The sequence below is a fragment of the Sorex araneus genome, chromosome 7 (assembly GCF_027595985.1).
Source record: "Sorex araneus isolate mSorAra2 chromosome 7, mSorAra2.pri, whole genome shotgun sequence".
Lineage (NCBI taxonomy): Eukaryota > Metazoa > Chordata > Mammalia > Eulipotyphla > Soricidae > Sorex > Sorex araneus.
In genome coordinates this window covers 13,032,843-13,177,021 of record NC_073308.1, presented here as the reverse complement: position 1 = coordinate 13,177,021, position 144,179 = coordinate 13,032,843, and the positions used below count along the sequence as shown (strand labels likewise).

At 45.0% G+C, this 144,179-nt stretch overlaps 1 protein-coding gene and 1 long non-coding RNA gene across 4 annotated transcripts; both read right to left on the bottom strand.

The window, feature by feature from the left end:
- Nucleotides 1-56,056: 56,056 nt before the first annotated feature.
- Nucleotides 56,057-65,885, bottom strand: LOC129406612 (uncharacterized). The gene is made up of 2 exons (XR_008631108.1): nt 59,995-65,885; nt 56,057-59,913 (listed from the first exon to the last, which is right to left on the bottom strand). It is a non-coding gene; the product is annotated as an uncharacterized LOC129406612 (long non-coding RNA).
- Nucleotides 65,886-65,928: 43 nt separating this feature from the next.
- Nucleotides 65,929-108,215, bottom strand: LOC129406611 (pleckstrin homology domain-containing family M member 1-like). 3 transcript variants are annotated; one of them, XR_008631107.1, is made up of 6 exons: nt 108,086-108,213; nt 106,164-106,414; nt 105,202-105,530; nt 92,210-92,457; nt 89,439-89,798; nt 81,958-84,226 (listed from the first exon to the last, which is right to left on the bottom strand). XR_008631107.1 is itself a non-coding variant. In XM_055144961.1 (5 exons), exons 2-4 carry the CDS (start codon nt 105,343-105,345, stop codon nt 89,735-89,737), a joined length of 456 nt encoding a protein of 151 aa, XP_055000936.1. In that variant the 5' UTR covers nt 105,346-105,404; nt 108,086-108,215; the 3' UTR covers nt 65,929-66,136; nt 89,439-89,734. The 3 variants fall into 3 exon arrangements, 1 of the variants encoding a protein (XP_055000936.1); XM_055144961.1 differs by lacking the exons at nt 81,958-84,226; nt 106,164-106,414 and adding an exon at nt 65,929-66,136 and having other exon boundaries at nt 105,202-105,404; nt 108,086-108,215; XR_008631106.1 differs by lacking the exon at nt 81,958-84,226 and having other exon boundaries at nt 85,107-89,798.
- Between the last annotated feature and the right edge of the window lie 35,964 nt (nt 108,216-144,179).

Genomic DNA, 144,179 nt, shown 5'->3' with positions numbered 1-144,179 from the left:
TTAATGTGCTGACCTTGCTGCTGCCAGCCCAGTTCTATACCCAGTAGCATATGATTGCCCCAAGCACCACCTGGAGTGATCCCAGAGCACAGAGCTAGGAGTAACTGATTACTGCTGAGTATGGCTCTGAAACAACAGCAACCAACAAAGTTTGTTTGATTTGCTCTTCACAGCCACTTTATGAAACTTGTATTGAGAAGTCTTGGGTCGGCTGAATTAGATCTCTGTGGCAAGTCGTTCCTATCCTGGAGTATGTCTCTTATGTCGTTAGGTTCACCTCAGCAGACATAAAGCAGTTCAACATCGTGCCCTTGCCCTAAACAGCTCCCAATGCCAGGAACTGGCAAATTACTATTTTGGTTTCAATGGATGGTCTAAAAGGATTGTCATGGTAGGAAGTGGAAAGAAAGTTCAAGTGAAGAGCCTGTTCTGACCGTGTTCGAGGCCCTGGGTTTTGTCCTGAGAACTGCACGACTCCCCAGCACTGTGGGGTGTGACCCCAGTGGGCCCTGTGGACCGACAGACCTGACAGATGAGAATTGTCTAAGTGAAAGTGTCTGAGCAACGGTCACACCCCAGAATCAAACAAGATCACAGTGAATTGATGGTGGTGTCCATATTTTACAGCACTTTTGTGCTCTGTATGTGCATGGCTGGTGTAGTTCATGGAAAGTTTGGCTTAATGTTGAAGTCACAGGTTACTTCAAGTGTTAGCACGGATTGCTGGAATTGAGTTTTTGTTTTAATTAAACATTTTAAAATCTACATTGAGATGTTCAGAAGCACCTTCAATCTAAAATCCAGCTTCAGGATCTTTCTGACCTTGAAGAAAGAGAAAATGAAGATATTGTGGCACCACTTCAGAAGCAAAGCATAAAGATCTTCTGTGCTTTAGAGGTGGTATTGTCATCCTTTGATTGCAAGAGCCCTTGAGTTGGCATAGCCAAGGAGATTTTGGATAAACTGGGAGGTCTCTGTGGGGATTGAATGGGGGTGTGGGTAAGAATTCTCTCTCTCTCTCTCTCTCTCTCTCCCCCTCATTATATTTTCAGATACATCAGAAACAGCCCTCTCCTTGCTAAACTGCTAAAGCCTTATGCAGATGTTTTTAACGATACTTGTTAAAACCTTAGGTAGTAACGAACAGAATTTTGGTGGATGGGGTGAGGGAAGTGGAGGTGCTGGGGACACCTAATGATGCTCCTGGCTCAGCACTCAGAAATTACTCCTGGCGGTGCTCAGAGAACTCTGTGGGATGCTGGAGATAAAACCTGGGTTAGCTTGCAAGGCAAGTGCCCTACCTGCTGTGCTATCACTCTGACAGAACCTTGAACTTCACAATTTTAGAGCTGTCTTCCTACCAAGAATCTTAGGGGTATGGGGATGGGAACAGTGTTTCTCCTATTTGGGGCAACAATCTTTTTTGTTTCAAAGTAATCTTTCAAATAAAGATCATGTGTAATCTTCTGTTTTCCCAGCAAAACCTTCATCTAGATAATGAAATAAACTAATTAAATATTTTCCCCCCAGAATCTGTGGCACTTAGACCTAGGGTATACAGACAAAAAAACGGGCTGTTAGAGAAAGAACTGGAACAGACTCTAGTAGATGAATCTCAGGGAGAGACCAGCTCATCTATGCCACTACCAAACCTTTCTCAAGATACTGTTTTTTTTTAATTTATAGAGTAATTCACAATATTTGATTACATTTAATATTTGAACACCAATCCCACCACCATTACACCTTCTTACCACTGTATTTCAATCCCGAACCTGAATTCCTGCCACAAAGCAGAACGAAAGAATTTATTTTGTATTGTTTGTTCTGGATCAACTGTTGAATATGCTCCAAAAAAGTTTCCTAGAGAAAGTATGTGAAGATTGTTATACTTCCCCCAGGGACCATTAAGCCCTTCAATAAGAGCTTACTGACATATTGTTAATGGTTCAGCCTGTTTTGCTTATATAAATATATACACATACATATATATATACATATATATGTTATATATATTTTTTCCTCGAAGGAAACTGAAGAATCAGTAGAGAATCCACAAACAGAATTGCTCTCTTTGCTCTATATCCCTGCAGTCTAAGAGACAGAAATTTTAAGTTGTCAGAGATCTTATATTGTTACACGAGTTGACGTTGGGTAGACTTCAGCCTTCCAGTCTGGGCAATTCTTCTAGTAAAAGTGACTTTATTGGTCATCTAGTAAAATTTCTATCAACTATAAGAACCTTTAAGAACCAGTGGGGGCTTAAGAAGATGGTACCAGAGCCAAGGTACCTGCCTTGCATATCCCTGGCATGGCATATGGTCCCCTTTAGCACCACCAGGGAGCACAGAGCCAGCAATAGCCCCTGAGTACCAGAGGATATGATCCCTACACCCAAAATATAAAAGAAGTAAAAGAAGCAGTGGGTGGGAGAGATAGCTCAGAAGACTGAGTACAGTCTTGGCATGGAGGATGCATAGTTTCAGTTCCAGCTCAGCACGGCATTGCCAGGATTGACTCCAAAGTACTAAGTGGGTATAATTACTGAGCACCATTGAGTCTGGCCCAAAACAGAGAAACAAAAAGAACCAAACTTAATGTCTGCATTGGAAAGGAAAATGCTCTTATTTTATGCTTTCAAAACAAAATTATTGGAGGGGGGGTCGCTGTAGCGATAGCACAACTGACAGGGTGTTTGCCTTGCACACGTCCTCCCAGGTTAGATTTACAGCATCCCGTCCGGTCCCCCAAGCACCATCAAGAGTAATTCCTGAGTGCATGAGACAGGACAACCCCTGTGCATCTCTGGGTGTGACCAAAAAGAAAAAATTAATAAAATAAATAAAATTATTGGATGTATAAAGGAAGAACACACCTAATATCATTGAGTACTACCTTCAAAGAAAGGTCATTTTAGACAATTATTTTGAATTGATCCTTGTTAACTCTATTTCACAAAGTAGTCAAGAAGCTGTGGAAGATAGGCCTTTTGAGGAGCTTACTGAAGGGCTCAATTGTTTGAACTATTGACCTAGTTTTGAAAAATCATTTTTAAAATAGTTAAACCCACCAAGAAAACTTCAAACACCTACAATGGGGTCTTAACAAGACTAACTTAGGGGCCTGAGACAAAGTTCATCAGGCTGGAGCATGGACTGTGCGTGAGGGAAACCTGGGTTTGATATCTGCCATTGCATGGGCTCCTGAGCACTACCAGGTGCAACCTCAAACACCTCCAGGTGTGGCCCCCAAACAAACAGAAAACGTCCACCTTACTATGAAACGTGAGAAGACATTAAGTACTAATGCCAAAGAATTCAGAAAACCAACATCCATCCCTAAATGAGGACACTCTTGGAACCAACTCCATTTAAAGCTCTCTACTCAACTAGACACTGGGAGGAAGCCCCTTCTCACTGAATTTATAGTCTAGAAGTGTGAGATAATGAGAATTGAAATTGATGAGAAGGACTGTGAAGAAAGTAAATTGGGTGCTAGTCAAAGTACTGCAAGAGAGCCTTGTTACATTCTGATGTTAAGGTCTTCAGTGGTCTCTCCAGGAGTGCTAGAAAGGCAGGCAGCCCTTTAGAAAAAGGCTTGCTACTTTTTCTGTATGAATTAATATTGAGCTCCATGCAAAAAAGTGGGTTTTGCCCCAGGCCGGTGTAAAGGAGTGTATATGACTGTTCATTCAGTTTAAGATCAGTCTCCCAGAATAAACTGTTCATGGCCCCAGAGCCCTCCTTCAGAAGATTTTGGGTCACTGATTCTATGCTATCCCCTCTCAGAGACTGATAAATAATCAGAGATACTGAGAGTTTAAAGGAAATGAGAACATTTGGGAACCCCCATCCACCCTAAGTAGTGCTCCTTTTGCAGGTCAGCTTGCTTTCTTGGAAGCAGGATGGCCCAGGGGAGGAAGAATGTGTCTCGGATTTCAGTAGTGAGGAGGAAGCACTAAGACCACCACAATTGGACTAGTACTGTTGTATTTGGTGTGCCAACCCGGGGACACACTGGTCTTCCCCCCTTCCCCAAGACTTGGCCCACAGTAGTAGGCAGTCCCAGTGCTGTTTGGCTGGCAGGGCTGGGAGGAGAGTCTGGGGGCGCAGGAGGGGGGAAGAGGACCTGATTGTATATCTTAGGTGCCTTTGAGGGAAGAAGGAAAGCCTGGTCCTGCTGGTTATGTTTAGCTGACTCAGACACAATAAAGGCGACTTAAAGGTGGCATAAACGTGCTGCAGGGGAGGGGCGCTCTGGCTGCAATAAACGTGCTACCATAAGGGCTGGGGGTGCCCACACCCTACTGGCCTGAATTGCAGCACCTCGGAGCCTCTGCATGTCACTTCTTGGCTGCTACTCTGGGCCCTATGTCTCCTCACGTGGCGACCAATGTGGCTGCTGGTGCAGGGAGCTCAGCCATCCGAATGGGTCCTGCACCCAATCCAGGGGCCTTCTCTTACCCCAGGGCCTCCCAAGCCCTGCGTTTCACATTCCCCTGATCTTCCACCTGATTCGCCCCATGCCCTTCAACCCTGGGCCGAGCCAGGGGACTTCCATCACCTGCATACCTGGACTGATGCCCGGTTGTTGATCCCACCTCAGAAACTCCCTAACACTTTGGTTCCCGCCCTCGATGAGGATTCAGGTAAAGAGTTGCCCTCTGGGTCCCCTCGATTTGCCCTTCCACACCAGGGTTTGAGTGACAAGCCAGCAACACATCAGAGGCTCCCAGCTGATCCAATGATACGATGGACTCAAGATCAGAGTCCACCTCTAGCTTTGTCTCCTATATGTCTTATGTGTACTCATGTGGCGACCAATATGGCTGCTGGGAGCTCCGATCCTGAAGCAGATTTTGCACCCAGTCCCGCTGATCCCTGGCCCCTCCATCCCCAAGCTCTGGATTTCACCTTCCTGTGTTCTTACACCTGAATCGCCTTGTGCCCTTCAACCCCGGGCCAAGTCTGGGTTTTTTCATCAACATTTCACCTCGACTGTTCGCCAGATGGTGTTACCGCCGCAGAAGTTTAAAGGTTTCATTCCCATCCTGGATGAAGATTCAGGAAAAGGGTTGCCCTCTGCATCCCATCGATTTGCCCTTCCACACCAGGGTTTGAATGACAAGTCGGCAACACATCAGAGGCTCCCAGTTGGTCCAACAATAGGATGGACGCAGGGTCAGAGTCCACTTCTAGTTTTGTCTCCTAGAGGGACAAGTACAATTCCAACTATAGGTCTAGATCAACCTGAAGATCAGACATCTGAAATGCCTGCTCAACCTCTAATGGACAGATTCCAAAAGTACTAAACTTCATTATTTCTCGTGGAAACAGGAGGGAGGTTCTAGTTGGCCATCACCATGCTGCTAAAATTGTTGGAACTCCCAGAAAAGCTAAGAGAAATCATTGTCTGCCACAGCAGATGCAGGATGATGACTTAGATTCCGGTATGGATATATTTTATCCCGAGGAGAGTGAACCTTTGGATGTACTGGGAGATTCAGAGCAACATCCACAGATCCCTCACAAGATTGAATCCTTTTCACCCCAGTCCCAGCATCCAGAACCCTCTGAGAAGATAGACAGCTTCGCTTTAAGGCCCTGGAAGCTGAAGTTTCAGCAAGCACACAACAGACCCCAGCTGCACTTCCAGGATCTCCCAGAATCTAAATCTTCTTTAGCTCAGGACTCAGATTTGCTGCCCAGTACCCCTGAAGAGGGTGATACTGCTTCAGTCCTGCCAGAAACCCTAGTTCAGCCTACATTGGCTGCTGAGGAAGGGGGATCTTCAGAGCCTCAGGAGGTGGAAGCTCAGCCTTCAGAGTCAGGCCTGAAACTTGTAGTGCAGTCTTTACTGCATCATCAGCAAAATGAACTATCTCCAATCCAGAAAGAAACCCATCTTTCAAATAGATCTTCTGTCACCATCAAACCTGCCTATCTGCAGAATACTGGAACTCCAAGTGTCACCAATGAGGGTGAAACATCAAGCCAGCCAGAAACCCTAAATCTAATTCACACTGCAGAGAGCCTTGAAGAGAATAAACAATCTCTAGGCCAAGAGGAGGCCCAGTTTCAGCCTCTAGAGAGCCCTAAGGGTTACTGTGCCATACCGCAGGAGGCAGTGGCTCAAGCTCCAGAAATCCCTGAGGTGACTGAATCTTCAGTCCAGCAGGAATCTCTAGCTCATTCCCCTCCATCTTCAAGTCAGAATAAAGCTCCGCACTTAAACTTGCCCCATGTCACTGCTAATCCTTTGAGTGTGACATTTTTCATATTTTCAAAAATTAGTAATGAGATTGAAAATTCTCCAGTGGCACAAGAGGCCCTGGAACAGTCTTCTGAGCCATCTGAGGAATCTATTGCTCAACCATTTCTGCATTCAAAAGAAAACGTTCCATCTCCAAGTCAGAATGAAGCTCTAAGCTTAAATTTGCCCGATGTCTCTGCTAAACCTATGGCTGTAACTATTACTGTAATTAATGAGGGCAGTAATTATAGGATACCATTGGTTTGTCCTTTCTCCTTTATCACAACGAGTTTAGGTTTATCTGGTAATAATCTCTAAACATTTTAAGACAATATTGGTATGTCCTGTTCCCCTTGCCACAAGGAGCATAGGTTTATCGGGTCACACCCATCAAAGTGCTCCCTGTCACTCCCATTCCTTTGTCTGTCTGTAACCACTTCTCTATGCTCTTTTCCGCAACCAGTTGATCGGCTTTTTCCCCCAGTCAGACTCTGTTAATTTGTAAGGTCATATATTTCTAGGACACTGAACTTGCATAGTAAGTTAAAATTGACTTTCTCCTCCCTTGTATCTTTTGAATAGGTTACTTTAAAGCAATGTCATTTTTGTGTGTACAAAATGTATGTACAGTTTTTAATATGATTTTACAACTTGGGATTTACTTGGCTTTGAATATTATTCATTCCTGGGCATCTCTTTTCTCGACTTAAGCTTCACTTGCCCTTAGTTCCTTAAGTATAAGGATGAAGTAAAGAAAGTTACTACTACGAAGACAGCCTTACCCTCAGCTTCTCCCATACCCAAGCCTAGAAAGAAGCCTGATGCTCAGTGCCTGGCTACTCCCGTACCCAAGCCACGAAAGCAGCTCAAGGCATTTCCAGTGCAAACACATTCTCAGAGCAAAAATCTCTCTGCCCTCATGAGTTAAAATTCCCTACTGGTGGCCAGAGAGAACACCACCTCCCTTGTGTGACTCCATTTCCAGTGAATCAGAGGGAAGTGATGGGTAAGATGAGCCAGCTACCAGTTGCTCAGATTCTGAGTCTGAGAGTGGCATGGTAGAGAAGGCTTCTCACAGGAGCCGCTGCCCTTCAACCAAGCGACCTCCTGGTAGCTCGGGACATGCTCCTGATAGGAGCTGACAGCTGAGACCTCTCGACCGTAAATAGTTAATCCCACCCAGGCCCCATGAGCTCCATCTCTTTTTTCTCATCCAGATGGGGGAAAATCAGTCTCCATCTTAGGAAGGGTTAAGAATGGACTCATTCAGTAATTTCAAAAAGGCCTGTGACTCATAAGGATCTACATCTCCATACTGTAAGGACTATCTTACAGGCTGAAAGCAAAGACTCATTGGGTACCTCAAGCTTTTCATGTGGTTGCTAAGACTTGTTTAAGCCCTTCTCAGTATATGCTATGGAGTCGTAGTTCAGTGATGAGGCCAAGATAAATCTACAGAGCCTAGGCCATGCTGAATGAAAATTGTCAGGGAGTAAATTTACTTATGACATGTTAATAGGTGAAGGGAAATGGCATGACCCTAAACAGCAAGACACCTTGCCTCGTGCTGTTTTTACTCATGTCCGTGACGCCGCCTTGTAGGCCTGGGAGAAGATCGATGCAGATGCTGAATTGAAGGGAAGCTATACTAAGATTATTCAGAGAGTCTCAGAACCCTATGCAGACTTCACAGGGAGGTTGATGGAAACCATAGGAAAGCAGGTGAAGGGTAAGTAAACTCAGGAGCTTTTGTCCAAACAATTGGCCTTTGAAAATGCTAATGAGGATTGCCAGGCCATGCTGTGCCCCATTAAGGAGGAGGGGGACATGATGGGGTACTTGAGGGCATGTGGGAATGTTGGTTCTATCAAACAATAGGCACCTATGAATGCTGTTGAGGCCTATGCCAGACAGAGGCAAGATCAGGGCAAATGTTTTAATTGTGGGAGATCAGGCCACTTCCGTAAGGACTGCAGGGCACCTCCAAACACTTCCACTGTGAGAACACCACCTGGACCTCATCCACATAAGGGAAATGGCATAAGGGAAACCACTGGGCCAGAGATTGTCCCTTCCATCTTGGCGTGGCTGGTGACCCCAATTCGGGAAACTAGCAGTGGGGCCAGCCCCAGGCCCCGCAAATTCAGGGGACATTCCCAGCTGCAACCCTCCTCCCCTACGTGGAGCTTCAGAGCTCCAGTCATTGGATTCACTGCAACCGGCCACGGCAAGGAGCGCTGCCTTGGATATTCCCTGCCCTCATGTAGTTACCATTTCTCCCACCCTGAGTCCCCACAGATTAAATTCTGGTGTACAGGGACAAGATTTGAGCCTTGGGGTAGAAAGGGAGCTTGTTCAAGTGAACCTTAGAAGCAGCACATCAGGTTTTCACGGTTGTCTGGAGGATTCCCTGACAGTGCAGGTAAAGGCGTCTCTGATCCCTGACTCCATTCCTCATGGAGCATCTAGAGGCTCACTGACAAGTGAGCCTTCAGGGAACAAAGAAGCTATCCCGCATATGGGACACGCGGAGCTGAGTTCTGTAACTGATGGGCATCAGGTTTTGAGCCAGGTTTTGAGCCAGGACAAAGACTACATTTTCATCATATGAAACCACCAACCTCATGGCAGGCGGGGAATCTTTAGTCCTGCAGGAAGTGCAGACACAAGGACCAGACCACCCAGAGAAAAGCTTTTCTGCTGTGGAGCAAGAATTGTCCCAGCCTATAGAGAACCTTCATGATTATGTCATAACCACTCAAGGGGATCTGCTCCATCCTCTGGAACTGGGTTCCTGTCATCCAAGTTTTCTTTATCAACACCTAAAATTTCAAAAAGTTATCAGTTGCTATCTCAGACTGCAAAGCAGTATCAGACTCATCATAAGAAATCTAAAAGTAACAAGTCTGAAACCACTAAAACTGGTTTATTTTCCACAACCCAGGAGGATGCCATGCTTAAGATTCCTGAGTATCTTGAGGTAGTCATTTCTTCGGCTCAGCCAGTCACCTCTCCTAAGGCTCCAGACTCACGAAGCATTCCCAATCTAGACCTGGAGAATCAGAAGATGACAGTTTCACCAGGTCCCCCTCACGCTTCACCTTCACACATCCCCAGTGTCGTGATTGAACCTGCCAACGTGGTTGTTCGGAACAGTACACCCCAGTATAGTACCAGGGCATTCTCTGAGTGGGCAGCAGACTACAACTCACTCAGCCCCCCTATAAAGGGGGGGGCTTTATTTCCTATTATAAAATAGGAACCTTTAACCCCGAATGAGGCCCCCGTCTACCTACCCAAGAAGGAAACCACAAATCAAAATCTAGGGCTCTCTAATGAAATAATCATCCTCTAGAACCTGATGTGTCAACAGATTCTATTGTGAGTTGGGATCAACCTCTGCCTCTGACATTGCCCAAAGTTAAATCTGAGGCTCTGAGGGTTAGCACAACTTCATCACCCCAACATGCGACCCCAGCCAACTCCCTGGTTTCCCAGGAAAGCTGGAAATTTTGGCACTGCAACAGATGGTCCAGATCTGTATTCAACTCCCTCTGAAATGATGAGGGAGTCATTTCATACTTTCTTCAGTCAATCAGAGAAGTCCCAACGCAGTCTGAAGGACTTCGGTATCTCTCAAAGTCAGCAGGAGGGCCAATTTAAGACTCCAAAGCCCACAGTAGGGTTCCAAAGTGCACAAAGTGTAGATCTGTCTACAGAGTTAACTATGGATCCTGTAGCTAAATCTGTACATCAGAATGTCACACTTCACCTCTAGGTCTGGGTGAAGCTCAGCAACCAATGTTATCTAAAATGACAGTTTCTCTAGGTATGGGGCCACCACAGAAATTGGCCCTTTTCCAGTTCATGAGGAAGACTCTGATCACCCTGCAGTCAGCCTTGAAAAGATTGAAGCTACGCCAGGTCAACAAGAGACCATTGCTCTGACTCCAGATCTTCCTGAGGTGGACACTTACACAGTCTCTCAGGAGATCCCAAAAAACTCACTAGAGCACTCTGAGATTGAACCATTTGCTCAGGATCCAGTCTCATCTCATCCTCTAACGACTACTGCAACAACCAGATCTGTAACCCAGAAAGAGACCCCACCTCAACATTCAGTCTCTCAGGAGGACTTGACTACAGATGAGCCTTCGAATGATTCTCAAATATTTTTATCCCAACAGGAAAATGCAGCTCAGTCTACAAAGCACCATGAGATGATAGCATCACAGTCTGTTCCCCCAAGAGAGCCAAGCGCAATCTCCAGGCTCCCAGGAGAACCCAACTCTGTTTCCTGGATCTCCCCATGAGGATGAATATCTCCATCTCTGGAGGTCTTGGCTTCATTTCCAGGCCTCTCTGCGAACATGGAATTTTCTGGCAGGCAGATTTTATCTTCAACAATTTCAGAAACACAGATGTTCCAGAGTGAGAGGGTAGTTCTACATTTGGGACAGACTCAAACTCAGCTTTCACCAGACAAGGAACCTGCTGAGGAAATGGACATTTCTTCAGCTATGCAGGAGACCCTCACTCAGCTTTCAGAGCTACCAACTGATATTGTTTTGGCTCAGGCTCCAGAGCATCTGGAACGAACAGTTTCAGCATCAACTCAGCATCCATCATCAGCCCATGTCACGACTATCACGGCGGAACCAAGTAGGGAGACCGAAGGTTCTACGACCCTGAAGAAGACTACCACTCCCACAGAGCACACAGTGACAAAACCATCAGGGCATGTGCAGACTCATTCAATCTGGCTCAACTAAAGTTTCGGCTCTACCCATTCTGGGGGTCAAATCAATATTTGACTGTAACTCCAGTATGCACGCTGAATACTAAACCCTCGACAACCCTGACAAGTATCAGTGCTACAGAACACTCGAATGTTTCACCTATCACACTGAGTCCTCATTCAAACCTGACTAAAGTCACATATGCACCTATAAACAAGGATGTTACTGTCACTAAGAAGGCAGTTCAGTTACATCTACAACTTGCAAGAGACTCCAGCTCAGCCTGCAAAGGCCCCAATGAAAGCTGAGGTAACAGTTTGAACAAGTACCACTCCGACAACCCCCGCACAGGGATTGCCATCAGAACAGTGTCAGGATCAGCACACAGATCTGGGTCAACACACATCTGTATCTTTGGAGAAAACTCCACAACCAGAAACATCAGGGACAGCTCATTCTTCCCCGACTCACTTCAGCCCTGCCTTCTGTACAATCTACTTCAGAAAAGGCACATGTATATTTCCCTGAGCAACTGGAACAGAATGTACCCATGATTTTCAACATATGTGAGCTCTGTACCTGCACAGAGAATATCCTCTCCTGTGCTGGTCTCAGTCCAGAGAAGAGGCTCCGTAGAGTGCCTGTGCCAGGGCCCAACATCAATAGCACCTTCACTATGCTGTAAGAATCACTATTCTGTAAATGAAGGGAGTAACTTCATTTCATATTATATGAAAATGGGTCATTTTATTAGCCTAGAAAACAGCTAAATAGGAAGGTCTATAAACATGAGATTATTCATATGAATTTTTGAAATAATTATATTAAATATAGTAATTTTACATGAAGATAAAAAATTGAACTCCATCTATCACTGAGAACATAAAAATCACCTAATCAATTCTCTGCTCTGAGAAAAGTTAAAGTCCAAGAACCAAGTAGTCGTACATTTTATTCATGAAGATTTGTGGTTGAGAGAAATGAAAGCAAGTTTAGGAGTTCCGGAACATTCAAATCTACTCATTCAATATTATTTTGACTTTACTGGTTATTCCTAAAATTAGATATTTGGTATTTAATCGGAGCAATATTTTCCTTTTCCTTTTCCTAGAGATTTATCCTGCAATGAAATACAGTTTATTAAAGGCATACATTTGAAGCACTACCATATCTGCAGTATGTGTAAGTTAAAAATATGCTTCATTATTTTTGGAATTTTTAGAACACCTAATTGTCATCTTGTTATTCATTTGAATATTATTAGAACATTATAAATAGCTACTAAAACTGTACAGCAAATCCGTTTTGCCTGTAAGTAAGGATTACTATGGGAATTACTAGTCAGAGCAATGTGAACAATAGAACCGTGGCCCTCAACCAGGATGATTTTGTACCCACATGACCCTTGATAGTGCCTTGAGGGTTTTTTTTTATTGTTTTAATGGTCAGATCTATAATGATGCTGTTGGTACCTAGTGAGCAGAGGCCTCCAGATACACTGCTGAATAGCTACAATGCACTGGACAGCCCCCCCCCATAACTATCCAGCCCCCATGTGGCAGTAGTGCTGAAGTCATGAATCCCTGTTCTAGAGAACTTCATTAGTGAAGTATTTGTTAAGCATTTGCTATTTTGTGTCTAATACCCCCACAGCATCATAAACATCAAAGAATAAACCTTAAGCTTAGGTCTTTCACAGTGATGTTTAGTGCATGAAATGTTGTGATTATGTGAATTAAAAGTAACGCCCAGTGTGATCCAAAAAAAATAGAATATTTCTTCTTCCTCTTCCTTCTCTTCCTCTTCTTCTTCCTCCTCTTCCTCCTCTTCTTCCTCCTCTTCCTCTTCCTCCTTTTCCTCCTCTCCCTCCTCTTCCTCTTTCTCCTCTTCCTCTTACTCCTCTTCCTCCTCTTCCTCCTCTTCTTCCTCCTCCTCCTCTTTCTCCTCTTCATCCTCTTCCTCTTCCTCCTCACCCTCTTCCTCCTCTTCCTCTTCTTCTTCTAGCTCTTCATCTTTCTCTTCCTCTTCCTCTTCTTCTTCCTCTCCCTCTTCCTCATCTCCTTTCACTTCTTTGTCTTCTTCCTCTTCCTCCTCCTCTTCCTCTTCTTCCTTCTTCCTCTTCCTTCTTCTTCCTCCTTCTGCTCCTCCTCCTCTTCCTTCTTCTTCTTCTTCTTCTTCTTCTTCTTCTTCTTCTTCTTCTTCTTCTTCTTCTTCTTCTTCTTCTTCTTCTTCTTCTTCTTCTTCTTCTTCCTCCTCCTCCTCCTCCTCTCTTTCTTCTTCCTTCTTCCTCTTCCTCCTCCTCTCTTCCTTCTTCCTTCTTCCTCTTCCTTCTCCCTTTTCCTTCTTCATCTTCCTTCTTCCTCTTCTTCTTAATTTTTGTCTTCATCCTCTTCCTCCTCCTCCTCGCTTTCTTCTTCCTTCTTCCTTCTTTCTTCTTCCTCTTCCTTCTTCTTATTCCTCGTTTTTCTTCTTCCTTCTTCCATCTTCTTTCTTCAGTCTTCCTTCTTCTTCCTTCTTTTTTCCTTATTCATCTTTCTTCTTTTTCTCCTTCCTTTTTCTTCTTTCTTCTTTTTTCTTCTGCTGGTGCTTTTATCTTTTTGTTCTTTTTTTCTTTGGTAGGATCTTGGTTGCAATTTAATCACCGAACTGAGCTTTGGAACATTTCAGTCCTGTCCTGGAATGTGTTTTTTTACAAAAGATGTAAGTGAAAAAGCAGATAAATATATATGTATATATATATATATATATATATTGAAACTGTGCATAAAAACATCACACAGTTATTATTACCTCACTGGTATAAGTCCAGTGTGAACTCTAACAAGTATGTCCTGAGATCCAATCCCTTTTTTTCAAATGAAGAAACTAAGGAACAAAGAGGCCAGGAGATCTGCATGGGGCGTGGCAGGCTTTGCTTTCCCTATTATTGATTATTGGCGCGAGCACTAACAGAAAGGCACCTGTTAGCATTGTCACTGGTATGCGCTGAACTGTGAATGAGGCTTTAAATTCCCAGTTAAATCCTAACTTTGGTTTCTGTTCATGTGCAAAGTTCCAAACCACTTAAACGTATGCAACAAAGATAGGTCATTTTATTACCTATCTGACAAATGACTGGGCTGATTAGAGGCTGGGTTGATCATAATTTACTCCCTGCATTAAATATAGCTGAGGAAAGGTCAAGGTGAGAGCCAGAGAGAGAGCTCAGTGGGCAGAGGCATGCCAGGTGTAACCCAAACCTAAGCACAAACAAAACAAAATCTGAGGTGAATTGATAAGGAATTAAAAGAAGCTGAACTCCAAACCTTACTTGCAAGATCTCGGGGAAGATCCCAGAAATTTTTATATTCATAATTTTGCATTTCATTTATTTTGTTAAACAGGATTTTAATAAACTAGATGAAATTCAGGGCCCACAAAACCTTAATTCTTCCTGGGTTCTGGGTAATTATCACTCAGTGAGTTTCTTGAATGAAGCATCTATAATATTAATAGACATTGAGTGGTGAACATCTCAGTTAAATAAAAAATAGGTCACCTACAATATGCCATAATAATTTGCAACTGTAAATTAATAGATTTTCCATAAATTTTCAAAATATTAATAAGATGCCATTGTTTTTGAAAGGGTAATAATCACATCTCTTACAGATGAAATCAGGAATGAAGTATGTTATGGAAATCCAACAATGTTTGCTAATCCTAAATGTTCAGTATCTTTTTTTATCTTTTGTTTTGGAGCCACACCACCATGCTCAGAGGTTGTTCCTGGCTCTCCTCTCAGGAGTTACTCCTGTCGGTGCTTGGGGAACCATATGTGATATCAGGAGTTAGACCCAGGTCAGCCGTGTGCAAGGCAAATGCCCTACCTGCTGTACCTGCTGTACGATTGCTCCAGCTCCAAGTATCTTTTTTTTCCCTCTGACTTTCGAGTGTTTCTTCATTCACCTACACAGGTCTAAACTGATGATTTGTTTAAAAAACTTTTTTAGTCATTTCATCGGTACAAGTTCCATGATTGTAGCAACCAAAGACTTGACAAAGTAGAAAGGCGATGCCTTACTCAGACAGAGCAGTGGACACCCTGGCTTGTTTGTGGAACTTAAGTATTTTGCCAAGACATAAGGACTAAGAGAGAACAAAGGAAACCCAAGCCTTGTTCCTACTGACCGCTTGACCCCACTGTGGAGATTGTCAGTGAGGTGGGGAGCTGCACTGTGAAGGCAGACGGAGCTGTGGTCACAGCGAAGCCCTCACGCTCTCCCAGCCACATAGCATAATGGCCTGTCTTTAGATGAGTGTCCACACGAGAGCTTACTCTAAGGCATTGTTATCACTTTGGGGTGTGTACTGAAATCCTGGCAGCAGCTTCTCATCGTTCAAAAGCTTCTACCATAAAGATGAAGACCGCTCAGGATCTTGAAATGGCTTAGGGGTGGTTTCTTTGTTATAGCTGGAAAGTTGAGGAGTTGATCACATTCAGCAACTGAAAGCGTCTGTTCTCCCAAGTGCGTCTTTTCCTTCCCATCTATATAAGGAGATATCTTCTGTTTCCACTTAGTACTGCTGCTGGAGCACTGTAGCGCCTGAGCACCACCCAGATGTGGTCTAGCTTCTCCCTTTAGTCTCCCTGCTTCCCCCACACTCCCAAACAGGTTTTACCTTTCCTCCTCATCTTTTTGTTGCGAGATGTCTGAGGGTCATACACACCTGGCTGTGATGTTCCCATATTCAGTTGCGGTGCTCACTGGTGTAGGATGACATTACTTTGTCCTCTCCCCCCTTGCCACAAGTAGCTTGTCCCGGTTTTCCCTGAAGTTTAGGCTTACCCCAGTCTCACCCATCAAGAATCTCTCCCATCCCTTTGTTTAACTGTAATCACTTCTCTATGCTCTCTTCCCCAAAAAGAGTTAATCAGCTCCTCCCTCTAATCTGACTCTGCTAATTTGTAAGGTCAGACCTTCCTAGGACACTGAATATTATAACATTGCCTTTCTCCCCTCTTTATGCCTTTTGAATAATTTACTTTAAAGCAATGTTTTTTATTGTATAGACACAAGAAGACAATATTATGTTTTTGTAACTTGGACTTAACTGGCTTCAAATATTATTCCCTCCCAGGCATCTGCTTTCTCCACTTAAGCCTCAGTTGCCCTCAGTTTCTAGCACCCCAAAAGCAGGGTCCCAACAAAGGACGGGATGGATCCAGGGCAAGCGGTGAGTTGTGTGCTATCTGGCATCGAGATGGGCCTGGCCTAAGTGCCTATTTCTTAACTATAAGTTAAGAGCTTGATCATAGACAAATGCTGTCATGATCCAAAAGTAATGATGAGACTAGGACCCTGCTAGGGATAGGAAAGACTGATCTGGCCTGAGCACTGTAGTCTGAGATTGAGATGGCCCCAGGAGAGCAATTCTATAAGCTTTAATGCATTTCTTATTGTGTCCATACAAAATGATTAATATTATGAATTCTTATATGTTTGCTGGCTGAGGAGAGGAGAAACACACTCATGGGACTCCACCCTTGGGTGGATACTCCTGCTGAAAGGGAGTAAGTCCTAGGAGAAGCAGCTCCTGAGGGAAAGGAACCTCAATCCTATTGATGGTGACCACACCTATGTGTATGCCCCAAACCCCTCATGCTGGGGAGATTTAACTAGGCTGGAAGAGTGGATAGGGGGGCCAGATCCAGAGACCCAGAGGGAGAGATGCAGAACCGGGAGAGAAGCAGAGAGAATGAAATAAACTGATCGAGCAACCAGTCTGGCCTTCTTCCTTCCTTCCATCGCCTGCCCTTGACCAACAGCACACACAGCGGTTCCAGAGCACTGAACGTGGGCGGTGAGACAGAGCCACTCGGAGTGTCCGCGAGTACACACGCCCCGTCGGCGAGCCTTAGTTTTTTACACACTGGAAATCCTACATCAGGGCCAGGCATTTTTCCCCTTGGGCTGATGTTTGCTAAATGCTTGGGGGGGATGGGAGGCTCACACACACAACCAACAGGTATCACTGTTCTACTCGTGTATAAGAACTTTCTAAGACCCGTGCTTATACCTGTGCTTGTCAGAGGCACCACTTCTCGGCGTGGTTCTTGTGCACCATTTCTCTTTTATATCAAAGATCAGCAAAGACCTTCGTTGCCTGAATTTTGAGGTGGATTCATGTGCTTCTTGGGGTCTTGCTTTTCCTGAGACTGAACTCCACCCGTGCCCATTGGCATAGAGCCATCTGCTCAGCCACAGTGGCCTAGGCAGGAAGCCACTACAAGACCTGTGTACCTAGGAAGAGGACAGTGTGGCTCTGTCCCCAACTAAGTATGCATGTTCGTTCAGGTAAACTTGGGGGTTGGGGGACAGACATGAAGTCCACTGTGTGCACATCTCTTTTTTTAAAAAAAATGTTTAAAGAACCACGATTTACAAAGTTATTGAGAGTTGGGGTTTTGTTTGTTTGTTTTTTCATTGAATCACTGTGAGCTACAGTCCCAAAGCTTTCGTGTTTGACTTTCAGTCATACAATGATCAAACACCCATCCCTCCACCAGTGCACTTTCTCCACCATCAATATCCCCAGTATCTCCCCTCTTCACAATCCCAACCCCACCTCCCGCCTCTATGGCAGACAATGTTCCCCCATATTCTCTCTATACTTTGGGGCATTATGATTTGCAATATAGATACTGAGAGACCATCAAATTTGATTTTTTATCTACTTTGAGTACACATCTCCCATCCCGAACAATCCCTTGAACCACCATTGACTTAGTGATCCCTTTTCTATTCCAGCTGCTTCTCCCCCAGCTCATGAGGTAGGCTTTCAACTATGGAGCAATATTCCTGGCTATTGTCTCTAGTCTACTTGGGTATCAGTCTCATATTATGTTATTTTATACTCCACAAATGAGCGCAGTCATTCTGTCTATCCCTCTCTTTCTGACTTATTTCACTTAGCATGATATTCTCCATGATCGTCCACTCATAAGCAAACTTTATGACTTCATTTTTCCTAACAGCTGCATAGTATTTCATTGCGTAGATGTACCAAAGTTTCTTTAACCATGAAGAGGAGGGCAGATTAAGGGTTAAAAACTGGAGGGCAGGTTAAGGGTTAAAAACTTCTGCTAACCGCTGAATTTGCCCTTTGTAACTGCTTGGCTGCTTTGAAAGATGTTTTTGAGACCTACCGCTGGGCAGGAAACTGTCACCAAATGGGCCAACAAACTGCCCTAGGAACTGTAAGCAAACATTTGCATGGAAACAGTTAACAGTCAACAAATGTTGAGATTAGCAAATTAAGTGACATAGGTGTAATTCCCTTTTGATCCAATAGGTGCAATTCCCTTTGAGGGAATATGTGTGATTTCCTTTGATCCAATAGGTGTGATTTCCTTTGATCCAATATGTGTGATTCCCTGTGATCCAATATGTGTGATTTCCCCTTTTTTCTTCCAAAAGGGTACAAAAACTGTTTGGTTTTTGGGTTCGGGACCCTCGGCTCTGTAGCTGTAGGGTACTGGCATGTTGGCTTGAATAAACCCCATGCATTTGCAGAAAGAGTTGCCTTGGTCTCCTTCCTCTCTTCGCACCTCCCCGGGTAGAGATCTGCTCGAGGTCTCTTCAACCTTAACAACCAGTTGTCTGTTCTCAGGCACTTGGGTTGTTTCCAGATTCTGGCTATTGTGAACACTGCTGCAATGAACATACAGGTGCAGATGTCATTTCTACTGTGCTTTTTGTACCCTCAGAATATATTCACAGAAGTGGTATTGTGGTGTCAGATGGAAACTCAATTTCTAGTTTTTTCAGGAATGCCCATATTGTTTTTCAAAAAGGCTGACCAGTCAGCATTTCCACCATGGTTATTGGGTTTTAGGCATACAATATTTTGACACCAATCCCACCACCAGCGTTCTTACACTTCCCTTCACCAGTGTTCCTACACCCAATCTGCTACATTGACAGGCACATTTCAAGGTTCAGTGGTTGTAGGGTTTGTTTTTTGGGGGGGCAGGGGAGCACACCCAATGGTGCTCAGGGATTACTCCTGGCTCTGTACTCAGGGAACACTCCTTACAGGCTCAGGAGACCATTTGGGTTGCTGGAGATTGAACCCAGGTCAGTCGTGTGCAAGGCAAGCACCTTACCCGTTGGGCTGTTGCTCTGGCCCAGTGGTGGTTTTTTTAAATGTTATGTTTTCAGTGTTGAGCCTGTGCTTTGTTTAGAGAGCTATACCACTTTGACGCATCATTGGAGAAATAAAGCCCTGACCCTTGTCCCCGCCCTTTATCTTCTACCACATGTTGATTTGTTTGCTTTTCTCTCATTCTCCCTATACTTGGGGGTCAAGACTGATCTAGTCATCCTTTCTACTTCAATGCATTCCCTCTTCTAGTTACTTTATCTACCACTGAGAAGTGAGATCATCCTGTATGTATCCTCATCTGACTTCACTCAATATGATGTCTTCTGCTTCCAAGTCGGTTGTAGCAAATTACACGATTTCATCGTTTCTTGCAGCTACATTGTATCTCATTGCATATCTATTCCACATCTTTACAAACCAGTCACCTGTCGTTGGACACCTACGTTGATTCCGTATCTTAGCTATTGCACTGAGTGCTGCGAAGAATGTGTGTTCATGTGTCCTTTTGAATGTTTTTCTATCCTGAGGTAGCATACTCAACTGTGTTTCCACACCTTTTAGTAGTGTTGCCTGCCAGGGATTTGGCCTCTTTTGTTGTGATGTTAACGTCCTCCTGACTGACTGCAGTGCAACTGGAAATCAGTTGCCAGGGACAAGGAATGGCAGAGCTGCAAGACAGACCCCAGAGCTGCCAGGAATCTCATTCAGCCAATGTGGTGACACGGGGGATTGAATTCCAGGCTGAATGCTTGCAGTGAGGGGGTCAAGCCGGAGTCCCCAGATAAGATCTATTTCAAAAGGGCATTTGAAGTAATACTGCCTGGGGCCAGAGAGATGGTACAGTTGGGAGGGCACTTGCCTTGCACGTCACTGACCCATATGTAATCCCCAGCACTGAATGTGCTCCCCAGAGCACCACCAGGGCTGATCCCTTAGTGCACAGCCAGGAGTTAGCGCTGAGCACAGCTGGGTGTGGCCCAGTAACCAAAAGAAAGGTTTTTGGTCACTGAAAGAGATCAGTCTTTTTTACTGTTTTTGGACTATACCCTTCCGTGCTCATGGGGTGCTGGGCCTTGAGGGGGTGTTTGAGGGGGCCAGGTAGTGCCATGAACCTGCCCACCCCACCCCCTTGGGCAAGGCATTTACCCCAGCCCTTTTTGGTTTGTTTGTTTGAACCCTCTTTTCGTTTATTTTTAAATAGGATTCTCCAATAACGTCCAAAGGACCTAGGAACCAATTATGGTGGTACTCACGGATCCCATTATACCATGAGTCAAGTTCAGCCCCTCGAAAATGCCAGGCATCTGCTCTGCCACTTTGAGCAAACTCCCCAACTCAGTCATGCTCTCTGAGATTGATAAAAACTGTTGCTCCTTTATTTGCCGGGCTGGGGATAGAACCTCAGATTTTATACCTGCAAGACAAGTGTTTTACCTCTGAGCCTTATTACTTAGTCCTTTTGCCACAGTTTACTCCATAAAGCATAAAGATAAGGTCATGAATATAAAAGAGGCAATGAATGAGCTAGGCATGCGCATACATTTATTTTAAAATGCAGAAGAAGTCAGCCAGAGGAAGTACTGACATGCAAAGCACGTGCTCAGGTGCCCCTTCCATTTTTTGATTATGAATACTCACTTTTGTATAGACATGTTTCCATTTTTCTTGGGCACATACCCAGGTATTAAATTGCTGAGTCTTTGGTAACTATGCCTAACTTTTTTGAGGAACCATCAAGCTTTTCTGCAGTGTCTCTTTTTATATTTTCACCAGCAGTGCATAAGGATTTCAATTTCTCCATCACCCTGGTTGCACATATTGTCTGCTTTTAGCCATCTTGCTGAGTATAAAGTAGTATCTGATTGTGACTTGGATTTTTGTTCTGATAATGGCAAGACATTAACTATCTTCTCCTGCTTATAATAGTCATTTTAATACCCACTTTGGGAGCTGAGCGATAGTACAGCGGGTAGGCACTTGCCTTGCATGTGGACAATCCGTTTTTATCCCTGGTACCAGATGGTCCTTTAGCACCTCCAGGAGAGACCCTTGAACACAGAGCCAGGAATAAGCCCTGAATCCTGCTAGATGTATCCCTGACCTCCAAAAATAAATAAATAAATAAATAAATAATAATAATAATAATAATAATAATAATAATAATAAAGCTGGGATTTGTACGAAGATAATACTAAAAACACAGCTCAATTTGATGAATACTATCAGCAATAGGGTTCTGGTCAGGACGCGTCTTTCCATTTATTTCCATTTTTAATGTCTCCCAGGTATTTTTAAATTTGTGTGGTTTTTGGGTTTTGTTCGTTTGAGGACTACACCCAGCAGCACCCAGGACCATTCCTGTCTCTCTGTACTCAGTAGTGTCCCTAGGTGGGAACCATCTGGGTGCAGGGGATTCAACCCTGGGTCAGTGGACGCAAGACAAGCACCTTAACACCTGTATGCTCTCTCCAGTCCCTATAACCTTTAAAAAAATTATTTTGAATCCCTGTGAATTACAAAGTTTCAAAGATATTTATGATTGAGGTGCAGACATACATTGTTCTAACACCAGTCCCTTCACCAGTGTCCACTACTCTCAACTCATGTCCCCTGGTACCCCCCACTCCCTGCCCCCTCTGCCCCTGTAGCAGGCACTTTGTCCGCCCATCTCATTGTCCTACTGTTCCCCTCACTAACTTCTCTCCCACCTCTATCCCAGTGGCAAGTTCCTACTGAAGACCAGTTCAGTTCTTTGTTTCCATTGCCATTGGACATTTGAGGGTCCCCTACAAAGTTTGAGATAGATGGTTCTGAGTCTGTTCCTTTCCCTCTGACTGATTTCACTCAACACGATACTCTTCAGATCTATCCATATTGCAGCAAATTGCATGACTTTATCTCCTCTTATAGCTGGGTAATATTCTATTGTGTGTCTATACCATAGTTTCTTTATCCAGTCATCTGTTTGTGGGTATTTGGACTGTTGCCATATTTTGGCTGTTATATATAGTGCTGCAATGAACCTAGAAGTGCAGACATCTATTATGCATTGTGCTTTTGGGCCCTTAGGATATATTCACAAGAGTGGAATTTCTGTATCACTGTATCAGTGGAATCACTGTATCACTGTCATCCCATTGTTCATCGATTTACTCGAGCAGGCACCAGTAAGGTCTCTATTCCTCTCAGCCCTAACATTTTAGTAGTCTCTTCTTATTTGTCTTTCCCAAGGATTGGAGGCTCTTTCAGGGTCAGGGGAATGAGACCTATTGTTACTGTTTGGGGCATATTGAACACGCCACGGGTAGCTTACCAGGCTCTGCCCTAGCGGGCAGGATACTCTCGGTAGCTTGCCGGGCTTTCTGCGAGGTATGTATATACTGTCATCCTGTTGATCAACGATTTGCTCTAGCGGGCCCAGCAATGTCTCCATTCATCCTAGTCCTGAGATTTTAGCAGCCTCTCTTTACTTGTCCTTCCTAATGGTGCCTCATTAGAGGCTATTCAGGGTCAGAAGAATGAGACCCATCATTGTTACTGTATTTGGCATATGAATACGCCACGGGGAGCTTGCCAGGCTTTCTCCTGTGGGCAGTAAATTCTCGGTACGCCACGGGGAGCTTGCCAGGCTTTCTCCTGTGGGCAGTAAATTCTCGGTAACTTGCCAGGTTTTCCAAAAGGGATATCTAGGCTATCAGATGTTGTTTGATAGTGTCTGCATGCTTCCAGGAGCTGGGTTTTATATTCTTTGGATGTTGACCGTTGAAGGGATTACATGGTATTTGTGTGTGGGGCGGGGTGGGGCTGGGGGAGATTTCTGGGTGTGACTGCCTAGCTACTCGAAATGGAGAATCTGGGTGGAAGAGGCCCAGTTCCAATCCGAGCAACCTTGGAAATCTAGGCCCCGGGTCCCGCACACCTGGTTTCCTCTGCCAGTCATATGGAAGTTTAATTCCTAGAGTTTTGAGGAATGTCCATATTGTCTTCCCAGAAAGGCTGGGTCAGTTAGCATTCTCACAGCAGTGAATGAGGGGCCCTGTTCCCCCAAATGCTCGTCAATACTAGTTATTGTTGTTCTCTTTGATGAGTACCAGTCTCTGTGGTATGAGATGATATCTCACTGTTGCTTTGATCTTCATTTCCTGATGATTAGTGATATAGAACAGTTTTTTCCATATGCATTTTGGTCATTTGTATTTCTTTTGGGCTGGGATTTGGGCAATATTTGGCAATGTTCAGGGCTTACTCCCAGCTTTGCACTTAGTAATCACTCTTTATGCTGCTTAGGGGACCATATGGGATGCTGGGGATTGAACCCAGGTTTGCTGCATCCAAGCAAGCACCTTACCCACTATGCTATCTCTCAGTCCCTGACCATTTCTATTCTTTTTTGAGGAAGTTCCTGTTCATCTCTTCTCCTGTTTATCATTTTTATGTCATTATATTTGAAAACGTTAAAAATTTTTTAAAATTATTTTGTTTTTTGGGCCACACTGGGTGACACTCAGGACTTCTTCCTGGTTCTGCACTCAAGGATCACTGCTGAAGTCTTGGGGTGGGGGGGACCATATGGGATACCAGGGACCACACCCAGATCAGCTGCATGCAAGGCAAACACCATACCTGCTGTACTATAGCTCTGGCCCCTATATCTGAAACTTGAAAAAATGTTCATCTTTAATTACTTCTAGCTAGTGTCTTGAAATATGGCTAAATTTGTCATATTGCTCCTGTATCTTACAATCTTGTGGAATTCATTTATTAATGATAGTAGTCTTTTTTTCTATAGTCACATAGACTTTGTGTCTCATGGTCCAGTTTCCCAGGAATTTGCCAGCGCATTTAAAAAAATTTTTTTTTCTAATTTTTATTGGTGAATCACCGTGAGGTTCAGTTACAAACTTATGAACTTTCATATTTGCATTTCGTTTACATCCCTCTAAAATTTTTTATTAGTGAATCACCATGAGGTACAGTTACAGACATACAACTTTTCGTGCCTGTGTTTCAGTCATACAATGCTCAAGTACCCATCCCTCCACTAGTGCCCATTCTCCACCACCGATAATTCCAGTATCCCTTCCACATCTTATCCCATCCCTCCACCCCACCCCACCTCTGTGGCAGGGCATTCCCTTTTCTTCTATCTCTCCTTTTGGGTGTTGTGGTTTGCAATAGAGGTATTGAGTGGCCATAGTGTTTGATCTACAATCTACTTTCAACGTGTATCTCCCATCCCCAGTGGATCCTCGAACCACACTTTACCTAGTGTTCCCTTCTCTGTCTGAGCTGCCTTTTCCTCTAGCATGTGAGGCCAGCTTTCAAGCCGTGGGGCCAGCCTCCTGGTACTTATCTCTATTGTTCTTGGGTGCTAATCTCCCATTCTCTTACTTTATATTCAACAGATGAGTGCCATCTTTCTATGTCTGTCTCTCTCTTTTTGACTCATTTCCCTTAGCATGATACTTTGCATGGTGATCCACTTCTATGCAAAGTTCATGACTTCATTTTTCCTAACAGCTGCATAGTATTTCATTGTGTAGATGTACCAAAGTTTCTTTAACCAGTGATCTGTTCTCGGGCACTCGGGTTTTTTCCAGATTCTGGCTATTGTGAGCAGTGCTGCAATGAACATTCGAGTGCAGATGTCATTTCGATGACACTTTTTTGCCTCTCCGGGATATATTCCCAGGAGTGGTATTGCTGGGTCAAATGGGAGCTCAATGTCTAATTTTTTGAGAAGTGTCCATACTGTTTTCCAAAAGGGCTGAACTAGTCAGCATTCCCACCAGCAGTGTAGGAGAGTCCCTTTCTCCACACATCCATGCCAACAGTGGTTGCTTTTGTTCTTTTGGATGTGTGTCAGTCTCTGTGGTGTGAGGTGGTATCTTATAGCTGTTTTGATCTGCATCTCTCTGATGATTAGTGATAAAGAGCTTTTTATTTTGCTTTTGCTTTTTGGGTCACACTCGGCAATGCACAGGGGTTACTCCTGGCTCTGTACTCACTAATAATCCCTGGCGGTGCTCAGGGAACCATATGGGATGCTAGGAATCAAACTCAGGTTGGCCGCATGCAAGGCAAATACCCTACCCGCTGTGCTATTGCTCCAGTCCCTTGGAACAAAATTTTTTGACAAAAAATGAACTGCTTCTGGGACTGGAGTGATAATATAGCAGGAAAGGTGCTTGCTTTGCAGGTGGCTGACCCAGGTTCATGCCTGGCATTCTGTATGGTCTCCTAAACACCATCAGGAGTAATACCTGAGCATTCCTGGGTGTGGCCCACAAACCAAAGAAAGAAAGAAAGTAGTGAGGAACTGAGGGAGGGAGGGAAGGAACTGGTTCATTTGACCAATATATCCATAATGTTATCTCTGAAGTATCTAGTAGCTACCCGATATTGTCAGACCAGTGACACTCGGGTGGCCCTGGCATTCAAGAAGCTGAAAATCCAGGAGACTGACAGGTGAGTCAGTGATCACATACAGTGTGATAAAGGTCAGGGCACAGAGATCTCTGGGGAATGACTGGTGAGAAGACAGCTCCACCAGCTCCTCTTAGAGTGACCCTGTCTTCTTTGTCCAAAACCAAGGATTGACCCTACTTTTATCTTTAGCTGGTTGTGTTAAGCCATGAAATGGTTTGAATTTCTCAGGGTGTAAGAAACATTTTGAATTGTAGTGGCATCCGTTAGAAATATCTGTGGGGGTATGATGCCGCCAGCAGGTCAACCTGTACCTGGGGCGAATGTATCAACAGCCTGATGGTGCCTTCAGATTTCCATTTACCCCAAAATTGCTGCTGTGCCTTTGGCCAGACCCCAACAACTTGGGGCCAAGTACCAAGAACTTAAATAGCCAAAAGTTAGGTATGTGGGAGTCACACTCACAAACCACATATGGCTCATATGGCTCAGCTTTATAAGCTCATTTATTGGCCTTATTTCAGAGGCCCATAAATCTCAAAAGAGATCAAAAGACACAGTTAGGGCCCATAGTGCAGAGGTAGGCGGGAACCCATGCCACGCTCAAGGCTGCTCCCCACGCGCTCTGGCCGAGCCTCACATGAGTGAAGTCCTACAGGACCGAGGTAATGCAGAACTTTGTGACCTGAGCCTCTGGGCTCAATGGGACCAGGAGCGGAAATCTTCTGCCCACTTTTCCAAGTCTCCGGTGACCCAGGGGTCATGCCATAAGCCACCTCCTGCTGGTGCCAGATAATCTCATCATCAGCCACTGTCCAGATGACATGGCTGCTTCTCCTAAAAGGGAGCATAACATGAGGCCCCCATAACCATGCCACCGGACTCCGCACCAGGCTGTTTCACACAGTGCACCCCAGAGGGGTGCGGGTGAGAGCCCGTCCAACCCCAAGGGACCCAGCTCTGGCAGCCAAAAACCTCCACAACCTTACTGCCGCCATACTCAAGGCCGGGCCCCATGCACTCGGGCTGTGCCTCACCTATGAGCAAACATATTCCTGGATTGTGCAGCAGCAAAAGTGGCCTCGCAACACATCATAAAACACTTCCTACCCATTCTCCATAATTACCACACCACATTTGATGGAGTTCAGATAGTAGGCAATAAATCATAGGGGGAAATGTATATATTTATATATGCATATATACATATTTTCAGATATATATACCAAAGTTCACACCACCCAAACTTCAATAGCAAGTTAGTGATATCCTACAGATGTCTAATGGTTCCTGCCAAAATAGAAAAATCTTCACACTGTTTCCTATATGAACACTTTTTTGTAAGCATGTTCAGCAGTTCTTCATAACAGACAATACGAAATATATTACTTCGGTTGTGTTTTGTGACAGGGCTTGGGGCTTGGGATGGAAACATCCTGAATCTGGTGGAGGGAAGTTGTAATGGTGGTGGGATTGGTGTTTGAATGTTGAGTGTAATCAAACATTGTGAACTAACTTATAAAATTAAAAAATTAAGAAAAAAATGTAATGTGGAGTTATGCCCAATTTAATCAGCTTAATCAATGGCTGAATAAATAGCGGTGCTCCTACATTATAAATTTTTTTTCCCTTTGTGGGTCACACCCGGTGATGTACAGGGTTACTCCTGGCTTTGCACTCAGAATTACTCCTGGCGGTGTTCAGGGGACCATAGGGGATGCTGGGATTCAAACCCAGGTTGGCCGCGTGCAAGGCAAACACCCTACCCGCTATGCAATCGCTCCAGTCCTCATTATAATTTTTTTTTAAAAAAAGAAAAAGAAATAATATTTGCTGCAGAGCAAGGACTTCCTGCAGACATCATCACTCCTTGGGTTTTCTTTCTTCTTGGGGGTGATGGAAAGACACACCCTGTGGTTCCCAGGGCTTACTCCTGAGTCTGTGCTCAGGGATCGCTCCTGGTGTGTTCTGGGGCCTATATAAGATTCCAGGAATGAAAGGTAGAAGTCGGCTGCATGCAAAGCAAGTTCCCCACTTGCTGTACTATTTGGCCCCTACTCCTAGGGTTTTCAACTTGGGAAAATTTGTTAGCATATATATATTATTTTGCTGTACATTTGTTTTGTTTCCCCTCACCCCCCCCCCCACCACGTTCCCCTTCTCTTTATCATCTTGAGACTTGGGTGTTTCCCAAAGGGAGAATGCTTAGCGCTGGAGCAATAGCACAGCAGGTAGGGCGGTTGCCTGGCACATAGCCGACCCGGATTCAATTCCCAGTATCCCATATGGTCCCCCAAGCACCACCAGGAGTAATTCCTGAGTGCATGAGCCAGGAGTAACCTCTGTAAATCACCGGTGTGACCCAAAAAACAAACAAAAAAAATGGGGTAGGATGCTTTATGAATTCTAAGTGTGATTATAGATAATCACAGAAAATAATGTTTTTCATCTTCAAGTTCAATGCCAATAAATAAATATAAACTTTAATGCTAGTTACTGATTATGCAGATAATTTTCATTTTATTGTATTTTTTTAGAATTCTCGGTCATAATCCTCTAACAACTATTGAAGATTCATATCTTTTTCAATTGCCAGCATTAAAATATCTGTAAGTATTTTAATAGTTTTGTAGGTCATATGGTTTCTGCTATGATTTGCTGTCTTTATTTTTCTCCATTTTTGTCAAAGATTAAGTGTCTTGCATTGAATTTAAAAGTTATATTTTTAATATTAACACTGGATTGTTGAAATGAGATTTATTGTCAAAGGAAAAGATTAAGAAAGAATGTACATGGGTAATAGCCAAAAGAGTACAAGAGCAATGTTGAGTACATATAGATAAGAAACATACAGATGTGTGTAGAAGTATTATTTATTCCAGAAAGTAACGCGTAATAATGTAAACACTATTTCAAAAAGAAAGTAAAGAAAAGAGGACCAGATAGGTCAGTGTTTGGAGCCCATGCACTGCATGCTAGAGGCCTGGATTCGATCTCTGGCACCTTATGTGTTTCCCGGAACTCTACTCAGAGCAACCCACAAGTACAGCACCCAGCATATCTCCCAAGTACTGCCAGATGTGGCCAAAATCCAAGGCCACCTCTAGGTCATATGAAAAAGAAACATTAAAATAAGTAAATGCAATTTAGAATGAGAATCAGACAAGTGAAGGAAGGTAGGAAAGCAGGGAGGGAGGGAGGGAGGAAATTTATTTAGTCTACAAAGTGTCATTAATTTGATGATAGAGAAATCTCTTATCAGTAAGAGCTCTCTGGAATTATGGTCTAGAGTAAACAGTTGACCTGGCTTTACAGCAAAGTCAGAATCAAAGTTATTCCTCTTTAATCTCATCAATGTAACTCTAGAGTTTCTGTATTTGGATTCACATCATGCTTGTGCTTTCTCCCTCAGAGACATGGGAGCAACACAAGTGTAACTTGGACCAGTCCAAAACAGCCTCATGATGACTCTTGAATTGGAAAAACTGTAAGCTGATTTTTCTGACATTTATTTTCACTTCGCTTTTTTAAGGCTTTTCATTTTTGTTTCCTCTCTATTTTTAAATGTAGGAGTACTGCTATTTATTCAGCCACTAATTAAGCTAATTCAATTTGGCATGAACTCCACATTATTATTTTTTATTCAGGATGTTAATTTAATTTAATTTTTAAAATTTTTTTAAATTACCGTAACATACAGTCACAAAGTTTCCCTGTTTGAGTTTCAGTCATACAATAATAGGACACCCAACCCTCCACCAGTGCGCATCTTCCACCACCAATGTCCCCAGTATCCCTCCCTTGTTCCACCCCTCCCCCTGCCTCTGGCAGACAATCTCCCCCATACTCTCTTTTGCATTGCTTGTTATGAATAGTATAAGATGTCATACGGCCACAAGAGTGGCTGTGTGCTCCTGGAATTCTAAAAGTTTAGACAATTAGGGTGTGGAGAAATCTCTGCAGAGAGCTGCTCAGTTCAGAGATTCTTTGTGTATCTCTGGATCATGATCATTAAGCACCTTAAGTGGCAGTTGAAGGCAGTTTGTGGGCATGACCTCCAGGTTCCCACGGGTAGACAGGGGCATGAGAGGGAACAGCCCATCCCCTATCCCTTGAGGCCTGGAGTTTGCTGTCACTGAACCCGCGCACCTGCACTTCTCATTGGGTTCTGGAAGTTGGTGGCTGCTGGGTTTCTTAAGGGGCAGGTGGAGGGATGATGCCTGCCCCTGAGGCTCCCCAGTGAAGTTGGCCTGGCTTAAAGTCCGGAGGCATCTCGCAGAGAGCTGCTCGGTTTAGAGATTCTTTTGTGTGTCTCTGGATTGTGGCCCTTGTTTCTATCTTTTCCAGAGAAAGAAACTATAGGCATATGCCCTGCAGAGTATGCCCGTTTGGCCGTAGGGCTCCTCACCACCAACCCTATCTGCAGCTTTTGATCTCTTTTGAGATTTATGGGTCTCTGAAATATGGCCGGTAAATGAGCTTGTATAACTGAGCCGGAGGTGGTTTGTGGGTGTGGCTCCAACATACCAAACTTTTGGCTGTTTAGTTTCTTGGTAAACTTGCCCTAATTTGTTGGGGTTCGGCCACAGGTACATCGACAATTTTGGGTTATCAGGAAGCCAGAAGGGTCCATCTGGCTGCTGCTGCACTCACCCCGAAGGTATAGATTGACCTGCTGGTGGCACCATACTCTGAACTGCTTGTTTATTTTTCTTAAGCTATGTTTAATTGAGGTGTAATTTTATTTTTTAAAATTATTTTTAAATTGAGATACTCAAGAATCACTTTTGGTGTCTCATGGATGCAGGATATCAAACCCAGGTTGACCGTGTTCAAAGCAAATGCCAGACCTGCTATACTATACTATTACTCTAGTCGCTGTTTTTTTATAGTCTGGAAAAGTGCTTTCAGATTTCCCCACGGCATTTTTATCTTTATCTGGGAGCTGGAGAGATAAGATAGTGAGTTATGTATTTGCCTTGCATGTGGCTAACCCTTTTCAGTCTTTGGCACTGTCTATGGTTCTCCAAGGCCTGCAAGGAATCATCCCTGAGCTGAGAGCCAAGAGCAACCCCTGAGCACCACCAGATATGACCAAAAAACAAAACTCATTTCCTGAGGGCTAATGTGACAGTAGAGGGGTTCGGGTACATGCTTTGCATGCATCACCTCCCAGTTGGGTTCCCACCACCACCGAGTTCGAGCAGCGCCTCATCCTTGGTTCTCAGGAACATTTTGAATAGCTGCACAGTGGCTTTGGCTGCCTCTTCTACTAATTTAAAGTAGCCCCTTTACTCTGCACTTAATTCTCTGTGTTTAATTCATAGGATCTTACCCAGCCATCTAGCTTGCTGCCTCTGTCAATTTAAACATAATATCGAGGTTGTCTGCAAGACTTTAGTCAAACTACATTGTGACAGTGACTATCTTACCAGAAGCACACACTGCAGTGAATCTGAATTGCCTGTTGATAGGTTTTTAATTTGTATTTTATTTTTATTTTAATCATTTATGGTCCGTTTAAACTGATCATGTAGTTGTATTACTTTCATTCAGAGTTCAACTCCCTATATTTCTAAGAACGATTTCCCTTGGTAAGAGTCAGAATCTCAGTCACATCATTACCTTAGCAGTCTATGCATGACCTGAAGACTTAAGAGGAATGGAAGAAAGGGATGGAAGTGGGGAAGGGAGCTAACACTAATGGTCACAAATGAGGGCCACACTCTGGGCAAGGTACTGGTCCTCCAGATGAGAGCTCAGCCACAGAAGGCAGTTTGTAAACAGATTTTATACACAACAGATCTCAAGTGCCCTTTTCTTCACAGGACAGGTGTAGTTTTTTTATTGCATGTGTTTTTGTAATTTTATAGGCAAGTACAAGTCATACTGTCTTATGAAAGTTTTGCTTAGAGCCTGAGAATTTCTGGTTTTCTAAGCAGAGGTTGCCACTCAGTCTTTCTAAGGATGGATGGGCTCGTGGATTTTTAGACCATCCCCACCTCTGAGCCTTTTTTGAATCTTAACCCTTCCATCTATAAAGCACTCAGGTGCCCTTAAATATTTTTCCACATAGTAAGCTTATGGACCTTAGCTTGAAAACTTTCAAAAAGTGCTTTTAAGGGCCCAGGAAAATAGAACAATAGATTAAAACACATAGTTTGCATGTGGGAGGTGTGGGTTCAACCCCCTGCAAAACAGTTTCCCAAGCACTACTGGGAGTATCCCTTGGGTATTACTGAGTATGAAGCATGCATACACACACACACACACACACACCACCCAGAAAAGTGTTTTCACACCGGGATATTATTAATCTGATTCACTATCAGCAATTGGACACATCAGATCACTTTGCTTCTTACACAAAGATAGTGTTATTGTTAAAATCAACTTTTAGAAAGTGTATTAATCCCCTCTCAGAGGTGGGCATGACAATCATTTACTAATCACCTTTCATAAGATGAACATCAAAACTGGGGATTTTGTGGGGTGTGGCGGGGAGAAGAATCAGACTAGAGGTGATGTATAAACTGTGGTTTCTCGGCACTTCGTACATGGAAACCAATAGCATTGGTACTACTGTAACCATGTTACTCCAACTGCAATAATTTTATTTAGAGAATAACTAAACCAAATAATCAAAATTCAGAATAAAATACTAATAACTTCAGAAAAGTTTGGTTGGAGAGATAGTCTAGTAGCTATGACACTTGCTTTCCATACCGCAGACCTGGATTAAATCCCTAGCATCCCAGACTATCCTAATTACTAGCAGCAGTGATCCCTGAGCACAGAGAGAGAAGTAACCCCTGAACATTTCTGGGTTTGGCCCCACTGACCCCCAAAAGAAACCCAACTGCACAATGTTATACTTGACCTTCAAGCAGTCAGAAACTTTGTATGGTTCCCTAAGTAGAGCTGAAAATAGTAGGAAGTAGGTGAAGGCAAAATACACATGTAATAAGAGTTGTTTTCCCCAATTTTGGGAGTTTCAATATTATTTCAGGGGCCAGAGAGATAGTACAGTGGGTAGGGGACTTGCCTTGCACACAGAAGACCTGGGTTCCATTGCCGGCATCCTATACAGTTTCCCAAGCACCACCAGGAGTGATTTCCTGAGCATGGAACCAGGAGTAACCCCTGAGCATCACCTGTATGGCCCCCCCCAAAAAACAAAACAAAATTATTTTTATATTTTCTCAACATTGCACATTGACATATACTCTGGCAAATCCATTAACCTATCCTTAGACATCTGCCAGATTCAACAATATGAAACTAAGGGCTAATAAGCAAAAGAATTACTGTGGCTAGAGCCATAGCACAGCGAGTAGAGCGTTTGTCTTGCACCCGGCTAACCTGGATTTGATTTCCAGCATCCCATATGGTCCCTCGTGCACCGCCAGGAGGAATTCCTGAGTGCAAAGCCACGAGCAACCCCTGAGCATTTTGGTGTGACCCAAAAAGAAAAAAAAACTAATAAACAAAAAACCCAACTCTCACCAAGAAATCACTTTTGTGGCTGGAATGATAGCACAATGGGTAGGGCATTTGCCTTGCGTGTGGCTGACCTGGGTTCGATTCCCAGTATCCCATATGGTCCCCTGAGCATGGCCAGGGGTAATTTCTGAGTGCAGAGCCAGGAGTAACCCCTGAGCATTGTCAGGTGTGACCCAAAAACAAACAAACAAACAAACAAACAAACAAAAAACCCAACTCTGACCAAGAAATCACTTTTGTGGCTGGAACGATAGCACAGCTGGTACGGCGTTTGCCTTGCACGAGGCAGACCCGGGTTCGATTCCCAGCATCCCATATGGTCCCCTGAGTATCGCCAGGGGTAAATGCTGAGTGCAGAGTCAGCAGTAACCCCTGTGCATTGCCGGGTGTGACTTAAAAAGCAAAAAAAAAAAAATTATGAGTAGGTGAAGGAAGGGTGCATACAGATGAAGACCTGATTTCTGGAAGAATTTCTTCATTGCCTGTGATGGTAAGAAGAATATTAGCACCCAAAAGAGGTAGAGAGAAAAGTCCTCTCTCTTTATAATGGGCAGGACAGGATAAAGATATGAGAGTATAAGAAGCAATAGTTGAGGGACTGGAGAGATGGTATAGTAGAGAGGGTGCTCGCTTTTTTTTTCTTTTTTGGGTTATACCTGGCTATGCACAGGGGTTACTCCTGGCTCTGGCAGTGCACAGGGGACCATATGGGATGCTGGGATTCGAATCCAGATTGGCCACATGCAAGGCAAATGACCTAACTGCTATGCTATCACTCCAGTCCCAGGGTGTTTGCCTTTCATGCAGTCAACCCAGGTTCGATTCCCAGCATCCCATGTGGTCCCCCAGGCACCACCCAGAATAATTTCTGAGAGCATCACTGTAGCACTGTAGCACTATCGTTCCGTTGTTCATCAATTTGCTTGAGCGGGCTGCAGTAATGTCTCCATGGTGAGATTTGTTGTTACTGTTTTTGGCATATCCAATAAGCTATGGGGAGCTTGCCAGGCTCTGCCCTGTGGGCGGGATACTTTTGATAGCTTGTCGGGCTTTCTGAGAGGGATAGAGGAATCAAACCTGGGTCAGCCGCATGCAAGGCAAACACCCTACCTGCTGATCTATCGCTCCAGCCCAGTGGACATAATTACCTTAAGAAAAGATTTATTTATTAATTTTTAATTTGCTTTTGGGGGCCACACCCATTAATGCTCAGGGCTTACTCTTGGCTCTCCACTCAGGAATTACTTCTACTGGTGTGGAAGTTAACACGTGTTAACACGTGAGATTCCAGGGATCACACCTGAGTTGGTCACATGCAAGGTAAATGCTCTACCTCTGTACTCTCTCTAGCCCTGCATTTATCTACTTGTATAGGCAGTTCTAGATTATTTAAAAACTATACTATCAACAATTATGCAAACAAGTATAAGTAATAGGCACATGTAAAATTTAATTAAAGTAAAAATTTAGCCATTATAAAGATGTATTTTCTTGGGCTGGAGATAGTAAAGTGGGTAAGCTGATTGTGTTGCATGAAAACAACCCTGATTCAATCCCCGGCATCTCATATGGTCCCCCAAACACTGTCATGAATGATTTCTGAGTGCAGAACCAGAAGTAACCCCTAAGCATTGCCAGGTATCCCCCCAAAAAAAAACCCAATTATTTTTCAAGTGTAGTTTATCTTCTTGATGCATTCAGAGCACCAAGTCTTTATCATGTATCTTTTTACATATTTGATTAGTACACCTTATTATGCTCAAGAGAAGGCTTGTTTTATTAAACTTTTGTCAAACATGTGATAATTATGAGCCATAAAAATAACTAACAAAAAAACTAACTAAAAAATGATTATTTTTGTAGTCCATTAAACCATTCAAATTTCTTGGGCTTATCCTTATGCTTCTCTAACTCAGGGTTGAATTATCTAATAGCTTTATTATTATTATGTCTGCAAACTTTATTAAATAGTTTCACTGATAAACCTAAAGAAGATCCAAATACATGTGACTTGTTTGAAATACCAGGAACTAATCTCATTGCTCTCCCCATGATACATTATGAAAAGCTTTCCAATGTTAATAAAGATTGATGGTATTAATATTTTTTCAGTTCGCTTATAACAGTGATAAGATAGATACTAATATGAACATAAGTGTTAAATTGTGTTATTAAAAGAGTACAACTCTCAGCACAAAGAATAAATTATTAAATTAGTTCAATGTTTAACTCTATATAAACCAATAAGCATTAAGAGCAGGTAGACTTCCCGCTGCCTTCTGCAACTCCCGAGTTTCTGAAGTCACTCCCTGCTCGTCCTGCGCACCCCGTCTCCCGAACCGGCTTGTAACTGCGCACGTCCATCAGGTACGAGGACCATCCCTCGGCCACGCCCTCCCTTTCCCCCACTTCCCGCTGCCGTCTGCAACTCCCGAGTTTCTGAAGTCACTCCCTGCTCGTCCTGCGCACCCCGTCTCCCGAACCGGCTTGTAACTGCGCATGTCCATCAGGTACGAGGACCATCCCTCGGCCACGCCCTCCCGTCCCCCCCATCAACAGGAAGACACTGGGGGCGTGGCCTGTGTCTTAGTGGGCGTGGTCTAAAAGTGGGCGTGGCCTCCTCTCAGAGCGGCCAACGCTAACGCGGCCGCAGTTATTCTTTGCTACCTCAGCTCAATCGGTACTGTGTATTCCTTTGAAAACTCACCTTTGCGATCTCAAACATTTACGCAAAATAGCCATTAGCTTAGGCTGACAGTATAAAAGCTATCAGTGAATAAGGGAAGTTTAGCACAAACGGAGCCCCTTCTTCCCACAAGAACGAAGAGGAATAAATAACTACAAGGTTCCAACTCTACACTTCCGTGACAATATGAAGAAGCAGCGAAAATCCCCTCCACGAAGAGAGGGAGAAGAAAAGATACTAGAAACCTCAAAAGAGTCTCCCAACATCTACGACCTCTCAGATAAACAATTCAGAGAGGAAATCTGGAGGAGACTCGACCTACTCCAAGCAAATATGGAACAGACATCCAATAAATTAAGGGAGGAGATGAATGAAGCGCTGGAACGGTCTACCAAGAAAATACAGGAAGAAATGAGAGCAGAAATGAGAGCAGAAATTTAAAACCTTCGAACGGAAGTCTCACAAATAAAGCAATCGGTAGATGAAATAAAAATCTCACTAGATGCCCTCAACAGCAGAATGACTACAGCCGAAGACAGAATCAGCGAGCTTGAGGATGAGCTGCAGAAAGCTTACAGACAGCAACAAATAATGGCGAAAGACCTCAAAATGGCTATAGAGCGAATCAGAGCCCTGGGGGATGACTTCAAGAGGAACAACATAAGAATCATTGGAGTACCAGAACCACAGGGAAGTAACCCCAATGAAAAAAACATAGTCAAAGACATCATTACTAAGAAATTCCCAGAGCTGGAGAACGCAGGCGTCCAGATACAAGAAGTCCGAAGAGTGCCAGCAAAAAGAGACCCAAATAAAAAGACTCCAAGGCATATCATAGTCAGAATGGCGGATGCTGTGGATAGAGACACAATTCTACAAGTAGCAAGGTCAAAGAGGGAAATCACATACAAAGGAGCACCCCTCAGATTTACGGCCGATCTGTCAGAAGAAACCCTCCGAGCCCGAAGACAATGGTGGGACATAGTGAAAAAACTCAACGAAATGAATGCCTCACCAAGAATACTTTATCCAGCTAAACTCTCACTCAAACTCGAAGGAACCATACACTATTTCTCGGATAAACAAGAGCTCAGGAACTTCATAGACTCAAAACCAATCTTGAAAGAAGGTCTAAAGGGGCTACTGTAAGACAAGGAGGAGCCCCATAAGAACAACAAATCCCACAGAAAGATGACACAAAACCACATCACAATAATCTCTCTCAATGTCAATGGCCTAAATGCACCTATCAAGAGACACAGAGTGGCTAAATGGATCCGGAAATTAAACCCAACATTCTGTTGCCTGCAAGAAACACACCTGAACAAACAGAGTAAACATAGACTCAAAGTCAAAGGATGGAAAACAATCCTCCAAGCAAACAACCCCCTTAAAAAAGCTGGAGTGGCCATCCTGGTATCCGACAACATAGATTTCAGGATGAAAAAGATCAAAAGGGACAGCGAAGGTCATTTTCTGTTTATCAAGGGATATGTACAACAGGAAGAAATCACACTCTTAAACGTATATGCTCCTAACGAACGACCGGCTAAATATTTAAAAAAACTCCTAACAGACTTCAAAGAGGACATCACTAACAGCACAATTGTAGTCGGAGACTTCAATACGGCCTTATCGCCTCTAGATAGATCCACAAGAACAAAACTCAACAAGGAAACACTGACTCTGAATGAAGAAATTGAAGAGAGAGGCCTAATAGACCTATACAGGGCCTTACACCCCCAAAAGAAAGAATACACATTCTTTTCCAGTGCACATGGAACATTTTCAAAAATAGACCATGTACTGGGTCCCAGAACATACCTCAATAGAATCGGAAAAATAGAAATTGTATCAACCATCTTTTCAGACCACGATGCGCTGAAGATAGAAGCTAACCACCCACAAATACGGAAAATCAAATCAAACACCTGGAGATTAAACAATTCCATGTTGAACAATGAGTGGGTCAGGAAGGAAATCAAGGAAGAAATCAAAAGATACTTAGAAACAAATGAGAATGAAGACACGAGCTACCAAAACCTATGGGACGCAGCTAAAGCCGTGTTAAGGGGAAAATTTATAGCTCTCCAAGCATTCCTCAGGAAGAAAGGACCCACATAGATAGCTTGACTTCACGACTCAAGACCCTAGAAAAGGACCAGAAAAAGGACCCCAAACCAGATCGAAGGAAAGAAATAATAAAAATTAGAGCAGAAATTAATGACATCGAAACCAAAAAAACAATCAGAAAGATCAATGAAACAAAGAGTTGGTTCTTTGAGAAAATAAATAAGATTGATAAACCGCTAGCAAGACTCACAAAGAAAGAAAGAGAGAAAACTCTAATAAATCGAATCAGAAATGAAAAGGGGGACATCATAACAGAAACCAGTGAGATTCAAAACATCATTAGAGACTACTTTGAAGGTCTTTATGCCACAAAAAAGGAGAACCTAAAAGAAATGGATGGATTCCTTGATTCCTATAATCTCCCAACACTGAAGAAAGAAGACCTGGAATACCTGAATAGACCCATCAATGTTAAGGAAATTGAAACTGTAATCAAAAACCTCCCCAAAAACAAAAGCCCAGGCCCAGATGGTTTCACTGGCGAATTCTTCCAAACATTTAAAGAAGACCTATTGCCTGTTTTCCTCAAACTTTTCCAGGAAATTGAAAAAACAGGAACTCTCCCAAACAGTTTCTATGAAGCACATATCTCCCTAATACCAAAAGCAAACAAAGACACCACTAAGAAAGAAAATTACAGACCAATTTCCCTGATGAACACTGATGCGAAGATCCTCAACAAAATACTAGCAAATAGGATCCAACAACTCATCAAAAAGATCATACATCACGACCAAGTGGGATTCATCCCAGGGATGCAAGGATGGTTTAACATTCGGAAATCAATCAACATAATCCAGCATATCAACAAAAGCAAAGATAAAAACCATATGATCATATCAATAGATGCAGAGAAAGCATTTGACAAGATCCAACATCCTTTCATGATGAAAACCCTCGCCAAAATGGGGTTTGGAGGAACTTTCCTCAAGATAGTCGAAGCCATCTATCACAAGCGTACGGCAAGCATTATCCTCAACGGGGAAAAACTAAGGGCCTTTCCTCTGAGATCAGGCACAAGACAAGGATGCCCACTCTCACCACTCCTCTTCAATATAGTACTGGAAGTACTTGCGATAGCTATTAGACAAGAAAAAGAGATTAAGGGCATCCAGATAGGAAGGGAAGAAATCAAACTCTCACTATTTGCAGACGACATGATACTATATCTAGAGAAGCATAAAACCTCTACTTAGAAACTCTTAGAAACAATAGACTTATACAGTAAAGTTGCAGGCTACAAAATCAATACCCAAAAATCCATGGCCTTCATATATGCAAACAATGAGGCAGAGGAAAGGGACATGAAAAAAGCAATCCCATTCACAATCGTGCCCCAGAAAATCAAGTACCTCGGAATCAGCTTAACCAAGGAAGTAAAAGACCTTTACAAAGAAAACTACAAAACTACCTCCATGAAATCAAAGAGGACATGAGGAAATGGAAACATATACCCTGTTGTGGATAGGGAGAATCAATGTTGTCAAAATGGCAATACTCCCTAAAGCATTATACAGATTCAATGCGATCCCTATAAATATACCCATGACACTCTTCAAAGAAATGGATCAAGCAATCCAAAAATTCATATGTGTATAAAAATAAAAAGAAACGGCGCGGGCGGAGATACCTCACCGCACCGAGCCAGGCACAGGGCCTAGGGTAGCAGCTGTCTCTCCCGCCACCCGAGTTCGGTAGCCTCCAGCCGCTTCCCCCACCCCGGGGAGGTTGATGGCGAAGATGTGGCAGGCGAAGGAAGGAACGGAGCCAAGATGGTTGGTCTCACTTGTAGTTTATTACAATCTTCCCTCTATACACTCTCCTCTGGAACTCTCCTCTGGAACTCTCCCCCTGCCCCCTCAAACAGCTACCTTAAATCTCCCCGTCCCCCAGCAGCCTGGGGCTTATCTAAAGGTGTGGTTACAATCCTTAGGGGGTATAGTTCTATCTCTTAGGGGAATGCCTTCACTAGGACAGAATCTCTCTTTCAGCAGGAGGACCCACCCAAGGGCAGAGTCCCATGAATGTGTTTCTCTTCTCCTCAGCCAGCAAACATATAAGAATTAATAATATTAATCATTTTGTATGGACACAATAAGAGATGCATTAAAGCTTATAGAATTGCTCTCCTGGGGCCATCTCAATCTCAGACTACAGTGCTCAGGCCAGATCAGTCTTTCCTATCCCTGGCAGGGTCCCAGTCTCATAATTACTATTGGATCATGACAGAATTTGTCTATGATCAAGCTCTTAACTTATAGTTAAGAATTAGGCACTTTGGCCAGGCCCATCTCGATGCCAGGGTAGCACATAACTCACCGCTTGCCCTGGATCCTTCCCGTCCCACGTCGGGGACCCTACTTTGGGGTGCTAGGAACTGAGGGCAACTGAGGCTTAAGTGGAGAAAGCAGATGCCCAGAAGGGAATAATATTCGAGGCCAATTAAGTCTTAAGTTATAAAAACATAATATTGTCTTCTTGTGTCTATACAAAAAAGACATAGCTTTAAAGTAAATTATTCAAAAGGCATAAAGAGGAGAGAAAGGCAATGTTATAATATTCAGTGTCCTAGGAAGTTCTGACCTTACCAATTAACAGAGTTTGATTAAGGGAAGAGCAGATAAACTGATAGAAGTGGTTACAGATAAACAAAGGAATGGGAGTGACTCGGGAGCACTTTGATGGGTGTGACTGATAAACCTAAGCTCCTAGTGGCAAGGGGGAAAGGACAAACCAATGATATCCAACAATATGGAATAACAAACGTCCAAGGATAGCTAAAACAATTCTTGGGAAAAAGATGATGGGAGGCATCACCATCCCCAACCTCAAACTTTACTACAAAGCAGTAACAATTAAAACTTTACTACAAAGCAGTAACAATTAAAACAGCATGGTACTGGAACAAAGGCAGAGCCGTACACCAATGGAACAGGGTGGAATATCCCTACACACAACCCCAAATGTATGACCATCTAATCTTTGATAAGGGGGCAAGAGATGTGAAGTGGAGCAAGGAAAGCCTCTTTAACAAATGGTGCTGGCACAAATGGACAACCACATGCAAAAAAATGGGTTTAGACCTTGACCTGACACCATGCACAAAAGTCAGATCAAAATGGATTAAAGACCTCAACATTAGACCACAAACCATAAGGTACATTGAAGACAAGGTCGGCGAAACCCTCCACGATATTGAAGATAAAGGTATCTTCAAAGGTGACACGGAACTAAGCAATCTAGTAAAAACAGAGATCAACAAATGGGACTACATTAAACTAAAAAGCTTCTGCACCGCAAGAGATACAGTGACCAGAATACAAAGACTATCCACAGAATGGGAAAGGATATTTACACAATACCCATCAGATAAGGGGTTGATATCAATGGTATATAAAGCACTGGTTGAACTCTACAAGAAGAAAACATCCAACCCATCAAAAAATGGGGCGAAGAAATGAACAGAAACTTTACCAAGGAAGAAATACGAATGGCCAAAAGGCACATGAAAAAGTGCTCTGCATCACTAATCATCAGAGAGATGCAGATCAAAACAACCATGAGATACCACCTCACACCACAGAGACTAGCACACATCCAAAAGAACAAAAGCAACCGCTGTTGGAGAGGATGTGGGGAGAAAGGGACCCTTCTTCACTGCTGGTGGGAATGCCGACTGGTTCAGCCCTTCTGGAAAACAATTTGGACGACTCTCAAAAAATTAGATATTGAATTCCCATTTGACCCAGCAATACCACTGCTGGGAATATATCCCAGAGAGGCAAAAAAGTACAATCGAAACAACATCTGCACACGCATTTTCATCGCAGCACTGTTTACAATAGCCAGAATCTGGAAAAAATCCGAATGCCCCAAAACGGATGACTGGTTAAAGAAACTTTGGTACATCTATACAATGGAATACTATGCAGCTGTTAGAAAAAAGGAAGTCAAGAATTTTGTAGTTAAGTGGATGGGCATGAAAAGTTTCATGCTGAGTGAAATGAGTCAGAAAGAGAGAGACAGACATAGAAAGACTGCACTCATCTATGGTATATAGAATATCAGAGTGGGAGACTAATACCCAAGAACTGTAGAAATAAGTACCAGGAGGTTGACCCCATGGCTTCGAGGCTGGCCTCACGTTCCGGGGAAAGGGCAATTCAGAGAAGCAATCACCAACTACATTGTAGTCGAAGGCCATGTGGGGGAAGGGAGTTGCGGGCTGAATGTTGGCTAGAGACTGAGCACAGCGGCCACTCAACACCTTTATTGCAAACCACAACAGCTAATTAGAGAGAGAGAACAGAAGGGAATGCCCTGCCACAGTGGCAGGGTGGGTTGGGGGGGAGATGGGATTGGGGAGGGTGGGAGGGACGCTGGGTTTACGGGTGGTGGAGAATGGGCACTGGTGAAGGAATGGGTTCCCGAACTTTGTATGAGGGAAGTATAAGCACAAAAGTGTATAAATCTGTAACTGTACCCTCACGGTGATTCTCTAATTAAAAATAAATAAATTATTTAAAAAAATAGAGCAGGTAGACATTAAAAAAGGTATATTTTACTCAAAAAATGTAAAGTTTAAATCAGAATTTGGAACTTGCTCAATTTTAATCTTCAATTTTCTCTATCTAAAACACTCCTCCCTAATCATAGAGGAAGACCACTTATCTCTGATATGCATGTTATTTAAGTCATCAATATTGAGTGCATCAATCCTGTCCTGTGGCTGAATCACAGACCCAAGGTTAGTTAGTTTTTAATGATCTGAAATATTTTCAAATTTACAGAATACAGTTGGAAACAGATTATGTTGAAATCATAATTCAACATACTTCAATTCTGAATTCCTAGAAATCAGAATTGCTAGAATTCTGAGAGCAGAACCAGGAGTAACCCCTGAGCATGGCTGGGAATGGCCAAAAAATAAAACAGAAGTAATAGTTGATCTGTAAAGAGTCTAACTGGGCAGCAAATATTTGTCTTGAATACTAGGCACTTGGTCCTTGGGGACCAGTGGTATAATCGTATTATTATTGTTTGTGTGTTTGCTTGTTTGGGGGCATACTCAGAAGTGCTCAAAGTTTACTCCTGACTGTGTTCAGGGGTCAGGCCTGGTAAGGCTTGAGGGACCCTCTGGGGTGCTGGGGATCAGACACAGATTGGCTGCGTATAAGAAAAGTACTTTATCTACTCTACTGTCACTCTGCCTGCCAGTGGAATAATCCTAAATACATGTACTGAGTTAATTTATCTATATCTATTAAATAAGTATATATATAGATGTATAGATGTATGTATATATACATATAGAGTAATATATATATATACATATATATATCACTGTCACTGTCATCCCGTTGTTCATCGATTTGTTCGAGTGGGCACAGTAATGTCTCTCAATGTGAGACTTCTTGTTACTGTTTTTGGCATATCCAATACGCCACGGGTAGCTTGCCAGGCTCTGCCGTGCGGGTGCGATACTCTCGGTAGCTTGCCGGGGTCTCCGAGAGGGGCAGAGGAATCGAACATGGGTCAGCTGCATGTAAGGCGAACGCCCTATGGCTGTGGTATCACTCCAGCCTACATATATATACACACACACACATATACATATACCTCTCTGAGAGCCCAGCAAGCTACCGAGAGAATCCCGCCCACATGGGCAGAGCCTGGCAAGCTACCCGTGGTGCATTCAATATGCCAAAAACAGTAACTATAGGTCTCATTCCCCTGACCCTGAAAGAGCCTCCAGTCATTGGGAAAGACGAGTAAGGAGAGGCTGCAAAATCTCAGGGCTGCGAGGAATAGAGACCTTACTGGTGCCTGCTCAAGTAAATAGATGAACAACAGGATGACAGTGATAGTGACATGTAACTGAACTTCATGCCTTATTTATTCTGAATAAATAGTGACGACCATTTCATTTCTCCTTTTGTCAATCATAGGCGTAAATTTAGGGTTTCTCTGTGCCCCCCACCATATGGCATTCATTTACTGATTACTTATTTGCTTGTCTGGGATTTCTGTCTGTCGATGCTCCCAAAATTATCCCCAGTCGTCTTTCATGATGAAAAGCAAGCTCTTCCTTTTTGACAGATGAGGAAGTGTCCAATAGCAACACCGAAGGGGACTTCATGAAGGTTTTACAGGCCCAAAAAAGGAATACCAGCACTGAGCTAACCACTGAATCAGAGAAGACCTCGTCAGAGAGAAACAGCATGTCCCTTTTAGTGAATGAGCAGCTAGACGTGAATGATGACAGTGATACCATTACTGGGCTAAATTACGTAGTGCCTTTTCTCCTGGATGGGAACATAGGAGATTTTGAATCAACATTGTTACCCTTCGTTAAGCTTCTTTTTCCAGATATGCAAGATGGAGCAAATCCTCTGGAACATTTGAAGAACAGCACAATTCCAATGTCTCTACAGCTCGAATCCAACAATACAATACACAGTAAGTCGAAAGTCTCCTTTTTCTGGAAAGCTTGATAAATGCAGGAACTCAAGCAGAAGTCCACAAAGCTAGAAAGAGAGAGAAAACTGCCATGCTGTTCCATTCCATGCTTTTTGGGCCCAAATTGAAACATCAAATCTTTCTGAAGAAATTGAAAACTATCTGGCCAAAGAGAAAGCACTTAGGAAAGGTGGAGGAGGGGGAGAGGGAACCACTGCAGATAAGCAGCGTGTTCAAGGACCCCAGAGGCCTCCAGAAGAGGCACTTCAAAGAAGGGGGCAATCAGCACAGCCTAAGGAAAGGGGAGGCTCTGCCCACGGCAGGGAACATGGCCCGAGAGAGAAGGCTCAGGCAGCCGACCCCAAGAGAACCGAAAGAGCTTCCCTTGGCGGGGAGGCCCAGGAAATGGGTGGAAAACTCCTTCAATGAGGAGGGCCACGGTGGTGAGCAGAAATAAATATCCTGCCTGTTTTCCAAGCCTGGCTACATATAAAGGTCTCTCAAGAGACCATGGGGTCCCTTTAGATGGACCAAACAAATGTCTAAAAACTGCCACAGGTCTGCATGGAATCTCTCTCAAGATGTCAGGTCAAAGTGGTTTGACTCATCATGGCTCCCGACCAAGGTGCCCATGTAGTTGTCCTAACAAGACCAGAGACCTCCATCCTAGGAAGCATGGGAAATGGGTGAATGACGAATGATGTGTGTCCATGTTTTCCTCCAAGGACCTTTTTTGGATTATTGCTTCCTAGGAGAAGTTCATTGGAACATGAGACTCAGGTAACTATGGGGAGGCGGGGACACTGAGGCAGTACAAGAGTGGGCTGGGGTGCAGGATCACGAGCTCCCCTTGCCTTTTCTAGGAGGGCTTTTTCTGGCAAAGGCGGCCCCTGTGGCTGAGGGACATGTATCCGTCGCTCAGTAAGAAAAACATGGCACAGAAGCTTCAGGACAAGGATTCCTCTGACAAGGACAAGATTTTCAACAAAGATGCAGAGTAAATGATAGGGACAGTTCCAATTTCTGCCTGAAGTCAGGAAGTGATGCAGAGGAGGGACATCCCTTGCGAGAGCTGAGTGTATTCTTGTTCCAGGTTGCTCAGGGAGGTCGGAGTAGTGAAGAGGGTAGAACTGACTCCTGAGGAGAAAGCAGCTAAGTAGGCCCAGGAAGCACAGGAGACACAGGCACCATAGCGCCCTCCACCACCAGTTGTCCCTCTGGCAGGACAGACCAGCAAGTCTCCACTTGGTGCCCTGGTACCATAGACCCCTGGTCACAACAGTCCCTCAGGGGACAACAGGCTCCCCATGCACGACAATCCTTCAGATCCCAGAAGGTCCCGGCAATACAGGGGATTGAAGAGGATCTATGGGAATCATCGCAGGAGGGCATGGTGTCAGAGGCACCACAGTGAATGCCTCCCACCTCACACCACCTGGAAATTTTATTTTCTGAAGAGCTTCTCAGAATTTCCTAAAAAAAATTTATTTTCTCATATAAAAATGCATAGATGAATAAGTCCAGCAATGGGCTTGGGAATTGAAGCCCCCAAAAAGAGGTCGACATCCATGTAACCAATAAAGGCCATTGGCAAGAAATGCAGGATTGGAGCTGAAATCCCTCCCCGAAGTGGGGATGATGTCTGTGAGGACTAAATGGATGGGAGAATGGGAGCCTCTCCTCGTGCCCCCAGAATAATCAGATCCTGAAGTTCATGAAGAGTTGGAAATCAGTTCCTGAAGAGCTGGAAAAGCCATCATCCTTAAGCAGGGATCGATATTAAGGTAAATCACAACCAATCCTGTTATTCTCTTCATGGGCTCCCCAAGTGCCACAGAAATTAATGACAAAGACTCAACTCCTCCACCTACATATGAACACTCTCTTGGGGCTTTTGGAATGACCAGAACTTATTTTGTTTATTTTTGTTTTGGCGTCACTCTCAGTGATGCTCAGGGGTATCTCCTGGCTCTGCACTCAGGAATTACTTCTGGTGGTGTTCGGGGGACCATATGGGATGCTGGGAATCGAACACGGGTAACCAAGTGCAAGGCAAATGCCCTACCTGCTGTTCTATCGCTCAAGCCTGCCCTCCCCAATAATTTTATTTTGAAAGCATAAAATAAGAGCATTTTCCTTTACAATGCAGACATCAAGTTTGGTTCTCAACTCTGTAGAGGATTCAGAAAGCTGAGCTAAGGATTCCTGTGGACTGAAGATTCAGTCACCTCAGGGATCTCTGGAGCTTGAGCCACTGCCTCCTGCTGTATGACAGAGTCACCCTCAGGGCTCTCCAGAGGCTGAAACTGGGCCTCTGCTTGGGTTCGAGATTGTTCATTCTCTTCAAGACTCTCTGCAGTTGGATTTAGGGTTTCTGGCTGGGTTGAAGTTTCACCCTCATTGGTGGCCCTTGGAGTTCTGGTAATCTGCAGATAGGCAGGTTTGATGGTGACAGAAGATATATTTGAAAGATGGGCTTCTTTCTGGACTGGAGACAGTTCATTTTCCTGATGGTGCAGTAAAGACTGCGCTACAAGTTCCAGACCTGACTTTGAGGGCTGAGCTTCCACCTCCTGAGGCACTGAAGACCCCCTTTCCTCAGCAGCCAATGTAGGCTGAACTAGGGTTTCTGGCAGGACTGAAGCAGTATCACCCTCTTCAGGGGTACTTTTTTTTTCTTGTTTATACTTTATTCAAACATGCATGCAATTCAAGATTCAGAACTAACTTTTAAGGACAACATCATTTAATGCAAATAAATTTGCTATAAATACCTGGAATTTCATTGTTTGTTTGTTTGTTTTTAATTATTAATTTTATTGAATCACCATGTGGAAAGTGACAAAGTTCTCAGGCTTATGTCTCAGTTATACAATGCTCGAACACCCGTCCCTTCACCAGTGCCAATATTCCACCACCAAAACCCCCAGTATACCTCTCACCCCCCCACCCCCACCTGCGTAGCTGATAAATTTCACTTTATTTTCTTTTGATTACATTCCATATTTCAACACAAAACTCACTATTGTTGTTGGAGTTTCTCCCCCCCCCCAATAAAAACAGCCCTACCGACAAGGAAGCATTTGATAATTAGTTTTCCATTGCTGAGAATGATGAGATATGAAGTCTATTGCGGCCGAGCGGTTTAGGATTTCTGTATTTTAGTATTTTAGTAATTAAGTCCAGGGAGATTTATGTTAGAAATTGCATCATTCCCTTCCTCTTCAGGGGTACTTGACAGCCAATCTGAGTCCTGGAGTAAAGAAGGTTTCCATTCCCCGGGAGATCCTGGAAGTGCACCTGGGGTCTGTTGTGTGCTTGCTGAAACTTCAGCTTCCAGGGCCTTAAAGGGAAGCTGTTCTATCTCTTCAGAGGGTTCTGGATGCTGGGACTGGGGCGAAAAGGATTCAGTCTTGTGAGGGATCTGTGGATGTTGCTCTGAATCTCCCAGTACATCCAAAGGTTCACTCCCCTCAGGATAAAAGATATCCATACTGGAATCTAAGTCATCATCCTGCATCTGTTGTGGTCGATGATGAGGTCTCAGATTTTCTGGGAATTCCAACAACTTTAGCAGTATATTTTGACAGCCAAATACACCCTTCATCTGGTTTTCAGGTGAAATAATGAAATTTTATTAAATTTTGGAATCTGTCCACTAGAGGTGGAGCAGGCATTTCAAATGTCTGATCTTCAGGTTGATCTAGACCTAGTTGGAATTGCACTTTTCCTTCTAGGAGGCAAAACTAGAGGCGGACTCTCATCCTGAGTCTTACATATCATTGGGTCAACTAGGAGCCTCTGATGTGTTGCAGGCTTGTCACTCAAACCCTGGTGTGGAAGGGCAAATCGAGGGGACCCAGAGGGCAACTCTGTACGTGAATCCTCATCGAGGGTGGGAACCAAAGTGTTAGGCAGCTTCTGAGGTGGGATCAACAACCGAGCGTCAGTCCAGGTATGCAGGTGATGGAAGTCCCCTGTCTCGGCCCAGGGTTGAAGGGCATGGGGCGAATCAGGTGGAAGATCAGGGGAATGTGAAACGCAGGGCTTGGGAGGTCCTGGGGTAAGAGAGGGCAGCTGGACTGGTTGCAGGACCCACTTGGGGGGCTGAGCTCCCTGCACAGGCAGCCACATTGGTCGCCACGTGAGGAGACATAGGGCCCAGAGTAGCAGCCAAGATGTGACGTGCAGAGGCTCCGAGGTGCTGCAATTCAGGCCAGTAGGGCGAGGGCGCCCGGAGCCCTTATGGCAGCACCTTTATTGCAGCCCAGGCGCCCCTCCCCTGAAGCACATTTATGCCAGCTTTAAGTCACCTTTATTGGGTCTGAGTCAGCTAAACATAAACAGCAGGACCCAGGCTTTCCTTCTTCCCACAAAGGCACCTAAGATATCCAATAGGGTCTTCTTCCCTCCGCCCTTGCCTCCAGACTCCCCTCTCAGCCCTGCCAGCCAAACAGGACTGGAACTGCCTACTACTGTGGGCCAAGCTCCGAGGAAGAGGGGAAGGAACAGCATGTCCCCGGGTTGGCACACACGGAATTCAACAGTACTAGTCCAATTGTGGCGGTCTTGGTGCGTCCTCCTCACTACTGAAATCCGAGACACATTCTTCCTCCCATTGGCCAACCTAATTCCAAGAAAGCTAGCTGACCTGCAAAAGGAGCACTATTTAGGGTGGATGGGGGTTCCCAAATGTTCTCATTTCCTTTAAACTCTCAGTATCTCTGATTATTTATCAGTCTCCGAGAGAGGGGATAGCATGGAATCACTGACCCAAAATTTTCTGAAGGAGGGCTCTGGGGCCATAGACAGTTTATTCTGGGAGACCGACCATAAACGAATGAACACTCATATACACTCCTTTACACCGGCCTGGGGCAAATCCCCCTTTCTTGCATGGAGCTCAACATTAATTCATAGAGAAAAAGTAGCAAGCCCCTTTCTAGAGGGCTGCCTGCCTTTCTAGCACTCCTGGAGAGACCACTGAAGACCTTAAAGTCAGAATATAACAAGGCTCTCTTGCAATACTGTGACTAGCACCCATTTTACTTCCTTCACAGTCCTTCTCATCAATTTCAGTTCTCATTATCTCACATTTCTAGAATATAAATTCAGTGAGAAGGGGCTTCCTCCCAGTGTCTAGTTGAGTAGAGAGCTTTGAATGGAGTTGTTTCCAAGAGTGGCCTCATTTAGGGATGGATATTGGTTTTCTGAATTCTTTGGCATTAGTACTTAATGTCTTCTCACGTTTCATAGTAAGGTGGAGGTTTTCTGTTTGTTTGGGGGCCACACCTGGAGGTGTTTGAGGTTTCTCCTGGCAGTGCTCCGGAGGCCATGCAGTGGCAGGTATCAAACCCAGGTTTCCCTCACGCACAGTCCATGCTCCAGCCTGATGAACTTTGTCTCAGGCCCCTAAGTTAGTCTTGTTAAGACCCCATTGTAGGTATTTGAAGTTTTCTTGATGGGTTTGATTTAACTATTTTAAAAATTATTTTTCGAAACTAGGTTAATAGTTCCAGCCTACTAGAACTATTGAACTATTGGCTGGAGCAATAGCACAACGGTTAGGTGTTGGCCTTTCACGTAGCCGACCAGAGTTTGATTCCTCCGCCCCTCTCGGAGAGTCCGGCAAGCTACCGAGAGTATCGAGCCCACGTGGCAGAGCCTGGCAAGTTACCCGTGAGTATTGGATATGCCAAAAACAGTAACAATAAGTCTCTCAATGAGAGATGTTACTGGTGCCCGTTCGAACAAATTGATGAGCAACGAGATGACAGCGATAGGTCAATAGTTCAAACAATTGAGTCCTTCAGTAAGCTCCTCAAAAGGCCTAGCTTCCACAGCTATTTGACCACTTTCTGAAATAGAGTTGACATAGATCAATTCAAAATAATTGTCTAAAATAACCTTTCTATGAAGGTAGTACACAATGGTATTGGGTGTGTTCTTCCTTTATATATCCAATAATTTTATTTATTTTATTTTACTTATTTTTTGCTTTTTCAGTCACACCCAGAGATGCACAGGGGTTATCCTGTCTCATGCACTCAGGAATTACTCTTGGTGGTGCTTGGGGGACCATACAGGATGCTGGAAATTGAACGTGGGTGGCCTGGTGCAAGGCAAACTCCCTGACCGTTGTGCTATCGCTCCAGCACCCCCCCCCCCGCCAATAATTTTGTTTTGAAATCATAAAATGAGAGCATTTTCCTTTTCAATGCAGACATTAAGTTTGGTTCTTTTTGTTTCTCTGGGGGCCTGATTCAATGGTGCTCAGGAATTATACCCAGATAGTACTTGGGAGTCACTCCTGGCAGTGCCGTGCTGAGCTAGAACTGAAACTATGCATCCTGCATGCCAAGAGTATACTCTGTGGGCTGAGCTATCTCTCCCACCCACGGCATCTTTTATTTCTTTTATATTTTGGGTGAGGGGATCATATCCTCTGGTACTCAGGGGCTCTTGCAGGCTCTGAGCTCCCTGGTGGTGCTAGACGGGACCACATGCCGTCCCAGGAATATGGAAGGCAGGTGCCTTGGCTCCGGTACCATCTTCTTAAGCCCCCACTTAGAAATTTTACTAGATTGTAGGATGACATTACTTTGTCCTTTCCCTCCTTGCCACAAGTAGCTTGTCCCGGTTTTACCCAGAGTTTAGGCTTACCCCAGTCATATCCATCAAGGTGTTCCCGAATCTCTCCCATCCCTTTGTTTAGCCCTCGGCTTTCCCTTAATCTGACTCTGCTAATTTGCAAGGTCGGACCTTCCTAGGATACTGAATTTATATTATATAAGTTAATATTGCCTTTCTCCTCTTCTTGTGCCTTTTGAATTATTTATTTTAAAGCTATGACTGTTTTGTATAGACACAAGAAGACAATATTATGTTTTTATAACTTGGGAATTAATTGGCCTCGAATATTCCCTCCCGAGCATCTGCTTTCTCCACTTAAGCCTCAGTTGCCCTCAGTTCCTAGCACCCCAAAGTAGGGTCCCCGACGTGGGACGGGAAGGATCCAGGGCAGGCGGTGAGTTATGTGCTACCCTGGCATCGAAATGGGCCTGGCCAAAGTGCCTAATTCTTAACTATAAGTTAAGAGCTTGATCATAGACAAATTCTGTCATGATCCAATAGTAATTATGAGACTGGGACCCTGCCAGGGATAGGAAAGACTGATCTGGCCTGAGCACTGTAGTCTGAGATTGAGATGGCCCCAGGAGAGCAATTCTATAAACTTTAATGCATCTCTTATTGTGTCCATACAAAATAACTAATATTATGAATTCTTATATGTTTGCTGGCTGAGGAGAAGAGAAACACATTCATGGGACTCCGCCCTTGGGTGGATCCTCCTGCTGAAAGAGAATTAAGTCCTAGGAGAAGCATCCCCTAAGGGAAAGGATCTTACCCTATTGATGGTGACCACACCTATGTGTACGCCCCAACCCCCTCATGCTGTGGAGATTTAACTAGGCTGTGAGAGTGGGTTGGGGGGGGGAGATCTAGGAGAGCGGGAGAGAAGCGGAGAGAGAGGATGAAATAAACGGATCGAGCAACCAGTTTGGCCTTCTTTCTTCTTCCTTCCGTCGCCTTCCCTCGACAGACAGCACACACAGCGGTTCCGGGGCACCGGACGCGGGCGGTGAGACAGAGCCGCCCGGAGAGCCCGTGAGTGCACGCGCCCCCTCGGCGTTCCTTAGTTTTTTACACTAGATGACCAAGAAAGTCACTTTTACTAGAAGAATTGCCCAGACTGCAAGGCTGAAGTCAACCCAGGGTCGACTCATGTGACTATATAAGGTTTCTGACAACTTAAAATTTCTGTCTCTAAGACTGCAGGGCTATAGAGCATGGAGAGCAATTCTGTTTGTGGATTTTCTATATATGTATGTATATATATATATATGTATATATATATGTATATATATATATATATATATAAGCACAACAGGCTCAACCATTAACATGTCAGTAAGTTCTTATTGAAGGGCTTAATGGTTCCTGGGGGAAATACAACAATCTTCACATACTTTCCTCTAAGGAAACTTTTTTGGAGCATTTTCAACAGTTGATTTAGAGCAAACAATACAAAATAAATTCTTTTGTTCTGCTCTGGGGCTGGGGTTCGGGATCAGGAAGGAACCATAGAAAATACGGTGGTAGAAAGGTGTAATGGTGGTGGGATTGGTGTTTGAATATTAAATGTAATAAAATATTGTGAATTACTCTATGAAATTAAATTTAAAAAAACAGGATCTTGAGAAAGGTTTGGTAGTGGCATAGATAAGCTGGTCTCTCCCTAAGATTCATCTACTAGAGTCTGTTCCAGTTCTTTCTCTAACAGCCCCTTTTTTTGACTGTATACCCTAGGTCTAAGTACCATAGATTCTGGGGGGAAAGCATTTAATTAGTTTATTTCATTATCTAGATGAAGGTTTTGCTGGGATAACAGAAGATTACACGTGATCTATAATTGAAAGGTTACTTTGGAAAAAAGAAGATTGTTGCCCCAAATAGGAGAAACACTGTTCCCATCCCCATACCCCTAAGCTTCTTGGTAGGAAGACAGCTCTAAAATTGTGAAGTTCAAGGTTCTGTCAGAGTGATAGTACAGCAGGTAGGGCACTTGCTTTGCATGTAGCCACCCAGGTTTTATCCCCAGCATCCCACAGAGTCCTTTGAGCACCGCCAGGAGTGATTTCTGATTGCTGAGCCAGGAGCATCATTAGGTGTCCCCAGCATTTCCACTTCCCCCACCCCACCCCCCAAAATTCTGTTCGTTACTACCTAAGGTTTAAACAAGTATTGTTAAAAACATCTGCGTAAGGCTTTAGCTGTTTAGCAAGGAGAGGGCTCTTTCTGATGTATCTGAAAATATAATGAGGGAGAGAGAGAGAGAGAAAGAGAGAGAGAGAGAGAGAGAGAGAGAAAGAGAGAGAGAGAGAGAGAATTCTTACCCACACCCCATTCCAATCCCCACAGAGACCTTCCAATTTATCCAAAGTCTCCTCAGCTATGCCAACTCCAGGGCTCTTGCAATCAAAGGATGACAATACCCCCTCTAAAGCACAGAAGAACTTCACACTTTGCTTCTGAAGTGGTGCCACAATATCTTCATTTTCCCTTTAGTCAAAGTCAGAAAAATACTGAAACTGTTAGCATTTTAGATTGAAGATCCTTCTGAACATCTCAATGTAGATTTTAAAATGTTTAATTAAAAACAAAAACTAAATTCCAGCAATCCGTGCTAACAGTTGAAGTAACCTGTGACTTCAATATTAAGCCATACTTTCCATGAACTATACCAGCCATGCACATACAGAGCACACTAGTGTTGTAGAATATGGATACCACTGTCAATTCACTGAGATATTGATTGATGCTGGGGTGTGACCGTTGCTCAGACACTTTCACTTAGACAACTCTTATCTGTCAGGTCTGTCGGTCCACAGGACCTGCTGGCGTCACACCCCACAGTGCTGGGGAGTCGTGCAGTTCTCAGGACAAAACCCAGAGCCTCGAACACGGTCAGCACAGGCTCTGCACTTGAACTATCTCTCCACTTCCACCTTGACAATCCTTTTATATCATCCATTGAAACCAAGATAGTAGTTTTCCAGTTCCTGGCACTGGGAGCTGTTTAGGGCAAGGGCACGATGTTGAACTGCTTTACGTCTGCGGAGATGAACCTAACGACATAAGAGACATACTCCAGGATAGGAACGACTTGCCACAGAGATCTAATTCAGCCGACCCAAGACTTCTCAATACAAGTTTCATAAAGTGGCTGTGAAGAGCAAATCAAACAAACTTTGGTGGTTGGTGTTGTGTCAGAGCCATACTCAGCAGTAATCAGTTACTCCTAGCTCTGTGCTCCGGGATCACTCCAGGTGGTGGTTGGGGCAATCATATATGCTACTGGGTATAGAACTGGGCTGGCAGCAGCAAGGTCAGCACATTAACTCCTGGCCTATTTCTTTGGTCCTTAAACATTTTAGGCATTAAGTTCATAGTAAGGACTAATACTCATTGTTTTCAAGCCATGATACTTTTCTGCATTATTTCCATAGTCTCCCATTAATCTGAGCATTTGTTTCCCTGATTCGTGTGGTCAGTGAAAGTATAAGTCAGGAAGATCTGCAAGACTGTAGATAAGCAAAAGAAGTAAATTGCTTCAGTGATTCTATTTAGCAGCTCTTGTCTGAAACTATAAGCTGAAGGAAGATAAGAAAGACATGCCCCCAAGGAAGGACATCCATCTGTATCACTCCCCTCTCCAAATTATTAGCCTTGCTAGAAGAGACTATGTGGCACTCTGGCAGCACTGTCATCCCTTTGCTCAACGATTTGCTTGAGTGGGCACCAGTAACGTCTCCATTGTGAGACTTCTTGTTACCTGTGTGTATTGGCATATCGAATACACAACGGGTAGCTTGCCAGGCTCTGCCCTGCGGGCACAATACCCTCGGTAGCTTGCTGAGCTCTCCGAGAGGGACAGAGGAATTGAACCCTGGTCAGCTGCATGCAAGGCAAACGCCCTACCCGCTGGGCTATCGCTTCAGTCCAGAAGAGACTACAGTATAGCTATTTTTATATCATTTTATGAGTAACTCTTATCTGCATAAGAGCTTCCTTATAAAATAAAAATTACGTGTTACTAGTTCTTTTTTTTTTCTTTTTGGGTCACACCTGGCGATGCACAGGGGTTACTCCTGGTTCTACACTCAGGAATTACTCCTGGCGGTGCTCAGGGGACCATATGGGATGCTGGGATTCGAACCCGGGTCGGCTGCGTGCAAGGCAAATGCCCTACCCGCTGTGCTATCTCTCCAGCCCCCAACGTGTTATTAGTTCTCTAGATACACATTACTGTGGACATCTTATAGCATTAGTTCTTAAATGTCAAATTCAACTTTCAGTCAGGATGTACTATATGAACTTATTAATAAAAATTAAAATGCAAGAGTGGAGAGATAGTCCAATGTGTAAGGCATTTTTGCCTTGCATATGGACAAACCAGGTTCAATCCCCAGCATCCCATATGGTGCCGGCAAGCCTGCCAGGAGTGATCTCTGAGTGCAGAGTCAGAAGAAAGCCCTGAGCACTGCCAAACAAAAAAGAAAAACAACTTAAATACAAATGAAAGCAAAGCAATATGAATTATTGATTTATGTGCCTATCACTATTACCAGTTTATAAGCACCTTGAATGCTCAAAGGATCCATGCTGTATCCTTTTCTCATTCTCTGAAGCGAGAAAAGTTTGTTACCATAAAAGGATCCATAGTTTGTCGGTTGAGAGAATAAATCAGGAAATGAGAAAAGAGAACAAAATTAGTTTCCAAACTAATTTTTGGAAATTTTACCAAGTTTTGGTGAACTTGGCCCTAAGTTGTTGGGGTTTGGCCACAGGTACAGTGGCAATTTTGAAATATCAGGAAGCCAGAAGGGTCCATCTGGCTGCTGATGCACTCGCCCCGCAGGTACAGATTGACCTGCTGGTTGCACCATACCCCTGCTTGTTTATTTTTCTTAAGCTATGTTTAATTGAGGTGTAATTTTGTTTTATTTTATTTAGTTATTTTGACTTTTTGGTCATACCAAAAAAAGGAGAGGGAGTGGGAAGGGGAGAAGCCTCTGCCTTGACCCTCTGCTCACCGTGGCCACCCCACCGCCACCACCGAGAAAGAATCACACAGAGGGGGGGAAAGTCGGAGGTCAACCAACTCTCATTTTATTAGATCCCACAGGAGATATTTATACACAATTTCAGGGCGACTTGGATATTGTGAACACATGGTTATCAACGCTTGTCATATACACTTTGCCGGGCCCATTACAGACGTTAACTAATGACTTATGTTTCCTGCTCTCAAGGCCGGGTATGTTAGCACTGGGTGGAGTGCTGGCACAGGGCCTTAGGCCCCTGTGAAGAGAGACTGCTCCTGCTTCTAAGGGCAGGGATTTGTCCAGGGTCTCAGGCTGGCTGCTGAGACCCCAACAATGACCAAAAACAAAACTCAATTTTCTGAGGGCTGAAGTGATAGGAGAGGGGTTAAGGTACACACTTGGCATGCATCACCTCCCAGTTGGATTCCCACCACCACAGATTTCGAGCAACACCTCACCCATGTTTCTCAGGAACATTTTGAATAGCTGCACAGTGGCTTTGGCTGCCTCTTCTACCTGTTTAAACCCACCCCTTTACTCTACACTTAATTCTGTGTTTCCATTCATAGGATCTTACCCAGCCATTTAGCCTGCTTCCTCAGCAATTTAAAAACAATATTGAGGGGCTGGAGCGATAGCACAGTGGGTAGGGCATTTGCTTTGCATGTGACCGACCTGGGTTTGACTCCCAGCATCCCATATGGTCCTCTGAGCACCGCCAGGGGTAATCCCTGAGTGCAAAGCCAGGAGTGACCCCTGTGCATAGCTGGGTGTGACCCAAAAACCAAAAAATTAAAAAACACACCCCAATATTGAGGTTGTCTGCAAGACTTTATTCAAACTAAATTGTGACAGTGAATATCCTAACAATAGTAAACACAGAGGTAAGTCTAAATAGCCTGCTCATAGCTCTTTAATTATGTTTCATTTTAATTTTAATCACTGATGGTCCATTTTAAACTGATTATGTAGTTGCATTATTTTTATTCAGAGTTCAAATTCCTATATTTCTAAGAATGATTTCCCTTGGTAAAAGTCAGAATCTCAATAACATCATTACCTTAGTAGTATATGGATGACCTGAAGACTTAAGAGGAATGGCAGAAAGGGATAGAAGTGGGGAAGGGAGGTAACATTAATGGTCACAAATGAGGGCCACACTCTGACCAAGGTGCTGGTCCTCCAGATGAGAGCTCAGCCACAGAATGCAGTTTGTAAACAGATTTTATATACAACAGATCTCAAGTGCCCTTTTCTTCATAGGACAGGTGTCGCTACTTTATTGCATGTGCTTTTGTAATTTATAGGTGAGTACAAGTCATACTGTCTTATGAAAGTTTTGCTTAGAGCCTGAGAATTTCTGGTTTTCTAAGCAGAGGTTGCCACTCAGTCCTTCTAAAGATGGATGGGCTCATGGATTCTTAGACCAACCCCACTTCTGAGCCTATTTTGAATTTTAACCCTTCCATCTACAAAGCACTCAGGTGCTCTTAAGTATCTTTCCACATAGTAACTTTACTGACTTTAGCTTGATAACTTCCAAAACGTGCTTTTAGGGGCCTAGGAAAATAGATCAATAGGTTGTATCACATGCTTTTCATGTGGGCTGTGTGGGTTCAACTCCCTGCAAAACAGGTTCCCAAGCACTGCTGGGAGTATTTCTTGGGCACTACTGAGAATGGCGCAAGCACGCATGCACATGTGCTTACGCGCGCGCACACACACACACACACACACACACACACACACACCACCCAAAAATGTGTTTTCACGCTAGGATAGTATGAATCAGATTCGCTATCAGAAATTGGGCACATCAGATCACTTTGCTTCTTACACAAAGATAGTGTTATTGTTAAAATCAACTTTTAGCAAGTCCCTTTGCAATAATTCTCTTCGCAAAAGTGGGCATAACAATCATTTACTAATCACCTTTCATAAGATGAACAACAAACCTGGAGATGTGGGGGGTGGCAGGAGTAGAGTCAGGCTAGAGGCGATGTACAGACTGTGGTGTCTCGGCACTTGGGCAGTGGTCTAGGTGAAGTTCACTTTGTACATGGAAACCAATAGCATCGGTACCATTGTAACCACGCTACTCCATCTGCAATGATTTTATTTAGAGAAAAACTAAACCAAATAATTATATATATTTTTAGGTGAGGAATAGCAAAACTAAAAGTGTTAAATGTGCCTAATGCCTAGATCATGTGTTCCCGGTCTGGGACTCTCTGCAAGTCCATGCTTCTTCTTCACTTCCCTTAACTCCCCCTCTAAACTTCACCTCCACCAAAAGCACTTTGAATTCTTCAGCAAAGGTTGGTTGGAGAGATAGTCTAGCAGCTAGCGCACCTGTCTTGCATACGGCAGACCTGGGTTGGATCCCTCGCTTCCCAGACAATCCTCAGTTACTACCAGGAGTGATCCCTGAGCACAGAGATAGAAGTAACCCCTGAACATTTATGGATTTGGCCCCACTACCCCTCAAAAAAAAACCCAATTGTACAAATGTTATACTTGACCTTCAAGCAGTCAGAAACTTTGTATGGTTCCCTAAATAGAATTGGAAGTTGAAGGGAGTAAATGAAGGCAAAATAGACATCTAATAAGAGTTATTTTCCCCAATTTTGGGAGCTCCAATGTTATTTCAGGGGCCCAAGAGATAGTACAGTAGGTACGGGACTTGCCTTGCACACGGATGACCTGGGTTCCATCGCCAGCATCCCATTTGGTTTCCCAAGCACCACCAGGAATGATTTCCTGAGCACAGAACCAAGAATAACCCCTGAGCATCACCAAGTGTCACCCCAAACAAAACAAAGCAAAATTATCTTCCAGATTTTCTCAACATTGCACACTGACATATACTCTGGCAAATCCATTAACCTATCCTTAGACATCTGCCAGCTTCAACAATATGAGACTAAGAGTTAATAAGCAAAAGAATTAGTGGGTAGGTGGAGGAAGGGTACATTCAGATGAAGACCTGATTTTTGGAGGAATTTATTCGTCATCTTGACAGTAACAAAAGCATTAGTACCTGAGAGAGGTAGAGAGAAAAAGTCCTCTCTCTTTATATGGGCAGGACGGGATAAAGGTATGGGAATACACCCCAAGTCATAGTTGAGGGGCTGGAGAGATGGTCTAGTGGAGAGGGTGCTTGCCTTTTATGCAGTCAACCCAGGTTCAATTCCCAGCATCCCATACGGTCCCCAAGGCACCATCCAGAAAATTTCGGAGAGCAGAGACAGGAGTAACCCCTGAGCATGGCTGGGAATGGCCAAAACATAAAACAAAAAAAAGTCATAGTTGATCAGTAAAGAGTCTAACTGAGCAGCAAATATTTGTCTTGATGACTGGGTGCTTGCTCCTTGGGGATCAGTAGAATAATCATATGATTATTACAACAGAAAAAAATACCAATTTCATAAATCTTACTCTCTCAGCTTTGACACAGAATGACAAAAGCCAGAGTGAATACAGAGACGAAGAAATCAGCACCCGAGAAGTCAGATTTAGATGAGTCCATAAGAAACATGGAAGGAGAGTTCTTGAAGGTTTCACAGGCCGCAGAAAGTAGAATACCGGATCTGAGCTGATCATTCAACCAGAGAAGGCCTCAGCATATGGAAGTAACCTCTCCATTTTCATAAAAAAGCAACTAGACTTAGAAAACATTGCCCAAGAAAGAAGGCTCAGGCAGCCAGCCCCAAAAGAACCGAAAGAGCTTCCCTTGGTGGGAAAGCCCAGGAAATTAGTGGAAAACTCCTTGAGTCGTCGTCCTTCATCCAGGAGCACAAAGCGGTGGTCACCACACCCCCGAAGCTTGAGTGTCGACAGCCACTTCTTACAAAATCCCATCTGTAATGAAAAACAAATCGAAAGACCAGAAAAACACCTTATATTGGAAGACTCGAACCCTCGAGTTCGAAACATAGTTTCTTAGCCCCGTGTCAACATTTTCATAAACCTTACTCACTGGTGGGCTGCAGAATGCCCAAAGGCAGAATGAATATGGAGATAAAGTTATCAGCACCCGAGAGGCCGGTGCTCAGCAAGCGGCCTCCTTCCGCTGCAGTGAAGAGCCTCATCAACTCCCCGCCACGAGAGGAGTCTGTCTTGGAGAGATCAGGACAAAGCTTTCTTGCAATAATTTCTTCTTTCACACTAGTCTACAGAAAAGAAGACTGCAGAAAGCACGCATGCTGCAAATGGGGGGAACACCAGAGGCATTGCGCTGCCAGAGAAAACTGTCAGTAGCAATGGAACCACCCATGAGAAGGAAGCCGCGATGGCGGACAACATCATGCCAACTGTCAAACAGTCCAAGGAGATGCAGTGGGAATATCACAACGTGACCAGGGACATCTTCTCTGCCACACAAAAACCACACCTCGGAGACCAACTGGAGATTCAACTCATCCAGCAGCTGTAATCCCTCATCCCCAACAATGATGTGATTGCCTGCAGGATGGAAGCTAGTGGGCTAAAAGATTTGGCAAATTGCACATAGGCATTTACTCTGGTTCAGCATCTGGAATAAAGCAGCTATGAGGATAGAATCATCTCCCCAACCCCAACTTCCAGTAAAGGGTGCCCGAGGAACTAAATCCAGAGGCAACCAGTGGAAAGGCTTCTGGAGACTCTAGTGCCTTCTCTCAGTGTGGTGGGCAGTTTATTCACTGCACAGGGCATTTGCTGGGGCCACCGTGGTGAGCAGAACTAAATATCCTGCCTGTTTTCTAAGCCAGGCTGCATATAAATGTCTCTCAAGAGACTATGGGGTCCCTTTGGATGGACCCGACAAATTTCTAAAAACCGCTGCAAGTATGCATGGAAACTTTGTCAAGGTATCAGGTCATAGTGGTTGGACTCATCATGGCTCCAGACCGAGGTACCCATGTAGTTATCCTAACAAGAACAGAGACCTCCATCATAGAAGCATGGGAAATGGGTGAATGACGAATGATGTGTGTCCGTGTTTTCCTCCAAGGACCTTCTTTGGATTATTGCTTCCTTGGAGAAGTTCAGTGGAACACAAGCCTCAGGTAAGCAAGGGGAAGAGGGGACACTGAGGCAGTACAAGAGTGGGCTGGGGTACAGGATCACGAGCTCCCCTTGCCTTTTCCAGGAGGGCTTTTTCTGGCAAAGGCGGCCCCTGTGGCTGAGGGACATGTATCGGCCGCTCAGTAAGAAAAACATGGCACATAAGAAAAACATGGCACAGAAGCTTCAGGACAAGGATTCCTCTGACAAGGACAAAATTTTCAACAAAGACACAGAGTAAATGATGGGGACAGTTCCAATTTCTGCCTGAAGTCAGGAAGCGATGCAGAGGAGGGATGTCCCTTTCGAGAGCGACCTTATTCTTGTTGCAGGGAGCTCAGGGAGCTCGGAGTAGTGAAGGGCGCAGAACTTCCTGAGAATGCAGCTAAGGAGACCAAGACAGCAGAGGAGAGCCAGGGAGCACAGGAGACACAGGTACCAAGGCGCCCCCTGCCACCACTTGTCCCCCTGGCACAACAGACCAGCAAGCCTCCACAGGGTGCCCCCGCACCACAGAACCCCAGTCACGACAGTCCATCAGGTCTTCACAGCACCTCTCAGCACGACAGTCCATCAGGGCTCCGCAGGCCCCCTTACACAACAGTCCTTCAGATCCCAGGAGATGCTGGCATTACAGGAGACTGAAGAGGAACCATAGGAGTCATTGCAGGATGGCATGGTGACAGAAGCCCCACGTGAACGCAGTGAATGCCTCCTCTGCCTCAAACCACCTAGAAAGTTTATTTTCTAAAGAGCCTCTTGGCATATCCTAAAAAAATTTCATTTTCTCATATTAAAATGCATATATGAATAAGTCCAGCGATGGGCTTGAGAATTAAAGCCAAAAAAAAGAGGTCAACGTTCATCTAACCAATAAGGCCATTGGCAGAAAATGCAGAACTGGAGCTGGAATCCCTCCCCAGGTGGAGATGAGGTCCGAGAGGACTGAATGGCATGGGAGGATGGGAGCCTCTCCTCGTGCCCCCAGAATAATCAGATCCCGAAGTTCCTGAAGAGCTGGAAATCAATCCCTGAAGAGCTGCAAAAATCATCATCCTCAAGCAGGGATGGGTATTTAAGTAAATCACAACCAAACCTGTTGTTCTCGTCATGGACTCCCCAAGTGCCACAGCAGTTAATGACAGCAGACTCAACTCCTTCCCCTACTTATTTATGGTCACTCTCTTGGGGCTTTTGAAATGGCCAGAACTTATTTTTTGTTTGTTTATTTTTGCTTTGGGGGTCTCTGTCAGTGATACTCAGGGGTTCCTCCTGGCTCTGCACTCAGGAATTACTTGTGGCAGTGCTTGGGGGACCATACAGGATGCTGGTAATTGAACGCAGGTCACCGTATGCAAGGCAAATGCCCTGCCCACTGTCTATCGCTAAAACCCTCCAAAATTTTGTTTTTAAAGCATAAAATAAGAGCATTTTCCTTTTCAATGCAGACATTAAGTATGGTTCTTTTTGTTTCTCTGTTTTGGGGCCAGACTCAATGGTGCTCAGGAATTACACCCACTTCGTACTTGGAGTCACTCCTGGCAATGCCGTGCTGAACTGGAACTGAAACTGCTTCCTGCATGCCAAGAATGTGCTCAGTCTGTTGAGCTAATTCGCCAATCCACTGCTGCTTTTATTTCTTTATAATTTGGGTGTGGGGATCATATTCTCTGATACTCAGGGGCTTTTGCTGGCTCTGTGAACCCTAGTGGTGCTAGAGAGGACCATATGCCGTGCCAGGGACATGCAAGGCAGATGACTCAGCTGCGGTACCATCTCCTTAAGTCCCCAAAGGTTTTTTTTTTCTTTTCTTTTTGGGTCACACTCGGCCATGCACAGGAGTTACTCCTGGCTCTGCACTCAGGAATTACTCTGGGGTGTTCAGGGGACCATATGGGATGCTGGGATTCAAACCCAGGTCTGCTGCATACAAGGCAAACGCCCTACCTGCTGCACCCCCCCTACCTCCAGCACCCCCCATTGGTTCTTAAATGTTATTTTAGTTGATAGAAATTCTACCAGATGACCAAAGAGTCACTTTTACTAAAATACTTGCCCAGACTGGAAGGCTGAAGTCAACCCAGGACCTACTCATGTAAGTAAATAAGGTCTCGGACAACTTAAAATTTCTGTCTCTAAGACTGCAGGGCTATAGAGTAAGGAGAGCAATTCTGTTTGTGGATTCTCTACTGATTCTTCAGTTTCCTTCGGGCACACCAGTAATATTCATAGCACTAAAAAATTCTATTAGAGGAGAAAATATAGAAATCTTAAATAGTATGCCCACTGTTTGTTTTTATTTAGCAGTGACACTGTGCACGTTTTCATGTGAAGATGGAGACTTTGACTGGGAAATGGAACATTTTCTTCAGAATGCAGAAATGCAGAAATGGCTGAGTGACAGATTCCTCACGTGGCTCAGGAGGTTGAGCCTACACCTCCTACTGGAATGAAGGTTCATCCTCATTACAAAACTCAGTAGATATGGAAAATGTCACACCCATTGGTTTAGCAGTGGCACGGGGCAAATTTAAGCTTAGAGCTTCATTCTGACTTGGAGATGGAACATTTTCATCAGAATGCAGAAACGGTTGAGGGACAGATTCCTCAGATGGCTCAAGAGTCTCAGCCTGGGCTCCTGCAGGACTGAAGAAGGTTCAACCTCATTATAGATGTCTGTATCACAGTATCACTGTCATCCCGTTGTTCTTTGATTTACTCGAGCGGGCACCCGCACACCTGGCTTCCTCTGCCAGTCCCTTCATGCTAGAGGCTCGTCCAAATGTGTGGAGAGTAGCCTTGAGCATGGCTGTGGCTGTGTTCTGGAGATCTTCAACTGTCAAAGCTCCGCTTGGGGCAAAGGCAAAGGCAAAGGCAACCGGTCCCCTCTTGCCCCGGTGAAGACAGCCAGGCACGGGGCAAGAGACTCTGCATCATTCTCTTCCGGGAACTTGGTCTTATAGTCTCTGGATGTTGGCTGTTGGTGGGATTACACGACACTGGGGGGAGTTTTTGGGTGTGGCTGCCAAGCTACGGAAAGTGAGGGTCTGGGTGGAGAAGGCCCAGTCCCAAACCGAGCAGGTCTGGAGATCTCAGCACTGGGCCCCGCACACCTGGCTTCCACTGCCGGTCCCTTTATGCATGAGGCTCGTCCGATCTGACCTCTGTAGCTATGGTTACTGTCACAGTAAGATGAGGCAAATTTAAGCTTGGAGCTTCATTCTGACTTGGAGATGGAATATTTCCTTCAGGATGCAGAAGTGCTTGAGGGACTGATTCCTCAGATGGCTCAGAAAGCTGATCCAGGGCCTCCTGTGGCACTGGAGAGGGTTCAACCTCATAACTGACTTCTGAAAATATAACAAATGTCACACTCAAAGCTTTAGCAGTGACACGAGGCAGGTTTAAGTGTGGAGCTTCATTCTGACTTAGAGATAGAACATTTTCCTCAGGATGCAGGAATGGTTGAGCTTCCAACTCCATAGAGGATTCAGGAGGCTGAGCTAGGGATTCCTGCAGACTGAAGATTCAGTCACCTCAGGGATCTCTGGAGCTTGAGCCACTGCCTCCTGCTGTATGGCACAGTCACCCTTTAGGCTCTCTAGAGACTGAAACTGGGCTTCTGCTTGGGTTAGAGATTGTTCATTCTCTTCAAGGCTCTCTGCAGTGTGAGATTTAGAGTTTCTGGCTGGGTTGAAGTTTCACCCTCATTGATGACCCTTGGAGTTCTGGTAATCTGCAGGTAGGCAGGTTTGATGGTGACAGAAGATATATTTGAAAGATGGGCTTCTTTCTGGACTGGAGACAGTTCATTTTCCTGATGATGCAGTAAAGACTGCGCTACAAGTTCCAGACCTGACTGAAGGCCGAGCTTCCACCTCCTGAGGCACTGAAGACCCCCTTTCCTCAGCAGCCAATGTAGGCTGAACTAGGGTTTCTGGCAGGACTGAAGCAGTATCACCCTCTTCAGGGTACTTGACAGCCAATTTGAGTCCTGAACTAAAGAAGGTTTCGATTCCTTGGGAGATCCTGAAATGCAGCTGTGGAAGCAGCCAGAGGATCTCTGTTTCACAGTCCCATGAAACTGGAGTCCAAGGTCACAAAGTTCTGCTTTATGAGTGAAGTCCCCCATTTCTGTGGGGCTTCACTCGTGTGTAATGCTGGGTCCGGGCCCGAGTGTCCAGAAAGCGGCCTGGATTGTGACGGTGGCCAGTAGTAAAGGTACGGGACCCAGAGGGCAATCGATCAGACCCAGAAGGCAACTCTTTACTTGAATCCTTATCCCTCACCAAGGGTCGAACTAATGTCTTAGAGAACATCTTAAATGGAACAAAAGGCAGGTAGCAGTCTAGGAAAACAGGTACTCAAAGTCCCTTGGGTTGGCCGGGGTTGAAAGGCAAGGGGCGAATCAGGTGGAAGATCAGGGGAATGTGAAGGCCAGGGCTTGGGAGACCCTGGGGTAACTGGGAAGGCAGCTATACTGGGTGCAGCACCAACTCCAGGGGCTGAGCTCCCTGCACCAGCAGCCACATTGGTCGCCACGTGAGGACACATAGGGCCTAGAGTAGCAGTGATGATGTGACATGCTGAGGCTTGGAGGTGCAGCGATTCAGGCCAGTGGGGCACAGCCCCCCTGAGGGTAGCGAGCTGTAATGGCAGCACCGTTATGGCAGCACCATTATTGCAGCTCACACACACCTCCCCCACAGCACTTTTATGCTGCCTTTAAGCTGCCTTTATTGGGTCAGGGCTGGCTAAACATAACCAGCATGACCCAGGCTTTCCTTCTTTCCATGAAGGCACCTAAAATGTCCAATCGGGTCCTCTTCCCCCCCGCCCCTGTCCCCAGACTCCCCTCCCACCCCTGCCAGCCAAACAGGACTGGGACTGAAGACTACTATGGGCTGATCCCCAGGGTGGGGGTGGGGGAAGGAACAGCATGTCCTAGGGCTGGGAACGCTGCCGAATTCAACAGTACTAGTCCAGTTGTGGTGGTCTTGGTGCTTCCTCCTCACTACTGAAATCCGAGACACATTCTTCCTCCTGTTGGCCATCCTGCTTTCAAGTAGGCTGACCTGCAAAAGGAACACTAGTTAAGATTGATGCAGGTTCCCAAATGTTCCCAATATTTTCTGAAGGAGGGCTCTTAAACTGAATGAACAGCTGTATACACTCCTTTATACCAGCCTGGGGCAAATCCCCCTGTCTTGCATGGAGCTCAACATTAATTCATAGAGAAAAAGTAGCAAGCCCCTTTCTAGAGGGCTGCCCGCCCTTCTAGCACTCCTGGAGAGACCACTGAAGACATTAACGTCAGCATGTAACAAAGCTCTCTTACAATACTGTGACTAGCACCCACTTTGTTCACAGTCCTTCTTCTAATCGATTTCAATTCTTATTATTGCACACTACTAGAATATAAATTTCGTGAGAAGGGGCTTCCTCCCAGTGTCTAGTTGAGTAGAGAGCTTTGAATGGAGTTGGTTCCAAAAGTGGCCTCATTTAGGGATGGGTGTTAGTTTTCTGAATTCTTTGGCATTAGTACTAAATGTCTTCTCATGTTTCATTTTAAGGTGGACTTTTTTTTTTTTTGTTAGGGGCCACACCTGGAGGTGTTTGAGGTTGCACCTGGCAGTGCTCCGGAGGCCATGCACTGGCAGGTATCAAACCCAGGTCTCCCTCACCACAGTCCATGCAGCAGCCTGATGGACTAGGTCTCAGGCTCCTGAGCTAGTCTTGTTAAGACCCAATTGTAGGTGTTTGACGTTTTCTTCATTGGTTTGATAAACTATTTTAAAAGTTATTTTTCAAAACTAGGTCAATAGTTGAAAAGATTGAGTCCTTCAGTTCTGGCATCAGTGAGCGACTCAAAAGGCCTATATTCCACAGCTATTTTATCACTTTCTGAAATAAAGTTAACGAGGATCAATTCGAAATTATTTTCTAAAATAATCTTTCTCTGAAGGTAATAAACTATGATATTGTGTGTGTACTTCCTTTATACATCCAATAAATTTATTTATTTATTTATTTATTTTTTGCTTTTTTCAGTCACCACCAGAGATGCACAGGGGTTATCCTGTCTCATGCACTCAGGAATTACTCCTGGCAGTGCTTGGGGAACCATACGGGATGCTGGAAATCTAATCTAGGTGGCCGAGTGCAAGGCAAACGCCCTGCCCGTTGTGCTATCGCTACATTGACCCCAATAATTTTGTTTTGAAAGCAAAAATAAGAGCATTTTCCTTTTCAATGCAACCATTAAGTTTGGTTCTTTTTGTTTCTCTGTTTTGGGGATAGACTCAATGATGCCCAGGAATTACACCCACTTAATACTTGGGAGTCATTCCTGGCAATGCCATGCTGAGTTGAAACTGAAACTATGCTTCCTGCATGCCAAGAATGTGCTCAGTCTGCTGAGCTATCTCTCCAACCCACTGCTTCTTTTATTTCTCAATATTTTGGGTGTGGGGATCATATCCTCTGGTACTCAGGGGCTACTGCTGGCTCTGTGCTCCCTGGTGGTGTTAGAGGGGAACATATGCCATGGCAGGGATATGCAAGGCAGGTGCCTTGGCTCCTGTACCATCTTCTCTAAGCCCCCATTAGTTCTTAAAGGTTCTTATAGTTGATAGAAATTTTACTAGATGACCAAAGAGTCACTTTTACTAGAAGGATTGCCCAGACTGCAAGGCTGAAGCAAACCCAGGGCCTACTCATGTAACTATATAAGGTCTCTTACAACTTAAAATTTCTCTCTCTAAGACTGCAGGGCTATAGAGGAAGGAGAGTGATTCTGTTTGTGGATTCTCTACTGATTATTCCATTTCCTTTGGCCACAACCGGTAATATAGCACTATAAAATTCCATAAGAGGAGAAAATGTAAAAATCTTAAATAGCATGACCATTATTTGTTTGTTGCTGTTGGGGGCCACACCCAGCAGTTTAGAGTCTTCTCCCGAGCTGGGTACTTGGGGGTTGCTCCTGGACACTCAGGTGTTGCCAGGAACCCAACCTTGGCCTTCTACATGCACGGCATGTGCACTAGGCCTCTCAGCTGTCTTTCTGGCTCCAGCTGAATCATGGTGAAGGTTCACATTACATACTTGCTTGTTACATAGAATCAAAACCACTCAGTATGTCAGTGCTGAAAACCGACCCTGAACTGATTCCAGTTATGTTTTCTCTCCAGTAGGAAAATAATAGCAATAATTGGAATATTTTGTCTATTACTAAATTCTAGGTATGTTTTAAGTATTCGACTTTTACAATATTGCCCATAAGGTAAGCTAAATTACTGTCTATTTTTTTTTTTTCAGAAAAATACAGCTTAGCAATACCAACGCATACCTGTAAGACCTACAGTTGCCTTTTGAAAATTTGACAGAGGGGCCAGAGTGTTATTACAGTGGGTAGGACATTTGCCCTGCATGCAGCCAACACAGGTTCAGTCCCTGGCACACTATGGGTTCCCTGAGTCCTCCTAGCACTGGTCCCTGACCACAGAGCCAGGAACAAGCCCTAAACATCAGCAGGTGTGGCCTAAGAAAGAAAAAAGGAAAAATATGGAGAGAGCTAGTTTATAATCACTATATTATTCTGCTTTATTGACAAGCAATTGAGAAAGAAGAATTGGATCAAATATTCTCCACAATCTAAACCATTCGACATTTATACATTTGGGGTAATATTTGCTATAATTATTTTTTCACAGATTCCACAAAGAACAAACTTGAAACTACTCCTGCAGAGCATCTAGTGAATAAAAGAATAGGAAGTACTTATATTTCCATTATTTTCAATATAATTGACTTCTCAAAAAGAATTTATTTGCTCTTCAAATAAGAAAACTGCAGAACTTCAACCATAAAAAGTCTTACCTAAGACCACAATGAGAAATTTCTGACATGCATCTGACACAACTTTTTGAATAGTAAACTTCTGAGTTATCTTCTTTTTCAAAAGGATGACAGTGGTGCAAAATCTGACTAAAACAAATAGATCTACAGTGCCAATCTGTATAACTGATTTTTATGAAGTCTAAAGAGAGAACTGGGGCTGGAGCCAGTATAGGGCGTTTGCCTTGTACACGCCTGATCCAGGTTAGACCCGTGGCATTCGATTTGGTCCCCCCAGCACCGCCAAGAGTAATTTCTGAGTGCAGAGCCGTGAGTAACCTCTAAGTATTGCTGGGTGTGACCCAACATAGCAAAAAATAAAAATAAATGAAAATAAGATAAAAAGAGAACTACATCATGCTCTTAGTAAGGGAAGGCACCACACAGGTCTATGTCTTGACGGCTCTGTGGTAGGTATATTCTGTCAGGGCTATTACCATACATTTTTGCTGTCTGATCTATTCTGGACATTCCTGAATAGGTCAACTAGAAGGGAGAAATTAGTCAAGGTCATGGCACAGAGTTCACAATGATTATATATTTCAAACGGGCAAGTGGAAGATAGACACCTATAGACTACTCTACTACAAACCAGGAACTTGACATACCTCACACCGCTAATATTCCAAAAGTAGCACTCCACATTTGATGGGGTTTAAAATAGAAAGCAACCAAACTTAGAGGAATATATATATATATATATATATATATATATATATATATATATATATCCCTCGAGAATATCATGCGACTATTGGAATGGGAAGGGAAGGAATGGGAGTGAAGATAGACGGTTGGCAATGACACCACCTCCACTTTGCTGGTGGCATCGTTCTCATAACACCAAACATTAGCCAAGCAGCACAAATGCTGGCGACTTCAACTGTGAGTGTGAAAGGTCAGACTGCAGCTGAATCTCAGCAAAACAATGTTCATGAAAAACGAACTAGTCCCTGGCGTTCCATTTGCTCTCAATGGAACGTACATCTCCGAATGCAGCAGTTATGTGTACCTGGGTCAAGAACTCAACATGAGGAACTACTTGGTGCCAGAACTGCGCAGGAGGAAGAGAGCAGCATGGAATGCTTTCAAGAGCTTCGAGGAAGTGGTTAAGAGGACAAAGAACCTCCACGGTACATCTTTCGACTCCACCATTCTTCCTGCACTAACATAGGCCTCAGAGACCTGCGCCCTACGAAAACAGGATGAGAAGGCTATTCAGGTATCCCAAAGAGGAACTGAAAGAGTTATGCTTGGAGTATCACGTTTCACTCAAGTGAAAGAAGGAATCTGGAGTTGAGACCTCCATCGAAGGTTAAGAATCAGGGACGCTGTCTCATTTGCCAAGGCGTCAAAAATCAGATGGGCCAGACATGTAATGCAATTCAGAGACAACCGCTGGACTAGAGCTGTTACCGACTGGATTCCACAGAACAAAAGACTGAGTGGCCGTCCACCAACGAGATGGTCACACTTCTTTGTCAAAACCCTGAATGAACAGTTTGAGCTCTTCGTGTTCCTGGAGCAAGAAGATATCATTGGGCTACACTAGCACTCGACAGGGAAGAATGCAGATATTACTGGTGCCTGCTTGAGCAAATCGAAGATCAACGGGATGACAAGTGATACAAGTGATATATACATACACATATATATGTATATATAAAAGCATAAGCAGGCGCAGCCTTTAACAACCTGTCAGTAAACTCTTATTGAAGGGCTTAATGGTCTCTGGGGGAAATACAACAATCTTCACGTATTTTCCTCTAAGGAAAGTTTTGGAGCATTTTCAGCAGTTGATTCAGAATAAACAATACAAAATAAATTCTTTCATTCTGCTTTGGGGCTGTGGTTCGGGATCGGATGGAAACATCCAAAATATAGTGGTAAGGAAGGTGGAATGGTGGTGGGATTGGTGTTCAAATATTAAATACGATAAAATATTGTGAATTACTCTATAAAATTAAATTAAAAATAAAAACAGAAGCTTGAGAAAGGTTTGTTAGTAGCATAGATGAACTTCTTTCTCCCTAAGATTCACCTACCAGAGTCTGTTCCAGTTCTTTCACTAACAGCCCTGCCTTTGACTGAATTCCCTAAGTCTAAGTGCCATAGATTCTGGAGGAAAAAGCATTTATATTAGTTTCTTTCATTATCTAGGTGAAGAATTTGCTGGAATAATGGAAGATTACACATACTTGAAAGTTTACTTTGGAACAAAGAAGACTGTTATGCCCCAAAAGGAGAAACACTATTTCCATCCCCATACCCCTAAACTCCTTGGTAGAAAGACAGCTCTAAAATTGTGAAGTTCAAGGTTCTGCCAGGGTGATATCACAGCAGGTAGGACACTTGCCTCGCACGTAGCCAACCCAGGTTTGATCTCCAGCATTCCACAGAGTCCTCTGAGCACCGCCAGGAGTGATTTCTGAGTGCTGAGCCAGGAGCATCATCAGGTGTTCCCAACACCTCCTCTTCCCCCATCCCCCCAAATAAACAATTCTGTTCGTTACTACCTAAGATTTAAACAAGAATTGTTAAAAACATCTGAATAAAGTTGTAGCAGTTTAGCAAGGAGAGGGTTGTTTCTGATGTATCTGAAAATATGATCAAGGAGAGAGAGAGAGAGAGAGAGAGAGAGAGAGAGAGAGAGAGAGAGAGAGAATGAATTCTTACCCACACTCCCATTCTAATCCCCACAGAGACCTTCCAATTTATCCAAAGTCTCCTCAGCTATGCCAACTCCAGGGCTCTTGCAATCAAAGGATGACAATACCACCTCTAATACCACCTCTAAAGCACAGAAGATCTTCATGCTTCTGAAGTGGTGCCACAATATCTTCCTTTTCCCTTTCTTCAAGGTCAGAAAAATTCTGAAGCTGTTAGGAGTTTAGATTGAAGGTCCTTCTGAACATCTCAATGTAGGTTTGAAGTGTTTAATTTAAATAAAAACTAAATTCCAGCAACCTGTGCTAACAGTTGAAGTAACCTGTGACTTCAATATTAAGCCAAACTTTCCATGAACTACACCAGCCACGCACATACAGAGCACACTAGTGTTGTAGAATATGGACACCACTGTCAATTCACTGAGATCTTGATTGATGCTGGGGTGTGACCAGTGCTCAGACACTTTCACTTAGACAACTCTAATCTGTCAGGTCTGTTGGTCCACAGGGCCTGCTGCAGTCACACCCCACAGTGCTGGGGAGTCGTGCAGTTCTCAGGACAAAACCCCGGGGCTTGAACACGGTGCACACAGGATCTGCACTTGAACTCTCTCTTCACTTCCTATCCTGACAATCCTTTTAGACCATCCATTAAAACCAAATAGTATTTTGCCAGTTCCTGGCATTGGGAGCTGTTTAGGGCAAGGGCACGATGTTGAACTGCTTTATGTCTGCTTGAGACAAACCTAAAGACGTAAGAGACATACTCGACGATAGGAACGAATTGCCACAGAGATCTAATTCAGCCGACCCAAGACTTCTCAATACAAGTTTCATAAGGTGGCTGTGAAGAGCAAATCGAACAAACTTTGGTGGTTGCTATTGTTTCAGACCCCTACTCAGCAACAGTCCTATTACAAATAGCACAGTGCTTGGGCATTCGCCTTTCATGTGGCTGACCTGTGTTCGATTCCTCAGTCTCTCTCGGAGAGCCCGGCAAGACTATCGAGTATCGAGCCCGCACGGCAGAGCCTGGCAAGCCACCCGTGCGTATTGGATATGCCAAAAACAGTAACAATAAGTTTCTCAATGAGAGACCTTACTGGTGCCCACTCGAACAAGTAGATGAGCAACGGGATGACAGTGACAGTGACTCAGCAGCAATGTTACTCCTAGCTCTGTGCTCTGGGATCACTCCAGGTGGTGGTTGGGGCAATCATATGTCTGCTGGGCATAGAACTGGGTTGGCAGCAAGCAAGGTCAGCACATTAACTCCTGGCCTATTTTTTGGTCCTTAAACATTTTAGGCATTAAGTTCATAGTAAGGACTAATACTCATTGTTTTCAAGCCATGGTATTCTTCTGCATTATTTCCATAGTCTCTGGTTAATCTGAGCATTTCCCTGACTTCTGCTGGTCAATGAATGTATGATACAGGAAGATCTTCAAGATTGTATATAAGTAAAAGAAGTAAATTGCTTCAGTGATTCTATCTAGCAACTTTTGTCTGAAACTATAACCTGAAGCATAGATAAGACAGACATGCTACCAAAGAAGGACCTCCATCTGCAGCACTCCCCTCTCCAAACTATTAACCTTGCTAGAAGAGAAAATAGTACAGTTTATTTTTTGTGACAACATTTTATGAGTAACTATCATCTGCATAAGAGCTTCCTTATAAAATAAAAAATATGTCTGTTAATAGTTCTCTAAATATACATTATTGTGGACTTCTTACATCATTAGTTCTTAAATGTCAAGTTCAACTTTCAGCGAGGATGTAGTACATGAACATATTATAAAAATTCAAATGCAAGATTGGAGAGATAGTCCAATGGGTAAGGCATTTTTGCCTTCCATATGGACAATCCGGGTTCAATCCCCAGCATCCCATATGGTGCCGCCAAGCCTGCCAGGAGTGATCCTTGAGTGCAGAGTCAGAAAACAGTCTTGAGCACTGCCAAACAAAAAAGAAAAATAATTCAAATACAAATGAAAGCAAAGCAATATTAATTATTGATTTGTTTTATGTGCCTATCATTATACCAGTTTATAAGCACCTTGAGTGCTCAAGAATCCATATTGTATCCTTTCCTCATTCTCTGAAGCTAGAAAGATTTGTTACCATAAAAGGATCAATAGTTTGTTGGTTGAGAGAATAAATCAAGGAATGAGAAAAGAGAACAAAATTAGTTTCCCCAACTGGGTGAGAGAGGAAGCAATGACGATTGATCTTGAATGTTTGCACCACACACTAGCCCATCATTGTGGTGACGGCAGCTTTGTCGACTAGGAAGCTTCAGAAGGGTTCTGAGACCCTGGAGAGTAGTCACCTTAACTTTGGAACAGTTTTTTTTTTTTTTTTTTGCTGGTAACCATGAAGAAACCTCTCTGATGACTTGGGTCTTTCCTTCACCTTACATTAAGATCCAATTTGCTTTTCTGTACTTACAGGAGGCCAAAAGTAGACAAGAACTCTGGGTGCTATCCAAGATATAAAAGAACCTCTCATTGAAATGGATAACTTTCTGAGGGAAGGTAGTAATCCCAGCCTCTACATTAGATGATCTACTAGAGTACCACCTTCACAACTATATACTGATTTATAGAATGTTCCTTTTGTCACTATATTGGTAATGAATTTTATGCTATAAAAATCTCAAAACCGGGGCCGGAGCGATAGCACAGCGGGTAGGGCATTTGCCTTGCACACGGCCGACCCGGGTTCGATCCCCGGCATCCCATATGGTCCCCCAAGCACCACCAGGAGTAGTTCCTGAGTGCAAAGCCAGGAGTAACCCCTGAGCATCGCTGGGTGTGACCCAAAAAGCAAAAAAAAAAATAAATCTCAAAACCACATTTATGAAACTCATCTTCCTCCCTCCTACAGTGCCTTTACATATGCAAGGTCTACGCTCTGCCAAGGGTCACATCCCTGTTCCTACAAGATGGTCTTAGTAGCCAATGAGAGAAAGGGGTGAGGGGAGTACCACTCATTAATTACAACGGATAAATTATATTTATTTGAGGGGGGGTTGGGGCCACACCTGGCATTCCCCAGGCTTATTCCTGGCTCTGCACTCAAGAAAAATTTCTGGTGGGTCTTGGGAGACCATCTGGGGTGCCAGGAATCCAGCCAGTGTGAGCAAGTGCAAGCCAAGAGCCCTCCCCGGCCATATTATCACTCTGGCCAAAAATGTTTTTAATACCAGCTGTGATGTAACTGTGAGATGGCCATAGGTTAGCTGCAGCGTATAGTCTGCAAAGCAAATAATGTCTAAGAGACCTTGATCTCACTCCTAGGGGGTGGAGTAGAGACTGAAGCAGGTGTTGAGCCTGCAGAGGAGCAGCAGAGTCTATGGTCACCACGGAGGGGTGTTTTCATGTCCGATGAAGGTGCAGGCAAGGAGGAAAGGATGGGGAGTGAGAATGACCAGCAAGATGAGGTGTGAGAAGCCAGTTCAGGGAGCCAATCAGAGAAGGCTGAGAATTATCAAGTGAAAGGTTTGAAGAGAAAAAATCCTCACTCATATATTCAGAGGCATGGGAAATGGTGGGGGGTGTGCACAGGAAAACAGCGGAGCAGGAGACCCCTTGGTTCTTACCTCCATCCCCTCCACACCCAACACCGCTCCACCAAAACCGAAACGAACCACAAGAGAACGGAAATGGGCCAGACAAAAGAATGGGACCAAAATGAGGCCCAAGCGAGACGGAATTTGGGAGCTGGAGACCGCGGAGCTGGGGTGCACGCCAAGGGAAGAAAGTTTTCGGTGGGAACTGGGAACTGGGGCTGGGCATCGCGAATGGCTGGCTTAAGACAGAGCGATGACGCTGGCCGCGAGTCCCTCCAGCCAACAGGACTGCCAAGCGCACACGTGGACCCCATCAAAGCCCAGAGGAGGCTGGGAACTGCCTCTGACCCTGTCAGCGAGTCTCTTACTGCAACCAGCCTGGGCGTTTCTGCAGCAGCAGCCTTGGGGGACTGGCTGCCTGCTACCCGGATTCTGGGGGACACTCTGCAAGGCAGCGGGAGGCTGGTGGGTGGGGGCGGCTAGCTGCCAGTGTAAGGTGCCCCCGCCCAGCACTGCTTCCCACGGGGCCGGCCCCCGCCGAGTGCGGAGCCACCTTCAGCGGAGAGGACTGGAAGAGCGGCTGCCGGTCATAGGCCCCTTGGGCTGAGTGAGCGGCGCGCGCAGAATAAAACTTGACCCCGGAGTAGAAACCCGGCGGGGAGGCCACAGCGTTGGGGAAGACGCTCACCGCACACAGAAGGCGAAGCGGGAGAAGGCTGCGGACAGAGAACGATGCTGCAGGGCCGCCTTGGTCACCCACTGCACAGTCTGGCATAGGAGGCCACCCTCCCCGCCTGTCCCCTGCCCCCAGGTGAGGGGCCACATCCCCAGCACGCTGCACTCTGCAAGACGGGGCTGCAGCTGCGTCGCACAGCCACGGCCACGGGCCCGAGGTGCAGCACAAGAAAGTGTTGCGCGAGCTGACAGCCACGGTTCCCTTGGCACAGGGCAGGGCGCGGGGCCACGGCGGGAAGTCGGGGCTCGAGAGACTCCTTTCCCGGGGGGACCCGGCTCACATGCAAGGGATATTTGGGGCCAGAGCTCATCTCCACACCAACAGGGTTTTGTCACTCTCGTTGGGAACCGTGAAAGGTACCACCTGAGCCCTCCTCGGCTTCACTGCGCCTGCGCAACTCAAACTCACGGCGGCACTGCGCCTGCGCAGAACCTGCCCCCGCTTTTTCAAAGGGGGCTTGTGCGAGGGTGGGGCGTGCTGGGGGTGGATCTACTGTGGCCAGGCCCAGCCCACAGTGCTAAGGGCTAGGCACCAAGTCCCCACCTTTAAACTCCTTGGTGTCCCATCAGCACAAGTCTTTCTTGATGAGCCCAGAGGGCTAATTTTCTTTCTTTTATTTCAGAGTTTTTCACAGAATTTGATTACACTCAATATTTAACACCAATTTCATCACCATTACACCTTTCCACCACCTTTGACTTTTCCCACCACTATCCCAAAACTGCCCCAAAAAATGTTAAGTCATTTATTTTGTATTACTTGCTATAAATACTTGACTGAAAATTATCCAAAAAGGTTTCCTCAGAGTAAGGTGTGTGAAAACTGTTGTATCTCATCTTGGAGCCATTGAGCCCTGGGATTAGAGACCAGAGAGCTAATTTAAGGACATAGGGGAAGGACCTCTAGTTCTGCCTGAACCCTTAGAAAACAATTTCCTTCCTCCTCACCCCAATCCCAACCCCACAGGACACTGCACCATTGTGAAGGTGCGTTTGTGGAACCCGGATGATGTGGGAGCTGAGAGCAGGGCAGAGACTGGGGAATTGAGTTGATTCAAGTAGTGACTCCAACATGGGAGCTTGTGGTGCCCACGAGACTTCTTAGCTTCCCTGTAGCTATTTGGTGGAGCAATGGACTAAGAAGGCAAGTAGGTCCTTCCCATCCGTAATTTTAAAATGTTAGTATCAGGGGCTGGAGCAATAGCACAGCGGGTTGCGCATTTGCCTTGCATGTGGCTGACCCGGCTTCGATTCTCAGCACCCTATATGGTCCCCTGAGCACCGACAGGAGTAATTCCTGAGTGCAGAGCCAGGAGTAGCCCTTGTGACCCAAAAAGTTAAAAAAAAATGTTAGTGGAAGATGGAATTGTGTTCATTTATTTGGGGGCCACACCCAGTGATGCTCCAGGCTGACTCCTAGGTTTGTGCTCAAACATCACTGAATCCCTGGAAGGGCTTGGGGGACCATTTATGGAAGTGGGAATTGAACCCAGGTCAGCAGAATCAGGACAGCACCACATCCCGTCTGTGAAATTTTCCCTAATCCTTTAAAAAGGATAATATAAATAGGGCTCAGTGTGACAGTACAGCAGGTAGAGTATTTGCCTTGCATCTAGCTGACCAGGTTCAATCCCTAGCATCTCATATGTTCACCTGAGGACCACCAGGAGTAATTCCTGAGTGCAGAGCAAGGAGAAGCATTGCCAGGTTTGGCCCCCCAAAAAACATAAAGGGTAATATAACAAATGTTCTTCTTTCTAAGACAAAAACTGGTTTCATTAGTTGTGTGACCTCTCTACTGTCACTGTCACTGTCATCCCATTGCTCATCAATTTGCTCGAGCGGGCACCATTATGATCTCCATTGAGACTTGTTGTTACTGTGTTTGGTATATCGAATACACCACGGGTAGCTTGCCAGGCTCTACCGTGCGGGTGAGATACTCTTGGTAGCTTGCCGGGCTCTCCAAGAGGGGTGAAATATCAAACCCGTGTCGGCTGCATGCAAGGCAAATGCCCTGCTGCTGAGTGGAAGCACTGCAGCACTGTTATCGTCATCCCATTGTTCATCGATTTGCTCGAGCAGGCACCAGTAATGTCTCCATTGTGAGACTTGTTGTTACAGACCTCTCTACAATGCTAATAATTGTTTTATGAAGAGGAATTTTTAAAAATATTTTTATTTGGTATATCCAATATCCAATGAGCATGGGTAGCTTGCCAGGCTCTGCCGTGCGGGCTCGATACTCTCGGTAGCTTGCCAGGCTCTCCGAGAGGGGCGGAGGAATCGAACTCGGGTCGGCTGCGTGAAAGGCAAATGCCCAACCGCTGTGCAGTCACTCAATGAGAGATGTTACTGGTGCCCACTCAAACAAATCGATGAGCAACGGGATGACAGTGATACAGTGATTTTTATTTATCCCCTTCAGTCCTAAAGTTGTTTTAAAAATGGAAAATCTTTGATCATGGTCTGAATTTTATTCTTGTTTTATCTGTTCTGGAAATCTAGAAGTCTGGAAACTATCACATAATCATTTCTCATTTTATGTCTGCTGTAGTTAAAACTCAGAAGTAGGAACATGAGTGATTCAAGGCACATCCCAGTTTTATCAAGACTGATGAAATCAACAGTGGTAGGGTGCTTGCCTTACATGTGACTGACCTGGTTTGTTCCCCATCATCCCATATGGTCTCCTGAGCACTGCCAGGAGTGATTCCTGAGTGCACAGTCACGAGTAACCCCTAAACATAGCTGGGTGTGGTGCAAAAACAACAAAAAAATTAGATCCTGGGTAAGATAGATAGGACAGAGGGTAAGATGTTTGCCTTGCACGTGGCCAAACCAACTCTGATCCTTGGAACAGTATGTAAAATATAAAGAAACATGTTGGGAGCCCTCCATCCTCGTCTTTTTAGAAAGGATCATCCCTAATCATTAATGCTCTTTTGGTTGATGACTAAGAGTGTATCCCCAGCACTCCAAGGGGTCACTCCTGAGCAAGACATTCAGGAATAGCCCCAGACACTTGGGTGTGGTCCCAAATACCCCTCTCCCAAACAAAACAAAGATAGATTCTATCTAGGACTTTTTTTTTTATTTTTTGGATCACAACCTGAGATGCACAGGGATTACTCCTGGCTCATGCACTCAGGAATTACTCCTGGCAGTGCTCAGGCGGACATATGGGAAGCTGGGAATCGAACCCAGGTCGCCTCATGCAAGGCAAACACCCTACCTGCTGTGTTATTGCTCCAACCCCCTATCCAGGACTTTTTAAAGATGATCTGAATTCTAGTCCGTTCTTCCAGAGCAGCTGAAATCACTGGCATTCTGACATACTTCTTCCACCCACCACTATTTTTTATGCCTCCATACCAGATCATTAAGCTACACCGAGTTTTCTCTCTCCACTAAAAACAATTTGCTTTGGTTAAGTTACCTAAAGCCTGATATTGTTTCAAACCAGTAATTACAGAGTTCATTGCCTCTCCCAACACCCTGTGAAACTGTTCACACAGGTCTCCACTTCATGATGAACATGTCGCGGACAATAGGTTTTATCTTCCTTTTAGTACCCTGAGTGCTCCGATTGCACTTGGCACTCAAATTCAGACAGGAAAACATGAACGCTTTCTTCGTACAAGGAACACTTTAATAGTCCCCCAAATATAGAAATTTCATCGGGGTCCCCTTGGTTTTATAAATGAGTCAATAGCTAGGGGCCTGGACTTGTATGAGAACAAGGAGGCAGCCCTTGGAAACCCTTTAGTCCTGGGTTTAGTCCTTTACTCCCAGGGCTCTGGTCCATTTGGCTTGTGAAGGGGAAGAGAAGACAGTGACACAGAATGAAAGCAAAGGGCAGACAACATGGAGAATGCCCAAGTGAGGAGAGAGAGGAGTTCTGGAAAACTCCATAGCAGGCCGGCTTTCCCCGCCTCATTCCACATGACATCAGGTCAACCAGGAAGAGAGTGGTCAGCCCTCACAGTGTCCAAACCGTGTCCATGGTTTGCCACATAGAAAGTGGCAAGCACTGGTTCACAAAGTGGCAAGAACCTTCTGGCAGGACAGGCTGGCACCTGCCCACAGACCAGGGGGTTGGGAAACCACTGTTGTCGTGGGCTACAAATGTTCCAGAATTTGATGCAAAAAGTAGCCACGGAGTACCTGCCAAAGAGTATATGCCTCAGTAAATATTACTGAGGTGGACACAAAAATAAGGGAACTGTAAATACAGCAAAATGTTAAAAGGGCCGAGGAAGAGACAGGAAAAACAGATTTCAGTGACTGGGCAGAGGTAAGGGGATGCTGGGCCTTTTACACCAGACATAGACGGGAGCTTAAGTGGCTCTGGACCTAAAAGTAAGAGCTAACTCCGTAACTAAGAAGCAGTAGGCCAGAGGGCTGCACAACAGACTGAATGCATGTGTTGGTCACGGGAGGCCCAGTTTGATCCCCAGCATGGCAGGTTCCCCTCAGCATCACCAGGGTGACCCCCAAACAGAGAGCCAAGAGTCCTTTTCCTATACAATAGTCCAAAGCAAATAATCCAGTTCCTGAGAAAAAGCACAGAAATAAATCTTCGTGACCTTACACCTGGCAATTAGGATCCTAATTACAAACACCCAAACCCGAAGTGACAAAAGGAAATAGATGCTGGACTACATGAAAACTAAAAACTTTTCATGGAGCTATGGGACAGGGGCTAAGCCATTTGCCTTGCGTATGACCAACCTGGGTTTGATCCCCAGCACCATAGATGGTCTCCGGTGTCCCGCCAGAAGTGACCCCTGAGCACAGAGCCAGGAGTAAGCCCTAAATGCCACCGGGTATGGTCCCAAAATGGAAATAAACTAAAAACACTGATGTGACAAATGATCAAGACAAAGCTCAAGGACTTTGGTGCAAACCAGACCTGTATTTGACCTGGCACCATGTCACCCTCTTTGAAGCACCACTGACTATAGCCCTGGAGACCCTTGAGGATCACCAGGTAACACTGGTGGTCTCTGGCACAAAAGGAACTCATTCTTAGGCCCTATCCCCAATTCACATGCCTTGGCTAGATGGCCAGTTAAAAAGTTAACTCCACCTGTATCACCTCCTTGAAAACTTTGGGCTTACTGGAATGCACAAGGGCATTTGCAGCCACACGACACCTCAAACTGTACAACACTGATAAAACAGGAGTAGCAAACAGACTGCATGGGATATAAAGTAGAAGGCATCCGATCTAGGTTAAGAAAGTACCAACATAAAAGGCTTAACCTATACCAATATCTTAGCAATGTCTTGTACAACTGCTTAATAGATCCAGGGTGAGGGGCTGGAGCGATAGCACAGCAGATAGGAAATTTTCTTGCAAGCGACCCACCCGGGATTCGATTCCCAGCATCCTATATCGTCACCTGAGCATTGACAGGAGTAATTCCTGATTGTAGAGCGAGGAGTAACCCCTGTTCATCGCCGGGTTTGACCCGAAAGGCAAAAAAAAAAAAAAAAGAAAGAAAGAAAGAAAGAAAGAAAGAAGAAGAAAATTCTAAACTAAAATAATAGCTCCAAAAATAAATAAGATAAGATAAGATAATAGCTCCAGGGTGAGATACACAATCTTCACTAATTTTCTTCTGAGGAGATATTTTTTCAGTATTCTTTTAGCAAATTATAACAAGTAATATAAAATAAATAAATAAATTACTGAGTACCTGCTTTGCGTAAGGTTTAAAGGATGATTGGAAAAAATGGAGATAATGGTGGTGGGAAGGTACAATGATGGTAGAATTGAATGTCTGTAACAAATCTTCATGAACAGTTTTGCGAACTACAGTGTCTATATAAGGCAAGGGAAAATAAAATTTTAAAAACTAAGTTAAATTTATTTATTTATTTATTTATTAATTTATTTATTTTGCTTTTTGGATCACACCCGGCAATGCACAGGGGTTACTCCTGGCTCTGCACTCAGGAATTACCCCTGGCAGTGCTCAGGAGACCATATGGGATGCTGGGAATCGAACCCGGGTCGGCCGCGTGCAAGGCAAACGCCCTACCTGCTGTGCTATTGCTCCAGCCCCTAAATTAAATTTTAAAAGAAACAAAAAATACACCAAACCAGGGTGAGCTGTCCCTATTCACCAGGAGGCTGGCAGCAATGACAATCAAAATTGGGGGTGAAGATATGGAAAAACATACTATACCTTTTAGTTTTTTGGGGTTTTTTTTTCTTTTTGTGTCACATCCGGCGATGCACAGGGGTTACTCCTGGCTTTGCACTCATGAATTACTCCTGGCAGTGCTCTGGGGATCATATGGGATGCTGGGAATCGAACCAGGGTTGGCTGTGTGCAAGCAAACACCCTACCCACTGTGCTATTGCTCCAGCCCCTGTACCTTTTAGTTTTTCACAATGTGGTAGTACTCAAGAGACTAACCAGAGGGACCAGAGGGAGACTTTAACAGTCTGGGGCACACGGTGCATGCTTGGGAGATGCACATTCCATCGCTGGCAGCAGAGGGTCTCCCCCAGCCCCAAACTCCTACCAGTACCAGGAGCCACCCCTGAGCACTGCGCTGGGAGTAGGCCCTGAGCACCTCTGTGTGTACCCCCCAACCCAAACAAACAAATAAAAAAGGTTAAACCTGGAATTAAACTGGATTCCCATTCTGTAGACAGTCTTGGTATTCTGGTCACTGTTTCTTTTGAGGTACAGAAAATTATTAGCTTAAGATAGTCCCATTTGTTCATCTCTGTTTCTACTTCTTTGGTCAATGGCATTTCATCCTTGAAGATACTTTTGGCTTCAATGTCGTAGAGGGTTTTGCCGACCTTTTCCTCAATGTACCTTATAGATTCGGGTCTGATGTTGAAGTCTTTAATCCATTTTGATGTGACTTTTGTGCATGGTGTTAAGTACAGATCTGAGCCCATTGTTTTTCATGTAACTGAAAGTTACATGTTTTGCCAGCACCATTTGTGAAAGAGACTTTCCTTGCTCCACTTCACATCTCTTGCTCACCGATCAAAGATTACATGCTCATATATTTGAAGGTTGTGTAAGGATGTTCAACCCTATTCCACTGGTCTGTGGGCTATTTTTGTCCCAATACCATGCTGTTTAATTATTACTGCTTTGAAGTACAGTTTGAAGTTGGGTAAGGTGATACCCCAACATCTCCTTTTTCCTGAGAATTGTTTTAGCTATTTGTGAGCGCTTGAATATGAATTTCAGGAGTGTTTGATCCATTTCTTTGAGAATGTCATGTGTAGAGATCTCAATGAATCTGTATAAGGCTTTGGGGGAGTACTGCCATTTTGACATTGTTAATTCTCCCAATCCATGAGCAGGGGATGTGTTTCCATTTCCTCGTGTCCGCTTTTATTTCTTGAAGTAGCATTTTGTAGTTTTCTTTGTATAGGTCCTTTACCTCCTTCATTAAGCTGATTCCGAGGTACTTGATTTTCTGAGGCATGATTGTGAATGGGATTGCCTTTTTCATATCACTTTCTTCTCTCTCGTTATTTGTGTATAGGAAAGCCATGGACATTTGGGTATTGATTTTATAACCTGTGACTTTACATGTTTACTGCTTCTAGGAAGTTCTTGGTAGAGGTTTTAGGGTTCTCAAAATATAGTATCATGTCATCTGCAAATAATGAGAGTTTTCTTTCTCTCTTTCCAATTTGGGTACGCTTAATGTCTTTTTCTTGACTAACTGCTATGGCAAGTACTTCCAGCATATCTTAAATAGTAGTGGTAAGAGTGGGCATCTTTGTCCTGTCCCTGATCTTACAGGGAAGGCTCTTACTTTTTCCCCATTGAGGATAAAGCTTGTTGTGGGTTTATGGTAGAGGGCTTTGAGTATATTGAGAAAAGTTCCTTCGATTCCCATTTTGCTTAGACAAAGACAGTCTACACAATGGGAAAGGTTATTCATCCAATGCCCCTCTAGAAGGGGTTCATATCAAGGATATACAAGGCACTGGTTGAACTCCACAAGAAAAAAACATCCAACCACATCAGAAAATGTGGCAATAAAATGAACAGAGGAAGAAATTCTTTTTCTTCTTCCTCAAAGAAGAAATCTGAATGGCCAAAAGAGACATGAAAAAATGCTCTTCATCACTAATCATCAGGGAGATGCAGATCAAAACAGCTATGATATATCATCTCACACCACAGAGACCGAAAAACATCCAAAAAAACAAAAGCAAGCGCTGTTGGCATGGATGTGGGGAAAAAGGGACTCCCTTTCACTCCTCGTGGGAATGCCTACTGGTCCAGCCTTTCTGGAAAACAATAAGGACACTTCTCAAAAAACTAGAAATCAGTTCCCATTTGACACAGCAATACCATGTCTGGGAATATATCCCAGAGATGCAAAAATGTACAGTAGAAGTGACATATGCACTTGTATGTCTATTGTAGCACTATTTACAAGAGCTAGAATCTGGAAACAACCTGAGTACCCAAGAACAGACCACTGGTTAAAGAAGCTCTAGTATATCTACACAAAAGAATACTATGCAGCTGTAGGAAAAAAATGAAGTCATGAAATTTGCATAGAAGTAGATCAACATGGAGAGTATCATGCTAAGTCAGATAGAAAGGGACAGACATAAAAGGACTGCACTCATTTGTGGGCTATAAATTAACATAATAGGAGACTAACATCAAGGAACAGTTAAAATAAGTGTCAGGAGCACTACCCCAAGCCTTGATAGCCAATCTCATGCATTAGGGGAAAAGGTAGCTGGGATGGAGAGAGGAGCACTAAATAAATGATGGTTGGAGGGATCGCTGGGGATAGTAGATGCATGTTGAAAGTAGATTATGGACCAAACACGATGGCTGCTTGTTACATGTATTGCAAACCATAACAACACCCAAAAGGACAGAGAGAGTAAGAGGGATTGTTCCTGCCACAGAGGCAAGAGGTGGGAAGGGGTTGGGTTGGGGGTGGGGGGAGGGATACTGGGAACATTGGGGGTGGGGAATGGGCACCAGTGGAGGGATGGGTGCTTGAACATTGTTTGACTGAAATGCAATCATGAAAGTCTGTGGGTCTGTAAATGTACCTCACAATGATTCATTAAAAAAAATTAAAAAGCAGATACGAGAAGTTTTAAAGCACATGTGTTTGCAAGGCATAAAATGGATCTCAACAAGGGAATGAGTAGACTGTGACTACAGGGGGATATTGGAGCAGATTATTTAGGAGCTTGTTAAGGAGTTTGAACATTATATAGGTAGTGAGAAGTCATTTGAAAGTATTAAGTGGAAAACAACCCACATTTTCTGTTTCAATATAAAAATGAAAATAGAAATAAAAACAGAGTGTTAAGTAAATAAATAAATACAAAAGAAATAAACTGGATTCCCCCCATATTCCACTTTATATGCACTGAGGAGAAATAAAAACATACAGACACAAATATAATAGCAAAAGTGGAAGAGAAAAGTCCATCAGCCAGTGATAAACAAAATGTAACCTGCCGTACAATGCCACCTACAAAGGAATGTCAGTCAACAACAAAAGGGAATGATGCTGCTCCAAGGCTGAGCCTGTCATGGGGTGACAGCAGGGCAAGTTGTGTGGTTCATCCACTATTAAGGGACCCTCCAGAACAGGCCTGACTACTAGCAAAGTGGCTGAAGGAAGGCCAGAGGCCAAGGGCAGAGAGAGGACTGGAGAGAGACTGGTAATTGAAGGTGTTTCCTTCAGCGGGGGGATGACAAGGTTTTATTTATTTTTTTTTTTTGATTTTTTTTTTTTTTATTGAATCACCAAGTGGAGGGTTACAAAGTTCTCAGGATTATGTCAGTTATACAATATTCAAACACCCTTCCCTTCACCAGTGCCCATCTTCCATCACCAACCCCCCCAGTATATCTGCCGCCCCCTCCCACCTCCCTAGTCCCCACCCTTGTACGTGATAAGTTTCACTTCATTTGCGCTTATCTCGATTACATTCCATGTTTCAACACACAACTCACTATCGTTGCTGGGGTTTCCCCCCAAAAAGAAAAAGACAGTCCTATTGCCAATAAGGCATTTGATAGTTCTCCATTACTAAGAATATAGAGATATTAAGTCCTGCTGTTTGTTACATAACTTTTCTTTTTCCCCCTTGCCCCGCGCCACCGAGTTCACGCCTGTTTAGTAATCGCCATGCTGTCTGACAAAGGGAAAAAAACCGAAGAGGCTGGTTATTTCCCGGATGACAAGGTTTTAAAGTGAAACTGTGGGGTTCAAGAGACAGCTCAGCAGGCTACGGAGCTGGCTTTTCACACAGGAGGCCCAGGCAGTATTCCTGGCAGCTCTGAGCCCCCAAGTGCTGCCAAATACACATCCTGGAGCAGCCTGAGTGATGGTGGGTGTGGCCACAGGACCAAAGTAAATTAAACTCTGGTAATGGCTACACAATCTTATGAGTCTATTTAAAAATTAAAATCTACACTTTAATTGGTGAATTGGGGCCCAATAAAGCTGTTCTTAAAATGAAGGGCATGAGTGTGTTACGTGAAAGTGGTAGGGGCTGGAGCAATAGCACAGCGGGTAGGGCGTTTGCCTTGCACGCGGACGACCCGGGTTCGATTCCCAGCATCCCCTATGGTCCCCTGAGCACCACCAGGAGTAATTCCTGAGTGCAGAGCCAGGAGGAACTCCTGTGCATCACCAGGTATGACCCAAAAAGCAAATAATAATAATAATAATAAAAAAATAAAAAGAAAGTGGTAGTAGTTGGGGCCAGGGGGAAGGGTTATGGTTCAGTGGCAGAGCACAGGCTTCTAAGTGTGAGGTCCTAGGTTCAACCCCTCGGATCACATATGCACACACACAAAATAAACATGTCAAAGAATTACAAATCTAAGAAGTGGAGCTGAAGTGAGAACACAGCAGTAGGGCGTTTGCCTTGTACCCTTCTGAGCACAGAGCTGGAGTAACCCCTGAGCATCACTGGGCAGCTGCCTTCCCTTTCCCTGGCCCAGCCACCTGGAGCTGACCTCACACCGGACCTTTTCCACCAATGCTCAAGTCAAATCAACAACCACGGAACATCTGTCCCTTCGACTAACACACTGCTACATTCTTCCTTGGGGGCTAGTGACCTGGGCACTTGTCCGTGCCCATTTTGAGAGGTGGCATTATTTCCCTCAGAATATCAAGGGGCCACATAATTTTCTTTCATATATTAAGCCTTGTACCCATTTTGGTTTGTGGGCACATATGATACACAGCCTGAGGTAACACATTTACTGAGTCACAAAGTGTGTGCAGATTACACGAAGCTATTAAAATTTGTGTTTACTCACATTCTAGATTTCAAAGTTGCCAACCTGGTTGTGGTGCTAATGAGAGGCTCTAATTGGAAGCTTCAGATTTCTTGGTTACAAAAAAAAAAAAACATCAGGGGGCAGAGACAGTACAATGGGTAGGGGGCTTGCCTTGCATGCGGCTGACCTCAGTTTGATCCCCAGCATCCATTATGGTCCCCTGAGCACAGAGTCAGGAGTAACTTCCGAGCACTGTTGGGTATGGCCCAAAGAAAACAAAGAAAACAAATAATCAAACAAAAAACCTCAGTAAGGGAGTCCCCGCTGGGGCCGGTGCTGGGCTCCGGCCCGGTTTCGCCCGGGTGCCCATGCCTCTGCACAGCCGGTGGATGTGGAACGAGCGGGAACCAGAGACAATTTAGGATTTGGGGTTCCAGCAAGTGCTTGCACCCATGTATGGAGACTGTGAACTAAGCTTTTGCTACATGCTGGTCCAGGAAGGTAAATGATTCATTTTCCAACTTAAATCTCCGCGGACTTAATTACTATAATACAGAAATTGTAAACCGACATTTTATTGCTTCATTCTCATCAGTGGAAATCTTATTATCAAATATTTCCTTGTTAATAGAGCTGTATTCTTGGGGGATAAATTCCAAAAAAATAGTGAGTCTGTTTTGAAACTCTAACAACAATAGTGAGTTGTGTGTTGAAATCTGGAATGTAATCAAGGTAAAGAGAAAAGGAAGTGAAATTATCACTCACGCACGGGGGGTTTGGGGGGTGAGGGGTGGGATGTATACTGTTCTTTTTTGTTTTTGCTTTTGTTTTTGTTTTGTTTTTGTTTTTATTGGTGGTGGAATATGGGCACTGGTGAAGGGATGGGTGTTTGAGCATTGTATAACGGAGATATAAGCCTGAGAACTTTGTAACTTTCCACTTGGTGATTCAATAAAATAAATTTAAAAAATTTAATATATTAAAAAAAAAACCTCAGTAAGGGCTGGAGAGATAGCTCAAAGACCTGTAGTGTTTACTTTGCTTGCAGCAGCTCCAGGTTTAGTCCCCAGCACCCCATGGTACCCAGAGCACCACACCAGGAGTAGAAACTGAGCACCAGAGGAATGTGCCAAAAAACACCCTAAGAGAGTACACATTAATCTATTTGGTATTGAGTAAAATCACAAAGTTTATTTTCTATGCATCGTTTGCTGCTAATAAAGTCACAAGTTCTCTTTCAAACAGAAGGGTCACTATAAAAGATCCATAATTTTCTCTGGGAATCTTCACCTGTTTCCTGAGAAAAAATGTGAAGCAGCAAGGGTGTGGCCTCCCAGCGGGACTACTTAGCCCTGGTCTAAGCTCACAAGGGCCCACGCAGGGTTCTCCCAGGAGCTGCATATGGCTGGCTTCCCTTGGATGATCAACACACTGGACTACTTCAGCGATACTCGGTCAACTGGGCTGGACGGGCCAGTGCTAGGACTCATGCCATGTGGTGAATGAAGCATGAGGAACCGGGAAGTGAAAATGAGTCCCTGTGCACGCAAGGCATGCAACCCATGACCACAGAGCTATCTCCCCAGCCCAGGACTAGCCGTCTTTCAAGTGTTCACTGGTAGATTATTAGACAATGTGGTTCCTTTGTCTTTTGTACCCTACATGGCAATGCTCAGCGCTTACTTCTGACTCTGCACTCAGGAATCACTCCTGGTGGTGCTTGGGGACTATATGGGCTGTCGGGGGTCAAACGTGGGTTGGCCATGTCACAAGACAAGCCCCCTCCCCATTGTATTATCGCTCCAGTCCCTGGAGAGTGTGTAGTTCTAAACCTGATTCATGTCGCAGAATGAGAATTTTATGAACTGTTAATTTAATATGGGCTGAGGGAAAATAAAGGCTCAGTGAGCAAAGTGTCTTGCCTTTGGAAACTATTTTGGCACAGATGAGCCTCAGCGCGGAGTCTGTGTTAAGATGAGCATTAGCTTCCCCCCAGGGTTGATATGCGTTGACAAGACACACCCACAGGAAGTGTCCAGCACTGTGCCTGCCTCATCTCCTTGACTTACACCCAGAAGCCCGGGCTCCATCATTGCCAGGCAATGAATCCCAGCACTGGGAGGGGATCCAGGGCTAATGGGGAAAAGGCAGGGACCACTCAGAGTCACTAGCTGAGACATTTCATGGGGCCCTTCCACCCCACCCACAGCTCGCACTACTCACTGGGCTGCAGGTGAGGGAACCACGATTCTCAGTCCGGCTCCACCCTCCCGGAGCTCTGGCTGGTGGCTCCCTGGCGGGCTGTGCTGGTCAGTTCACCCACCAGACTTGAAGGCTACTGGCATGGAGTGCTCCCTGCAGAGACAACAGGGGCAGTTCCCGGTGGTGGCAAGTCTGGGGAGCCACCATCTGGAGGAGCGCAGGAGAAGGCCGGGGCAGGCAGGGCTGAACTAATGTGGTGGAGTGCGGGCGTGTGCTTGAGTGCAGGCCGGGCGGCACAGGGCTTGCTGCCTCCTGGTTTAGTTGGCAGGTTGGCACAGAGTCCTCCTGGGCTTTGCTGAATTCTGACAACACCCTTGGAAGCTTTAAACAGAAAAATACCCTGCGTGACAAGTTGGACTGCCCACTAGGATGCCCACCGCGGAAATCTAAGTAGGGAGATATGCTGCTTTGTGATCTGAGCACAGAGCAAACACCTCTCTTACCCTCCCCATGGGGACAGGCCTCCTCCCCCGCAGTCCCTCTGCTCCCCCAGCACAGAGGGCAGCACGTATGAGAGCTGAGAATCTCGGGCAAAGGAAGCTGACAGAGCAGAGACAAAGGATGAGATGGGAAGGGGAAGTAAGTACCTTTGAACTCCTAAGCAGCCTAACTGTGGGCCTGCAGTTAGATCAGCCATTGATCAGAAGCCCAGGCCCCAAGACTCCTTCCTGGGACTTGGAATTTGGTCACGTGGGGACCCATTTTGTTCTCAGAGCTGTGAGGTGCTGCTGGTCTACCTCTGTGCTGTGGGGACAGAGTGCATTTGTTCCCTGAAGTCTCTGAGCCCATGGGCTCAAGGCTTGTCATGTGGCCACAAGTACACACATGGGGGAGGGCATCACTCAGTCCCCCCCAGGGGGCTCTAGAAAGACCACTCTCCTCTCCGCATGCTTCTGGGGCCACAGGGAGCCAGTGTCTCTGTGGACACACACACTTACACATTCAGGCACACGAGTCTCCTTCTCGGCCTTCTGGAATGGGCACTAGGCTAGTGGTTTCTCCTCCCTTGTGGAGGTTCCTCTTGTTGTAGGGCCAAGAGACAGTAGCCTAACGGTGGCCCACATCTGCCCCTGTGGCTGAGAGTGCAAACGCCCAAAAGTGGGTTCATTAAAAAAAAAAAAAGACTTTTATCTGATATTCTCCTAGCTGAGCTTTACTCTGACCTACCTTCATAAATCAGATCTTTCAAAACATCCGCGTAAGAAGAGGTGACTAGAGGCTGGAGCCACAGCACAGTGAGCAGAGCATCTGCCTTGCACACTGCTGACTTGGGTTCAATTCCTGGCACTCTATATGGTCCCCCACCTAGAGTGATTCCTGAGCAGAGTCAGGGGTAAGCCCTGAGCATTGCTGAGTGCAGCCAAACAAAATAAAAGAAAACAAAGGTAATAAGGGATCATCTACATATTTATGGTCAGCTTTTTAATCAGCGGCACCAGATAGCTGGATGCCAATATTTTTGTTGTTGTTAAAAAAATTTTGGTTCTGTGCTGCTGAAGTTAAACCAACAGAAGGGTTTGAAGTGATAGTACAGTGAGGAGGGTGTTTGCCTTTTGTGTGGCCAACCTGGGTTTGATCCCTGGCATCCCATATGGTTCCCTGAACACTGCCTGACTGCAGAGTCGGGAATAACCCCTGAGCACTGCTAGGTGTACCCCTACCTCCAAATAAATAAATAAATGAATAAATAAATATAAATAAATAAAACCAAAAAAAGGGAAAGACAAAAAGGAAAATTTCAAAACAAGTTTAAGAAAATTCATGTAAGGAGGGCAGGGGTGAAATAGTCCTGAAATGGTCTATATATGTGGCAAGGGAGGATTTTCAAAACATTTTCTATTTGTCAATTTTTGGTGTTTTTTTGTTAGTTTGTGGGCCACACCTGGCAGTGCTCAGGGATCACTCCTGGTATGTTGAAGTTCAAGCCTGGATTGGCTGCAAGGTATGTGCCCTACCAGCTATACTATCTTTCAGCCCAACTTATATGTTATTAACAAAAATTATATAGTAAATGTTGGTGAAAATCTTAAAACATTAAAACATATACTCCACGGGCTGGAGAGACAGTACAGGAAGGGGTTAATACACTTACCCTGTATGTGGCCAATCCAGGTTTGATCCCTGGTACCACATGGCCCCCCAATATCACTGAGGACAGAGCCAGAAATAGCCCCTGAGCATGGGAGGGTGTGGCAGAACACCCTCCCCTTCCCCTGCCGTGCATTTGTGTGAGTGTCCCCAACTTTTTAGACTGAAGCTCATGAGCCCTTAGGGTAACTCGATAGAAACTGAATGTGAGAGGGTTGTGAGCATGTGGGCCACAGGAGAGTTATTATTTTGGGGGCCTCACCTGGTGATGCGAGGGCTGACTCCTGGGTCTGAGCTCAAGGATCACTCCTGGCAGGGTTCTGGGAACTGTAGAAAGTGTCAGGGACCAAAATTGGGTTGGCCATGTGCAAGGCAAGTGCTCTCCCTGCTATCCTATCTCTCCGGCCCAGGAAAAGCTTTCTGAACTGAGCACTCATTCAAAATCAAGCTCCTCAAGAACCCGAGGTGCTTCTGGCAGCACTTGCGCAGGGTGGCATCTCAGGAGCCAAGAGGGGCAGCAAGTGGAAAGAGTGTAAGAGGCCCCCTGTGTGCTCTAGAACATGGCACTGCTGGGGATTTCCCCCCACAGCGATGGCCCCACCCCCACCCCATTTCTGCAGCACCTCCCCAAAGCCAAAGCTCACTTCTGGGTGACGGCTTTCAGGAGGGGCCAGAAGGCAGGCTGCGGCAAGGGCTTCCATTGGGCACGCTTCTTCCTTTTGTCTCCCTCCTCGGTGAGGATGTGCTTGGTGTGCAGACCATGGATGAACATGGCCTCCACGGCACTGTACACGGTGTTGGCGTCGGCATCCTTACTCGTCACCACCATGTCCCAGGACACGTACTGCTTCTGCAAGGCCTTCATGGAGCCCACAAGCCCCTTCTTGATGACCTGGAGGGCGGCGCAGACAAACACCAGGTTGGTGGCACCCCTCGGAATGCCACTCTGTCCTCCACCATACACGGGATGGGGCACACCCACACCAACGCTTTGTCCTGCTGAACTACCGAACTAGCACCACCTGACGCTAGAGGCACAGAAAGAAAATTCACACATACACACCACTCAGAGGAAGCCGCTGTTTGTTAGGTTTTTTATGCAATAACATTTGCGTATGTACTTATTTGGATACGGGGTGGCGGAGGCGGATTTCCGGAGGCCCAAGGGCCCCTCTAGTGATTCTCAGTAGCTGGCATGGCAGTTCAGTGTGAGGGCCTAAGGGTCTGTGCTACCTGTACTGCGCAGTGCTGGGCATTAGCTGGGTCAACCCCAGATTCTGGGGGCCACCAGAGCCATGCCCACTGATGCTGGGAGGCCAGGTGGTGCTAGGGATGAAACCTAGGTCAGGTGCACACTACGAGTGTGCCCTAACTGCTATACTCTGTTCTGGTCCCAAGTAGCAATTAAAAAGTTTTTCAAGGGCCAGGGAGCTATGCAACAGGAGGGGCATAAGCTTCACTGCAGGAGGCTTGGGCCCAACTGAGCACCACCAGGAGTAGGCCCCAACACCCTCCCGCCACACCCAGCCAGGAATAGCCCTTGAGCACCACCTGTGTGGCCCCACCAAAAATTACCCAACAAAATGTTTTTTATGCTTCCTTTTACCAAAGCTTCCAGAAAAGTTGCTGCCAGGATGACTTCAGCACATGTAGTAGCACCAGGGTTTGGATTTGTGGCCTCAGCGGCTTGTGGCCTCCTTCAGGCTTTAAGCCACAGGACCACCTACAGCCCCTGGTGTATCTTTTTCTTAACAGAGTCTATTCCTGCTATGCATCCCTGGGTGGGCCTGAGAATGTTTGGGGGATGCAGTGACTGGGCTCAAAATCAGGGCCTTGAAGACAAGAGCTGGCCCTCCCGCTCCCCCTTCCCGCTGCCGTCTGCATCCCCGGAATTTCTGAAGCCACTCCCTGCCCGCCCTGCGCACCCCGTCTCCCGAACCGGCTTGTAACTGCGCACGTCCTTCAGGTACGAGGACCATCCCTCGGCCACGCCCTCCCGCTCCCCCTTCCCGCTGCCGTCTGCGTCCCCCGAATTTCTGAAGCCACTCCCTGCCCGCCCTGCGCACCCTGTCTCCCGAACCGGCTTGTAACTGCACACGTCCTTCAGGTACGAGGACCATCCCTCGGCCACGCCCTCCCGTCCCCCCCATCAACAGGAAGACACTGGGTCGTGGCCTGTGCCTTAGTGGGCGTGGTCTCAAAGTGGGCGTGGCCTATTTTCAGAGCCGCCAACGCTAACGCAGCCGCAGTTATTCTTTCCTTCCTCAGCTCAATCGGTACCGTGCATTCCTTTGAAAATTCACTTTTGCGATCTCAAACACTTACGCAAAATAGCCAGTAGCTTAGGCTGACAGTATATAAGCTATCAGGGAATAAGGGAAGTTTAGCACAATCGGAGCCCCTTCTTTCCACAAAAAGGAAGAGGAATAAATAATTACAAGGTTCCAACTCTATACTTCCATGACAATATGAAGAAGCAGCGAAAATCCCCTCCGCGAAGAGAGGGGGAAGAAAAGATACCAGAAACCTCAACAGATAAACAATTCAGAGAGGAAATCTGGAGGAAATCTGGAGGAGAGTCGACCTACTCCAAGCAAGTATGGAACAGACATCCAATAAATTAAGGGAGGAGATGAATGAAGCGCTGGAACGGTCTACCAAGAAAATACAGGAAGAAATGAGAGCAGAAATGAGAGCAGAAATTTCAAACCTTCGAACGGAAGTCTCACAAATAAAGCAATCGGTAGATGAAATAAAAATCTCACTAGATGCCCTCAACAGTAGAATGACTACAGCTGAAGACAGAATCAGTGATCTGGAAGATGAGCTGCAGAAAGCTTATAGACAACAACAAATAATGGCGAAAGACCTCAAAATGGCTATAGAGCGAATCAGAGCCCTGGGGGATGACTTCAAGAGGAACAACATAAGAATCATTGGAGTACCAGAACCGCAGGGAAGCAACCCCAATGAAAAAAACACAGTCAAAGATATCATTGCTAAGAAATTCCCAGAGCTGGACAAGGCAGGCATCCAGATACAAGGAGTCTGAAGAGTACCAGCAAAAAGAGACCCGAATAAAAAGACCCCAAGGCATATCATAGTCAGAATGACGGATACCATGGATAGAGACACAATTCTGCAAGCAGCAAGGTCAAGGAAGGAAATCACATACAAAGGAGCACCCCTCAGATTTACGGCCGATCTGTCAGAAGAAACCCTCCGAGCCCGAAGACAATGGTGGGACATAGTGAAAAAACTCAACGAAATGAATGCCTCACCAAGAATACTTTATTCGGCTAAACTCTCACTCAAACTCGAAGGAACCATACACTACTTCTCGGATAAACAACAGCTCAGGTCCTTCATAGACTCAAAACCAATCTTGAAAGAAGGTATAAAGGGGCTACTGTAAGACAAGGAGGAGCCCTATAAGAACAACAAATCCCACAGAAAGATGACACAAAACCACATCACAATAATCTCTCTCAATGTCAATGGCCTAAATGCACCTATCAAGAGACACAGAGTGGCTAAATGGATCCGGAAATTAAACCCAACATTCTGTTGCCTGCAAGAAACACACCTGAACAAACAGAGTAAACATAGACTCAAAGTCAAAGGATGGAAAACAATCCTCCAAGCAAACAACCCCCTTAAAAAAGCTGGAGTGGCCATCCTGGTATCCGACAACATAGATTTCAGGATGAAAAAGATCAAAAGGGACAGCGAAGGTCATTTTCTGTTTATCAAGGGATATGTACAACAGGAAGAAATCACACTCTTAAACGTATATGCTCCTAACGAACGACCGGCTAAATATTTAAAAAAACTCCTAACAGACTTCAAAGAGGACATCACTAACAGCACAATTGTAGTCGGAGACTTCAATACGGCCTTATCGCCTCTAGATAGATCCACAAGAACAAAACTCAACAAGGAAACACTGACTCTGAATGAAGAAATTGAAGAGAGAGGCCTAATAGACCTATACAGGGCCTTACACCCCCAAAAGAAAGAATACACATTCTTTTCCAGTGCACATGGAACATTTTCAAAAATAGACCATGTACTGGGCCCCAGAACATACCTCAATAGAATCGGAAAAATAGAAATTGTATCAACCATCTTTTCAGACCACGATGCGCTGAAGATAGAAGCTAACCACTCACAAACACGGAAAATCAAATCAAACACCTGGAAATTAAACAATTCCATGTTGAACAATGAGTGGGTCAGGAAGGAAATCAAGGAAGAAATCAAAAGATACTTAGAAACAAATGAGAATGAAGACACGAGCTACCAAAACCTATGGGACGCAGCTAAAGCCGTGTTAAGGGGTAAATTTATAGCTCTCCAAGCATTCCTCAGGAAGGAAGAAAGGACCCACATAGATAGCTTGACTTCACGACTCAAGACCTTAGAAAAGGACCAGAAAAAGGACCCCAAACCAGATCGAAGGAAAGAAATAATAAAAATTAGAGCAGAAATTAATGACATCGAAACCAAAAAAACAATCAGAAAGATCAATGAAACAAAGAGTTGGTTCTTTGAGAAAATAAATAAGATTGATAAACCGCTAGCAAGACTCACAAAGAAAGAAAGAGAGAAAACTCTAATAAATCGAATCAGAAATGAAAAGGGGGACATCATAACAGAAACCAGTGAGATTCAAAAGATCATTAGAGACTACTTTGAAGGTCTTTACGCCACAAAAAAGGAGAACCTAAAAGAAATGGATGGATTCCTTGATTCCTACAATCTCCCAACACTGAAGAAAGAAGACCTGGAATACCTGAATAGATCCATCAATGTTAAGGAAATTGAAACGGTAATCAAAAACCTCCCCAAAAACAAAAGCCCAGGCCCAGATGGTTTCACTGGCGAATTCTTCCAAACATTTAAAGAAGACCTATTGCCTGTTTTCCTCAAACTTTTCCAGGAAATTGAAAAAACAGGAACTCTCCCAAACAGTTTCTATGAAGCACATATCTCCCTAATACCAAAAGCAAACAAAGACACCACTAAGAAAGAAAATTACAGACCAATTTCCCTGATGAACACCGATGCGAAGATCCTCAACAAAATACTAGCAAATAGGATCCAACAACTCATCAAAAAGATCATACATCACGACCAAGTGGGATTCATCCCAGGGATGCAAGGATGGTTTAACATTCGGAAATCAATCAACATAATCCAGCATATCAACAAAAGTAAAGACAAAAACCATATGATCATATCAATAGATGCAGAGAAAGCATTTGACAAGATCCAACATCCTTTCATGATGAAAACCCTCGCCAAAATGGGGTTTGGAGGAACTTTCCTCAAGATAGTCGAAGCCATCTATCACAAGCGTACGGCAAGCATTATCCTCAACGGGGAAAAACTAAGGGCCTTTCCTCTGAGATTGGGCACAAGACAAGGATGCCCACTCTCACCACTCCTCTTCAATATAGTACTGGAAGTACTTGCGATAGCTATTAGACAAGAAAAAGAGATTAAGGGCATCCAGATAGGAAAGGAAGAAATCAAACTCTCACTATTTGCAGACGACATGATACTATATCTAGAGAAGCCTAAAACCTCTACTAAGAAACTCTTAGAAACAATACACTTATACAGTAAAGTTGCAGGCTACAAAATCAATACCCAAAAATCCATGGCCTTCATATATGCAAACAATGAGGCAGAGGAAAGGGACATGAAAAAAGCAATCCCATTCACAATCGTGCCCCAGAAAATCAAGTACCTCGGAATCAGCTTAACCAAGGAAGTAAAAGACCTTTACAAAGAAAACTACAAAACGCTACTCCATGAAATCAAAGAGGACATGAGGAAATGGAAACATATACCCTGCTCGTGGATAGGGAGAATCAATGTTGTCAAAATGGCAATACTCCCTAAAGCATTATACAGATTCAATGCGATCCCTATAAGTATACCCTTGACATTCTTCAAAGAAATGGATCAAGCAATCCTAAAATTCATATGGAATAACAAACGTCCAAGGATAGCTAAAACAATTCTTGGGAAAAAGATGATGGGAGGCATCACCCTCCCCAACCTCAATCTTTACTACAAAGCAGTAACAATTAAAACAGCATGGTACTGGAACAAAGCCAGAGCCGTAGACCAATGGAACAGGGTGGAATATCCCTACACACAACCCCAAATGTATTATCATCTAATCTTTGATAAGGGAGCAAGAGATGTGAAGTGGAGCAAAGAAAGCCTCTTTAACAAATGGTGCTGGCACAACTGGACAACCACATGCAAAAAAAATGGGTTTAGACCTTGACCTGACACCATGCACAAACGTCAGATCAAAATGGATTAAAGACCTCGACATTAGACCACAAACCATAAGGTACATTGAAGACAAGGTCGGCAAAACCCTCCACGATATTGAAGATAAACGTATCTTCAAAGGTGACACGGAACTAAGTAATCTAGTAAAAACAGAGATCAACAAATGGGACTACATTAAACTAAAAAGCTTCTGCACCGCAAGAGATACAGTGACCAGAATCCAAAGACTATTCACAGAATGGGAAAGGATATTTACACAATACCCATCAGATAAGGGGTTGATATCAATGGTATATAAAGCACTGGTTGAACTCTACAAGAAGAAAACATCCAACCCCATCAAAAAATGGGGCGAAGAAATGAACAGAAACTTTACCAAGGAAGAAATACGAATGGCCAAAAGGCACATGAAAAAGTGCTCTGCATCACTAATCATCAGAGAGATGCAGATCAAAACAACCATGAGATACCACCTCACACCAAAGAGATTAGCACACATCCAAAAGAACAAAAGCAACCGCTGTTGGAGAGGATGTGGGGAGAAAGGGACCCTTCTTCACTGCTGGTGGGAATGCCGACTGGTTCAGCCCTTCTGGAAAACAATTTGGACGATTCTCAAAAAATTAGATATTGAATTCCCATTTGACCCAGCAATACCACTGCTGGGAATATATCCCAGAGAGGCAAAAAAGTACAATCGAAACAACATCTGCACATGTATGTTCATCGCAGCACTGTTTACAATAGCCAGAATCTGGAAAAAACCCGAATGCCCCAAAACGGATGACTGGTTGAGGAAACTTTGGTACATCTATACAATGGAATACTATGCAGCTGTTAGAAAAAAGGAAGTCAAGAATTTTGTAGTTAAGTGGATGGGCATGAAAAGTTTCATGCTGAGTGAAATGAGTCAGAAAGAGAGAGACAGACATAGAAAGACTGCACTCATCTATGGTATATAGAATATCAGAGTGGGAGACTAATACCCAAGAACTGTAGAAATAAGTACCAGGAGGTTGACCCCATGGCTTCGAGGCTGGCCTCAAGTTCCGGGGAAAGGGCAACTCAGAGAAGCGATCACCAACTACATTGTAGTCGAAGGCCATGTGGGGGAAGGGAGTTGCGGGCTGAATGAGGGCTAGAGACTGAGCACAGCGGCCACTCAACACCTTTATTGCAAACCACAACAGCTAATTAGAGAGAGAGAACAGAAGGGAATGCCCTGCCACAGTGGCAGGGTGGGTTGGGGGGGAGATGGGATTGGGGAGGGTGGGAGGGACGCTGGGTTTACGGGTGGTGGAGAATGGGCACTGGTGAAGGGATGGGTTCCGGAACTTTGTATGAGGGAAGTATAAGCACAAAAGTGTATAAATCTGTAACTGTACCCTCACGGTGATTCGCTAATTAAAAATAAATAAATTATTTATAAAAAAAATAAATAAAATAAAAAAAAAGGGACCACTAAGTCAATAATGATTGGAGAGATTGATTGGGATGGGAGATGTTTGCTGAAAGTAGACTAAAGACAGAACATAAAGGCCTCTTACTATCTGTATTGCAAATCATAACACCCCAAATTAGAGAGTAAGAAGGAATGTATCTGCCACAGAGGTAATGGGTGGGTTGGGGTTGGGGTAGCAGGAGGGACACTGGGAACAATGGTGGTGGAAATGTGCACTGGTGGAGGGATGAGTGCTCGATCATTATATGACTGAAATGTAATCATTAAAGTTTGTAAAGTATCTCATGGTGATCCAATAAAAAATAAATAAAATTTCGTTTAAAAAAGAAAAAAAAAAGACAAGAGCTTGGCCACTGGCCACCTTCTCTATTTCAAAACATGGGCTAAGCCACATGGAACTGGGATTCAGAGGCGGACTCCCTCAGAGGGACTGCTCCGGAGCCTGGGGAATGCCTCTAGGCAGGGCTGAGCTTTCCACCTGATGCAAGACCAAGAATGCAGAGCATCAGTAAGAGGAAAAAGTGCTGCGTTAAGAGCCAGAAAACCAAGGAAAGACAGGCATTTCTTTCTTGGTAATAGTCTAGGGACCAGATCAGTAGTGGAGCAGGGCTGGCCCTTGCCCTGCATGTGGTCCCCTGAGCCCTGCAGGAGTGATTCCTGAGTACAAGACAGGAGTAAGTCCTGAGCACACGCCAGATGTGGCCCCCAAAACAAAAAACTAGAAAGCACTGTATGGCTTTGGAGATTCTCAAAGGGCTGAGCACATGATACCTGGCATATACAGGGCCTGGCAATCAATCCTCTACACCGCATGCAGGAACTCCGGCGCACCGCTAGTGGAGAGCAGCACTGCTGGAGCCTCACTCCCACCCAAGAGGGAGAAAGACGTGAGACTGCAGAGGCCTGAATTTAGTCCGGCTGTGCCTGTCACCAGTTGGGCCACCTAGACACTTCAGGTTCCTGAGTCCCAATTTCTATCAGATGGAAATTAACTTCCTCATCTATAGCACTGAGATTACTACACTGAGGACAAGGCTGGATTTTTTTTTAATTTTTTGTATTTTTAGGTCACACCTGGCAATGCACAGGCATTACTCCTGGTTCTGCAACCAGGAATTACTGCTGGCAGTGCTCATGGGACGATATGGGGTGCTAGGAATCGAACCGGGGTCAGCCATGTGCAAGGCAAATGCCCTACCCACTGTGCTATTGATCCAGCCCCAAGGCTCAATTTCTTTAATGTACTTTTCTGTCCTCTATATTTGGCATAGTTCCTGATACATGGAAGTGCTCAGTGTTTGTTGAAAGAAGAGATTAACTGGGGCAGAGGTGATGGCTCAAGGCCTTTGCATGTGGGGGACATAGGTTTGATCCCCAATACTGCATGAACCCTAAGCACCGCCAGTGTTAGGAGTAGCTCATGAACTTTGAGCACTGCTGAGTGTGGCCTGAAAATCAAGAATAAACAACTTGAAGGAGTGCAGGGAGACAGTTTAAGAAGGTGCCGGCACCATATGGCCCCCTCGGCATGCTGGTCCGATGGTCTGAAATCACCATAATGTTGCCATGGTGGCCTGCTGGCACCTGTGGGCTAAGCATGAAGAGCATCACAAATGGCTCCATGATGCACGAATTAATTTATAAGAGATGTCCATAATTGGAATATCTATAGAAATAGAAAACATCTGCATGGCTGCTGGAGACCCAGAGAAAGGGGAACAGGAGGAACTGCTACTTGCTGCAGTACTTCTTTCAAGGGGGTGAAAATATTCTAAAATTAGATTGTGGCAACAGTGGGTGGCACAGTTGTGTGATTAAATTAAAAACCACTGACCTGTGTATTTCAGATGAGTTCATGTCATGCCATATATGTACTTATTGACTATTTTAACATATTGCCCTGAGAAACGTGTCATTAAATCCTTTATTTTTAACTGGATCTGCTTCTTATTGCTGATGTATAAAAGGTCTTTATATATTCTGGCTATTAGATCCTTTAAAGATTTTGATATTGGACCAGAGACACAGTATGGGGGTTATGGCACTTGCACTTGCCTTCCATCTGGCTGACTCCAATTCTATTTACTCGTACCACATATGGTGCCCCAAACACTGCAAGGAATATTTACTGAGCACAGAGCCAGGAGTAAATGCTGAGCAGTGCTGGTGCCCAATGCTACCCCTCCGCCCCCCATAAATAAAGGATTTTAAAATCTTTATGGAAGTCCAACTTCAAATGTTCTTCCAATGTCAGATAGTATTACTATACTTTATACAAGGTACAAACAGGGGTCAGAGTGATAATACAGTGCATAGTACTTGTCTTACAAGCAGCTGACCTGGGTTTGACATCTGGTACCCTCTATGAGCCTTGAGCCTGCCAGGGGTGATCCCTGAGTGCAAAGCCAGGAGTAAGCTCAGTAAGCCCTGGGCACCACTGGGGGTGGCCCCAAAACAAAACAAACATACAAATGCTTCATGCAGCTCAACTTTTACAGGGTAGGGCAGGAAGAGACGATGAAGGCACATATGCACCAGAAGCCTACTGCCTAAAGACTCAGTCCTTGTCAGGATGCAAAGCCAGCCAGTGGCTCTGCCCTACCTCTGTGACGTCCTGGGAAGGTGGCATAGGGAAGGACCTTCCCAGGAGAAGCAGCCTATGGGCCCGACATCCCAGTGGCCAGGAGGAGAGAAGACACAACTGAAACTCACAGTTCCTTGCCGACAGAAAATTCTCAGAATAACGGAACATCAGCAAGGAGAAAAAGAAAGCTCAGCTTCTCCCAGGAAGACAACGCAGAATTTGGTTTCAGACAATCCAAACATCATTCCACACCCTGCCTCTCCCAGGGAATTCAAGACCCATAGAGTGGCGAGGAGAGCCCAGGCCCACAGCCACCAACAGGTCCCCTTGCAAGGGGGAAAGAAGGAGCTGAGTGCAAACACCATAGTTGGAAAAATCAGGAAACGCTGTAAATGTCCAAAGACGGTAACTGCCCCAGTGACCACCCACATGGGTGACTAGGATGTAGGTTCTGACCCATGGTGCCCAGAGCCATCAAGAAGCCCCAGGGCAGCAGGCTCACTGGAAATCTTTCAGGGGACCTCCCTGAGCCCCCACGGCACTGATATTTCCCTTTGATCCCCAGTCATATGCTCTAAAGGAGGAAGGAGACTCCGGGAACCGCTGCTGCTCAACTATCCCTTGGCCAGGCCTCCCCTCCCACGTGATGTCCATTCCTTTCCATGTAGTTGAAAGCCTTGTGGCGGCTCTCCCACATCTCTCATCTCATCCTGTTGGCCCTGGCCACCTTACTGGCATGGCCACCTGGAGGTCCAGTCCATTCTCCAACACTAAGAGCATTTCTACCCTGCCTACAGCTCTACAAGGACCACATGACACCCAGGGAGACAGAGGGTGGTCATATGAATAAGGTTGAGGCTCTGGTCAGGGTTCTGGTCCATGCCCTCCCTCCCCCCGCAACTCCCTACAGCAAGGAGCAGGTCACCATATTCTCCAAATGATAGCTGCAAGGCCTTTCACCCCATGTGAAACAAAAACGAGCAGAAGACAGCACTTCTGGTTCAGTGCATCCCTGAGCCACAGACAGAAACAGAGGCTCTCTCTGGGTTTTGTTCTTTTTGAATTCTTTTGTTTTCAGGTCACACCTGGATGTGCTCAGGGCTTACTCCTGGCTCTGTGTTGAGATCACTCCTGGTTGGCTTTAGGGGATCACAGGCGGTGCTGGGTTGAGTCTTGTTGAATGTGAGCCAAAAGGCCTGACCCCTACCCATGGTACAGTAGCCTCTAGAGCACTGTTGGGTGTGGTGAAAACAATAAAACAGACAAGAGAAAAGAAAGTGAGTGAGAGAGCAGAGGGTCCACAGAAGATGCCGTGGCTGAGGATGCAAACAACCTGTAGGGACCAGAAGCAGGGGCTCATGGTCCATGGGCCCAGCAACCGTTCACACCCCCAGCTGCAAGGACAGGCATGTGTCTGCAGACTCGGCAGTGAAGAGAACAAGTGCTCGGGGCCAGAGAGAGGCTCCACATGCCAAGTGGCTTCACATGCAGGAGTGACGGGATCCTTCGTCAGCACCGCAGGGGTGACAGTGCTCCCATACTTCCGCACAGACTGTGGGAGTATGGGGTAGTCCCTGAGCACTGTCAGGGATGTCACCAAGCCTCACGGGGGGGGGGGGAGAGAGAGAGAGAGAGAGAGAGAGAGAGAGAGAGAGAGAGAGAGAGAGAGAGAGAGAGGGAGGGAGGGAGGGAGGGAGGGAGGGAGGGAGGGAGGGAGGGAGAGGTACAGGTGACACCGCTTGACAGGAAGGGTGGGGAGGGCTCTCCTGCTGACACCGGCCTCCTGGGCCTGCCTGCTTCAACAGTATGAGGCAACACCACTGCTCGAATCTCAATTTGCTACGAGCCAGCAGCTACAAAAACTAGTATGCTGTGGTAGACCCACTCTGCGGGGTCTCCGGGTGTGGGTGGAGCAGCTCCCACTTTGGGCACCAGAACATCAGGAAAGGGTGGTATCTCTGGTCAGCATTCCCCCTGGAGGTTGGGCCCAGCCTCTCTGGTTCCCAGATCTTGGGCTCCGATTCCTTCCAGCCACACTGGAGGCTCACCCCACCAGCCCTGTTCTTGAATCCCAAAGAGGCTCTCAGCCAGTCACAAGGCCAGGTGCCAGAAGGCTCCAACTGCCACCATCTGAATGACAGCCTGAGCCCCATGCAGCTCACTCGTTCACTGATAATCAAAGAGTATTCACTGGATAGACAGAGCGGGTTATCAGCGGGCACGAGCGCATGGTCAAGTAACATCGGTGAACTGGAGCAAACTCCTCTGAGAGGCCAGAGCAGGGCCAGACAAACCATCACTGCAAACAGAGTGTCAGGAACACCAGCAAACACAGCACAGAGCAAGCAGACAGCAGCCCTGGGCGATTCCCCACACAGGCCTGAGACGCTGGGACTCAGGAACCAAATGAGAGCCAGAGTGATGATATAGTGGGGAGGGCGCTTGCCTTACACAGGGCCAAACTGGCTTCGATCCCCAGCACCCTCTATAGTCCCCTGAGTCCTGCCTCAAGTGATCCCTGAGCACAAAGCCAGGAGTAAGCCCTGGGCACTGCTGAATGTGGCCCAAAATAACTGGAACAAAATAAAAGAGCTAAAGGAACAAAGCAGAGTCCCATGAAACATGGGGTTGAAGAGAGAAAAGGGAGACCACGGTGCTTGGCAGAAAGATGGTCTGTCCTTTCAGAAGCCCAAGTCACACAACTCTCCATGGGCAACCGATTCACCCTGTACAATGCTCCAAGCTTCTCTGAACGTATTCTCTAAACTCAGTGTTCACAACTCTGAGACAGAACAGTGGTTGTCCACTTTCACAGAGAAAACTGAGGTTCAGTAGGAATGGGCCCAGAGAAGGCACAAAACTCTCTGGTCTCCTCACCCCAACCCTACGCTTCTCACCAAACCACTGTCACGGGTATTTAAATCAAAGCATTAAAGGCAACTTATTAATGAGACTTTTAGGAGATAGGCAGATGCTCCATTTGGTTAGAGAAGACCTAAACTCACGGAGAACCCACACTGCTGAAGGGGCAGCGGCTCCAGTCAGCTCCCAAGTCCCAGCATACAGCTAGGAAGGAACTGCCCTAGGTTGTTTGGGTTTTCAGTTTTCATTTTCCCCTTTATATTCTTTTGCCTTCTCTATACACTTCCAATTTTACTTGTCCAATTTCCATCTTCATTCTCCCCCCACCTACCCTGCTCAGATCAAAGAACAAAAAGAGAACAATGGCTTAGAAGAGGCTTACATTGAAAGAAGAAACTCATGGGCTGACTTACCTGCCTTGAAAACACTTCATCCAGGAGTAAACAGCAATCTGTGCTCCTGAGAGACTTCTCAGCCATCCCTGCCGGCCAGCTCTCTGGGGCCTGACCCCAGTCCTGTACTGGGCCGCGTGGAACAATAGACTGACTCTCAGCCATGCAGCGGTGGTGCCACCTGATGAATCATGCTCACAGCTGGGGAAGCACAGCAAAGTTTGCTGTTGGAAGAAGCATGACGAGGTTATCTTCTGACTCAGAAGGGCAGCTGACTTTTCAGCCACAAGTGCTCAATGAGTAAATGGCGCCTTCTTGATTTGAGCCAAGCTGGATTTCTGGACAAGTGTCTTGTGACGGGCAGAATGTGGGGTGAGAGAGAGGCCGGGAGAGAGAGGGGGGGGGGAAAGTGTATGTGTGTGGAGAGGGAGAGGGAGAGAGGGAGAGAGAGAAATAGAGAGAGAATGAGAATTGAATCTTTGAAGGAACCAAGTGTAGAGAGAGAAACTTCCACCATATGATTCCCAGACTAAGCTCGGAATGCAGGAGGCAAAGACAGGGAGTCTGGGGGACACCGGGTGAAGATGTTCTTTCCTTCCATCCAGCCAAGAACACCCTTTTTCCCTCACACTCTCCTCTCATGTTCCCTAGGACTCTGAATGAAAACAGGAACTTCCCCGCCCCACAAATTTATCCACCAGTGCACCTCCAGGGCCCGAACAGTGCGTGGGTGGCACACACTAGAACCCAGAAAACACTTGCTGAATGAAGTGATGAATAACTTAAAAACAAGGGCAAGTCACAGATGGCTCATGGTGGAGAACAGGCCTTGCCCACAGAACAGGGGTTTGATCCCCAGCACCACACAAACCAACAGAGGCCTGGGGCAGGTGTCTCCAGTCACCGAGAAAGGGAAGTGAAGAGGAGAGCTCCTCCCATTAAACTTAGCTGCAGAAGGTGAAAACCAGTCCGATTTCTGGCACCTTAAGCAGGGGGATCCTGGAGGCACGTGAAGGAGTCTCAAAGGAATGAGACTCGGAGAAGCGGCACAGAGACTATGGGTTCTCCTTAGGGTCCTTATCAACAGCCGTGAAATAACCAAGTCTGCTGCCCGGTCAAGAGAATGTGGAGGGAATGTGCACCCACTGTGCATGGGGCAAGTGTGTGTGCTGCTCTGAGGTCACAGTCCGTAGGTTCAGGAGTCCCAAATGGTCAAAACTCAATGACCTGGCACCTGCAGAAAGAAGAAACAAACTCGACAGGCCCTGTGCCCACCCTGGCAGTAGCCTCCCCAGGACCCACTTCCCCACTCCCGTAACTACAACACTCATTGCCAAATGCTCCCCGGGTGGTTGTTGGGGCTGACCAGCAAACAGCTCTGGCTGGGGGAGCACAGGGTGAGGAGCCTTAACATGTGCCAGGACACAGCATTCTGTGACACCGTGGCATTCTCTACTCCCCCAGGCCAGCACTGTGGATGGAAGGGCTGGGTCCTGCAGCTACGGTGGAGTGAGTGACTGAGGCACCAGCACTCACCTTCAGGGACTTGGCTGCTGCCTACCAGGCAGGTGGCCAGCACAGGGAGTCCAACACCAGTGCCGGACACACAAACCCCAGGACAGCCCAGGGGGACAGAAGGTGTTGGTGTACAACATCCCATAATCTCAGGCCTAGCTAGTCTTGGACGTTGAAATTGTTTTTCTATTACTGTTACTTTAATTGACTATGCTTCCGGCTATATATCAACAGTATTAACTGACTTTGATATTGTTTCCATTGACTAAGTTAATTTGCATATCCTGCCTATGTGGCTGAATATCATTGGCTAGAACATCAAGCTAGTTAATAAAAGAGGACTGAACAGGCTGCTCTCAAGCAAGCCACAGAGCAACTCCCAGAAAACGTATTTCTTTCGCATGCATATTTTAAATGCCTCAGACTGTCTAACCAAACCTTACTGCAAACATATGTTGTAACATAAGGCGAGGAGAAACTCTGGCACCCAACAAGGGCGGCCCCCGTGCTAGCTGACCACTGGAGCCTCTCAGGGGCCAGTCGAGCCAGCCCCCTTAACTGCCAGGTTGTCCCTCAAGCTAGCTGACCACCGGACTCCCTCGGGGGCAAGTCTAGCCGCCACCTAACTGCCAGGTACTGCTCAAGCGTCTATATTTGGCTGCTGTGGGACAGTGAGGGGGGTTGGCAGAGGGCTCTGAACTTTCTCAGACCGCATGGGGACTGGGTCAAGGGGCGATGGGTGCTGAGCTGAGCCCTCGAGCAGAGGTGCAAGGACCTTGCTGGGTTTGTCATGAGACGGATGAGGAAGCGGAGATGGGGGGGGGGGGGGCGTGACGGGCAGGGAGGACAGGAGAGTGAGGCGCTGAGCTCAGGCACATTTAAGGGCTGGGTCCAGGTTGTCATGAAAGCGCTGGGCTCCACGGGCCACTCACCTTGGCTGTGCTGGTAAACGTGGGGGCCAGCGGAGGTGGAGGGGGGGCTTGGAGGAGGGGACCTTGGATTTTGGCTTTTTTGGGGTAGACACCCGACAGTGCTCAGGGCTCAGCCCTACGTTCCGCACTCAGGAATCCCATACGCGATGCCGCAGGGATGGAACCCGGGTCCCGGGGCAGGCCTCGGGGTGCACTGCAGGGAGCTGAGGGAAACTGGGCTAAGGGAGCCGAACCCGCGAGGGGCAGAGCGGCGAGGGTGGTCCCCAGGGTCGCGGGGTGAGATGTGCCTGGCGGGGCGGCGGCGGGCCGGGGTCGGGCTCGCGGGCTCGCGGGCTCGGGTGGGGAAGGGGCTGGCAGATGCCGGGCTCGGGGCGGGCGCCCGGGGGGCTCCGCGGGGGCTGTCCCGCCGCCGCTTAGCTTTCCCCCGCCCCCCGCTCGCCCCCTCAGTCGTCACTCACCACAGGGAGCCGGAAGGCGCTGACCGGCGCTCAGGATAGCCGCAGCCCCCCCGCTTCGCCCCCAAATGTGGTGGCGGCCTCCCAGCCCCAGACAACAAAAAGCGGCGCCTGTGGCGAGGACACTAGCCTGGGGTCTGGACGTACGGCCACGCCCTCACGCGACGGCCCAATCGCGGAGCCCCGACGAGATCAGGGGGCGGGGCCAGCGGGTAGGCGGTTCACCCCAGATCCTTGAGGAGGCTGCGGACCTGCCCCACCCCCAAGTAGGGCTTGTCAGCTGCCTGAGGTGTCCCATTGGGACTAGATCCTACTGGCTACCTTCCCTTGCCTGGCCACCTTCTGCATAAGGATGGGGCCGTCCTGGCTTCCGTGAGTGAAGCTTGCTCACTTGTGAAGCCGCCCGTCTTTGCTTTCCCAGGGTGTTGGCGCTGGGGACCAACAGAACTCAATCACTCTCCTGCCCAGGGGGCTCTCAGGAAAACGTGTCTTCCCCACTCCTTATACCCGGAGCGCGCCCTGAGCGCCCCCCGCGATATTTCACAGTCAACTGCTTGGCATCTGTCCCAAAGACCCAAGTCATTTGCACCCTTTGTAGTACTATTCACAATAGCCAAAATCTAGAACAGACCCAAATGTCCAAGAATAGAGGGCTGGTTAAAGAAACTGTCTTTAAAGGTACATCTACAGAATGGAATACTGCTCAACTCTAAGAAAAGATGAGCTCCTGAACAGCCATGATTCCAGAGGCACAGAAACCAATCCCAGAACCCAGCAGTTTATGGCAAAAAATGCTTTTGGACTCTGAACTAAGCTTCGGCCCTGTGCTGCCCTGGGAGGGGAATGGTGTTTGTCCCTCTGCCTTTCTTCCTCGTTGGTGGCGTGGTGACTGCCATTTTTAAGAGTCTATTGCACAGAGAGGTACGAGCTTGCAGTGACGGGGCGCTGGGAACTCTCGGGATGTGGGGAAGCAGAACCAGCACTGCTCTCTGCCCTGAGGAGACCCCCAGTGGTGGCCATGAATGAATGGCTCCTCAGCTCCTGAACAGCCATGATCCCAGAGGCACACAAACCAATCTCAGAACACAGTAGCTTCTGGCAGAAATCCCTCTGGACTTAATTATTAAAATACCAGAAATCCAAAATCATGTGGCCATCATATGCTCTTCATTATCAGCAATAGGAAACAAATGATCTAATGATGCCTTTTCGGCAGGTCTAGTAGTTGAGGGAAAACTCCAAATAATAATAGTGGGTCTTCTGTCGAAAAATTGAATGTAATGAAAGTAAAGAGAGAGTAAAGTGAAAATCATCTGCCACACAGGCAAGGTGGGGGGTAGGGGATATACTGGGGTTCTTGTGGTAGAACATGTGAACTGGTGAAGGGATGGGTGTTTGATCATTGTATGACATACTAAAACCTGAAAGCTTTGTAACTTTCAATAAAAGTTACAGATAAAATTAAATAAAAAAGATTCAATTAAAAAAAGAAAATGAAAGAAAAGATGATAGCAAGTAATCTGCTGCTATGTGGATAGATTTGGAGAGTATCAGGAGAGATGAAGTTAATCAGGAGGAGAGACCCAGAATAACCTCCCTGACATATAATAAAAATACGAATAAATCATTAGTACAGTGGACCCCTTTTTTTCGAGGTGGGGAGTGGAGATCTCCCTCAGGTCTGTGGTTGGGAAACAGTCACTCCAGGCAGTGCTTCAGGGACCATGCGGTGCTGCGATCGAACCCCAGCCTCCAGCATGCAAACCCTGTGCTCAGCCAGTGAAGGCAATCTCTGCAGCCTGTGTGACCTTTGATGGCAGCCCCAACTTATCCTTCCCTGCAGGGCGGGGTGAGAGTTGGGAGACTTCGGAGTTAAACCCCAGCTCATGTGGTTTACATCAAGTTTGGATATGTGAGCTTGAGCACTTGAGCACTGACTGTCTAGAGAACAGCGTCTCTTGCTCCGCATCCACAAACTGAGAGGCCTGACAAGGAAGGGATGGGCAGTTCGCTCAGCACACTAACCCGAAGAACATGCTGGCTCAAGGCTCCTCGAACTGCACCCATTTCATATGACCAGAGTGTCAGCACTGATGTTCTTTTCAGTAGGTGATCAAATCAGGCTCACTGCTAATTTCCCTCACTAATGTATTTAACTTTTCCTGGCTTGCAATTTCACAGGGCGATGTATCAAAGATGATTTTTTTTCTTTTTGGGTCACACCCGGTGATACACAGGGGATACTCCTGGCTCTGCACTCAGGAATTACTCCTGACAGTGCTCGGGGGACCATATTAGATGCTGGGAATCGAACCCAGGTCAGCCCTGTGCAAGGCAAATGCCCTACCCACTGTGCTATTGTTCCAGCCCCCAAAGACGATTATTTTTGAGTATCTAAAGGTTATGAATATCTGTGTTGGAGAGGGAGATCTGTGCTTCTTCCACTGCTGCTGGGGTTCTTGCTACCACGCATCTATCTCACGGAAGGTGGGGTATGTGCAGCTGGGATGAGTCCAGTGGACCGAGGAGAACCTCGGCAGTACCTGGCTGCACCAATGTTTGGTTTTGGGAACACACTTGGAGATGCTCAGGGGTTTCTCCTGACTCTGCACTCAGGAGTCACTCCTGACCATGCTTGGGGACCATGTGGGATGCCAGAGATCAAACCAAGTCAGCTGCGTGCAAGACCACCACCTTTCCCATTGTACTATCTCTCTGCCCCCTCTTTTCTTAATTTTCTTTGGAAACACACCTATCCATGTCTTACTCCTGGCTCTGTGCTCACAGATCACTATTGGCAAGGTGCAGGGTCAGGGATCCAATCCAGGTCACTTGTGTGCAAAAAAAGTGCCCTACCCACTGGACTATTTACTCCCGTCCCTCCACCAATGTTTTCTGAAATCGAGGTGGAGAAAGGTCATCTTAGTCAACTACTGCTCACACATTCTTCTTTACTCTGTGCCTCCCAGCATCCTGCTCACTGAGGACTGAGGGGTTTTGGTTTGTTTAGTTTTTGGTGATGTGGGGCATGGTCCTGAACCTGGTGGTGGTCAGGGGGTACTAATTGCTCTGTGTTCAGGGGTGACTCCTTACTGGGGTTGCGGGACCAGAGGTGGTGCTGAGAGTGAACTCCATATGGCTCAGTCACCTGTAAGGCAAGAGCTCTCTTTTGAGTCTTAAAAATGACATTTTTTGTTTAGTTTGTTTTTAAGAGAAAACAAGTCAAAAAACCCATGTGAATCTAACTAGGTTTTAAGGGAGGAGCACCTGAATACCACGTTAGGGCATGCTCTTGTGAATAAGTTTGTGAGTTGGGAAAACAGACAGGCCTTAGTATCAACAGTAGAGGTAGACACTGCTGCAAAAGTTCTGGCCATTTCAAGAGCCCAAGAGTGTGACTGTAAGTAGGGGTAGGAGTTGAGTCTGCTGTCATTAACTGCTGTGGCACTTGGGGAGCCCTTGGAAAGAACAACGGAACTGGTTGTGATTTGCTTTAATACTCATCCCTGCTGGAGGATGGTGGCTTTTACAGCTCTTCAGGAGCGATTATTCTGGGAGCACAGGAGAGCCTCCCATCCTCCCATCCCATCCATTCCTCTCGGACCTCATCCCTGCCTCGGGGAGAGATTCCAGCTTCAGTCCTGCATTTCCTGCCAACGGCCTTTATGGCCTTTATTGGTTACATGAACGTTGACCTTTTCGGCTTTAATTCCCAAGTCCATCGCTGGACTGATTCATGTATGCATTTTAAAATGAGAAAATAAGTATTTTATAGGAAATTCTGAGAGCCTCTTCAGAAAATAAAATTTCCAGGTGGTGTGAGCGGGGAGCTACCTGCTCATGCAGGATCCTTATTTGGATGTAGCTCTGGGAGCTGCCTCAGACAGAGGGCTTAGAATACTTGGCATAGATAACTGTCTGCCACTCCTAGTATGCAGAGAAGCTATGATATCACCAACCCAAGCCTATAGAGAAGTTAAAAGATTACCAACCTTAGCCTGCTGAGCAGTTAACAGGATATAGATGTGTTAATAGATTAGTAGGACACACAAGTAGCTGTATGGTCTGCTAATCATTAAAAGGTTTAGGAATGATCAGGTTGTTCCCCACTGTATTTTGTTATGATCAAAGAAATGTATGATCTTAGGAATATGCTTTTTGCAATTACAGTGGATGGTTATGCTTGCCAAGTTCCTGATAGAGATGTAGAAAAGGCTGCCTGAAATAAAGATCCAGGCTGCTGTTCCAGAACTCAGCCCTCTCAACCACTTATTCGTCTCTTTAAGATCCTCATCTTCCCTCTTAACCCATTCCTTTGACAGCCTGCAGGCCCATTAAGTCGTGCCAGAATGAGGGGCAAGAGGAACAGAGGTGTATGAGGTGTGGAAAAGACAAGGCAGCTGTAGAATAAGGTAAGGAAGTCCGGGGAGGGACAGTTATTGTTGAGAAAGGGGGGGAAATGGGGCAACGATTAAGAAATTAAAAATTCTTGGGTGTTAGTCTCCCACTCTGTTATTCTATATACCATAGATGAGTACAATCTTTCTATGTCTGTCTCTCTCTTTCTGACTCATTTCACTCAGCATGAAACTTTTCATGCCGATCCACTTAAATAAAAAATTCATGACCTCCTTTTTTCTAACAGCTGTATAGTATTCCATTAGGGATCACCAGCTATAATGTAGTCGAAGGCCATTTGGGAGAAGAGAGTTGCGGGCTGAATGAGGGCTAGAGACTGAGCACAGTGGCCACTCAACACCTTTATTGCAAACCACAACAGCTAATTAGAGGGAGAGAACAGAAGGGAATGCCCTGCCACAGTGACAGGGTGGGGTGGGGGGAGATGGGATTGGGGAGGGTGGGAGGGATGCTGGGTTTACTGGTGGTGGAGTATGGGTACTGGTGAAGGGATGGGTTCCCGAACTTTGTATGAGGGAAATAAAAAAAATAATAAAAAAAATAAAAGAAAAGAAATTAAAAATTGTTTGCACAGACGCTTGCTTTAATGATTCAAATTGGAGGATTTTAAGTAAAAGAAAGTCAGATTGTAACTTTTTTGCAGCATGTACATACTGTTTCTGTAGGATAACATAGCCTCAGGTAGTTTAGGTTTATTGGGTTACTCCCGTTACAGTGCTCCCATTCTTCTTTGTTGATTTGTAGCTTCTTTCTTAGTGTTCTCTTGACTTGTAAATAATGTTTTTCTCTTCTCCTTGAGTCCTCTGCATAGTTTATTCAGACCAATGTCCTTTTTGTATGGACACAGAAAGACTTAGCAAATGCTATGCTCTTGTAACCTGGGAGTCATTTGACTCTACATGATATTTTCCTCCTGGGCATCTGTTCTCTGGACCTAAGCCTCAGCTGCCCTTACTTCCTAGCAACCCCAAAAGCAGGGTCCCGACGAGGGACGGGACGGACCCAGGGCAAGCGGTGAGTTGTGTGCTACCCCGGCATCGAGATGGGCCTGGCCAAAGTGCCTAATGCTTAACTATAAGTTAAGAGCTTGATCATGAACAAATGTTGTCATGATCCAAACAGTGATAACTAGATTTGGACCCTGCTAGGGTTAGGAATGATTAATCTGGCCTGAGTGCTGTAGTTGAGTCTGGCAAGATGTTGCCAGGAGAACTGCCTTGCATGCCTCAATGTATCTCTTGCTATGCCCATACAAAAATAACTAGTATTAAAATGTTATTAAGTGTTTGGACTAAGGAAAGGAAAAAAACCTTAAGAGTCAGGAAGGGCTTTGGAACGCCCTGCCCTCAGGAAGGGCTTTCTTATGTTGATTTTGCTACCTGGATGGGGTAGCCTAAAGGGCAAGGTGGGAGAGACAAGAGGAGAGACAAGAGAAGCGAGAGATGCGGCAGTAGATCCAGAGAGAGGAGGGAGCGAGAAGTGCGGGAGATGGGAAAGATGGAAGATTGAATAAACGGTAACTAATCAGCAACCAGCTTGGTCCTTCTTCCTTCCATCGCCTGCCCTTGACCGACAGCACACACAGCGGTTCCAGAGCACCGAACGCGGGTGGTGAGACAGAGCCTCCCGGAGAGCCCGCGAGTGCACACGCCCCTCGGTGTGCCTTAGTTTTTTACAGTTTCTCCATACTTAGCCAAGGAATTCTAAATGAGCAGACTTGGAAACAAGGAGATCAAGATCTCCAGCAGTATTTTAATAGTTGTGGTCCTGATAAAACTCCAGTAGATACTTTTGCTCTCTGGAAATTAATTATGGAAGGGATCTGCTTCCAGGAAGAAAAAAGGGAGAAAATAGAAACTAAGGAGGAGCAGAACAGGGGACAGTCCCTTCGGCTCCTCCCACTACCACAGCTCCTATAGTAACTGTTTTAGAAGAAGAAAGTACTAACGATCTTATAGAAGATCCATTACAAAAATGAACTGTTATTCTTATTTAGAAGACTCAAGAGGGAAATACTCGCCTCTTCCTCCATATTCTGAGAGGCAATCTGTGGGGGAGGAAGCGATTGCAAAGGCTACAGCAGCAGGAGAGGATGTCAGGGAATTTACTCTATCTCCTGTCAGACTGAATGTGCAAGGAAACCGTGTGCATAATAGTCTTACCCTCAAGGAAATTAAATGGGTGTGGTTTGGGTCACACCCTCCCTGGATTTTCCCCCACGGTCACTGTCGAGTGAGCAGACCCAGTAGTTTGGCTTTCTGATACACCTGTCTGAATTGAGCAGTGGCCACTTAATAAAGAAAATCTCGCTGCTGCAGAATAGTTCAAGGACAATTATATTTGGGAGATATCGTGCCTTCTAATTCTCCCTGGAACTCACCAGTTTTCATAATAAAAAAGAAATCTGGTAAGTGGAGGAGGCGATGAGATCTTAGAGCAGCTGATGACATATGCAGACTATGGGAGCTCTGCAGCCGGCCTGCCAAGTCCTGTTGCTATTCCTGGTCTGTAGTACACAGTTGTTTTGGATTTAAAAGATTGGTTTTTACTACACCTTTGCAAGAAAAAGACTGTTGTTGCTTTGCCTTTAGTGTTCCTACCATTAATTTACAAAATCTTATGAACCTTATCATTGGGTTGTTTTACCCCAAGGAATGAAAACCCACTTTGTGTCAAAAGTTTGTAGCTAAAGCTATTCAGCCCGTAAGAAAATTATTTGAGCAGGTCATTATAATACGTTATATGAATGATATTCTTATGGCTGCCAAAACTGAAGATTTAGGGGCTAGAGCGATAGTACAGCGGGTACGGCGTTTGCCTTGCACGTGGCCGACCCGGGTTCACATCCCATATGGTCCCCTGAGCATCGCCAGGGAATTCCTGAGTGCAGAACCAGGAATGACTCCTGTACATTCGTCAGGTGTGACCCAAAAAGCAAAGAAAAAAAACCCTGAATATTTAATAAAAGAAGCATATGTGGCATTACAAGATAATATTAAGAAATGGGGACTTGTCAGCGGGTAGGGCTGACAAGCCTTTCACGCAGCCAACCCAGGTTCGATTCCCAGCATCCCATATGGTCCTCGGAGCACCGCCAGGAGAAATTCCTGAGTGCTGAGCCAGGAATAACCCCTGAGCATCACCTGTTGTGAACCAAAAAGAAAAAAAAAAAGAAATGGGGACTTGTACTAGCACCAGATAAAATCCAATGAAAAGCCCCCTATGAATATTTGAAATATAGATTATTACAAGACCGAATTGTACCACAAAAAGTGCAAATTCACGGGTAGGGCGTTTGCCTTGCACGCGGCCGACCCGGGTTCGAATCCCAGCATCCCATATGGTCCCCCGAGCACCGCCAGGAGTAATTCCTGAGTGCATGAGCCAGGAGTGACCCCTGTGCATCGCTGGGTGTGACCCAAAAAGCAAAAAAAAAAAAAAAAAAAAAAAAAAAAAAAAAAAAAGTGCAAATTCAGAGAGATTGTTTGAAAATTTTAATTAATAAAAATTACTTGGAGATATTAATTGGATTTGACCTGCTTTAAAATGAGCTACTAGGAAATGAAAACCTCTTTTGATATGTTAAAAGGAGACTCTGATCCTTTATCCCCCAGGGAGTTAACTCCTGAAGCTTCCTTGGCAGTCGAAATGTAGAGGCGACTCTTCAACCTGCTCAGCAAAAATAATTGAATTGGGAACTGGAGCGATAGCACAGCAAGTAGGGCATTTGCTTTGCACACGACCGACCTGAGTTCGATTCCCAGCATCCCATATGGTTCCCTGAGCACCGCTAGGAGTCATTCCTGAGTGCAGAGCCAGGAGTAGCCCCTGAGCATCTCTGGGTGTGACCCCAAAAGCAAAAATATATGTATATACTTGAATTATAATAATCATCATCCTGGTGATAAGTTATTACAATTTGCCTTAAAGACATCTTTTATCTTTTCCCATGTTGTTAAAAAGACTTCTATAGCAGATGCCTTAACTGTATTTACTGATTTCATCTCTAAAGGATTTGCTAGTATAGTTGTTAAAGATCCACTTAAGTTGTATTCTATTTCTACTGCATCTACTCAGAAGAGTGAATTGTATGCTATTTGGAAAACTTTTCAATTATGAAAAGATCCTTTGAATATTTTTATGGATAGCTACCATATAGCAAAAAGTTTTCCAGCAGTAGAAACAGCCATTTTGTCTCAAATGCGTACCTCTCCCGTTGTTACTTTGTTTATTAATATTCAGCAATGCTTGCAATCCCGGACCTGTGGGGTCTACATAGAACATATCAGAGACGTGTAGGGTCTATATAGGACATATCAGGACCCATTCGGGGTTGGTGGGTCCTTTATCTGAAGGCAATGAGCAAGCAGACCTTGCTCTTAGATTTCATGTTGTTCTTACACCTGAACAGTCACATAAATTACATCGTCAAATGCAAAAGCCTTTCAATATCAATTTGGACTTACTAGAGAGGCAGCATGATTAATTGTTAAAAATTGCCCTGCCTGGGGGCTGGAGTGATAGCACAGCGGGTAGGGCATTTGCCTTGCACGTGGCCGACCCGGGTTCGATTCCCCGCATACCACAGGGTCCCCTGAGCACAGCCAGGGCTAATTCCTGAGTGCAGAGCCAGGAGTAACCCCTGATCATTGCCGGGTGTGACTTAAAAATTTAAAAAGATTAAGACACTTAAAAATCTCATCATACAGAAAAGCTCGTGATGTCAGAATAAAATAAAAAAAAAAATGCCCTGCCTGTGCATCTCATTCCAGAATAGTTTCTGATGGGGTTAATCCAAGAGAACTCCTTCCTAATGAATTATGTCAAATGGATGTTACTCATGTGTAAAAAATATAAACGTGCACATGGAAGGGTGCGATGATGTGTGTTCGAGTGCTCTCGGGACGGCTTTCTCTTTTTCTCTCTCTCTTTCTCTTTCTCTCTCTCTCTCTCTCTCTCTCTCTCTCTCTCTCTCTCTCTCTTTCTCTCTATCTCTCCGCTCGAGTTTGGTGCTCTCCAGCCGCTATGTATGGACCGGATAGGGATGGCTTCTCCTTTGAGCTCTGCTTCTGTGTGTGCCGCTGTGCTCTCTTCTGTCTGTCTCTCTATCTCTGACTTTGTCTCTGTAGACTCTCCTCTAATCTCTTCCGTTCTCTCTCCCAATCTCTGTCTCCGGACCTCTTCTGCTTCTCTCTCTGGAGCCTTTCTGCTTCCGTCTCTAGAGTCCTTCTTGCTCTCACTTCTGACTCTGACTCTTACTTCTGACTCTCACCTTTACTTCTGACTCAGACCCTTTCTGCTCTTACAGTCTTCGTTTATATAGCAATCACATAGGGTGGTGACACAAAGGTGGGTTGAACATTAACAAATCAACAAAGAGGGGTAAAACCACTCCTCCCGGAGATTAACTCAAGGACAAGATCTCATCTAAAGAGATTACTCCAGATTACTAGGTGATCTGCTTAAGGGCAGAATACCATCCAGGGTGTCCAGGGTGTGTTGCTTTCTTCTTTCCTCACCCAGTAATCCACTTAAATAGTTGGAGTAAATCTATTTCTAATATCTCTAGCAATGCCATCCTGTATGAGCACAGTAAGAGATATATCAAACTTAAAGTTTGGTTCTTCCTGAGGACATGTTACTATATATTCCAGACCACAGTCCTCAGGTCAGGTTAGTCTTCCTAACCCCAGCAAGGTCCTAGTCTCGTCGTTACTTTTAGATCATGACAGCATTTGTCTATGACCATGATCTCATCTTATAGTTGAGTATTGTGGCACTTTGGCCTGGCCCATTTTGATGCCAGGGTAGCTCACAGCTTGCCCTGAGTCCATTCAGTTCCTCATATACACCCTGCTTTTGGGGTGCTAGGAACTAAGGGAAACTGAGTCAAGAAAGCAGATGCCCAGGAGTAAATATTATTGGAGTCAATCAACTCCCAAGCTACTAAGCTTAATATTAAATGTCTTCCTGTGTCCATACAAAAGGACATTGCTTTAAGGTAAACTAAGTTCCCTGCAGCAAGGCTGAAAGGACATACCCAATGTTATCCTACACTGTACTTCTCATTGGCTTCTGGAAGTTGGAAGCTGCCGGGGTTTTTAGGTGATGGGTGGAAAGATAACACTTGCCTCTGTCTGAGACACTCCAGTGAAGTTGGCCTGGCTTAAGGTCTAGAGACATCTCTGAAGAGAGTTTCCTGATCCAGAGATTCTTTCGTGTGTCCCTGGATCGTGGCCCTTGTTTCCATCTTCTCCAGAGGAATAAACTATTGGCATATGCCCTGCAGGGTATGCCCGCTTGACCGTAGGGCGCCTCACGAACAGCCCTAACTGCAGCTTTTAATCTCTTTCGAGATTTATGGGGCTCTGAAATACAGCAATAAATGAGCTTGTATAACTGAGACGAAGGTTGTTTGTGGGTGTGGCTCCCACATAACAAACTTTTGGCTGTTTAGTTTTGGTAAACTTGGCCCTAAGTTGTTGGGGTTCAACCACAAGTACAGTGTCAATTTTGGGGTATCAGAAAGCCAGAAGGGTCCATCTGGCTGCTGATACTCTCACCCCGCAGGTACAGGTTGACCTGCTGGTGGCACCATACCTCTGCTTGTTTATTTTTCTTAAGCTATGTTTAATTGAGGTGTAATTTTATTTTTAAAAAATATTTTTAAATTGAGATACTCAAGAATCACTTTTGGTGTCTCATGAATGCTGGGGATCAAACCCAGGTCGACTGTGTTCAAAGCAAATGCCATACCTTCAATACTATACTATTACTCTAGTCCCTGCTGTTTTTTTTTTAATAGTCTGGAAAAGTACTTTCAGATTTCCACATGTTATAACTGGCATTTTTATGATTATCTGGAAGCTGGAGAGATAGGATAGTGAGTTAGGTATTTGCCTTGCATGTGGCTAACCCTTGTTCAATCTTTGGCACTGTCTATGGTTCCCTGAGGCCTGCAAGGAATGATCCCTGAGCCCAGAGCCCAGAGCAACCCGAGTACCACCAGATATGACCCAAAAACAAAACTCAATTTTCTGAAGGCTGAAGTGAAAGTAGAGGGTAAGTAGAAAGTAAGGTACGTAAGGTAGTAGAAAGTAGAAAGTAAGGTACATGCTTTTCATGCATCACCTCCCAGTTGGATTCCCACCACCACAGAGTTCGAGCAACACCTCATCCATATTTCTCAGGAACTTTTTGAATAGCCGCACAATGACTTTGGCTGCCTCTTCTACATATTTAAATTAACTCCTTTACTCTGCACTTAATTCTCTGTGTTTCGATTCATAGGATCTTGCCTAGCCATCTAACCTAATGCCTCTGCCAATTGAAAAATAATAGTTGATGTTGACTGCAAGACAAACTACATTGTGACAGTGAATGTCCTACTAGTGGCACACACTGTGGTGAGTCTGAATTGCTTGCTGATAGCTTTTTGATTTGTTTCCTTTTTATTTTAATAACTGATGATCCATTTTAAACTGATTAAGTAGTTGCGTTGGTTTTATTCAGAGTTAAACTCCCTGTATTTCTAAGAACGATTTCCCTTGGTAAAAGTCAGAATCTCAGTCACGTCATTACCTTAGCAGTCTATGCATGACCTAAAGACTTAAGAGGAATGGAAGAAAGGGATGGAACGGGGGAGGGAGCTAACATTAATGGTCACAAATGAGTGCCACACTCTGGGCAAGGTGCTGGTCCTCCAGATGAGAGCTCAGCCACAGAATGCAGTTTGTAAACAAATTTTATACATAACAAATCTCAAGTGCCCTTTTCTTCACAGGACAGGTGTAGCTACTTTATTGCATGTGTTTTTGTAATTTTATAGGCAAGACAAGTCATACTGGCTTATGAAAGTTTTGCTTAGAACCTGAGAATTTCTGGTTTTCTAGGTAGAGGTTGCCACTTAACCCTTCTAATGATTCATGGGCTCCTTGGATTCTTAGACCATCCCCACCTCTGGGCCTTTTATGAATTTTAACCCTTTCATCTACGAAGCACTCAGGTGCCCTTTACTATCTTTCCACATAGTAAGTTTACTGACCTTAGCTTGAATACTTCCAAAATGTGCTTTTAGGGGCCCAGGAAAATAGACCAATGGGTTGCACCACATGCTTTTCATGTGGGAGGTATGCGTTCAACCCCCCGCAAAACAGTTTCCCAAGCACTGCTGGGAGTATCCTTTGGGTAGTAGTGAGTATGGTGCATGCATGCAACACACATACACATAAAACACACAAAAAAGTGTTTTCACGCCGGGATATTATGAATCTGATTTGCTATCAGCAATTGGGCACATCAGATCACTTAGCTTCTTACACAAATATAGTGTTATTTTTAAAAACATCTATTAACAAGTCTATCACTCCCTTATCAGAGGTGAGCATAACAGTCATTTATGAATCACCTTTCATAAGATGAACATCAAACTTGGGGATTTGTTGGGGGTGGCTGGGAGAAGAGTCGGACTAGAGAGAATGTATAGACTGTGGGGTCTCAGCATTTCAGCGGTGGTCCAGATGAAGTTCACTTTGTACATGAAGACCAATAGCATTGGTACTATTATAACCACATTACTCCAACTGCAATAGTTTTATTTAGAGAATAACCAAACCAAATAATCTAAATTCAGAATAAAATACTAATAACTTTTTTGTTTTAGGTGAGGAAAAGAAAAACTAAAAGTGTTAAATGTGCCTAATGCCTAGATCGCGTGTTCTCAGTCTGGGACTCTCTGCAAGTCCATGCTTCTTCCTCACTTCCCTTAACCCCCCCCCCTCTAAACTTCACCACTACCAAAAGAACTCTTAATTCTTCAGTAAAGATTGGTCACAGAGATAGTCTAGCAGCTAGGGCACTTGCCTTCCATATGGCAGACCTGGGTTGGATCCCTAGCATCCCAGATGGTCCCCAATTCCTGCCAGGAGTGATCTCTGAGCATAGAGACAGAAGTAACCCCTGAACATTTCTGGGTTTGTCCCCACTGCCCCCCAAAATAAACCCAACTACACAATGTTACACTTGACATTCAAGAAGTCAGAAACTTTATACAGTTCCCTAAGTAGCACTGTAGCACTGTCCTCCTGTTGTTCATCGATTTGCTCGAGTGGGCACCAGTAATGTTTCTGGAAGAGCTGGAAATAGTAGAAAGTAAATGAAGTCAAAATAGACATCTACAGAGTTCTTCCAAACATTTAAAGAGGACCTTTTGCCAGTCCTTCTCAAGCTTTTCCAGGAAATTGAAGAAACAGAAACCCTCCCAAACAGTTTCTATGAGGCTCATATCTCCCTAATACCAAAAGCAAACAAAGACACCACAAAAAAAGAAAACTACAGGCCAATATCCCTGATGAACACAGATGCGAAGATCCTCAACAAAATATTAGCAAATAGAATTCAACAACTCATCAAAAAGATCATACATCACGACCAAGTGGGATTCATCCCGGGGATGCAAGGATGGTTTAACATCCGGAAATCAATCAACATAATCCATCATATCAACAAAAGAAAAGATAAAAATCATATAATCATATCAATAGATGCAGAGAAAGCATTTGACAAGATCCAGCATCCATTTATGATGAAAACACTCGCCAAAATGGGTATAGAAGGGACCTTCCTCAATATAGTCAAAGCTATTTATCACAAGCCTATGGCAAGCATTGTCCTCAATGGGGAAAAACTAAGAGCCTTCCCTCTGAGAACAGGGACAAGACAAGGATGCCCACTCTCTCCACTTCTGTTCAATATAGTACTGGAAGTACTTGCAATAGTGATTAGGCAAGAAAAAGATATTAAGGGCATTCAGGTAGGAAAGGAAGAAATCAAGCTCTCACTATTCGCAGATGATATGATACTATACCTAGAGAACCCTGAAACCTCTACCAAGAAACTCCTAGAAACAATAGAGTCGTAGAGTAAAGTTCAGGCTATAGAATCAATACCCAAAAGTCCATGGCTTTCCTATATGCAAATAATGAGAGAGAAGAAAGTGACCTGAGAAAAGCAATCACATTCACAATTGCGCCTCAAAAAATCAAATACCTCGGAATCAGCTTAACAAAGGAGGTAAAGGACTTGTATAATGAAAACTATAAAACACTACTTCAGGAAATAAAAGAAGACACAAGGAAATGGAAAGACATCCCCTGCTCATGGATTGGAAGAATTAATATTGTTAAAATGGCAATTCTCCCCAAAGTATTGTACAAATTCAATGCGATCCCTATAGGGATACCCTTGACATTCTTCAAAAAAATGGAGCAAGCGCTCCTGAAATTCATATGGAACAATAAGCCCCCACGAATAGCTAAAGCAATCCTTGGGAAAAAGAAAATGGAAGGAATCAACCTCCCAACTTCCAACTCTACTACAAAGCGGTAGTCATTAAAACAGAATGGTATTGGAACAAAGGCAGAGCTGCAGACCAATGGAATAGGGTTGAATACTCTGACATACACCCCCAAATATATGATCATCTAATCTTTGATAAGGGAGCAAGAAATGTGAAGTGGAGCAAGGAAAGCATGTTTAACAAATTGTGCTGGCAAAACTGGATAGCTATATGCAAAAAAAAATGGGCTTAGAGTTCCATCTATCACCATGTACAAAAATCAGATCAAAATGGATTAAAGACCTCAACATCAGACCAGAATCCCTAAGGTACATTGAAGATAAGGTCGGCAAAACCCTCCACGACATTGAAGCCAAAGGTATCTTCAAAGCTGACACGCCACTGGCCAAGCAAGTGAAAACAAAGATAAATAAATGGGACTATCTCAAACTAAGAAGATTCTGCAACTCAAAAGAAACAATGACCAAAATATAAAGACAATCTACAGAATGGGAAAGGATATTTATGCAGTACCCATCCGATAAAGGGTTGATAACAAGAGTATACAATGCACTGGTTGAACTCCACAAGAAGAAAACTGCCAACCTGATCAAAAAATGGGGTGATGAAATGAACAGAAACTTTTCCAAAGAAGAAATCCAAATGGCTGAGAGGCACATGAGAAAATGTTCCACATCACTAATTATCAGAGAGATGCAGATCAAAACAACAATGAGATATCATCTCACACCACAGAGACTGGCCCACATCCCAAAAAACAAAAGCAACCAGTGTTGGCGTGGATGTGGGGAGAAAGGGACTCTCCTTCACTGCTGGTGGGAATGCCGACTGGTTCAGCCCTTTTGGAAAACAATATGGACGATTCTCAAAAAGTTAGAAATTGAGCTCCCATTTGACCCAGCAATACCACTCCTGGGAATATATCCCAGAGAGGCAAAAAGGTATAGTAGAGATGACATCTGCATTTCCATGTTCATTGCCGCTCTGTCTACAATAGCCACAAAAACCAGAGTGCCCGAAAACAGATGATTGGCTAAAGAAACTCTGGTATATTTATACAATGGAATACTACGTAGCTGTCAGAAAACATGAAGTCATGAAATTTGCATATAAGTGGATCAACATGGAAAGTATCATGCTGAGTGAAATGAATCAGAAAGAAAGAGACAGACATAGAAAGATCGCACTCATATGTGGAATATAAAGTAGCTGAGAGGTACAAGCTTACAATGTTGCGATTCCTGGCAGACATTTCTCTGAACTTAGTTACTAAAATACTAAAATACATAAATCCAAAACTATGCTGCTGCTAGTGCGGCCTCCTGACTTCATATCGCTTCATTCTCAGCAATGGAAAACAAATTACCAAATGCTTTCTTTTCAGCAGATCGACTTTAGGGGGGAGAAACTCCAAATCAATAATAGTAATTTTTTTTGTTTAAAGATTGAATGTAATCAAAGTAAAGTGAAAGTAAAGTGAAATTTACCAGTTACACATGCGGGGTGGGGGGCTGAGGAGGTGGGGGGAAGGGGGGAGGTATATCGTGATTCTTGGTGGTGGAATATGTGCACTGGTGAAGGGATGGGTGTTTGAGCATTGTATAACTGAGACTTTAACCTGAACGCTTTGTAACTTTCCACATGGTGAATTAATAAAAGAATTAAAAAAAAAAATAAAAATAAAAAATAATAAAAAAGCAAAAAAAAAACAAACAAAATAGACATCTACAAAGAGTTGTTTTCCCCAATTCTGGGAGCTCCAATATTATTTCAGGAGCCAGAGAGATAGTACAGTGGATAGGGGACTTGCCTTGCACACAGATGACTCGGGTTCCATTGCCAGCATCCCATATGGTTTCCCAAGCACCACCAGGAGTGAGTTCCTAAGCACAGAACCAGGAGCAAGCCCTGAATATCACCAAGTGTGGCCCCCAAACAAAACAAAACAGAATTATTTTTCTATATTTTCTCAACATTGCATATTAACATATATTCTGGCAAATCCATTAACCTATACTTAGACATCTGCCCAGATTCAACAATATGAGACTAAGGACTGATAAGCAAAAGAATTAGTGGGTAGGTGGAGGAAGCGTGTATTCAGATGAGGACCTGATTTCTGGAGGAATTTCTTCGTCTTCTTTGATGGTAACAAGAACATTAGCTCACAAAAAAGGTAGAGAAAAAAAGTCCTCTCTCTTCATATGGGGAGTACAGGATAAAGGTATGGGAATGTAAAAAGTCATAGTTGAGGGTCTGGAGAGATGTATAGTGGATAGGGTGCTTGCCTTTCATGCATTCAACACGGGTTCAATTCCCAGCATCCCATGTGGTTCCCCAGGCACCACCTAGAATCAATTCTGACAGCAGAGCCAGGAGTAACCCCTGAGCATGGCTAGAAATGGCCAATACATCAAACAAAAAACAAGTCATAGTTGATCTGTAAAGAGTCTAACTGAGCAGCAAATATTTGTCTTGAATACTGGGGACCTGGTCCTTGGACACCAGTGGAATAAACGTATGATTATCTTTCGTGTGTTTACTTGTTGGGGGCATACTCAGAGGTGCTCAAAGTTAACTCCTGACTTTGTGTTCAGGAGTCAGTCTTGGTAAGGCTTGAGGGACAGTATGGGTGCTGGGGATCAGACCCAGGTTGGCTGCGTACAAGATAAATACTTTATCTGCTCTTCTGTCACTCTGCCCCCCAGTGGGATAATCCTAAAGACATGCACTAAGCTTCATGCCCTATTTATTCTGAATAAATAGCAATGATCATTTCTTTGTTTCTCCTTTTGTTCTTGCCAATCATAAATGTAAACTTAGGGCTTCCCTGAGCTCCCCTTTCCCAATATGGCTCTTGTTTCCTGATTACTAATTTACTTGTCTGGAATTTATGTCTGTGCTCCCAAAATTATCCCCAGTTATCTTTCTTGATCAAAAGCAAGCTCTTTTTTTGATAGAGGAGGAAGAGTCCATAAGTACCACGAAAAGGGAGTTCATGAAGGTTTTACAGACTCGAAAGAAGAATACCAGCACCGAGCTGACCATTGAACCGGAGGAGGCCTCAGCATAGAGAAACAGCCTGTTCGTTTTCATGAATGAGCAGCTAGACTTAGGGAACATTGCCTGAAAGAGAAGGCTCAGGAGTCGGCCCCAAGAGAACCAAAAGAGCTTCCCTTGGTGGAACACCCAGGAAATGGGTGGAAAACTCCTTGAAAGAGGAGTCCTCCTCCATCCAGGAGCACGAGGCGTTGGATTCCACCACATGGAGCAGTTCTCCATGGGCAGCCCGTCTGCTGCCACTTCAAAAATCCCAGCCAACGCAAAAAACAAACCCAAAGACTTGAAAAACACGCTCCTTGGTTTGGAAGACGCAGATGCTCAAGTTCGGAACATGAAGTTTCCCAGCCCCGTGTCACACACTGGAAAAAATTACCGTTTTCATAAATCTTACTCTCGGCTTTGCCCAGAATACCCAAAGCCAGAGTGAATGTAGAGACGAAGGAATCAGCACCCGAGAGGCTGGTGCGAGTCGCCAAGCGGCCTCCTTTCGCTGCGGTGAGAACCTCATCAAGTCCCCGCCAAGAGAGGAGTCTCTGTCTTGGAGAGGTCAGGACGAACCTTGGCTCCAGTCCTTTCAACCTTCACACTCACCTGCAGGAAAGAAGACCGCAGAAAGCACGCGTGCTGCAAATGGGGCGAACACCAGAGGCATCGCGCTGCCAGAGAAAACCGTCGGTAGCAAAGGCACCGCCCATGAGAAGGACGCCGGGATGCCCGGCAACCTCGTGCCGGCTGTCAAGCAGTCCAGCGAGACGCAGTGGGAATGTCACAACGTGGCCACCGACATCGTCTCTGCCACACAGAAACCACACCCCGGAGACCAACTGGACATGCAACTCATCCAGCAGCTGTGGTCCTCATCCCCAACAGTGACGTGAGGAAGCTCATTGCTCACGAGATCTGGACTCTGAAATGGACCGCTCTGAGCCCCAGGTGAGGCTGGCGTGTGCCAAGCTCCTCTCCGGAACCGGCCTCCTGATGAAGCGTCTCAGTGAGCAGCAGGAAGTAAAGGTTCCCGAGGCAGAATGGGATACAGACCAGTGGAAGACTGAGAACTACATCAGTGAGAGAAGGAAGACCAGGGTGAGCAGAACAGCCAGAGGCAAGTGAAGTGAGAATAGATCTTTCTTTCTTTCTCTTTCTTTCTTTCTTTCTTTCTTTCTTTCTTTCTTTCTTTCTTTCTTTCTTTCTTTCTTTCTTTCTTTCTTTCTTTCTTTCTTTCTTTCTTTCTTTCCTTCCTTCCTTCTTTCTTTCTCTTTCTCTCTTCCTTTGTCTTTCTTTCTTTCCTTCTTTCTTTCTTCCTTTCCTTCTTTCTTTCCTTCTTTCTTTCTGCCTTTCTCTCTTTCTTTCTTTCTTTCTGTCTTTCTTTCTTTCTTTCTTTCTTTCTTTCTTTCTTTCTCGTTCCTTCTTTCTTTCTTTCTTTTTTTCATTCTTTCTTTCTCTCTTTCTTTCTTTCTTTCTTTCTTCCTTTTTCTTTCTTTCCTTCCTTCTTTCTTTCTTCCTTTCTCTCTTTGTTTGTTTCTTTTTTTCCTTCTTTCTTTCTTTTTTCGTTCTCTTTCTTTTTTGTTCTTTCTTTCTTTCTCTCTTTCTCTCTTTCTTTCTTCTTTTCTCTTTCTTTTCTTCTTTCTTTCTTCCTTTCTCTTTCTTTCCTTCCTTATTTCTTTCTTCCTTTCTCTCTTTCTCTTTATTTCTTTACTTCTTTCTTCCCTTCTTTCTTTCTTCCTTTCTTCCTTCCTTCCTTCCTTTCTCTCTTTCTTCCTTTCTCTCTTTCTTCCTTTCTCTCTTTCTTCCTTTCATGGAGAGGCTCATGCTGAGTGAAATAAGTCAGAAGAAGGACAGACATAGAATGATTGCGCTCATTTATGGGATGTAAAAAAAAGTAAAAACATAGTATGAGATTAACACCCAAGGACAGTTAGCAACAAGGGCCAGGATGAATGGTCCATGGCTGGAAGCCTGCCTCAAGGGCTGGGAGAGAGGGCAGCTGGGATAGAGAAGGGATCACGATAACAATGATAGTTGGAAGGGATCGCTCTGGATGGGAGATGTGTGCTGAAAGTGGGTAAAGGATGAAACATGATGAAACTGGTGGAGGGAGGGGTGTTCTAGCATTGTATGGCTGAAATTGGTTCACAATCAGGAAAGCTTTGTAACTAACTGTACCTCACAGTGACCAGGCTCAGGGGTTTCCGGGCTCTCAGGCCATGCCATGAAAGAACATGAGCAGGAAGACCACACTCTCCTTCCTGACTCTCCCTCTCTTGCTTGCTCTCTTTTCTCATGGCCACACAACTTTTTTTAATTCAGAAAGTTCACTGTCATCCCGTTGCTCATCGATTTGTTTGAGCGGGCACCAGTAACGTCTCTCATTGAGAGACTTATTGTTACTGTTTTTGGCATATCCAATACGCACGGGTAGCTTGCCAGGCTCTGCCCTGCTGGCTCCATACTCTCAGTAGCTTGCCGGACTCTCGGAGAGGGGTGGAGGAATCGAACACGGGTTGGCCTCGTGAAAGGCGAAAGCCCAACCACTGTGCTATCACTCCAGCCCCAGAATGTTAGGTTACCATATTATTTTATTATTACTTCCCTGCTTTTAATTGATTCACCGTGAGATAGTTACAAAGCTTTCATGTTTGACCTTCGGTCATATAATCATCAAACACCCATCCGTTCACTAATGCACATTTTCCACCATCAAAATCCCCAGTATTCCCCCCAAACCCCATTCCAATCCCTCCCCTGCCTGGTGGTAAACAATTTCCCCCATACTCTCTCTCTACTTTGGTTACATCCGATATTTTGACACCAGTCCCACCATGACTCAAACCTGCTAGAAAGACAATGCTAGAATTTCATGGCATTCCTATACACAAATAACGAGAGGAGAAAAATGTGATATGAAAAAGGCAACCCCAGGGCTGGAGCGATAGCACAGCAGGTAGGGAATTTGCCTTGCATGGGGCTGACCCGGGTTCGATTCCCAGCATCCCATATTGTCGGATATCATTGGTTTGTCCTGCTCTCCTTGCAACTAGGAGCTTAGGTTTATCAGTCACACCCATCAAAGTGCTCCCGAGTTACTCCCATTCCTTTGTTTATCTGTAACCATTCCTACCAGTTTATCTGCTCTTCCCCTAATCTGACTCTGCTAATTTGTAAGGTCAGAACTTCCTAGGACACTGAATATTATAACATTGCCTTTCTCTCCTCTTTATGCCTTTTGAATAATTTACTTTAAAGCTATGTCTTTTTTGTATAGACACAAGAAGACAATATTATGTTTTTGTAACTTGGGACTTAATTGGCCTCGAATATTATTCCCTCCCGGGCATCTGCTTTCTCCACTTAAGCCTCAGTTCCCCTCAGTTCCTAGCACCCCAAAAGCAGGGTCCCGACGAGGGACAGGAAGGATCCAGGGCAAGCGGTGAGTTATGTGCTACCCTGGCATCGAGATGGGCCTGGCCAAAGTGCCTAATTCTTAACTATAAGTTAAGAGCTTGATCATAGACAAATGCTGTCATGATCCAAAAGTAATGATGAGACTAGGACCCTGCTAGGGATAGGAAAGGCTGTTCTGACCTGAGCACTGTAGTCTGAGATTAGATGGCCCCAGGAGAGCAATTCTATAAGCTTTAATGCATCTCTTATTGTGTCCATACAAAATAATTAATATTATGAATTCTTATATGTTTGCTGGCTGAGGAGAAGAGAAACACATTCATGGGACTCCGCCCTTTGGTTGATCCTCCTGCTGAAAGAGATTTAAGTCCTAGGAGAAGCATCCCCTGAGGAAAAGGAACCTTACCCTATTGCTGACCACACCTATGTGTATGCCCCAACCCCCTCATGCTGTGGAGATTTAACTAGGCTGTAAGAGTGGGTTGGGGGCCAGATCCACAGATCGAGAGAGAGACCGAGAGCCTGGAGAGAAGCAGGGAGAGAGAATGAAATAAACCGATCGAGCAACCAGTTTGGCCTTCTTCCTTCCATCGCCTGCCCTTGACCGACAGCACACACAGCGGTTCCGGGGTACCGAACGTGGGCGGTGAGACAGAGCCGCCCAGAGAGCCCGCAGGTACGCGCACCCCCTCGGCCAACTTTAGTTTTTTACACCATATGGTCCCCTGAGCACCGCCAGGAGTAATTCCTGAGTGCAGAGCCAGGAGTAACCCCTGTGCATTGCCAGGTGTGACCCAAAAAGGAAAAAAAAAAAGAAAAGAAAAAGGCAACCCCATTCAAAATCATGCCTCAGAAAATCAAGTACCTTGGAATCAGCTTAACTAAGGAGGTAAAGGAACTGTACAAAGAAAACTACAAAACACAACTTCAAAAATAAAAGAGAACACAAGGAAATGGAAACACATCTCTTTTTCATGGATTGGGAGAGTTAACAATGTCAAAATGGCAGTACTCCCCAAAGTATTATACAGATTCAGTGCGATCCCTATATGGATACCCATGACATTCTTCAAAGACATGGATCAAACACTCCTGAAATTCATATGAAACAACAAGCACCGCAAATAGTTAAAGCAATTCTCCAGAAAAAGAAGATGGGAGAGGGCATCACCTTCCCCAACTTCAAAATATACTTCAAAGCACTAACAATTAAAACAGCATGGTATTGGGAAAAAAGTAGACCCACAGACCAGTGGAATAGGATTGAATATCCTTACACAAACCCTCAAATATATGAGCATATAGTCTTTGATAAGAGCAAGAAATGAAAAGTGAAGAAAGGAAAGTCTCCTTAACAAATGGTGCTGGCAAAACTGGACAACCACATGCCAAACAATGGGTTCAGACCTCTACTTAACACCATGCACAAAAGTCACATCAAAATGGATTAAAGAACTCAACATCAGACCCGAATCCATAAGGTACATTGAGGAAAAGGTCGGCAAAACCCTCTACGACATTGAAGCCAAAGGTATGTTCAAGAACAAAATGCCATTGACCAAACAAGTGGAAACAGAGATGAACAAATGGGACTATCTTAAGCTACTAAGTTTCTGTACCTCAAAGAAACCATGACCAGAATACAAAGACAGTCTACAGAATGGGAATCCAGTTTAATTCCAGGTTTAACCTTTTTCATTTGTTTGTTTTAGTTGGAGGGCATACACAGAGGTGCTCAGGGCCTACTCCCAGCTCAGTGCTAAGGGTGGCTCCTGGAGCTTCTTGGAGTTGGAGACTGGGGGGTACCCTCTGCTGCCAGAGATGGAATCTCATCTCCCAAGCATGTACCGTGTGCCGCAGACTGTTAAACTCTCCCTTTGGTCCCTCTGTTTAGTCTCTTGAATACTACCACATTGTTAAAAACTAAAAGGTACAGTATGTTTTTCCACCACTTCACCACCAATTTTGATTGTCTGCCTCTTTCGTTGCTGCCAGCTTCCTGGTGAAAAGGGACAGCTCGACCTGGTTTGGTGTGTTTTTTCTTTTTGTTTTTAACTTAACTATTTTTTAAAATTTTATTTTCCCTTACCTTATATAGACACTGTGGCTTACAAAATTGTTCATGACGATTTGTTACAGACATTCAATTCCACCATCACTGCACCTTCCAACCACAATTATCTCCAGTTTTTCCAATGATCCCTTAAGCCTATCCCCAAAGCAGGTACTCAGTAATTTATTTTATATTGCTTCTTATAATTTGCTAAAAGAATAATGAAAAAAAAATTCCTCAGAAGAAAATTAGTGAAGATTGTGTATCTCATCCTGGAGCTATTTTTTTAGTTATTTTTAGTTTTGGGTGTTTTTTTGGTTTTTGTTTTTTGTTTTTGCCTTTTGGTTCACACTCGGTGATGGACAGGGGTTACTTCTGGCTCTACACTCAGGAATTTTTCCTGGCGGTGTCAGGGGACCATATGGGATGCTGGAACTGGAACCTGGGTTGGTCGCGTACAAAGCAAATTCCCTATCTGCTGTGCTATCATTTCAGCCCCTTACCCTGTAGCTATTAAGCAATTGTAGAAGACATTGCTAAGATGTTGTTATAGGGTATGCTTCTATGTTGGTACTTTCCTAATCAAGACTGGATGCCTTCTACTTTACATCCCACCCAGTCTGGTGTGCTACTCCTGGCTTATCAGTGTTGTATAGTTTGAGGTGTCACGTGGCTGCAATGCCCCTGTACATTCCAGTTAAATCCAAAATTTTCAAGGGTGTGATAGAGGTGAAGTTAAATTTTTTTTTTTAATTTATTTATTTTTAATTAGAGAATCACCGTGACGGTACAGTTACAGATTTATACACTTTTGTGCTCATACTTCCCTCATACAAAGTTTGGGAGCCCATCCCTTCACCAGTGCCCATTCTCCACCACCCGTAAACCAGTGTCCCTCCCACCCTCCCCAATCCCATCTCCCCCCCACCCCACCCTGCCACTGTGGCAAGGCATTCCCTTCTGTTTTCTCTCTCTAATTAGCTGTTGTGGTTTGCAATAAAGGTGTTGAGTGGCCGCTGTGCTCAGTCTCTAGCCCTCATTCAGCCCGCAACTCCCTTCCCCCATATGGCCTTCGACTACAATGTAGTTGGTGATCGCTTCTCTGAGTTGACCTTTCCCCGGAACGTGAGGCCAGCCTCGAAGCCATGGAATCAACCTCCTGGTACTTATTTCTACAGTTCTTGGGTGTTAGTCTCCCACTCTGATATTCTATATACCATAGATGAGTGCAATCTTTCTATGTCTGTCTCTCTCTTTCTGACTCATTTCACTCAGCATGAAACTTTTCATGCCCATCCACTTAACTACAAAATTCTTGACCTCCTTTTTTCTAACAGCTGCATAGTATTCCATTGTATAGATGTACCAAAGTTTCCTCAACCAGTCATCCGTTCTGGGGCATTCGGGTTTTTTCCAGATTCTGGCTATTGTAAACAGTGCTGCGATGAACATACATGTGCAGATGTTGTTTCGATTGTACTTTTTTGCCTCTCTGGGATATATTCCCAGCAGTGGTATTGCTGGGTCAAATGGGAATTCAATATCTAATTTTTTGAGAGTCGTCCAAATTGTTTTCCAGAAGGGCTGAACCAGTCGGCATTCCCACCAGCAGTGAAGAAGGGTCCCTTTCTCCCCACATCCTCTCCAACAGCGGTTGCTTTTGTTCTTTTGGATGTGTGCTAGTCTCTGTGGTGTGAGGTGGTATCTCATGGTTGTTTTGATCTGCATCTCTCTGATGATTAGTGATGTAGAGCACTTTTTCATGTGCCTTTTGGCCATTCGTATTTCTTCCTTGGTAAAGTTTCTGTTCATTTCTTTGCCCCATTTTTTGATGGGGTTGGATGTTTTCTTCTTGTAGAGCTCAACCAGTGCTTTATATACCATTGATATCAACCCCTTATCTGATGGGTATTGTGTAAATATCCTTTCCCATTCTGTGGATAGTCTTTGTATTTTGGCCACTGTATCTCTTGCGGTGCAGAAGCTTTTTAGTTTAATGTAGTCCCATTTGTTGATCTCTGTTTTTACTAGATTGCTTAGTTCCGTGTCACCTTTGAAGATACCTTTATCTTCAATATCGTGGAGGGTTTCGCCGACCTTGTCTTCAATGTACCTTATGGTTTGTGGTCTAATGTTGAGGTCTTTAATCCATTTTGATCTGACTTTTGTGCATGGTGTCAGGTCAAGGTCTAAACCCATTTTTTTGCATGTGGTTGTCCAGTTGTGCCAGCACCATTTGTTAAAGAGGCTTTCCTTGCTCCACTTCACATCTCTTGCTCCCTTATCAAAGATTAGATGGTCATACATTTGGGGTTGTGTGTAGGGATATTCCACCCTGTTCCATTGGTCTACGGCTCTGCCTTTGTTCCAGTACCATGCTGTTTTAATTGTTACTGCTTTGTAGTAAAGTTTGAGGTTGGGGATGGTGATGCCTCCCATCATCTTTTTCCCAAGAATTGTTTTAGCTATCCTTGGACGTTTGTTATTCCATATGAATTTTAGGATTGCTTGATCCATTTCTTTGAAGAATGTCATGGGTATATTTATAGGGATCGCATTGAATCTGTATAATGCTTTAGGGAGTATTGCCATTTTGACAACATTGATTCTCCCTATCCACGAGCAGGGTATATGTTTCCATTTCCTCATGTCCTCTTTGATTTCATGGAGTAGCGTTATGTAGTTTTCTTTGTAAAGGTCTTTTACTTCCTTGGTTAAGCTGATTCCGAGGTACCTGATTTTCTGGGGCACGATTGTGAATGGGATTGCTTTTTTCATGTCCCTTTCCTCTGCCTCATTGTTTGCATATATGAAGGCCATGGATTTTTGGGTATTGATTTTGTAGCCTGCAACTTTACTGTATAAGTCTATTGTTTCTAAGAGTTTCTTAGTAGAGGCTTTAGGCTTCTCTAGATACAGTATCATGTCGTCTGCAAATAGTGAGAGTTTGATTTCTGGTGAAGTTAAATTTTTAACTGCTCATCTAGCCAAGGCATGCGATTCCGTGCCAGAGTGAAAGAATGAGGTCCTTTTGTGCCAGAGACCACCAGTGTTACAGTGATCCTCAAGGGTCTCCAGAGCTATACCTAGTGATGCTTAGAGCCACATGGCGCCCGGCGTCAAATCCAGGCCTGGTATGCACCACGGCCCCTAAACTTGGTCTTTATCATTTGCCACATAAATGTTTTCAGTTTATTTCAGTTTTGGGACCATACCCGGTGGCACTTAGGGCTTACTCCTGGCTCTGTGCTCAGGGGTCACTTCTGGCTGAACACCGGAGACCATATATGGTGATTGGGATCGAACCCAGGCTGTTCATATGCAAGGCAAATGGCTTACCCCTGTCCCAGAGCTCCATGAAAAGTTTTGAGTTTTGATGTAGTCCAGCGTCTATTTCCTTTTGTCACTTCGGGTTTGGGTGTTTGTAATTAAGATCCTAATTGCCAGGTGTAAGGTCATGAAAATTCATTTCTGTGCTTTTTCTTGAGAACGTGATTATTTGCTTTGGACTAGTTGTATAGGGAGATCTGGGGATCAAATTGGGCCTCCCCTGTACAACTCATGCATTCAGTCTTCTGGGCAGCCCTCTGGCCCACCGCTTCATAATTACGGAGTTAGCTCTTATTTTTAGATCCATGAGCCGCTTTAGCTCCCTTCTATGTCTGTTATAAAAAGGCCCTGCATCCGCTTACCCCTGCCCAGTCACTGAAGTCTGTTTTTCCTGACTCTTCCTCTCCCCCTTAACATTTCTCTGTATTTACAGTTCCCTTATTTTTGTGTACACCTCAGTAATATTTACATATGGCATATACTCTGTGGCTACTTTCTGTATCAAATTCTGGAATATTCGAAGCCCACGATAACAGTGGCTTCCCAATCCTGGGTCTGTGGGTAGGTGCCAGCCTGTCCTGCCAGAAGGTTTCTGCCACTTTGTGACAAGTTCTGGCCACTTTCCATGTGGCAAACCAGAGGCACGATTTTCACTTTGTAATGTTAGACTTTAAAATGAATCCATAGGGGCTGGAGCGATAGCACAGTGTGTAGAGCGTTTGCCTTGCACGCGGCTGACCCGGGTTCGATCCCCAGCATCCCATATGGTCCCCTGAGCACCGCCAGGAGTCATTCCTGAGTATAGAGCCAGGAGTAACCCCTGTGCATGCCAGGTGTGACCCAAAAAGCAAAAAAAAAAATTAAAATTAAATAAAATAAAATGAATCCACAAAGTGACGTTACAAAAAATGCCTTTTGTTCATGCCTTGTTGGTCTGCAAAAGATCACTCCCCTTTTCGCTGGTTCCACAGAAATGGGTTGAAAACCACTGGCCCCCTGCCTTGGTTGTAACTGCCGGGCTTTGGACTATGTGCAGGACAGCTGTTGGCCCACCAATGTGACAAGGTCGAAGAACGCTGCTCTCGAAGGTTCCCTCCCCCACACAGAAAACACACTCTGACTGATCCCTTTTCCCCGGATGGCAGCACACAGAGTCTACTGTTTATGCCTGACATCTTCTCTGAGAGAAATGACCGGATCCACCTGTAAATACAGCAGGAGGCTGCGCTTGTCAGTTTTCCCTCTGTGCAGTAGTATCCCCTAGGAATACTCTAGCCAAATGTATTATCCATTCTTTCCTTAACAGGCAGTTGGATTATTTCCAGGGTTAGTTTATTATGAAGAAAGCTTCAGAGGTGGACATTGGTTGTTGTTCTGTTGCCACAGCCAGGTGTGTGGTCAGGGACTGGGGATTGATTGGGTCCCCGCATCCAACATGCCAAGCATGCACTCCAGCCCTTTCGACTCTCTCCGCAGCCCAGCTTTTGTGTTTTGTCATGGTAGCCATCCACGTGGGGCTGGGGCTGATGGTGCCTGAAGTTCCAGTGCATTGCTGCTCACCCTAGCTCTGCAGGCCTGATGCTCTGGCACCCAGAGGTGTGGTACTTGAGCCTGACGGGACTTAGGCCTGGAGGTGTTTGAGTCCACCAGAACTCCTCCTGACTGTGCATGGGAGAGCACACGAGTTGGCCATGGAACACCCGCCTTGCACATGCCAGCCCTATGCTCCACCGCTGAGCCCGACCCTGGCCAAGTCTAAAACCTGAGAGTCAAGGGTTTGGTTCTTTACCGAAAAGAAGATGGTGGCTGGAGAGAGAGTGCAGCCGGTAGCCTGTCCAGAAGCTAGCTGGAGGCACTGGGATGGGAGGAGCCCAGCACAGGCCCTGTTGGGAAAAGTCCTAGGGCTATTCCCTCCCTGCCCCCACCCGTTTTCCTCGGGGAGTTGTGCCAGTGGCTCTGGCAGGTTTGTTCAAAGGCTGTGCTGTGAATGGGCCCCAGTGGCCGCCCAGATTGACATGCTGTCCCCGTCACCAGCGAGAAAGTACCTGTGGGTCTGAGGGTGGAAGCCCAGGAGGCTTAGTGCTGAGGCTCCCCAGTGCCTGACTGAGCAGGAGGGATGAGGAAGTGGTGAGGAGGGAAGATGAACTAAGACTCGGGGAGATGGGCAGCATACTGAAGATGTGGTGACAGAGGAAGGAGCAGTGGGCAGGAACTGCCAGTGCCTAGCAAGCTTCGACTCATAGGGCCTGGGATTTTCTGGTTCTTTCTTGGAAACAGTGTGGAGCAACCCTGGGTTGATTGCAGTAAGAGACCCACTTAAGCTAGAAGAGGGAGAGCACGAGGAGTCTTTTTTTACAAATTGTATTTAATTTATTCATTTATTTTGTTTTGAACGTCACACCCAGCAGTGCTCAAGGGTTACTACTGGCTCTGCACTCAGGAATTACTCCTGGCAGTGCTCTGGGGACTGTATGGGATGCTCGGGATCAAACCTGGGTCGGCCACATGCAAGGCAAATGCCCTACCTATTGTACTATCTCTCTGACCCCCAAAATGAGCAGTCTTGCAGAGCCCAGCCAAGGGGCTCAGGGGAACCTTGGGAAGCAAGTGGAAATAAATCTGCAAAGCTGCAAAGTGTTTGCAGGAGGAGCCAGAGCCACCGTGTGTAAGGAGCTTCCTTGGCATGCAGCTGACCCGGGTTTGATCCCCAGCATCCTTTAAGGTCCCCTGAGGCTGGCAGGAGTAATTCCTGAGTGCAGAGCCAGCCAGGTGGGACCAAAAACCCGAGTCAGGTTGCCTCTGCTTTGCTGGTAACCTGGCTCCACAGCGCCCCCTGCACTCCAGCTTTCTCCACTCCTGATGGCCCCTCAAGTTCCACCACTAAAGTCTTAAGTCTTAAAGTCTTAAGCAGCCATGAGGGTGGCTTTGGTCCAGCCTAAGTACCTGGGATGCAATGTCCGATGGATCAGCTCTTGGTTCCATAATTGGAGCCATGGGAGCATTTGCACCAAACAATCGTGTCTGGTCGCATCTAGCCACGCAACATTTTCAGTGGAAAAAGAAATGTCCCATTCCCCAGAGAGGTAGACACCCTCAAGCAGTCAGCTCAGCCATGGCGGGTGTTCCCATGGTTACTGAACTTCACTGCCCTTCACGGTGAACAGATAAAGTAATTGTAAAAGCGCCCGTCCTCTCTGGGTGACTGTGCGGTGTTGGGCAAACTCAGGTACCTCAGGGGTACTTATGACTGACTCTTTCGAGAGAGAGAGTCTGTGGGGCAAGGGTGGGGGCAACATTTTCCTTTAGCTACTCTCAGCCCAAGCAAACAGGGCCCATTCCTGTCATGGGAGAAAACTGTTTAAAATGTTGAAGCCCCCGAATGGGGGTAGAGCAGAAGCCACAGATGAGGGCAATTGACAGGAACCATCAGAAGGGCCACAGGAGGCCGGAGCAGAGATCCACCACAAAGGAGACCCAAGGAGAGGCCACAGGAGCTCACAGAGCACTGGGTTAGGATGGATGAAGCCAGAACCAGTGTTTTGTCTCTACAGGCTGATGTGGAAGCTGTCCTGTGAGGGCCGACCACTCTCTTCCTGGGTGACAGAGTGTCCCCTGGAATGAGGCGGGGGAAGCCGGCCTGCTGTGGAGTTTTCCAGAACTACTCTCGCTCCTCACTTGGGGATTCTCCACTTCTTCTGTTCTTTGCTTTCAATCTCTGTCACTTTCTTCCCTTCCCCTTCACAAGCCAAATGGAGCCAGTTCCCTAGGACTACAGGGTTTCCAAGGGCTACCTCCTCATTCCCATGCAAGTCCGGGCCCCTAGCTCCTGACTGTCATTCGTAAAAGCAAGGGGACCCCAATGAAATGTCTATATTTGGGGGATTAGTAAAGTATTCCTTGTATGAAGAAAGGGTTCACATTTTCCTGATCGAATTTGAGTGTCAAGGGCAATCGGATCGCTCAAGGTACTAAAAGGAAGATAAAACTTGTCCACGAATGTTCATTGTGAAGTGGAGACCTGTGTGAACAGTTTCACAGGGTATTGGGAGAGTCAGTGAACTCTGTAATTACTGGTTTTAAACAGTATCAGACTCCAGGTAACATAACCAAAGCCAATTGTTTTTTATGGAGAGAGAAATCTCGGGTACAGCTTAATGATCTGGTATTGATTGAGGCATGGAAAATAGTGGTGCGTGGAGGAAGTAGTCAGAATGCCAAAGATTTCAGCCTGCTCTGGAAGAATGAACTAGAATTCAGATCATCTTTACAAAGTCCTGGATAGGGCTAGAGCAATAGCACAGCAAATAAGGTGTTTGCCTTGCACGCGGCCGACCCAGGTTTGATTCCCAGCATCCCATATGGTCCACTGAGCGCCACCAGGACTAATTCTTGAGTGCATGAGCCAGGAGTAATTCCTGTGCATCTCCAGGTGTGACACAAAAAAAGAAAAAAAAAAAGGAAAAAAGTGCTGGATGGAATCTATATCTCTGTTTTGTTTAGGGCAGGGCTATTTGGGACCACACCCAAGTGTCTGGGGCTATTCCTGAATGTCTTGCTCAGGAGTGACCCCTTGGAGTGCTGGGGATACACTCCCAGTCATCAACCAAAAACAGGAACATTAACGATTAGGGATGATCCTTTCTAAAAAGACGAGGGTGGGGGGCTCCCAACATGTTCCTTTATATTTTACATACTATTCCAAGGATCAGAGTTGGGTTGGCCACATGCGAGGCAAGCACTTTACCCTCTGTCCTATGTATCTTACACAGGATCTAATTTTTTGCTTTTGCACCACACCCGGTGATGTTCAGGGGTTATTCTTGACTATGCACTCAGGAATCACTCCTGGCAGTGCTCAGGAGACCATATGGGATGCTGGGGAACGAACCAGGCCAGTCACATGCAAGGCAAGCACCCTACCACTGTCGATTTCATTTTCTTAGGAGGTGCCAATATGGAATGAAACCTGCTTAAGGACTTTTAGGGGTTAGCAGATCTCTGCCCCCGGGAGGCGCGGTGGAACAAAAGAACAAAAGAACAAAACCAAGACAACTCTTTCTGCAAAGGCACGGGGTTTATTCAAGCCAATATAGCTATATTGGGACCTTCAACTGTGCCTGAAAAGCAGCAAAGCGGAAGGCCTCGAACTCAAAAAGAGAGCTGTTTTTAAACCCTTTTTGGGGAGAAAAGGGAAAATCACACATATTGGACCAAAGGAAATTACACCTATTAGATCAAAGGAAATCACATCTATGGATCAAAGGGGATCACACATATGTCACTTAATTTGCTTATCTCAACATTTGTTGACTTTTAACTGTTTTCCTGCAAATGCAAATGTTTGCTTACAGTTCCTAGGGCAGTTTGTTGGCCCATTTGGTGACAGTTTCCTGCCCAGCAGTCTGGAAAACCTCTTTCAAAGCAGCCAAGAAGTTACAAAGGCAAATTTAACCCTTAACCTGCCCTCCTCTTCAGACAATACAGGGCAATTTGCAGAAAAGGGACAGATGGAGGCATGTCCTACATGTAGCAGCCATCAGTACTGATAAAACTGGGGTGTGCCTTGAATCACTCATGTTCCTACTTTTGAGTTTTAACTACAGCAGATATAAAATGAGAAATGATGATGTGGTAGTTTCCAGACGTGTAGGTTTCCAGAACAGAAAAAAACAAGAATAAAATTAAGACCATGATTAAAGATTTTCCATTTGTAAAGCAACTTTAAGACTGAAGGGAATAAATTATTTTTAAGATTCTTCTTTATAAAACAATTATTAGCATTGTAGAGAAGTCACACTTAACTAATGCAATCAGTTTTTGTCTTAGAAAAGAAGAACATTGGTTATATTATCCTTTATGTTTTTTGGGAGGGGCCAAACCAGGCAATGCTCAGGGGTTTCTCCTAGCTCTGCACTCAGGAATTACTCCTGGTGGTCCTCAGGGGACCATATGGGATGTTAGGGATTGAACCTGATCAGCTGCATGCAAGGCAAATAAATACTCTCCCTGCTGTACTACTGCTCTGACCCCTGATTATATTATCCTTTTTTCAAGTGTAAAAATCTAAGCAAGCCGAAGTGCGTGTGCCCTCGTGGGCTCTCAGGGCGGCTCTGTCTCACTGCCTGCATTCGGTCCTCTGGAACCGCTGTGTTTGGGCTGGATCGGGAAGGCTGTTGGCCAAAAACAGCGAAGGAAGAAGGAGGACCAAGCTGGTTGCTGATTCGTTACCGTTTATTCAATCTTCCATCTTTCTCATCTCCCGCACTCCTAGCTCTGTCCTCTCTCTGGATCTACTGCAGTCTCTCATCTCCTCTTTTTCTCTCTCCCCCTTGCCCCTAGGCTACACACATCCAGGCAGCAAAGTCAACATAGGAAAGCCCTTCCTGAGGGCTCTCAGGTTCAAAGCCAATACTACCTAAGGGCATTCCAAAGCCCTTCCCCACTGTCAGCAGGCAAAATACCTCTTACGGTGTTTTTCTCCTTTCCTTCCTCCAAGAACTTATTCAGTCTTAATACTAGTTATTTTTGTATGGACATAGCAAGAGACACATTGAGGCTTGCAAGGCAGCTCTCCTGGCAACATTTTGCCACAGACTCAGACTACAGCACTCAGGCCAGATTAATCACTCCTAACCCTAGCAGGGTCCAAATCTAGTTATCACTGTTTGGATCATGACAGCATTTGTCCATGACCAAGCTCTTCACTTATAGTTAAGCATTAGGCACTTTGGCCAGGCCCATCTCGATGCCAGGGTAGCACACAACTCACCGATTGCCCTGGGTCCGTCCCGTCCCTCGTAGGGACCCTGCTTTTGGGGGGTGCTAGGAAGTAAGGGCAGCTGAGGCTTAGGTCAGAGAACAGATGCCCAGGAGGAAAATATCATGTAGAGTCAAATGACTCCCAGGTTACAAAAGCATAGCATTTGCTAAGTCTTCCTGTGTCCATACAAAAGGACATGGCTCTGAATAAATTATACAAAGGACTCAAGAAGAGAAAAACAATATTTACAAGTCAACAGAACACAAAGAAAGAAGTTATAAATAAACTCAGAGGGATGGGATCACTGTGATGAGAGTAACCCAAAAAACCTAAACTACCTGAGGCTATGTTATCCTACATACCCCCCTTTTTCTTTTACAGAAACACAAAAATTTGAATAAGGAACAATTCCAAATCACAACATAATTCCAAATCACAATACAGTCTTATTAGTTGTACTAAGATTTCAGTCCAACCCTGGGCTCAGAGCAGTGCTTGTAGTAAAGCGTCCAATTGTCCTGCACTGTCCAGGGGTGATAAGAGTCACCAATGATAAGTCATGTAGTCCCATTTTGAAGAAATGAAGTGTCTGGATCAAAATTGAAGAGTTGTTCCTGTAACAGCATCAGTAGTGGTTGCAGCAATGAGTCTCAAGGGAGCAGCTATTAGGAGTCTGATAAATTTCAGGAATCAGTTGGGGAACACTGGAACAGGAGCATCACAACTCCTGGCAGGAGAACTTCAGCAGGGGAATGCAGCCATTCTTTGGTCAGGTTCCTCGGTAGTCCTAGAGGTGCAACCTAGCTTATGTCTGAGAAAAAACACTTTTTTAAAGTTATCAGAGACTTTGACAGTTGAGGTTTGGTCTCCATGCCTGTGAATAGAAAGAGTCAGAGGGAAGCTCCAATACAAAAGGATATCCTAGAGAGAAATGAAAAGGTGTTCCTGTTAAAAGCCATTCCTTTCTCCTTCAGGAAACTGTGAATTCCAAGGAAAGAGTAAAAGTAAAATACTGGTAATTCAGGATACTTGGTGTGGCATTGTCCAATCCACAACCTGTAAAAGAGGGGTATAAGAGATGCTCTTAATGTGATCTCATGTTATTTTAAAGGAGTTCAGAGGCCTTTTCTTCAGGTTCTCTGACGCTGGCTCATCTTCTTTCCTTGTGATTTCCAGCTTGGAGCTGGAATTTGAAGGGTTGTGAGTCTCTGGAGGTCTGAGATCCAAATCACATGGTTGAATTCTACTTCTTATGAGACATAATGGGATCCAAAGTTTCTCAGTGGGGTTATCATCTGTTGAAACAAAAGCATAGCCTTTTCCTCGAATGAGGAGTTTTCCTGCTACATTCAGTTGAGAAAATACCTCCTTTTTGTATTTGATTTAACATTCCATATGTCCACTGAAGATGCAGAGGTTGTGGGCTTATTGAAAAGGAGTTGTAGTAACTGTATCTGGGCAGGAAATATCCAAGGCCTTCCTGCCATCACTGGCTTCAGCGATTATACTGATTGGAGCTCTGAAGCTCCACACTGGGAAGAGGGGCTGAAACTGAGAACATCCCCAGATTTTGTGGGGCCTGACTCTGGCCCCCTTGCAGGTGTCCCGAGTTGGGGTCACCCACTGCATCAAAATTAAAGCGACAATCTCTGGCCCAATGATTTCCCCTCTTACACCGGGGACAGGGCCCAGGATGTGCTCTCACAGTAGAACAATCTTTACAAAAGTGGCCTGGTTTTCCACAATTAAAACATCTTTTCTGAGCTTGTCTCTGTAAGGCATAGACCTGCACCATATGTTTAACAGAACCAACATTCCAGCATGCTTTCAAGTACCCCATTATGTCTTCCTTCTCCTTAATAGGGCACAGAAAGGCCTGGCGGTTCTCATTAGCATTTTCAAAGGCCTATAGTTTAGTCAACAGCTCCTGAGTTTCCTTGTCCTTAACCTACATTTCAATGGCTTTCATCAACCTTCCTATGAAATCTGCATAAGGTTCTGAGGCTCTCTGGAAAATCTTTGTAAAACCTCCCTTAAATTCTGCATCTGGGGCTGGAGTGATAGCACAGAGGGCAGGGCGTTTGCCTTGCATGCGGCTGACCCAGGTTCGATTCCCAGCATCCCATATGGTCCCCTGAGCACGGCCAGGGGTAATTCCCGAGTGCAAAGCCAGGAATGACCCCTGAGCATTGCTGGATGGGACCCAAAAAGCAAAAAAAAAAAAAATTTCTGCATCTACATCAACCTTCTCCCACGCATGCAGGGCTGCATCATGGACATGAAGAAAAACAGCACACAGCAAGGTGACTTGCCTTTCTGGGTCACACCATTTCCTTTCACCAATTAACATCTCATAAATCAACTTAATTCCTGAAAAGTTTTGTCCAGCATGGCCTAGGCCTTGAAGCTTTGCCTTGGCCTCATCACTGAGACACATTCTCCACTCCAAGTACTGAGAAGAGCTTTAGCAAGTCTTAGCAACCACATGAAAATCTTGAGATACCCAGTAGGCCTTTTTTGCTGCAGCCTGTAAGATACTCCCTACAGTACGAAGATGTAGGCCCATATGAGACACAGGCCTTTTTGAAACGACTGAGAGAATCCATCCTTAACCTGCGATAAGATGGATGCTGCTTCTGCTCTGCCTGGACTGGGCGATTGGGAGCATGTCCCAAGCGGTCTGGAGTCCCTCTCGGACTCAGAATCTGAGTAA

What these genes read in the sequence shown, in the direction of transcription:
- LOC129406611 (XM_055144961.1), bottom strand. Translation starts at nt 105,345, where the DNA reads ATGGCTGAGAGTCAGTCTATTGTTCCACGCGGCCCAGTACAGGACTGG. An exon ending in ATGAAGTGTTTTCAAGGCAG is followed by an intron (nt 92,458 to 105,201) that starts GTAAGTCAGCCC and finishes GCCGCCCTCCAG; the next exon opens with GTCATCAAGAAGGGGCTTGT. An exon ending in CTGAAAGCCGTCACCCAGAA is followed by an intron (nt 89,799 to 92,209) that starts GTGAGCTTTGGC and finishes TTCTGTTTAAAG; the next exon opens with CTTCCAAGGGTGTTGTCAGA.